General features: G+C 41.3%; 3 protein-coding genes across 7 annotated transcripts; 1 reads left to right on the top strand and 2 right to left on the bottom strand.

Annotated features, from left to right (window-relative positions):
* Nucleotides 1–26,074: 26,074 nt before the first annotated feature.
* On the bottom strand, nucleotides 26,075–27,037 carry LOC132591140 (palladin-like). Its single transcript, XM_060278693.1, has one exon. The coding sequence runs from the start codon at nucleotides 27,035–27,037 to the stop codon at nucleotides 26,075–26,077; it is 963 nt and encodes a 320-aa protein (XP_060134676.1).
* A 16,837-nt stretch (nucleotides 27,038–43,874) lies between these two features.
* DDX60 (DExD/H-box helicase 60) lies at nucleotides 43,875–91,161 on the top strand. 5 transcript variants are annotated; one of them, XM_060278686.1, is made up of 38 exons: nucleotides 43,875–44,104; nucleotides 48,675–48,802; nucleotides 49,267–49,327; nucleotides 49,840–50,029; nucleotides 51,203–51,544; nucleotides 52,459–52,575; nucleotides 53,858–53,989; nucleotides 54,927–55,085; nucleotides 56,676–56,817; nucleotides 58,443–58,598; nucleotides 59,634–59,742; nucleotides 60,019–60,134; nucleotides 61,027–61,190; nucleotides 61,481–61,733; nucleotides 62,768–62,940; nucleotides 63,950–64,114; nucleotides 64,973–65,122; nucleotides 66,399–66,518; nucleotides 67,834–67,929; nucleotides 68,621–68,736; nucleotides 69,607–69,749; nucleotides 69,932–70,041; nucleotides 70,141–70,245; nucleotides 70,387–70,509; nucleotides 70,880–71,007; nucleotides 72,963–73,115; nucleotides 77,263–77,401; nucleotides 77,709–77,861; nucleotides 79,895–79,999; nucleotides 80,763–80,963; nucleotides 81,710–81,814; nucleotides 83,017–83,158; nucleotides 83,492–83,613; nucleotides 84,580–84,727; nucleotides 86,216–86,358; nucleotides 87,953–88,104; nucleotides 88,802–88,864; nucleotides 90,257–91,161. In XM_060278686.1, exons 1-38 carry the CDS (start codon nucleotides 43,992–43,994, stop codon nucleotides 90,354–90,356), a joined length of 5,337 nt encoding a protein of 1,778 aa, XP_060134669.1. In that variant the 5' UTR covers nucleotides 43,875–43,991; the 3' UTR covers nucleotides 90,357–91,161. The 5 variants fall into 5 exon arrangements, 4 of the variants coding, with proteins under 4 accessions (XP_060134669.1, XP_060134670.1, XP_060134671.1 ...); XM_060278688.1 differs by having other exon boundaries at nucleotides 44,005–44,104; nucleotides 48,596–48,802; nucleotides 90,257–91,159; XM_060278689.1 differs by lacking the exon at nucleotides 43,875–44,104 and adding an exon at nucleotides 45,283–45,449 and having other exon boundaries at nucleotides 48,596–48,802; nucleotides 90,257–91,159.
* Nucleotides 91,162–93,838: 2,677 nt separating this feature from the next.
* ANXA10 (annexin A10) lies at nucleotides 93,839–123,109 on the bottom strand. Its single transcript, XM_035114017.2, has 12 exons — nucleotides 122,909–123,109; nucleotides 117,544–117,625; nucleotides 115,602–115,696; nucleotides 110,353–110,466; nucleotides 107,856–107,946; nucleotides 105,833–105,912; nucleotides 104,581–104,634; nucleotides 104,404–104,497; nucleotides 103,187–103,282; nucleotides 102,313–102,371; nucleotides 96,060–96,182; nucleotides 93,839–94,261 (listed from the first exon to the last, which is right to left on the bottom strand). Exons 1-12 carry the CDS (start codon nucleotides 122,924–122,926, stop codon nucleotides 94,193–94,195), a joined length of 975 nt encoding a protein of 324 aa, XP_034969908.2. The 5' UTR covers nucleotides 122,927–123,109; the 3' UTR covers nucleotides 93,839–94,192.
* Between the last annotated feature and the right edge of the window lie 21,070 nt (nucleotides 123,110–144,179).

Below are 144,179 nucleotides of genomic sequence, written 5' to 3'. Positions count from 1 at the left end.
CCAAGAGGGAGAGGGGTGAAGGTGTTGCTTAGCAGAGTGGCATGACCTTCATTGGGGTAGCATAAACTCCAATTGGCTGTGTAGTTCTGGGAGAGGTTTTCCTCTATATGTTCAGTTGAATGTCTCCCTGCTCTGTACACGGCAGACTCCTCAGGTTATGCACTCTTTTATTTTATTTTTTGTTCAGTTTGCTCAGTAAATTGTTATCAGGATTTTCCTCCCTGGACTCCGCGGCATTATTCAAATGACTTTGTGGATAGCAACATGGAGAAGGTAGATTCCTATCTCCCACTTGCATGCAGTCATGGTGCACAAATAAAGTCCCCCTCCCACGCTGTAGCAAGAAACTATTAGAAAACAGGCATGCCCTTTTATGAGGAAGACTGCTGCTGATTCTACTCTTATACTTTATTGGTTTATCTTCTGTATTTATAGGCCTTCTTTCAGGGTTACTAAGAACAGCAGACTAAAATACTACCAATGTAAGAGCAGGCAGCAAAAATAGCACATTGAAAGATCAGCAGCACCAAAGCACAAGAACTGGGAATAAAAACAAAATCTTTATGTCCTGTTTAAAAGTCTTACGTTCAGGGGCCATATGTATAGATCTCGGGATCACTGGGCAAAGGGGAATGTCCTGACACTTGTGTCACTAAACTAATACTTGTTGGCACCAGGGCCATGAGCAGAGACTCAGATGCTGATCTTAAGGCCTGGACAGGCTCATATGGGGACATGTGGTCCTTCAAAGAGCCACTGTTCAGGCAAGCAGTAGCTAATATTATGCCCTCTTGATGAACTACAACTCCCATAACAGCATAGCCCATGGTCAGGGATGATGGGTGTTTTAGGCTGAGGAATCTGAAGGGCAACACAAGTTGGCTACTCCTGCCTTAGGCCTTTAAAGGTAGCCACCACCTTTAAGGTAAAGGTAAAGGGACCGACTCTGGGGTTGCAGCGCTCATCTCGCATTATTGGCCGAGGGAGCCGGCGTACAGCTTCCAGGTCATGTGGCCAGCATGACAAAGCCGCTACTAGTGAACCAGAGCAGCAAATGGAAATGCCATTTACCTTCCCGCTGTAGCGGTACCTACTTGCACTTTGATGTGCTTTCGAACTGCTAGGTTGGCAGGAGCCAGGACCGAGCAACGGGAGCTCACCCCGTTGCAGGGATTCAAACCACCGGCCTTCTGATCAAAAAGCCCTAGGCTCAGTGGTTTAACCCACAGCGCCACCCACGTCCCCAGCCACCAGCTTTAAAGATAAATAAATAAAATAAATATTTAACATGCTATTGCACATGTTATTGCTAGTCTTATATTTAAAGTTTATTCTGCAAGTAATTAATACATTTTTCAGGGGAGTATAAACATTTATTGGAATTGCAGCTTTTACAATGCAATCCTGCTCAGAAGAAAAGCACAAATGCTTTTAGTGGGATTCACTCTTAAGGATGCAAAGGTTTGCACACTTACCCAAGCAAGCAAAGCTACCAGGCGGGTATATTTCACAGGGTAGGCACTTACTGAACTTTTAATTCACAGTTAAACAGATGCAAGTGAAACAAAACTCTGTGATTGGGGGGGGGGCAGGTTACTTCATGAAAAATGCCACTCCGTAACAAAGATGTTAAGAGTTGTGTGACTTCGGCATTCATAATAATATGCAACAGAATCAAGTTTCCTGTCTATGGGTGGCACCAGAGGGGGCTTGGGGCAGAGGGAGGAAGCACCCCCACAAACAAGGAACTAATATCTCCATTGCTGGACTCTGGTCATTAACATATACAGTTATTTTTTGTTCAGAGATATTAACATGTGATATTAACATGTGGGACACAGCTTACCCACTTGGAAAGTTCCTTCTGAGTCCCCTTCTTCTTCTTCTTCTTCTTCTTCTTCTTCTTCTTTTTTCTGCTGCCATCACTAATCCTGTCCAAAATACCTTATAGAGAATGAAATACCTAGCAACTTGTGTCTGAAATCAGTGTCATATTTTTGTACTTTTTGCTACCTTACCACAGGCACAAATGAAATATTCACCCTATTAAGTGAAATTCAAGTGCCATCATTTATGGTAAGGGATGAATAAAATAAATAAAAAATAACTTTTAAGAAGCAGAAGCAACAGCTGTTCCTCAGTTTGACCTCAGGAGTTTGGATCTTTTAGAATATTTCCGCAATATGGTTATAAAAATGTGTCCCACAAGTCTTATTTGATTTCTTAATGGATAGTGCTTCTGGCTTGGAACTTTCTGTGGAAAAAAGGAACCCTTTGTCTCATAAAAAGCTAAAATGTTACAGACTCTACTGTACTGAAATACTCATTTTATGCCTATCTCTTATGAAGCCAATTGAAAATATATATATCAATTTTAGGCTAATGTTTAGCATCTGTTAGTCTCAGTCTAGAAGAATTTTGCATTCTAAACTTTAAACTGCTTCCTCCCCTGCATCCTGCAACTATTGGACACTTGCCAAATTTAGAAAAACCTGAATAAAAATGGTACATTTTAACAATCCCTCTGGAAAACTCATAATATATGTTTTAATATGCTAGTTGACCTTGCTACCAATATGCATGTGTATATATGCATCTAAAATTTTTCCCCACCTTAACTGAAGGGCTCAGAGGTTATCAAATGGCCTAATATTGTTATCTCTTAATAATCCTTTAAAATAGGTCATGCTGCAAAATAATTACCAAAAGACGCAAAGTAAACTTCTTAGCTGAGCCATTAGCAACACAATCATGTGTGTTTACTCAGAAGTAAGCCCCACTGAGTAAGTGTGCTTGAAACAGATCTTAAATGCAACTGAATCAGTACTCACATTCACTTGTGAATCATCAAAGGTCAAACATGACAGACAGGTGTAGCAATGTTAGGGGGGGTCTGGTAGCCAAGTCTTTGGCTTAGCAAGCTAAATAAATGCATATTTGCCTTATTATCATTACATAACACTTCTGGCTGTAGCAGATAAGGTCTACCAGTTCGTCATGACTACTCATGCCAACTTCTCGAAAGATTCGAATCAACGGTGTCTCCAAAAAAATCTTACACATCACTTGGGAAGGCAGGCGAACTAATATCAGTTTACTGGATGAAGCAAAGATCACCAGTGTTGAAGCAATGATTCTTCAACATCAACTTTGTTGGACTGGTCATGTTGTGTGGATGCCTGATGATCGTCTTCCAAAGCAACCACTCTATTCTGAACTTTAAAATGGAAAGTGTAATGCTGGTGGTCAACAAAAGAGGTTTAAAGACTGTTTCAAGGCAAATCTTTAAAAAAATGTAGTATAAACACTGACAACTGGGAAACACTGGCCTGCGTGCGCTCCAGTTGGAGAACAGCCTTTACCAAAGGTGTCATGGACTTTGAAGACACTCTAACTCAGAATGCAAGGGAGAAACATGCTAAGAGGAAGGCATGCTTGGCAAATCCACACCTTGATCAACTCCCACCCAGGAACCACTGTGGAAGGACGTGTGGGTCCAGAATTGGCCTCCACAGTCACTTACGGACTCATTGTTAAAACTGTGTTTATGGAAGACAATCTTACTCAGCTATGAGTGATCGTCAAAGAAGAAGAAGACATAACACTTCTGGCAGAAGTGCTCTAAGACCATCAGTGGAAAGCAAAAAGAAGTGCCTCAGTTCTTACTTATATTTCAAAGATGACATAATAGCATTTTAAGAAATAAACAGAAATCAGGTGACTTAAAAACTGCTTTCCTAGGGAGAAAGTCATCCTCTTGGGGCATTTAGTTCCCTCGTGTAATTAGAACTGTATTCTTGGCTATCATCTCTGTCTCCTCCTCTGAATCTCTATGCTTGGCTCCTCTACCAACCAGGTGCCGGAAGGCAAACGCTGGGGGTTGGGAGTGTGCATGCTCTTTGCTTATTTAGAAATCTGATTGCGCAGTGCTTCTTAAAGGGTGTAGCTGCCTTGTTGTATCCTTTTTGGATGTCCCATGATCATATTATAAAGTAGTTGTGTTCTTAATCAAGCACCGCTAGGAGTTGTTTGTTTTCCAATGTATTTCTTAGCAATAAAAAAATAAAATTGGTGTGGCAAGAATAGATTTTTATTCTGAAAGGGTGATCCACAGAAATAGGTTTGAGAACCACTGGTGTAGACTGTGGTGGGGCTGGTGTCAAGGATGTATGGAAGGGGACAGAGCCAGGGCTGTCCCTACCATTACACAGAGTCAGGTGGCCACAGCAGGAGGTAGATGCTAGGGAAGGGGAGGAAGAGCAACAGCAATATGTTGGAGGACAGTTTATACATGCATTACCAGTTTATACACGTATACAGGAAAGAGACTGAAGGATCTACAGTATACAGGTTATGACACCCAATGTGATAGAGGAGAAAGTTAATCAGAAGGCCTGATAAGTTACACAAAGCTGCTATGCTGACCCAGACCTAACCAGTTAATAGCTTAACTGAGATACGGTAAATGAAATCAAGACGGTAATATGGCTCACATTTAAAGCATTGGTTAGAGAATTGTAAAATCACGGCCCTGTTTTCACTGCCCACATTGTGGCTATGGGAAAGCTTGGCGAATTAATCTCCATTTTGCTCTTTTATGAACAACAGTCAGTACCTTCACAGCTTGCAAGGCAAAGGAAGGGCACTAATTTTTGACAACATTTCTTAAAAACTGTTGCGGATATGAAAAAAATTAATAACAGTAATATCAATGGAAAAATACATTGTGTGCATTTCATTTAACTCAGCATCCTTATAAACTTATATTTTTATCCTGTCTTCCCTAAGAAGCTCATGCTGAAGACTGTGGTTTCCACCCATTTTATCTTCACTACATTCCTATGAGATAGACTGGGCTACAAAATGGTGTCTTGACACCCAGAGACCTTCACAGTTGAGCTGGGATTTAAACCCAGTCTAAGCAGCAAACCAGATGGGATGTTAAATGCATCTTTGAATTCTATTATTTGAAGTCTCATTTCCAAAGCTCACAGCAACCATGGTGGGGATGGCAATGTAAACTGGAACTGTAGAGCAGGGGAGGGTTTTTAAAGTTTTCCCCCAGCACTATTTCCCCACTGAAATCCACCCCTCATCAGATGGTCATTTGTCCCCACGGCTGCTAAATGCATGCTTGAATCTACCATTCACAACATCACATTGGCTTCTGTCACCAAATATCACAGCTGTAAGTGTACTGAATACCTTTTGGGTGCTCGTTGATAAACATCCTATAGATGTCTGCAAATTTCCAAAAGTAATTAGAACTGTGTGGCTCCTATCTAAATTATTCATGAATTCTATTCGTCGTAATATTTTCCCTCTATAAAAGCCCCAAGTATTTACAATCTGCAGATGAGATCATACTCCAGGAACAGTAAAGTCAGAGAGAGAGAGAGAGAGGTTGTTCACACTAACATTGTGCATATTGAAAATGTCCTGACCTGAAGTCTCATTGGCTTTTCCACAAGCGTAGAATAATATTTGCCCAGTTGCTATGTGGACGGAGAGGGTTGCCAATCCAGCCCATTCATAAGACTGAATCTGGTTCATGTTGATAAGAAGTCATTGTTTGACTAAAATGAGCTGATAAGATTCTCTCTAGTGCAGGTAAAACAGATCCCCCCCCCTTCTTTTTAAACTGTGAATATTCTGGAAAAACTGGGAATCATGCTGTGCATTAAACCATTTTGCATTAACGGCAATTTAATCTGCACACAGTGCAATGTAATTTCCATTCTATCTTATTTTAAAATATTAACTAAACACATTGATATGTATAACATGCGTGTGTTTCTATTCATCAGTGAACAAAAAAAAAAGGCTGGAGAAGACATATGTATTATTTCAGCTTTTGGAGGGAGTTTGAAGTCAGTAATAAACTTCGAGCCTTGAACTTGATTTAGATTCTAATCCTATATCCCATGGACTGCAAGAAGATCAAACCTATCCATTCTTAAGGAAATCAGCCCTGAGTGCTCACTGGAAGGACAGATTGTGAAGCTGAGGCTCCAATACTTTGGCCACCTCATGAGAAGAGAAGAATCCTTGGAAAAGACCCTGATGCTGGGAAAGATTGAGGGCACTAGGAGAAGAGGACGACAGAGGACGAGATGGTTCGACAGTGTTCTCGAAGCTACAAACATGAGTTTGACCAAACTGCGGGAGACAGTGCAAGACAGGAGTGCCTGGCGTGCTATGGTCCATGGGGTCACAAAGAGTCGGACACGACTAAACGACTAAACAACAACAACAACAACATCCGTATATGTGGGAGAAAGTCAACTCAAACTTGATTTCACAGAGGGATGCTTTCCTAGCCCTTGGCCAGTGTTCCTTCAGTGATTTCTTCCTAGCAACCAGAAAGTTCTAGAACTGCCAACCCCAAGATCTTAAAAACTACGTAGATAGAAATGAATTCAATAAATTCATTAGGAGCTTCCAGAGCTACTGGGGGCTTGGTTTGAAAATGGTTCACTGAGAATAAGTCATCAGGAACCAGTCCCCACCCCCCACCCCATATCCAAAAAGGTACACCAAGATTAGAATGTGGGGGGGGGGGAGATAAGGGCTGGCAGTTTGATGCCAATAATGTGTGAATGCTGCAAAAAACTATATTGTAATAGGGGCACCAATCACACAATAAACACTCACCTGGAAGCACCTTTAGGCATGAAGGTATAATAAAATTTTTGCTGCAACAGACTAATGTCTCCTCCCTGTATGCATATTTTAGTGTTCAGCTTCTGAAATGTATAATAAATGAATTAAAAACTATTATTTTTTAAGTTTAGAAGCTTATACCTCCTTACAGCAAATACACTCCTTACACCTGGTGAGCAGGTGGTGTTGCGTAACAGTGGCAGGATTCCTGGGGTGGAGTTAGGGGCTGGCAGTTTCTGGGCAGCAGGAAACATATTGTACCTGGATCCTATTTTGCAGCTCTCAGCACAGGAAGAGTGGCAGTTTCCAAAATGAAACAGAAATTTAAAATCTCTCTCTTTATTCTTATTAGAAACATGTGTTGGCAGGGGTATACCTACCAGATGCTTACTTTAAGAAATAACCAGCATATCGTTCGCCATGTTGGGGCTTCCTGCTACATAATCCTTTTTTTAAAAAAGTGAACTGTAATAAAATTAAAATGGTGTTTAAATGGGCAGAAAAGAAGGCACATGTGTACAGAAGAGTGATTTCTGAATTTCTTCAAAACCACCTGTAATAAACATTGCACACAAACAAAAGCCAAGCACCTGAACCTGTCAAACCTACAGGGTCTAACTTGATGTTAAATATCTGCTCCAAACACAACTGGTTACAGAAAGCCTTACACCTGGGTGGCCGAGTAGTTGAAACTGCCTGAAGCAGTAAAGAAAATACAGCAGAAGAAAAAAAATAGAAAGCACAGAAAGAATAAAAGGAGAGAAATGTAGGTTTATTACGACGATAAGTTACAGCTTTTTATTTTCCAGTGGGAGGGAGAAGCACTTAACAAAAGGAACGGGTTTCCTCTGAAAAAGAGGCAGGTAGGATCAGCCTAGGAAACACAACCAGGAATTAATCTCTGGGAATAAATCTTTTTCATCTGTGCCAATTCAATCATCTATATATATATATAAATGTAAAAGGGCCATGTTTGTGGGTCTCCACTTTTCTCCGAAACCACTTGACCGATTGCGTTCAAATTTGGACACAACGTCCCATGCGAATATGCGAGTGACCATATATAGTTTGCGTAGACAGATGTCACACCTGGGCCAGGTAAAAACCCCCAAACCCTGTGTTCCAGAACTCACAACTCAGAAGAAAATGCATGCTGGGAAATAGAAGCCAGAAGCTGCGTCTCCAAGGCCGAGGCAAGATCGTGATGTCACCAACCAATATGCTATAACCACCACAAAGGCCATTCCTCCACAAAGGCTAATGCCAGGATCCTGCCCCAGCCCCCCGCGTCCAACCGTCACAGACGGATCGCGTCACACCGACACCGTGCCGAAAAGCGGACCACACACTGCTGTTGCCTCCCCCCCAATGCCGAATACTTGACATAAAGGCCGGGATACACCCGCACCGGGGGAGTTACAGGGATGAGCCGAGGGGTGGGGGGAGGAGGAGGGTGAAGGGAGGGGGTGGAGCCAGTCACAGGGATGTGCCGAGCGTGGGGGGAGGAGGGGGCATGATATTTCATGGGTCAGGACAGGGTGGGAGCAGTCACAGGGATGAACCAAGGGGTGGGGGGGAGGGGGCATAATAGGTCATGGTTCGGGACAAAGTGGGGGGACTCACAGGAATGAGCTGCAGCAATGCGTGCCCAGGTACAGCTAGTTTGACATAAATCTTATTTGTATTCAGATTATTTTGCCAACATTTTCCTTTTAGGGAAACTGCCCTCCGACCAGTTTGCAAAATATGGTTTGAACACCAGAATTTCAGTTTCTGCAATGACAGCCTAACCATGTGAAGCGAGTGTGCCTCTAAAAATATACTACACTTTGAGTTACTTTATATGGTTGCTCTTCCAGAGAAAAGTTCCTGCTCTGGAAGATAGCCAAAAAGATTAAGCAGTAAGCGATCATATCCTTCATTTGTATTACCTGGACTATATTTCATACCGGTAGTCACACACTGCTGCATTGTAATCAAAATTCAGAATAGGGCTTGGTCCATGCAGTGGAATGAGGCTGTAGCCTCCTAAGGCAGTAAGAATGAAATGTACTATTGCAGATTGCAGGTGGGGATGCCATTTGTGAATGCTCTCCCATCTCAAACTCTGCAGCTGACAACTAAGGCAGCTGAAAGATGTGCTAGTTTTTGCCAGGCCTGGGACCTAGCTGGGGTCTACTTCTGGCAAGGGCAGGATAGGGCCAGAGGCTGAAACATAGTCAAAAGACCAGGTGGGACAGCCCGTGTTGTTACATCTTCTAAAGGAAGAAAAGCTTGGAACAGGAGTTATTTGGAACCAGCAAGTGGTTTCTCCAGTTACATGGCTGTGGCTGAATGGAGAAATTCAGTGAAATATACTCGGAGTCCTGTAGTGACTTCATGCTCTTTATTGCAGCTTGTAAAACAGTGAATGAAATGGCCCCCCCAAACCTCAGGCTTTTATATACATTATTTACACAGTGAGTCCCATCTGATTGGCTGATTCTGCTTCCCTCCTGGAAACAAGTAGGAAGTAGCAAAAACATATTTTGGGTGTGTGCGGGTGTATGTGATCCTATAATCAGTTAAAAGGGGCATCAGACATTTGGGCAGTAAAATATTTTAATTTTACTTACTGTTCCTGGAATGTTTGTAATGTGGTATTAGATCTTAACTAAAAATCAATAAAGGAAAGGTTAAATCACAATTCCCTAGTGGCGGTCATTGTATATCCCTGGTAACACTACTGAAACCCACCAAATGACCTGGGACAGCTTTCTCTGCAGATACAAAACTAAAGCCTGATAAATACACAGTATTTCTATGTTTTTATGTTCACTACACCATCCCTAGCATACCAAGTACCAGGACTGGCAGAAAATACCATTTCGTTTTAAAAAGAATCTCGAATCCTGTGTCGAAGGGTACATTTGGCATTTTAGTGTCTCCCTTCTACCACCTTCACTACTCCCAGCCTAAGGAAGCATGAGATAAAGTTTGAAGAAGAGGCACAGACAACACTATAATTTGTGGATTAGACTGCATCTTAAATTTTAAATACGTTGCAAGGTGTGTCTTATTGCATGGATTAAATTGTGCTGATTTTATCCTTGAAGGAAAATACAAGAACAAAAGAAAAGACATTTGTGGAGCCAAGTGTAGTTCTCTTTCTTTAGCTAGAATAGCTCACTAAGCTTTCATAAGAATGCAGCAGCTTATAATAATGGCATATTAAAAAGTATATTTCTTATACAGAATAAAACAAGCCATGTTGTGTCAGGTTTAAACAATTTGGTAATTCAAATACTATGCTGCCTTTTGATTTTTTTTGGATGAAAATATATATCCACAGAAATTAAAAAGGCTGTTTATATTCTCACAGTAAGCCTTTGAGCTTAAGGGGAAATGTTCCAATGAAACCTTTTAAAAAGGCAAAGGTAAATAAAACGAGAGGTTAGTGTGTGATCTCCATTGTACAGAGTTCTATTCTACTGATCTTAGCAAATATTTTTTGAGAAAGCTAAGGAGATTTTTAGGAAATGGTTTCACAAATGCTGGAGCAACTCACATACTCATGAAAACTATTCTAAACATATCTGAAGAAGTGTGCATGCACACGAAAGCTCATACCAAAATATAAACTTAGTTGGTCTTTAAGGTGCTACTGAAGGAATTTTTTTATTTTGCTTCGACTCAGACCAACACGGCTACCTACCTGTAACTATTCTAAACATGGTATCCTGTCTAGCATGTTGCAGGACACGTAACATAGTAATAATGCATTTGTGGTGGATTTATTCCACTTTAGTTTGTTCTGAGATGCTTCCCCAATGCCATCATGTTATTGCCACCTGGAAGGGCTACAGCACAAGAAAAGCAGGAGAGAAATACACCAGAACATTTGTGGCATAAAGCAGTTACGTGATTTGAGCAGGAGGTTATGGAATAGACACTGTCTGAAAATGAAGCAGTGTGTCCACCTCAAAACATTTGCACAAAAAATGAAGGGCAGACCCCACTACAGAACAACAATAACATGGATCAGAGGATACAGCTCACCCCAGTTTATAGCATCTGGGTGGAAGCAAAACTGCCATGAGCATAGGGAGAGCAATATACACAGGAAGTGTATTGTAGTTTCCTCCAGAGACAGATGGGTGAAGATCTAATTTCAGCCAATTGAGTCTTGGGGCCAATTTTCATGTTAGGGTCTTCTGATTAGGGAAGACATCTGAAAATGCTTCCACACGATAACTGCTCCATGTGGACTTTCCAAAGCCACCCTGACTATTATTCTATCACCATTATTTATTCCTGGCATCTGCAGTCATGGCAATTCTATTTAATCTGGGAGTGAGTGGCTAACAGACATTACAGTCTGTAAAAAATCACCGCCACCGCTCAGCTATTTCCAACAGCCTCTCACTTGGGGGATATTATATGAGTGTCAGCCAATAATATATCAATTATGGAGCTGTTCGGAGTATTTTAGATATGAAGTCTATTTTGCAGAGGCAGGATGTGCAGCATGACCCTCATTCTTGAGAACTTCCCCTGGTGCCCATGAAGCCTCTGCACCCACCCCATTCATTTCCCCCTTTGTCATTTACTGGTAAGGGTGGATATGCCCCCCTCCAAGAAAAGGACACAGAGCTGAAGGAGGAGTTTGGATGAGTGACAGACATGCTTTCTCACTTTCTCTTTCAGCTCTGTGTTACATTATTTTCAAGGCTCAGGTCCACAACCAAGCTGCTGACAGCGGTGGAGGAAGCCTCTTGGGCACCTGGGGTGGCACGCCGAGGGGCAGGGCGAACCACCAAAGTAGGGACATGGTGTGTGCAGCTTCCCGACTGGCTGCTGATCCGAGCCTTGAAAAATACAGAGCTGAAGGAAGTGGCAGAGAAGCAACCAGAGGAGGTGCAGCCTAGAGCAAAAATTCAAATGTGCCCATGGACCCAAAAAAGGTTAGCAAGTGATGGCCTGATCATACAATTGTCAGCACAGCATAGGAGCCAACTTCTAGGGGCTGAGTTCCCTTCAGGCCCCCCAATAAAATACAGTCATACCTCATGTTATGTCCACTTCAGGATGAGTCTTTTCAGGATATGGACGCGCCAAACCCAGAAGTCCCGGAACGGGTTACTTCTGGGTTCGGCGCGTCCGTGACCTGCGCGCATGCGCAGAAACGCTAAATTGCATTTTGTGCATGTGCAGAAGTGACGAATTACATCACACGCCTGCATAGATGTGGCGCTCAGGATGCAACCTTTTCAGGTTGTGAACGGGCCTCCAGAATGGATCCCGTTCACAACCAGAGGTACTACTGTATTTGAGGACACTGGGCATTACTTTTCAGATGGGATGTGTGCACCATGTCTTGTGATTAATTATGCTCACCTGTCCCACAATATTTTATTCAAGCCCCCCCCCAGGCAGCACAGTTACTTGGAAACAAATCCACCAATGTCACTACAGCTCTCAGTAAGCATGTATAGGGCTGGGCTGTAACTATTCTTTAGGATTCAAACAGAGAATTTCTATGGTACATTTTGACACCTAAATTGATGGAAGCAGAGAGCTTCCACTGTAAAGTCATGTTGACTGTGACCTAATGTCCCTCAGTAGGGACAAACCGCCTAAACTCTATCAGTGTATGCTGAAACTTGATGTTGGTACCACCAACAGGGCCTCACTAGAGGGAATTGTAGTCCAAAACATCTCGAGGGCCGAAGTTTGGGGATGCCTGATTTAATGACTGAATTAGCTAAAACTGGGGTGAAGTTGGTCTTAAGTTGTTTAAGGCTGTGTATATCAAAACCAAAACCTGGCTCAGTAGCTCATTGGCAGTGAGTGCAGTTCTTTTAAGATTGGCAACCATATGCATGCAGCAAGGTATGTGACTAGCCTAGCTACCACTTAAACCAGTTGCAGCTTCTGACCCAGCCTCAGTCATTACCCTATCCCTGTCCAAGAATGACCGTTTCTGGCAGACTATTCCAAGCTGGTAAAAGGCACCTCAGCCACTGTCTTCACCTGGGCATCTAATGACAAAGATGGATCTAATAGTACCTTAAGATGGCATACTCATTCCTTTAGAAGGGCTGCAACCCAACCCAATACTACCCAATTCCCTGACCTGGGAACTACCCAGCCATAGGATTTCCAACATACAGTATCAGGATTGAGTTTCAGTTTCTTGGCCCTTCCCCAGCTGATCAACGCATCCAGGCGCTGGATCAGAACATGGACAGCCACATCTGATTCAGATCCTACAGAAACAAAGGGTTGGGTGTCAGCATTCTTTTGAGGTCAAGACTTTTTTTTTGTTCTCTTGGGAATTTTAATGGTTTGCATTTTCAATCTTGGAAGGGTGGTTAGTTTTTACTCTGGTGTTTTAATAGATATTGAATTGTTCTATTTCTTTATTGGTTGAGTTGAGCCAGTGCCTATTTCATTGCTTATTGTTTTGTTTTAACAGCATTGTAAACTGTCCTGGAATAGGTAACAAGGGCAATTTTTTTTAAATTAAAAAAAACACCACCACCAGAACAGTACCTGATGTTGCAATGGTCTAGGGCAGGCATCCCCAAACTTTGGCCCTCCAGATGTTTTGGACTACAATTCCCATCTTCCCTGACCACTGGTCCTGTTAGCTAGGGATCATGGGAGTTGTAGGCCAAAACATCTGGAGGGCCGCAGTTTGGGGATGTCTGGTCTAGGGACTCCATTCCTATAAAAAAAATTAAGTGTCCATTTAAAGTTGTATTATCTCTAGCTAATTTGCCAATCTAAGTTGCCAGTGGCACTGTGTGAAACACACAGAACTTCACTAAAGTCCCTGAATTTGTATGCTTGCTGCCCCAGACATAGTGACCTGGTTTGCACATTATATTAATGTTGCTAAAATAGATTTGCTCCTCCTCTGCTGCAGGAAGAAAAGCAACGGGTGGTCATCCTGTCACACGGATTCGAACTGCCGACCATACGATTGGCAAGCCCAAGAGACTCAGTGGTTTAGACCACAGCGCCACCCGGGTCCCACAACACAACAGGTACTGCATGTGAAAGGAACACTAGAAAATGGGACAGCATTATAGTATTATAATAAGGGAAAAAACACAATATTCCCCATGTCTGAATACACCCCAGGTCATCCCCCCACAACCCAGCACCTTTCTTCTGCTGTGGGTGCAGGCAGAAGGGGGAGTGGCCATTCTGCTGGTGCCCCAGTAGGATGGGCCTTTTTCTTCTCCAGCTCCTACATCCTCTCATACCACAAGGAAAAAAACAGAGATCTGCACCACTTCTTTCTAGATGGGTGGGACTGAACAACTGGAAATTTAGAATTGTTAAGTAATATTGTCTGTGGAGGAATCATTGTGAAGCCTTCTATTACATACGAAAATAATGAATACCGCAATTTCTTTCTACTCTTGCTTGCAGAGTACTCTGCCTGCCAATTGCAGACAATGAAATCATTCTTATCTGTCCACCTGTGAAAACATCAGACTTAGCAACCTGCAACTATAACTTTATAACCAAGATCAGTAGCTATATTTTTAAGATATTGCCACTGTGCACTAAAGTAGTCTAGGAGCACTAAAGAAATGTGGTGTTTTTTTTGCAGTTCTGATATGCCCCATTTCCTTATTATTGGGCATGCTTGGGCAAAGGGAACTTACATGAACTTTAGACTACTTATTTTAGCAGGTATTTGTTGAAGAGAATTCTTCTTTAGTACACTTCCCTCCTTAGGGATCTGTTTCACAGAATGCTCAGTAGGGCACTGTTGTTGTGGAAAGCTTGTTAGGTTATTATTCTGAAGGGAGAAGTATGCTTTGACTCTTACTGTATTTCCCACAATGGATTGTAGCCTATAATAAAACACATAGTCACTTTATAGTGAAGTGATCCAGCCTGTGCATTGACTTTCACCATTTGTGATCCACCACCCCAAATGAAGTATATCAGCTACCAAATGGTTGTGGATTACCAAATGGTTGATACCGCCATTTTGAAATCCAGGCGGGCAGGTGGGGGAGGTTTAGTGAGCTGCCATACATGGCTGGTGGGCTCCTTTTGACATTCATACCTGTTTTGTGTGTTTAACAATTGCACACAGCACAATATCCCTTTTCTTCTCCATTCCCCATGGTCAAGGATTCCTATCTCAGATGTCTGAACATGAGGAAAGGCTTCCAGCATGTGACAGAGATACGTAAGCATGCAGATCCTTTGATATAAAGGCAGTGCAAGGGCAAAGTAATAATCATTTTTATTACCTACATGCTAAACATGAAGGAACATCAGCTTACGTTTGCTTTGAGGCTGACAAAACAGGAGCTGAGGGGGAAATACCTCTACAGCACAAGTGGCCTGTGCTAGATTTTAAAAGCTTGCTTTTACTTGTAGTTTGCTTAAGAAAAACTTTTATGGAGAATCCTATTTGCTAGTTCATTGAGAAACCTCAGAGCTCTTAAGATGACATAGGTCCCATCCCCTTTTGGACCTTTTCCTAAGATAAACTGTAACATTCAGTAAACTTGTAATGCCAAAGTCAGAATGTTGCAAAGTCAGAATGTTGCATCAATACAGGCTGTATCCATAGTACGAGGCTTCTTGAACTTCTTTTTAAGGTGACTCTCCTACATATGAAAACATGAAATTCAGTCAAGGAGGAGGGAAATCAATTTTGGACATTACATTTTTAGTTATAAATTATGGAGTGAGTCCTTTTGTGTATCAGTATCTGCTATGATGATATCATGGGAATTATAGCCAACTTAGACCCGACCCACTGAAAGGCAGTCATGTCCATTTATTCCAATGGGTATACTCTTAAGTTTGATTAATGATACATACAACCCCATGCCCTTTTTGTTTCTTCCATCCTAATGGTTGTGGAAATGTGCTGGGTTGGGAGAAAAGATGTGAAGCGATGGGGTGTCAGTAGGTCATGCAGGGAGGGGTAAGTGTTCAGCTTTCCTGCTCCACGTGCCTTTTTAAATGTCAAAATAATACAGTCCATCCTGCTTTATATGTGAACAGAGCAAGACACATGAATAAACAAATGCAACTTCCATCATCACATATATTTTGGTCCAGACCATACATCAGTTCTTGGGTGCAACATTGCTGCCAGTTTAAAATTGCCCTAAAAACCTCAAGCACAAAATGAGTTCCAAAAAAAATCCCAGTCTAATATATTCACTGTGCCTGTTATTTCATTTTGTTAACCCTTTCAAACACACACGCACACATACACAAGCATTTTAGACACTACACAGTTCAGATATTTTGAAACATTCTTTGCTTACCATGTAATGGTTTAAAGTAATAATTGTATTTGCCACATAAATATTTATGAAGCAGTGGACTGCATCCCACAAAAATGTGTCAACTAAATTTGGTTATTCAATTGCCATACTTGCCTCCAAGAATTTTAAACCGTCCAAGATGCTATCTTGCCAGAAAGCAAACACGGATGGATGTCAAAAACCCACTAAGCATAACAATTTAGGTTGGTTTGTAAGCACTACATTGTAGATGTATGAGCACCGATAAACAATGACTGTGGTTCCAGTACTACAATTTATTCCAACTGTAATTCTTTGCTGAGAGGTTTTTTCCTCCTATATTCCCAAGGCTGGATGAATCCTGCAATTTCGAGGAGAACTCTTCTACATGCAGGCTATTCCACTTAGCATACTATCAGAAATGAAAAACAATGAATTGTGAAGGTTGCTAAAAACATGATCATCATATTAGAACATAACCTATCTATTTCCTTTTTATCAACTCAAGAAGATAGTGGAGAGAGAGAGAAATCCAGGCAATGTGTTGAGTTAACAGCAGTGCTGATAATTGCTAAGTGTTGCCTAGAGAATCTGGCCTCTTTTGTAATATATGTTTCTGTCAGGGGGACTCCCTACAGGGAGCCTCCCCCCCCCCCATCCTGACCAGCACTTCGCCCAGTGACAGCACGAGCAGCGAGTCAGGACAAGGGAATGAATAAGAGAGCGGAATGGAGAGAGGGCTTAGTGAGGTGTCTGAGCCCTGGCATGCTATGGGGAACAGAGCATGCAGGAGGGGCTCAGAGACGCATCAGAGCCTTGGCACCGCTCTGGTCGAGGGTCAGCGGATGAGGGGCTCAGCAAGACATCGGAGCCCAGGTGCCACCCCAGCCGGCAAGAGGGGAGACCTCTCCTTCTGGCACCCGAATTGAGGCGCGCACCCACACGTAGGGTGAAGGGGCAGCGTTTTGGGGTGCCCAGGCTTTTATGCTGGCCGAAAAGCAGACGGCAGCCATTGCTGGGTTCTGAAAGTGACTAGGTGGTCATGTTTTCTGCTATCTCTGCACTGTAAATAGTATGCACAATAAAACTCTTAAAGACAGAGTGGATTGGAGCGTCTTTACTCGAGAGTAGCTGCAACAACCCCCTGACAGTTTCTAACAATAAAAAAGTTTTAAGGAATTGCTATTAACATGCAATTTTCAAGAATGTGTACTGTATTGTGAAAGAAATGTAATGTGAGCAAAATGCATTAAAAGTATGGCTGCATTTTTATTTGAAAGGTTTTTTTTTTATTGTGCGAAGTTTGGGAAGCATATTAGTCCTCAAGTCTCACCCAAGAAAGTTATGCATGGAGGAATTCCATGCATTAATTTGTATAGACAAATTGGGAGACAGGATCTCTAATGTCTGAAATTTCCAGATATAGCCAAGGAATGAAACAATGACCCTCATTTCGCAAACAAATGACTACGACTCAGTGTTATTGCAGGAGTGGGGAAATTGTGGATCACCAGGTTTTACAGGACTGCTTCTATCATTGGCCATGGTGGCTTGGGACTACAGGTTTATTTCCTCTGTCTTAATGTAATCTGGGACAATATGATTACAAACATTGACCAAATGGTCACTGGCCAGGATGCAAAGGACAACTTCACTCATGCTATCACCAGCAGCTCCTTATCTCCAGTTGTTTGTGAAACTGCTATAATTTCCAGTGGCTGCATGTTAGTTGCCATGCCATGTGCAGGTATTAGGAAGATCAGATTTTGGAGCTGTACTATACACACAAATGGCTGGAGAGTTGAGAATCACTGCAGGTGGGGAGAGAGGCCGGCCAGTCTTCCAAGAGAGCTGAGCAAAGTGGTAGAAGAGGCATGGGAGGCTGCTATCAGAGCAACATGCCAGCCTGCAGCTACTGAATAGGCACCACCCCCCAGTATGGGCAATGACATTGCCAGGCATCGCTGGACACTGATACCCAGTTAGCAACTGCACACACCTGTACAGTGGTGAGGTAGCAATCTCCCTGCCTCTGTCATTGTCTCATGGTGTGGGTGTTGGCTCTCCTTCTCCATGCAGTGGCTGATAGGCTGTCAATAAACTCCTGAATGAGCTGCTGCATTCAGCTGTGAGTCACTGAACGACTAGATATATCAAGAAATGTACACGCATGCCTGAATTATTCCCAATGTTTTCCAAGTTCTGTTGACAAGAGCAACTGGGATATTATAGCCAATTAAGTCCCTGGAAGAAGACATTGCCAATCTCATGACACCACCTTTCTCCCCAAACACTCCCTCTTAACAACAGCCTTGATTTATAGAGAACTTGCGGGAAAGCTTGTTATTACCAAATTTATAGCAGCCCCAGGGCTCCAAATCCATGCATAATGGGGGGGGGGGGAGAGAGAGAGAGATCAAGGAGCGATTCTTTCCCCTCCCACACAGAAGACTGTGGGGCACATCAGCACACGTTACAGAATGTAGTTTTTGTGAAACAGCACAGCTAGATGTCAGAAGAATTGAGCTCCCAAAATGATTACAAATGTATTGGCGATAAAACTGCTTCCTCACTTGAGTTTACAAAAGGGCAGATTTGACTATCACTCTTAAAGGATTAGGTGGCTCAGCATTCCAGTATATTAGTATGAAAGTGGCCTTTCTCTCTCTAGAGCACAGGTGGGCCTGTAGTTAATGCATTATGGAGGCCATGCTGCTTATCGGGAGAGCGAGTGGGAGGACCAAGGCAGTGAGGAGGTTGACACTCTGCAAATGCCACTTTGGTCCTCGTTTTGGTTAAGGGCCTCATGCTATCTATTTTCAGGAGGTGGAAATTTCCCCTCATGGCCCCAATGGGATCTTTCCTCCGAATGCAAATGTCAAGCAGAGGCCCAAGTCTGGATTGGGACTGCAGCAAAGGATGGGAAGCATCCCTCCCGGTTGCAGTCCCAGTCAGAATTGGGTCCCTCTGTGACTGCTGTTTACTCTGAAAAAATATCCATGCAATTGCTAACTGCTTCAACAGTCTCACATCTAGTTTGGTTCTGACAATATCTCCTTTAAAATCAAATTCAGCTAAGTTTTTTTTAAAAATAGAAATCTATCATTTATTTTATTCCATGTATATCCTGCTTTTCTTTCACGGAACTCAAGATGATGTATTAGAACTCCCAGGATAATCTTCCCTCTTGACAGTGACTAGTGCCAGACCAGATGGTTACAAAAAGTAGAATTATAGAATATTTCATCTTTCAGAACAAATATGGCTTCTGCAAGCATAATTGACCAAAGTTATTATGTGCAAGAGCATGCAGAAGAGTTTTTAAGGAGCTGTATAGGATTTTTAATAAACATTTTGAAACACGGCTTTGGTATGGGTCAATTGATGTGGCCTTTTGGCTATGACTTATGAGTGTGGCAGTAGATTGCAATCACTGTACATTCTCCATCCTCAAATTCAATTCTAAAATCTGAAGAAGCAGTAGGCTGGATCCAAACTATGTTGGTTGCACTGCATTTAAATCAATGAGGCCCAAGTTAAATTAGGGCTAACTTTTTTAATGGTTGTCAGTGGGACATAAGTACACCTAACTTAGTCTGGATACAACCCAATTAATTCCTGTCTTACAGCACCACCATCTGTTGCTATTGAATAAATTATAACAACTATAGCTCTTCTTTCTACAGTCTGGTGGGTGGAGAAAGGAATTTTTTTCAACTTAAAAATGCAGAATTTACTGGAAGTTGTGTGTGTGTATTATTTGAACAAGTGAATATTTAAAACTTTCAAAACTGCCAAGCTGTATAAAATGCATTAAAATAATATTATTTAAAAATTTAAATTAAAACTGAATTAGACTCTCTCTCTCTCTCTCTCTCTCTCTCTCTCTCTCTCTCTCTCTCTCTCTCTTTCTCTCCACATCCACAGTCTGCTAAGTCTTTAAATCAATAATCTAAGGTGGTCTCTAACATGGATTTCCTAAAAAGTGATCTGAATAACAGCACAAAGTTTACTTTTCAACGTGAACTCTGTGAGTAGCTGATTGTACATGTAGAAATGCAATGTTCTGCCCCCTGGTGTTACTCACTAAAAAAGGAACAGTTAAAGCTCCTTCCTTTGCCTCACTTGAGATAGAGTGACATCTTCAGTTGAAGAAATGTGACTACAGTGCAAAACACAGACAATTGCACAGCTGTCAAAATCTGTCTAGTAGCCTTCCAGGTTTTCCCACTTTCCATCACTTTGTATAGTTAAAATTAAACAGTCCTTGTTATGGGCAGGAGAAGAATACGTACCTTAACATAATGCAGCAGGGTAAAATTAATGTGCAGCAACTTAACAACTATCCAACATCCATACAGCTTTATTCTCATTCTGGATAGTGCTGTACCTTAAAAAGTTACACGAGAAGCTGAACCAATTACACTTACAGCACAATCCTATGCTACTTTACTAATTAGTAAATGCCTCTGTGTTTATTTTTTTTTAAAAAAAATATTTTTATTAATTTTCCAATTAAAACCAATTATATCACATTCATTATTTCAAATTATACACATATATATATCAATCAAACCGAATGTTATGCCAAATCGTCTAGAGAATTTTTTATTTGGGTTCCCATGCTTCAAGAAATTGGGGATTCCTCGCAACCGTCCACTGCCGTCTTTTTTCTAAAGTTCAAATCGTCCTTCAAGTTCATAATAATCCAGATCTTCCCCTTACAGTCACATAGATGTTTTCCACTTTCAACCGATTGTTTCCCAGCTGCTGAGATAAATATCAAACAAGGTTTCACAAATGTTCTTTCTCCTGTGTGGGTTAATCAGTCCAGCCTCCCCATAAATCTTCTTAGTCTGGAGCTCCCTGTTGCGTCGAGGCAGCGCCATCTTAAAAAGCTCAAATCACTTTCGTTTTCTCTCATAGCCATGAAGATTAACAATCTTTATAAAATTTACAGCTTTTCCAGGCAGAAGACCCAAACATCAAACCATAAACTCTTGGTAAATTAATGGATCTCCTTGCCCTATAGCTGAACTTAGCTTCAGGTCGCTGCTCCAATTCAAAGTGCGTCACAGCTCATAAATCCTCCGAACGCGTCCAGGGCTCCTTCCGTCCGACTAGGGGGGGGGGCTTTTCTCATCGGCAACTCCACATCTTTAAAAAATATGCTCAGTAACAACAGTTTATAAAGTTCAACTCACACAGTCTTTTGCTTCTCTTTCACTCCAAACAAGCCAGGACATCGCGTCTGGGAAGGTACGAAGTAACTCATATGAAGAAAAATAAAAAAAACTCAATTCCCTTATCGCTCCGTCCCCATCAATCCTTCTTCCAGATGATATACAGCCTTTGACTCCTCTCCCTCAGCAGCATAAATTTCTCAGCAGTAAACAGCGCTTCTTCCCCTCCTTCTGAAGTATGTCCATAGATTTAAGCCTAATTATCTTCTTTAACCATGGAAATCCCCGCCATGCAGATTAGCGTCCGGGAGTCCTGGCCCTCGTAAGTGCTTTTCAGCCCAAGCTCCCCCCACTCCATAAACAGTCGGAGTGGGTCTGGGGGCATCGCGGGCCAGCGGCCCCTCTCCGTAACCCCCGGAGAGGGTAGGGGGTTGCCATTTACTCCCCTAGCAACCGCCAAATTCCTTACGAAGGTCAGAGGGATGGAAAACAGGTCCGCCATTCCTGCCGGCGGAAACCGGAACCGTAAATGCCTCTGTGTTTAGTTGAGATAATTCTCAGGGATGTATGTGTACAACTGCAGCCTTAAACTGACAGTGTAAACTGTTTTTAGTGAAACAAGGTAAGAATTGCGCTGATATGATTTGAAAAAAAGATAAAATGAGGCTTCTTGGGATAAAACAAGAGGCAGTGGCTGTGTATGAATACTTTACAAATCAAAGGATTCAGTGTCCCTAGGTTCAGTGACAGATACCTCACCAACAAAAAATAGCAATTAACCATATTCACTGTAAGCAGCCCCTCTGAAAGAAACACAGCCTGCACACAAACAAAAGCTTTCTTGAAACTTGGGCTACATACACATTATACCTTTAAAGCACATTCAGATCAAATTCTGGGCACTGCAGTTTGTTATAAGGGTTGCTCAGAATTGTAACTCTGAGGAGAAAACTACATTGCCCAGAATTCTTTGAAGGGGGAAAATGTATTCCAAATGTGCATTAAAAGTACAGTCGTGTCGGCAAGTCTTGGAAGAAATACAATAGAGTATCAATGCCAGTAATGTGAGCTTTCACTTTTTGCATGTTCTGCCTTAGGGAGAGTTCACATTTGACTGTTGTCTCACGAATGCACCTTGAATACTGTTGCACGCCACCCCCAATCTCCGAGAGGCGCAACTTCTCCACAGGGTTCAGGCACTTACCCAGGGTTGGGTTTCCTTTCGAATGAAGAGCAGCAGAGACTGTGGTGTCTTTATGATATATAGTTTATTTACACATACTGTATATGCAACCTGAGCCTATGATGGAAGCCTTGGAATCAAGCAGAAATCGGGCATGGCTCTGACCCAGAGGCGTAGCAAGCCCAGGTAGTACCCGGTGCAGAATTTTTTTTGTCAACCCCCCCCCCACTTTGCTGGGGCGCTGGCAAAGCAGTGTCCTCTTGGGAGCCACTTACAGTGAGCCAGGTTGGGAGGGAGGCTGGGGGGGGGCAGGCTTGCCATAAGCGGCTCCCACTTTGCCGCTTTACAGCAAACTGGGGAGGGAGGGAGGGGGAGCCGTGGAACCCGTTCGTCCCTTCCTGGCTCACTGTAAAGCGGCAAAGCAGGAGCCGCTTATGGCGAGCCGGGGAGGGAGAGAGGCTGGGAGGGGCGGGATCCTCTGTTTGCGGTTGCAGCTGTGAATGGAGGATCCTCTACATGTGGCTGTGGCGGCACAATGGCTGTTCGTGCCGCTGTGGCGGGGCGCCGCTTTGTCACCCCCAGAGACGTGCCACCGGGAGCACACGGCCCCCCCCATTGCGACACCACTGCTCTGACCCTCTGGCTTCCCAGCTTGCTGCCTTGCTTCCAGCTTCTAGCTCGCATAACAAAACTCTGGCCTTTCTGTGCGGATGGTGCTATTTGGCTGCATAGGGATCCACACTATGAAAAGGAGCTCAATATTTGTATATACGATCTTTTCAAAAATAAAAACCTTTTTCCCTTTGGCAATATGTGCTCCTTCTTTAGCCCTAAACATATACCTGGTATTTGAAGGATCAGAGGTGATTTTTCTCTTTCTAGCAAAGCTATGATCCTGGAAGCACAGCTTCCTCTCTCTCTCTCATTCCTGCTGCCCAGTTCTCAGGTTACTGAAGCAGAATCCGAGCTAGTGCTGCTTAGCGCTGAGGGAGAACTTGCTCTCACTGTTCCACAGAAATAGTTGTGCGCAACATGAGAGATCTATTTGCTGACCTGCTCTGGCACCCAAGGGGTTCTGATGTTTGCCTGGTGCCCACCTGGAAAAGTTGCACAGGCTCATTAAGCTTATTCATCACGGTACCACCAACTATGCACTTCAGAGCAAGGGCAGAAGATATGGGGATGCAGATGGTTTCCCCATCTATCTGCCTGGTGAAAGGAAAAAAACTGCCTAGATATATTGCAGAAGGATGGTTATGATGGAAGTATAAATAGATTTTGGCTTTCTGAAGCAGATGGTGGGGTTCTGAGAGGACAGACCACAGGGAAAAGACACCAGGCTAAAACTGTGGAAACTATATATTTAGAAATTGGCTTGATAAGCTGAGGATGTAACAGCATTAGGGGCTATAGTGGACATTAACATAAGAACATAGGAAGCTGCCCTGTACTGAGTCACACCATTGGTCTTTCTAGCTTAATATTGTCTACACTGACTGGCAGCAGCTCTCCAAGATTTCAGCCACCATTCTCTACCAGCTCCAACTGAGTTAAAGTCTCACAAGCAAGCAAGCAAGCAAGCAAACAAACAAACAAATATAATAAATGGACATCTAAATGAGATTTTATATGTTTTGCTTATGAAGACGGAGAGAATAATAGCATTTCTCAAAATTGGAAAAAGTGTGCTCCAAAACACTTTTCTACTCTTACAATCTTTAGTCCACCACCAGCAGTATAATCTTCTGTCTCCGAATAACAGGATAGGGTGCCCTTATCCACCCACCATACAAAAGCTCATGCTATTCCAATAAATGTGTGAACCTGAGTTGTGTATGAAATAGTCCTTAATCATAGGAACAGGGTTGCTAGATTTTAATATTGGAATGTTTGGTGGTGGTGGTGTGTTTGACATAAAGCTGAGAACTGAAATTTGTATCTACAGATTGGCTACAGTCAGACATTATCATTAGAGGAATGAGCCAATGATATGAGGAAGGGCCATAGCTAAGTAGTCAGAGCATCTGCTTTGCATGCAGAAGGTCCTAGGTTGATCCCCAGGTAGGGCTGGGAGAGGCGCCTGCCTGAAACCCTGGAGAGCTGCTGCCAGTCAGTGTAGACAGTGCTGAGCTAGATGGATCCAGTGGTCTGACTCAGTCTAAGGTTCCTAACCAAGCCTCTGTCCAGGCTTATACGCTCCCTTCCCCATCTCTTTCTCCAGCGCAGCTGTAAGTCTTTCACTTCCAATTTCAATTAACCACAGTTTAGCATTGCACCCTAAGTCTAAATTAAGGTTGATCTTAATCATGGCTTGTTGAGAAAAACTAGCTTGAGACAAGCTTGACCTAAAACTGGTTCCCCCCCCTTCTTTTTTAAACACTTTAGTTAAGATTAACCAGTTTTGGAGAAGAGTAAAAATGGAAGTGAAAGCTTCTGAACTCTTGCTGCTGTCTGTCCTGGAGGAGAGGGGAGAAAAGAGCTCATGAGGAAGTCTTTGTATGAAGGTGGCCTGTCCCCTTCCACTTGACATGGATGCCTAGCGCAGTATGTGTCACAAACAGGAGCCCTCCATCCCCATCACTACATACCACCGTTTATTTGAACCCAACCACTGTAAGGTTCACGTGGAATTAAGGGGCATGGAGGAGAGGGAGAATGGAAAAGCACTGGCTGCATGTGAAAGTAATTACCATAACTGTAAGAACATAAGCTTGCCAAAATGTGAATGAATGACAACTCTTTTAAGGAACACATTTGATATGCAAAGGAAACTGATATGTTAAGTTTAAGAAGGCATTCCCTACATACCTGTTAGGTCACACATTTTACTTGTGTTAATGCACTGGAAATCAGCAAATCAAATTCATTTTGCTGAGTTTAGGAGGCACTTTTACAATACACTTAAATCCTTAAAAAAAACACCAACTAACCCCCCCCCCCTACTTCCTGCATGGCAGTGTTGCACTGACTTCAGGTTATGTGAGTTCAAACGCTAATGCATGATTAGGTATTCCATTCCTATTGTTTTTAATTTCAAATGTCATGCACCTTGGAGGAGAGCCCGGGTTCTTTGCATCTCTATGGAAAAGTTGAAAATCTGTGCCTGATAGTAGACACCCTTAAGTCTTTGACTGTTTGCAGGAAGGGGATGAGATGCACCTACCAGATGTTGTGTAATTAATATATTGTATGGATGATAATCTTAATTACTGCTTCCTGTAATCCATGCTGCATTTCTTTTTTAAGGGGGATATGGAGGATCCAGGAAACTACAAACCTTTGATGTCAGTATCAGCTAAATTGGTGGAAAGCACTACTAAAGACGGAATTATCAAGCATAGAAATATAGAATAACAAGCCTTGCTCAGGATGAATTACTTTCTGAGGCCATTCCAACCACAGTGATTTGTGGGGAGGGGTGTTGAAATAAACAAACAGAGATGTTATTCACTTGGGTCATCATTTTCCTCTGAGTTGGCTGTGGAAGCAGGGTGTAAGTGCTTCCAAACGCTATTGAGACAGATAGAATGCAGATTGTGTGGTTGCTAAACACTCCTAGTATATATGTGATTCAAATATATAGGAACAGAATATGAGATTATTTTGCTGGTCCATAGCAATACATTCCCATTAAGATCAAAATCTGAAGATTTTTTAAAACCCTTCTTCCTTTTTAAACAAAGATTATCATGTGGAGATACAGCAGTTGTTAGTCATATATGAGGAACAGAATGGCCATCCCAGGAGATGTTGGGATTGAAATCCCAGTCTTACCTGACATGAGGTGTTGGGTTTCCAGCGACTCTGCACTCAAGCAGGACCTTCCTTCCTTCCACAACTTCTTGACTCCTGAGTTTCTGGGTAAATCGAGGCGGTGAAGGTTGATTTGTGACCTGGTACAGGGAAGCATTCTCACTGGCCTTGCAGTCTTCTTTCTTTTGGAGCACAGACTCTCCAGTATGAGTGCCTTCAGGCACCTCATTCGCAGGTGTGATCTCTGGGCATGTTTTGTCAGGGATTGGATTCCTTATGGAATTAGGCATGGTTGGTGGCTTGTTTTTAGGAGAAAGATACCCACTATCTGGGGAAGAGGAGTTTCCGTCAGGGCTCCTGACTCTTGTCTTGGCTGCTTCACGAAAGATGGAAGAGAGTTCTTCAATTAAAGTAGCCGCTTTGTCACACATCTTATTCTTGAAGGGAACATCACCTGCAGAAGTTGGTTTGGATTTGGGGCTCAGATTTTGGATGCTTGGACCACACCTTTCAGCATTTTTTAGGCTCCGAATGAAGCTGGGTCTTGCAGGCAGCAGGGGAGAGATGCTAGATTGTTTCCCAGTAACATTGTGAATGTTGTTTGCTTCCTGAGTCCTATTGGAAGTGTTTTGACTATCCCCATTGGTCTCAATGGAAGAGGCATTATCTAGTGAGTCTGGAGAAGTGTTGAAGTAATATGTGAACTCCTGGTTTGCGTTCCCATCCTCCTTTATAGAATTCACAATAGATGTGTGAGCAAGTTCCAGGCTTTTGCTTATCTCATCGTCACTAAGAAAGGCAGATAGCTCACTTGAAAGTTCCCCAACTGGTATGTCTGATAGGGAATCATAGAAGAGTTCATAAGATGAGGAATCCTCAGATGTGTTTTCATGGTTTCCCACATGAGTGTTCTTCTCTGCAGAATATGCCTCCATCATTAAAGGCATTGGTACAGCTTCCTCACAGCTTCTGTCCTGCATGCTGGAAGAGAATAAATCCTGTTTTGGTAAGGACCACACACTTTTTGTCACCTAACTACTCTTTATCATTCACATATTATTAGCTCCAAAACCAGAGAGAAAACTGTAAAATCGCTGAAACCCTTATGGCCCATATGGACCTAGGTGAAATCATAATTTAAAGATGCAATATATTTGACTACTACAATGCCAGGGTCCCTGTAGTTGTTCTATGCCAGGCATAGGCAAACTCGGCCCTCCAGATGTTTTGGGACTACAACTCCCATCATCCCTAGCTAACAGGACCAGTGGTCAGGGATGATGGGAATTGTAGTCCCAAAACATCTGGAGGGCCAAGTTTGCCTATGCCTGTTCTATGCAATTGTAACTATGAGTCCTGAATGTTTTGCCCAAAACTTGGAAATTTCAATGCAGCAAAAAAGAATCCAAGAAATCAAGTATTTTGTGATCAATGTTCAAAATCTTCTCTAGAAGGAGGCTATTGTGAATCACAACAGCAACTGCACAAAGCTTCTAGAAGGCTGTCAACCAATTTCTCTTTTAGAACATTAAATCCTTTAAAGTAGGGAAAGGGAACTTGGGGCTCTCCACACACTGTTCAACAACAACTCCCATCATTCATAATCCTTGGCTATGTTGGCTGGGACTGATAGGAGTTGGAGTCCAACAACAGCTGGAGAGCCATAGGTTGTCCATTCCTGAGTTAAGCAAATTTAAATAAATTTACATGTCACAAGAACCTCAATAAAAGCATCTTTTCAGGTACTGAGGAAAGTATGAGATAATTTCCAATGAAACAAAAATCTACTAGCAACAAATATGAGCCAACTATAATCGTTTCTTTTAAATTCCCCATCACATTACAACACAACAACTCAAATGAATTTGCTCTTGACTTGCATAGCCATTCATTTAAAATTCCCTCACTGATTAAAATTGGCCCTATTGATATTCATACCCAAAGGCTGCAATCCTAAAGACACAAACAAGGCATTATTCCCTGTAGTGGGTCTTATTTTTGAGTAAACATTCATAGAAGGGCAATCCCAGGGCATTTTGCTGCCTGAGGTGAACATGCAGAAGTCGAATGGGCTAGAAGTTGATTCCTAGTTCAACACTGGTGATAGAACATCTTCCCCCTAGGAGCAGCAGGTTAATTTAGGCAGCTCAGAGCAGCCTGCATGGTACACAAATCTCTGTTGTCAAATAGAAGGGAATGGCTAAGGCACTCAGGAGGAATAGTAGTGGGGCTGCTGCTGCCACCCATCCTACCATTTGCTACCGGTACCTGAGGCAGCTGCCTCACTATGCCTAATTGTAGAGTCGGCCCTCATGCACTGTAACCTTTCAACAGATTAATCTAGTGGTTAAACCAATTAAGCTGTTGACAAGTATTAAATCAATTTTAACATATATTTTAAGCAGAGATTGGATGGCCATCTGTCATGTATGATTTACTTGAGATTTCTGTATTTGCAGGGAATTGGATTAGATCAGCGTTTCTCAACCGCTGTTCCGCGGCACACCAGATGCTGGCTGGTGTGCCGCGACGTGCGGCGACAAGAAGGGCGATTTGCATTGTCACGTGCCTGGCGGCCGCCAATAGACAGCACTCACCCGCCGGAAAGCAATATTTCTCCTCCTCTTTCCCAAAGCTCAGTGCAAACGAGCCTGGCGGCCGCCAATACACAACACTAACCCGCCGGAAAGCAATATTTGGCAAGTGTTTCTTACAGTCATAATTATAATATAGGGTGGCACAGAGTTAAATTTTTAAACTTTTTTTAATGGTGGGGTGCCTCGCGATTTTTTTCACAGAACAAGTGTGCCGTGGCTCAAAAAAGGTTGAGAAACACTGGATTAGATGACCCTTAGGGTTCCTTCCAACTCTACAATTCTATGTTTCTATCTATAAACACACATAAAATACAATAATACATTTTTTCCACTTCTCAAGGACTGGAAAAAGGGAGAAAAGCTATGTTCGACACACATTGTTATATATTTTAGAAGTATATTAAAAGCATTCAGGGCTTTGCAAAGGAAATGGAAGAATTTCATCTGGAAATGTGGGTAGACCAAAACCTAAATGAATGCATAACGACATTTCTATTTGAAGGCAGGCGTTTAGATCTAAAACAACAGCTAGCCTAGTAACGAACCAAGCTGGTTTAGCAAGACGGCACTGGTTCTTCCACTTCATTTTTCAAAGCTGCATATCACCATATGCCATACTACTTTTCTTCTGTAAGAGATGTATGGCCTGGCTGACAGTCATGAGATGCAATCGGATGTCTTTTACATTGACTTGTGTAAGCTCCTGTTACATTTAGCAGCTCCTCTGGGGCTTATCTTGCATGAAACTGTTAACTGATTGGCAGAGTGCTTGAATCCTTGGACTAGCCTGGGCATCTCTTAATATCTCTTCTCTTTCTCAGTGCCACATCATGTAACTGAGCAGAAAAGAAAACTATTAGGAAGCTGAGCTCTTTGCCATGTGATTTTAGCATCTGAATCTCTCAGGCAATGAATCTGCATTTTGTTTATTCTGGGCTTTCTGCTTCCCTTTTAATCCAATTTCTGTGACAAACTACATGCAACAATGAGTTACCCAAAAAGCTTTAAATCTGAACACAGTTGTCCGAACCACAGTTTAAGAACTTTAGAAAAGGACGTGAGAGATTAAACACACATTTCCAATTTAATACAGAGCCCATGAGAGAGGTTGAATACCGACAGAGTTTCAATATATGCAAGAGCTTCCCCATTTATTTTGAATGAGTATGAGCATTTTGTATCACTTTGCGGACACTCACCTGCCCCGATACTGAAGGGAATGTGGAAGCCTGCATGGATGGGAGCTAACTCATCAGTGTGCGCACTGATGTCTGACTAGAACAGGCTTCCTCAGACTCGGCCCTCCAGATGTTTTGAGACTACAATTCCCATCATCCCTGACCACTGGTCCTGCTGGCTAGGGATCATGGTAGTTGTAGGCCAAAAAACATCTGGAGGGCTGAGGCTGAGGAAGCCTGGACTAGAACTTTGGGTTGAACCTATCCTAACCTCTTGCTCATGAGCTATTCAACAGTGGAATAGACTACTTTAGAAGGTGGTGGCTGCTCCTTCATTGGAGGTTTTTAAGCAGAGGTTGGACGGCCATCTGTCAGGGTTTCTTAAGGTGTGATTCCTGCATTGCAGAGGGTTGGACTAGACAACCCTTCCAACTCTTTAATTCTATATTTTATGACCCGGAAGTGGGTCACAAACCTTAAGCAAATGGGTTGCAGGCTTTATAAGTAAACCAAAAAAATATTTTTGCTTTTAATCCTTAACTGGTATGATGAATACCTCTCACAGCTTGTGTTTAATTGGTATATTATAATGCTTGTAACTGAACAACAGAAAGGCTCGAGACTTTTAACACTTGGGAAAGGCTTTCTGACAGCTGAAAGCAAATCTGGTGACAGCTTGCCACACAAGAGAGCCTGCACAACAGAGGTGAGCTGTAATAGTCACTCAAAACAGCTCACTAGATGAGCACCTTGTGTCATACTGTCACTGGATCTCCTGCCAGGATAAGTTAATAGTTAAGCCAGGGTTATATGCTTAGTTAAAATAAGAAATAATATATTTACCTTCAGTATCAGTAATTATTTCAGACTATATCTGACAAATATCAATCCCTGCTTTGATCTACTTGTTGACAAAATGTAAGCCAAGGTATCTACTGACACTTGACAAAATAAACTTTATTATGAATAAAACTATTTAAAATATTCATAGTGCATTAATACGGCTTGTGCAGCCATGTTTTTAGAATAATTTTATTAATTTAGGAAACAATATCCTGCAGGAAGATGCGCACCAATCTGCACACAAAAGGGTGAATAACTTGGTAATTACTAAAAGCATTTCAACAAATTCCACATTAATATACGTGTTTGTTCATTTTTTTATTGGCTGCCTCAAAGAATTGTTATATAATAGGCAATCTTGCTGCCAAAGACATAAAATAATGTGTCACCATACCAAAAAGGTTGGGAACCACTGGTCCAGAATCAGCTGTCAAGGCTTCTGGATAAGTGCCAGAAAATCAGGGCTAAACTTGGAAATTGTATGTTTCATATGCTTATTAAGGAAATGATCCAGCCACAGGCAAGTCCTTTGAAGTCCCATAGATTTCAGTGGAATATATTTTAGCCCTTGTCATGTGGCATACATGTGATGAGGCTGCCATGCAATTAAAGGAAAGTTGCCCCAGACCACTGGCCCCACCCCTGATATTGTGAATAGCCCTGCCTTCCGACATCCATGCATTAAACGCTCATGTCTGGACTCTGGAGAGGGAAACCTGCTTACATAGATTTCCATGCACATATCTGATAGTGAGACTTCCTCTGATCAGATGTCCACAGATGTTTTCAGATGTGTTGGCATTGTAGGAGTTAACTTAACTGTACGGAGCCCAACCCCCCTGTAACTCTGTACTACTTAAAAACAACGAGATACATGAGCAGTTAACTTTGGCTGGATCATGCCCAAAGTTTTTATTTTAAATGTTTTTTATTCTCTATATTTTTTTTTTAAAATAAACATCCCTAATTTTAAATAATAGCTACAGTATGGTATATATTTCTTAATAAATGTGTGCTATTTTTCAAAATTTTATTAAATATGATGCTTGGCATCCTGCTGGCAATAGTTTTTCCATCATAGTGGTAAGTGAGCAAGATCTTTGCAAGGCTCCAGTGCATGCAAGCAGGGACAGCTCTCATTCCATTCAACAGTGAAGAATGTTCTCTGTGGGCACAGAAAAGTGAATGCAATGAGGCAAATTATTCCTTGTGGGACAATGCATTCAACAATGGGGAAGTAAGGGGTGCTCCAGACCCACTGAAATTGGTTTGCGTCCATTTTGCAATCCAATGCACAATAAAGCAAACCTGGCAAAAATGTGTCTTACCCATTCATTCTCAGATAGTCCCTACACAGACGAAGGATAAAAATTCACATCCAGAACAGCCAGCTAATCTGATCGCAAGTGCCTAAAATAGATACCTAAGCAAATATGCTGGCACCTGGCAATGTCGCTAGATTACTAGAAGGTGCAACATTTCTTCGTTTGTGAACAAAATGCCAAGTTCCCTACTGGGCACTGCAATTATTTGGCTCTTCTGAACTTTTGTCCATTTATTTTGATTGCCTGCAAAAAGGGTTCACATCTCTAAAAGTAAGCCTTCAAGTCTGGGTGCTTTGAATGAAGGTTTCCCAACCTACCCAATTTATTTCAGTGGGATTAAGTGCTTCATTCAATGCTGCATCATGGCCAGAATGTATAGCTCCACAATGTTATCCAGGAAATCCACTTTTCCTTTGCCAGGACTCTGCTTCTTTAAGTCATATCTATTCTAGTTAAAATAACCCTTGAACCCTATCAAATAGCATACATGATCATAATTAGAACTAGGCTATGAGCTATTTCTAGACTCTTCTGATTAGACAGCAGCATATTTATAAATGCTTTCCTCATCTCTCTAACGAGCTTATTGGTGATGGTAAAACAATGTACTGTACAGTTTGGAAAAAAGATGAAAAATACATGTAGCTAGCCTGTTATTTCATGTATTTCTTGATTTAATTTTTTATATATATACAATATTCTCAGGCCTAAATGTGATATTCTACAAACAGCAATAGAAAAAAATCACAGAAACTTTAGACAATCAGTTATAAATATGCTTACTTAAACATTATAAGTTATTGCTTGAAAGGCACTGATAATTCATAAAATGAATATAAATCAGAATATGGTGTTCACTGTTAAAAAATAATGTTCAAGATCTGATTTTCTGGTGCAGTCAGTCAAAGGAAATGCACAGGACAAAAAAACACAATCAATCAATTATTTCTATAATTAGTTTCTTTAAAAATTAAAATCAAATGCTTTCAAAAGCATTATGCAACCACAAAGTGTGGCAATAGTCAATGAAATCTCTTTATTTGTAGTGAAAGTAATATAACATTCATACATGGACAAAATTAAGCAGAATTTAATAAAGAATCCAAAAGGATCTTACAAACCTTAAGTCAGTGTGAAGAATTTCATATAGAATAAATTTCAAGCATGGAAGCTCTCCCTCCTTTTGTCCAAGAAAGCTGGAAGTTGCTTTAGCTATTCATTCAGGATTGCTTGGTCCACAGTATCGAGGTGACTGTGGCCTCTGAGTTACATCTGTCTTCTCTGACTATGTAATTCCTACCCTCTCATCTATATTTGGTAACTGAACTCATGTTTCAGCAGGACTGTCACTATCTGGAATTCCAGCAGAACGAACATTGGGCCAAGATGAACGAGCAACGTCTGTGTGTGCTTCATACTTAAATATCCAAGGAGTTGTTGGAGATTACAAAAAGCAGTCCAGTATTGTTCTTTATTCCAATGCTGGGAGTTTCCCTCCTATAACTTAGTAACAGCTAGCCGGAAGAATTCTGCAGGGGTTAACTGATGCAAAATAAATTTCCATAGAAAAGTTTTCCGCTTTACTTCAAAGCATGCTTTTGGAAATTAGTTGTAAATTAGTCCAATACTTTTTTTGGTATCAGATTGTCCTGTTAAAAATAAATTTAAAAAATTCCTTCCAGTAGCACCTTAGAGACCAACTTCGTTTGTCATTGGTATGAGCTTTCGTGTGCATGCACACTTCATCAGATCCCTGTTGTCCTGTTGCAATGCTTACACACACAGTATTCAGATAGGTGCTTAGGAATGAATGATGCTTATTTTTCTTAGGTCTTCAGCAACATGATTTTTAATTTTTTTTGGGGGGGGGATGACGCAATGTGTGCTGCATACCCTAACCACATCTGCATTTGACATTCTAGCAGCAGTTCTCAAACTTTTGTTGGGGGTAGGGGAAGTGGAATTGAATGTTGATGTTCCACTTAGTGCAAGCATCGTTGTCAAAACCAGTGCCTACGAAAACTGAGGCTGCTGAAGAGGCCAGAGACCTGGAAGACCTGCTCCCTGCCTTGCACGTGGCCTGGGAAGGTGGGGCCCTGACTAACTGCAGCTACAAAAGCTGAGGCTGCTAAACAGACTCTTGAGCTGGGGTATTATTTAGGCGCTTTCGCTGGGGGACGTTGCTGCTGCTTTTGATATTAATTTTTGTGCATCTACATTTTAGATCTTATTAAGATTTATGTTGAAAATGTTTAATTTGCTTGTGTGCTTTTTATATTAAAAATAATCTTTATTGGTTCCAAAAAGCATTACTGTATTTACAATCAAATAAAATAATATACAATCATCACCTTACCATTACATTGTCTTATTTCCCCTTCCCTTACCTCCCTTCCTCCCCCCTCGTTTCCCTCCCTCTTCCCTCCCCCCTCTACTTCTCAACCTTTTCTGAGCTTATCCCTGTATTCCAGATATAAACTACATACCGTAGACTTATATTTACGTTTGTTTCCTTATATTTTCTTTGTATTCTATCTTTAATCTTTTCCTAAATAGAACCTTTAAATATCTGACATGAGATTTGGATTTTCCATTTTGTCCTTGTGTGCTTTTTAATGTTTTATGTATTGTTTATGACCACTTTTGTTATGTTTGTAATCATGTATTTTTTTCATGTCGTGAGCTGCATTGAGCATGGTTTTAACTATGGAAAGGTGGAATACAAAGAAAATTATGTATGTATGTATGTACAAGCGGTGACCATTTTGCATGGGGGTTTTGTTTCTGATTCCTGTGCACATCTGTGCAGCGTGCATAATCTTGCTCCACCCTGTTCTACCCTGCCACATTTCTGGGCCACTTCCGGATCATGTGTAAAATGGCCGCTGCCTCCATATTACCAAAAACATGCCCCCTAGCCCATGCGTCTGAGAAAGGTTCCTTTAACTGATAAATTGTGAGGTGGGGATTAAAAGATGAGACCAGTGCTATATGTATATATATATATATATATATATATATATATATATATATATATGAGCAGACTCTAAGCCAGGGCCTTGTACTCCCCATTTTATAAAGTATTTTAGTACTTTTTGTTTAGTTGTTTCTGACTCTTTGTGACCCCATGGACCAGAGCACGCCAGGCACTCCTGTCTTCCACTGCCTCCCGCAGTTTGGTCAAATTCATGTTAGTAGCTTCGAGAACACTGTCCAACCATCTCATCCTCTGTCGTCCCCTTCTCCTAGTGCCCTCAATCTTTCCCAACATCAGGGTCTTTTCCAGGGAGTATTCTCTTCTCATGAAGTGGTCAAAGTATTGGAGCCTCAGCTTCAGGATCTGTCCTTCCAGTGAGTGCTCAGGGTTGATTTCCTTCAGAATGGATCGATTTGATCTTCTTGCAGTCCATGGGACCCTCAAGAGTCTCCTCCAGCACCATAATTCAAAAGCATCAATTCTTTGGCGATCAGCCTTCTTTATGGTCCAGCTCTCACTTCCATACATCACTACTGGGGAAAACATAGCTTTAACTATATGGACCTTTGTCGGTAAGGTGGTGTCTCTGCTTTTTAAGATGCTGTCTAGGTTTGTCATTGCTTTTCTCCCAAGAAGCAGGCATCTTTTAATTTCGTGACTGCTGTCACCATCTGCAGTGATCAAGGAGCCCAAGAAAGTAAAATATCTCACTGTCTCCATTTCTTCTCCTATTTGCCAGGTGATGGGACCAGTGGCCATGATCTTAGCATTTTTGATGTTGAGCTTCAGACCATATTTTGTGCTCTCCTCTTTCACCCTCATTAAGAGGTTCTTTAATTCTTACTTTCTGCCATCAAAGTTGTGTCATCTGCATATATGAGTTTGTTGATATTTCTTCCGGCAATCTTAATTCCGGCTTGGAATTCATCCATTCCAGTTTTTTGCATGATGTATTCTGCATATAAGTTAAATAAGCAGGTAGACAATATACAGCCTTGTCGTACTCCTTTCCCAATTTTGAACCAATCAGTTGTTCCATATCCAGTTCTAACTTTATAAATACAGCCCTGGTCAAAATGGCTTCAATCTGAAAAATAAATTTAAAAACTGTAACCCGTCCCTTGCCTATGCAACAATCTAATTTACACATTAAAGCCTTTGGCAGAAACCTGAGTGGGCTTTTGAGTTCTTTGTTTGGCAATGGCTGTTAGAACAGAGAGAGTAAATCCTATTAAACTACTTGTACAGTATAGGATTGCACTGTTACTTTATTTACAAAATTATTGATAAGTTAACTTTTGGTCAAAAAAGTGCCCCAAACAGAAAACGCTTGAAGTTAAAAACTTTAGAGCACTATCCTAACAAATAGAGCATCCTTTGCTCTTTTTTGTCCTTACCTCTGTCTTCCTCTAAATTTATCTTTTTGTACTAGACACATAGTTGTTTAAGCATCATTCCTTCCCCCCAGGAAACCCGAGGGAATCACCATAGCTCAGTGGTAGACTACATGCTTCACAGTTCACATAATTAAATCCCTGACATTTTTAGCCTCCAGCCTCTAAGATCAGGTAGCAGATGATCTGAAAGACCCCTGCCTCGAACCCTGGAAAGCCAGTGCCAGTCTGAGCAGATGGACAAATAACTGGACCTGCTAGAAGGCAACTTCCTCTCAGTGCTGTGCCAAAAATATCATCTTTTCTTCTAACTATTCTCATCAATTAATGAGAAAGGAAATTACACTAGTAAATCATCAAAGGGGAGGAAAGAAAGGGGCAAACTTCTCATGGGAGGGCTGCAGGATTTCTTTTTGGTGGCCATTCTTACTTTTGAAGTAGCCAAGGCGTGTTTGTGAATATGCCTCCTTTCATTCTACAAATCATCTCATCAGGGGTATGTATGTAGCCTTCCCAGATGCCCATGCTTCACCTAAAGCCCAGGGAAAGACATTACTAGGAAACACTTCCCATGGCGCCTTTTCAGTTCAGGAAGAAGGGAGGCTGCAGAGATTTGTTTATTGGAAAGAAAATCCACAAACATAAGGCCATCTCAAAACATAAGGCCCCACCAAAATTCTAAAGAAATTCTAAAGTAATTGTTTTAAACTATTTTTATTACTTTTTATATTTATTTAGCAGGCAACAACCAGGAACATAAACAAGTATGCAAACAGAACATACGAAAGAAAAGCACATATTCCGTGTTGTACTACGAAGTTCCAAACCACAATGTAAATATCAAAAGGAAAGAAATGCAGAAACCATGTATTCTGGCAGTCATCTAACACAGTGTCTTCAAAGCTGAGAAAGAGGCAGAAATTGACTTTTCTGCAGAGGAAGAGAACTTCTAAGAAATTGGAGGACAGGCTTTGATACAGCACCACTTTGTATATAACCCTGGGAATTGCCGTTCTGTGAGTGTGGCTTGCAGATCTCCAACACCACATTCTAAGGCAGGCATCCCCAAACTCCGGCCCTCCAGATGTTTTGGACTATAATTCCCATCTTCCCCGACCACTGGTCCTGTTAGCTAGGGATCATGGGAGTTGTAGGCCAAAACATCTGGAGGGCCGTAGTTTGGGCCACATGCCTGTTCTAAGGAGCCACATCAAGCTACAATTCCTGTATTTTTTTGTAGTAGAAGCCATGATGCTTAAACCAGTACAGAAGCAGTGTAAAGTTACCGTGTAGTTAGACATACCCTTGCTGTCATTCTTTCTCAATTTCCCTGTGATCTTCCTATTTCTCTCTCCCCCCCCCAGTGAGTCACTACTGGATCACACTTGGGTGATCAAATAAGCTTTCAGTGGTTTAGATACACACTCAAGTCTGAAATCCATAAATTTGTAACTTAATGCAAGTATAGCAAGAGATGAAGATTTCACATTTGGAACAGAGACTGGTCAACACAGTGCAAGCATATAGCCTACTTATAGCTGATGCAGCAGACTGCTCTATCTCTTTCCTAAGCACCTTGGTCAAAGAGGTTTCCTTCAAAAAAAGGGGGTGGAAAAAATAACAGTCAATGGCATTTTTAAACTACTGTACATATATAACAGGGACCGAAGGAATCTGTTACATTGTATAGCTCTGCCAAATTTGCACTTATTCCTGTGAAGTTGGTGTAAATATTGCAGCACCTTCACTTTGAATATGCTTAACCTAAGGCTACACTGGGGGCGCGGGGGCACGAAGGCAAAATAAAATTTATGGGCACATGGCTGTGGTGCTGGAAAATGGCTTCACCATTAGTGGGTTTCCATGAGAGCCCAGATGACTCATGTATGGAATTAGGATTTATTCCTCTAATGATTTAATATCCCTTGACAGTTAAAAAGCAAAGTGGAGCTTGCAGGATTTAGATATAAGGTGAAGAAGCACGAACTACAGCTGAGCTATAAAGTTCCTTTGCCAATGAAATCCAAGGAACTTCCTGGACAGGGAGGTGAAAGTGATACCACGGAAGGCTATGCAAAAGTCCCTCATAGCAAAATAGTGTTAAGAGCAGAGGGTGACTCTCTTGGATTCTCTATCAATCAAAGCTTTGTGTAAATATATGCCGTATATTCCAGAGCTTTGGGGGGAGACACTGTCCCCTAAAAAAGCCCCCCCCAAAACATTCAGATCAGAGATAGAAAAGATGATAGTCCTACATTTTCAAGACAATATTTTTTGTCTCCGTTAAGATTCAATGTAGGGTTTATATTCTGAACCCTAGAGTCTATAGACTCTAAAAGACTATAAATCACAAGTGAATCCCACATGTGTTCATACTCAGCACACTGAGAACATTCCACAGAGATTAGATTTTATTTTAAAAACAGAGTAAGCTGCCAGTCCTCATCATCACTGTGGGGAAAACGTTCTCCAATCCTGGGAACAGAGGAAAAGATGATGAGCAAGCTCACAGTTGCCAAGATCAGGCTGATACATAGAGGTTTGTAGTGTAATTAGAGATGGAAATTTTGAAGCCATGGGAAAAACCTGCTCTTTTTTTGCTGGGGGAGGGTGTTAATTTTGGGGGGAACTTGGAAAACAGGACATTGTTACTCCAGGAACATCAAATATATTACGTGTGCTGTAACTTTGTTTGCCCATACAATTATTATAATTGATATATTAAGTTTTAAAATATGGTTTATACATGCAACAATTACAAATGTACTAAATTAAAACACCTACTGTACATTAAAAGAGGAAACCCAAAAGCAAAGAAGACACGGATTCCTTCTTCCTTATGAAAATGACAGCATCTCTTAGAAGCTATTATGGGCTATTATGGGCCTGTGCCAGCAAAAGAGGCTGCTGCAATGTGTTTGCAGTTATTTATTTATTTATTTAATATACCGCCCTATACCTGGGGGTCTTATATCCCTTCCTGCATGGATCTAGAGGATTTGCCCATTTTCTCTTAGAAGCATAAAATATGCCTGGAAGTCATCGCTTCAACTGTCTTGGAAATGTTGATGTCTGTACAGCATTACTATGCTTTGCATGCAAGAGATCTCAGACTGAACACATCTCCACATAGAGCTGGGAAGGCCTCTTGTCTGAAATCCTAGAAAACTACTCCCAGTCTGTGGACTGTACTAGATGGGCCAATGGTCTGACTCTGTATATGGCAGTTTCCTAAGTTCCACTTTGCTTGTGTACCATATATTTTAAGCATATTTAAAGCACACACCTCATCCACAATCCTGGGAAGTGTAGTTTTTTTTGCAGGGGGTTGGAAACTATAGCTGTATTAGGGGTATAAAACTACAAGTCCCAGGATTCTTCGAGAGGCAGGAGTTGCTTTAAATATATGATGTATTGGAAATGAATTCCCTTGATTTGAAACAGGACCTGCCCCCAAACATTTTGCTCCCAGAGAGGAAGAACAAGGCAGCACCTCACTTGTATGTACGGAAACCGATTGGACTGGCAATTGACTCTCACTTCAGCCTGGGGGATTGGACAGCATTTTAACCTCCTGCCCCTGCCCTAGGACACCAGGCAAGAAAGGTCATGTGGCACACACAACAGATAGAAGGAATGGCAGGGAGCACCTCATTTTGTCTAATAGGATCACACTAATTACCTACTGTATATCTCTTTATAGCAACAGTCAGTTGTGAGGTGGGAATAATGAAGGTTAGGGCAAGCCCTAACATTTGTTCCAAATGCAGTTTACTATGTGAATAAATCTGAAAGGGAGTTTGTATCTTGTGCGAGTTTATTACAGAACGGGGTGACTCCTTGAAAAGACACTTCCTCGAATTTCCCTATTATGAAAAAGGAAGGCGATAAGCGATTTCATTTTTTCCTACCAACCACTTGTGTGTGCCAGTGAGCCTGCCTATCAGGATTTCTACCTTGCAAGTATGAAAGGCAGTTGGCATTAGACAAATGCAGACAGCTGCATACTGATGACAGAAGCTGTGTGTGTGTGTGCGCGCTAAAGAAAGATGACAATGTAAACGGATGTGGGCTGCGCTCTGTGGGGAAACAAGGGAGCAATTTCTGCTATGGGAATGTGCCAAAGTACTCAATATTTAACCATCCATTAAACCAAATAGCATCTGACTGATAAAATGCCACAAAAACAAACAGATAAAGGGGACTCTGCGCAAGGCGAGGATGGGAGCAAGGGAGTGTGCAAACGCTGAGGGAAATGTCTGGAAGGCACTTGGCTACTCAGGACTATTTTTGGAAAGAATTTCCACAGAGTTGGAGAGTCCCCGGGCTCCCCCCCCTTCTTTCTTTTTTGATTGGCTAATAGACAGGTGCTCCAGAAGGTGATGGCAGAAGGCTTCCAGGCCTCCTTATATGTCATTTCAGTTACAATGATAATGACTGAGGGTGCCTCCAAACTGTCAGTATTTTTGCAGGAAGGATTCCAAGTGCATACTGGAACTTTGAGTTTGCACAGTTAAAGTGGATTTAAAGCGTTCTCCTGCCCTACTGCAACAAACTAACATATATATTTTTTTGTGGTTTGGCAAGTGCCAGTAAAAGCATTGACAAGTTGTGAGGTGAACAAGTCAACAGGAAGATGTGTAAACACCCAGGAAGGAAATAGATATGAATGAAGGATGGATGCCCCATAAAAAAAATCAAAATGAATGCTCAGTAATGGTGGGACATTGTTGTTGTTGTTGTTTGTACCCCACCCAGAGAATTGGGTTGCTCCAGCCACCCTGGGCAGCTTTCAAAAATAAAACATCAAATATTAAAAACCTCCCTATATAGGGCTGCCTTCAGATGTACTGTATTCTAAATGTTGTATAGCCTAACCACTAAGTAAGTTAAGGTTTGTGTAATCAAATCAGCATGAATGCTGAATAAAGAGGTCATGGAGGATCCCTTATGGCAGGCATCCCCAAACTTTGGCCCCCCAGTTGTTTTGGACTACAATTCCCATCATCCCTGACCACTGGTCCCGTTAGCTAGGGATCATGGGAGTTGTAGGCCAAAACATCTGGAGAGCCGCAGTTTGGGGATGCCCGTCTTATGGTGTCAAGTCAAAGGCAAATTACTTTTTTCATTGAGGTGGTGATGACAATGAAAATGGACAGCAAAACCTCACGGCAGCAGAAAGTGTGTTCAGAACGGCAGTACCTATGAACTTTTTACAAGCTGAAAATATAACAGTGCAAGCCTATACACGTCTGCTCAGAAGCAAACACATCTGAGTTCAATTGGATTTATTCCCAGGTGAGTATAAGAATTGCAGCTCAATGGGACTAACTTTTGTGCCCTCGGGGGAACATCGGAAGATGCTTTGTGGAATCTGCTGCTGATAGACATTTAGCAGGTGCTTTCTGTTCTAACTTTTAAATGCCTGCTGAAAATGTTTCTATCCCACCACACTGATGCAGGCAATAAAGAACACACATTTCCACAACAGTTTTATATGCTCACATTTTCATATTGTTTTACATATAATTGTTGCAACCTCCCCATTTTTATATATATAAATAGTGAGATATAGATATGTAGATATAGATACAGATACACACAAACAAACAAACAAACACCCACACCCTACCTGGAGATGCCAGGGATTGAACCTGAGACCTTCTGCCTGCAAAATATGGTCTCCACCACTGAACTGGAGCCCTTCATGCATTAGATTCCAAATAACGCTTGTGTGTTCACATTCCTTTGCTAATGCCCAGAAGTCTTGAATTGGCCCATCTTTTAAAACTGCACACAGAGCAAGGTGAGGACTTATTACTTGTGTGCTGAATTAAGATGACTGTTTCCTTTGAATTGAGACTCGGTTTAAGGATATCTTTGCAAGAAAAGCTGAAGTGCATCAGCAAAAGGCGTTTACTGTCTGGAGGAGTTCCTCAGCTCTGTCCCCCTGCCTAACGGTTGATTTCACTAAGCTGTTCCTTTTCCCTTCACCCCCCCCCCCCACACCATTTTCCACCGGCATATTTCTGGATAATGTGAATTCCGATGTGTGTGCTTTGCGGTCTGCGTGTGGTGTGAATGCAGGTGAACGTGTGGGAAGAGAGTCCTTCCGTCTCTCGCAAGGGATTAGACTAAAGGACCTCCTGAGGCCCCTTCTCTCCCTGGAGTCTCTGCAACACCTCGCAATTTCTTTTCTGGCAGTTTGCTGTGGAAAGCTGAGGTCTCCTTTTTCTTCGTGCGCTTTCTGCCAGGGATACCCCGCAGTGACTCCCCTTTCCCGCCTCTTATATAGCAAACTGCTTCATTTTCCCAGTTTTCCCGCAATTTGGATATCTTAGATTAGAATTAAGTGCTACTCAGGAGGAAGCCCCCCACTTTCTTCATACGTGACTCCCGCGTGTATACAAGAGGGCACTCAAAACATGCCGGATTAATTACCCAGGCAGCTTCCGGCGAAACCTCCCCGTTTCTAATCCCCGTGGTTGAAGCAGCAGCGCACTAGCGCCCCCTGGAGCCCGCCTCTTTCCCCCTTTTAAACAATTTTTTCTTTAAAAACAACAACACATAACATAACATAACCACTTAGTTGGCGAGTGCATATGAACCACGCCTTAGGACTGTTTGCTGAGAATGGGAATTTATACGCGGATTCAACACAACACCCTTGGTAAATTACCTCCTCGCGCAGCTGAATCAGTCATCACAGGACTCTGGAGCAACCAGAACGTTAGAAAGAATGAATTTTTTTTTCATCATGAATAAGATTGATCTAATTCCTGTTTCCTGCTCAGATCCAGCCTATGCTGTTATCCTTTGGCTCTGAAACCTGGAGAACTCAGGTGCATTTTGGAAGTCTGTTTTGGGAGTGTTGATGGTATAGATCACAGAATCAATAGAGCTGGAAGGCACACACCCTGCAAGACTGCAGATCACAAAATGGTCAAGATACACAAAAAACATTTAAAGTCAATTACGAAAAAAAAACCACAACTTTCCACAATAATTGTAACTCTTTCCACATAGGGCCGCTCCAGACCATTTTTTTTGCAGGTGGGTTCTGCAATATGTTCCTATCACAACAAAAATGCATTAGAGATGGATTTGTTCTGCTTTATTGGTAGTTCTGCGATGCATCCCCACTGCCACATTCAAGCCTCTTCCAGGAGAGACTCTGATACACAGAGTCCAATGCGATTATCATTAGGCTTTATAGTGCCTAATCTGTAAAGGAGCTGTAAAATGCAAGGTCCTCAATCACTAGGTGACGCGGAAATAACTTGCACAAATGTCACCTTCAAGGTCGTTTTAGCCTGTGCACACCGGGCTCAATCCTTGCCCCGCCCCCTCACCTTTCATTCTACTTGTAGGACCATAAGGAAACAGCGATCGTTTTAATCTTGTTGCAGCAATGTGCTCCACTACACCGTCTTATCTGGGGTGCGGCCTGTGCCGTTTAAATATCTGATCCAGGTGGGGGGAGGTTTTCAATATAGGCTCCGCCAGAAACGAAACCTAATCGCGGCCAGAAGTGCTGGCTAGAAGGAAACGAAATCGAAACTCAAAGGAACAGCTGGCGCTTCGGCTTTCCTGATTGGACAGCGCCCTGGGTACTCCGCGATGGGTAAGCGAAACTCGTCGCGTCCCCGATCGCGCACCTTCCAGACCAGACGCGCGTCGCGGAGGAGAGAAGAGGCGTCCGCTCATCTCCATTTCTACCGCGCAGAAACGAAGTAAAAGAGGGCGGGAGGTTTTCGGTGGAAGAGTGTGTGTTGTCTGTGCGCGCTTGTCGGGGTATTTGGAAAGGAGAGTCAGGAAAGGACCATCAGTGGAGAAGGTCCCCAGGGGCATCTCATGCTTAATGTGAAAGCTAGACAAGAGTTTACGCCCTGGAGCTTTGCGCAGAAGGACATTGCTACTGCTTAGGCAGCTTAGGAGGGTGATTGTGTCTTTGAGCATATGCAGAGTGCCTGGCCTAGTTCACAGTATGCAGAGGGAGCTACCTATTTCTCTTCATCATGGTGATGGGGAACAGGGCTCTTCCAGTCAGGGAGGCTCTAATTTTTCAGGCTGGCTTGAGCCCTACAAGGCTGAAAGCTAGTGTCAGGGTGAACTTCGAAATGGATGGACACCAGATCTTTGTGATCTATGCTCATCTGCTTAGGATATATATTTGGGATCACATCCACACAATAGATCTGTTTCAGCCACCAAAGGAACTGAAAATAAGATTGCTGGTTACCCACTGATAGCCTCCCCCAAATTTGGAGAGTCAGACTAAAGGCAGGGATGTGGTAACTGAAGCTTTTGGATACCCACCCTAAGAATGTGGGGCAAGTGGTAGTGTCACCAGGGAAAAAATATGGGGTGGGGCACATATGGGTCAAAGTGGGCAAGAACGAAAAATAAGAGCATATGGTAATGACAGGAGTTCAGAAATTGGGAGGCAAGTAGGCTGGGTGTTTGAGGGCGCTGGCTTGTCCCCTGCCCGTCCCCTCTCCTGGGGGGGATTTAGGTTTGATGAGGCCCTAAGCTACTGAAGGTAATGGGGCCCTTTATATGTCCAGCCGTCCTTTGTCAAAAATAAATTGTCACTTTTTTGTGGTTGGAGGTTGGTTGTAGGCGGTTGGAGGATGGATGGCGGCTAACAGATTGAGATTGAATCCTGACAAGACAGAAGTACTGTTTGTGGGGGACAGGAGGCGGGCGGGTGTGGAGGACTCCCTGGTCCTGAATGGGGTAACTGTGCCCCTGAAAGACCAGGTGCGCAGCCTGGGAGTCATCTTAGACTCACAGCTGTCCATGGAGGCACAGGTCAACTCTGTGTCCAAGACAGCTGTTTATCAGCTCCATCTGGTACGCAGGCTGAGTCCCTACCTGCCCACTGACTGTCTCTCCAGAGTGGTGCATGCTCTAGTTATCTCTCGCTTGGACTACTGCAATGCGCTCTACGTGGGGCTACCTTTGAAGGTGACCCGGAAACTACAACTAATCCAGAATGCGGCAGCTAGACTGGTGACTGGGAGCGGCCGCCGAGACCACATAACACCGGTCCTGAAAGACCTACATTGGCTCCCAGTACGTTTCCGAGCACAATTCAAAGTGTTGGTGTTGACCTTTAAAGCCCTAAACGGCCTCGGTCTGGTATACCTGAAGGAGCGTCTCCACCCCCATCGTTCTGCCCGGACACTGAGGTCCAGCTCCGAGGGCCTTCTGGCGGTTCCCTCACTACGAGAAGCCAAGTTACAGGGAACCAGGCAGAGGGCCTTCTCGGTAGTGGCACCCACCCTGTGGAATGCCCTCCCACTAGAGGTCAAAGAGAACAACAATTACCAGACCTTTAGAAGGCATCTCAAGGCAGCCCTGTTTAGGGAAGCTTTTAATGTTTGATGGATTTCTGTATTTTAATGTTTGATGGATTTCTGTATTTTAGAATTTCTGTTTTGTTGGAAGCCGCCCAGAGTGGCTGGGGGAACCCTGCCAGATGGGCGGGGTATAAATAATAAATTATTATTATTATTATTGTGTTGAATATATTCTATATGGTAATTTATTGACCTAATAGGTATCTAAAGCTATTTGCACATAACAAAACATGTATTTTATCAAAGTAACCATTGAACTGAAATACAATTAAGAAGTATATTAATAGTGAAATAATTATTAAGCTCTAACTTAAAATGATTTTTTTCATTCATAACAAACTTAATGCAAAGACATTGGCATTTGGAAATAACAAAAGTTCCTTTAGAAACACAATTTACAAAGACTCATAATCTAGCCTCGAGAAAGTTGCTATAACATGAAATTTATAGTCTGCAGCTGTATGCTACATGTTGCCATGCAACCAGTCCATGCAGAATGTAGGCACCCTATATATAGAAATGAGCAATCATTACGGATCCTCCTCATTACGGAGCTAGCTAGCAGGCGGGGCCCATTACTTACATCATAGGAGTCTACACAACACAAAACATTGTTGCTGTATGTAGGTTTTATTTTATTTGGTTTTTTAACTTATATTTTGGAAATGTACATACAGTTTTTTCCCCTTTACATTTTTTGGGGGGGGCCCCAAGAGAGTGGGGCCCTAAGCTATAGCTTGTTTAGCTTATATGTAAATCCGGCACTGCTCCTGGCACCTCCAGGCCCTAGAATCTGATTTGATGAAGAAGGGCTTTATAGAAAGAAATGAACACATTATAAGGGCTGTGTTGATTATAGGAGACTTGTAAGACTGAATTCTATGAGGGGGAGCTCATAGAAAAGAGTGTGTTCATGCTTAAACCTTTCCTTTGCCGTTGTTCAAAATCACATGGGGAAAAATATACGGGTCCCTAAATCTTTTCCTTTGCATTATAAAAAGCAGCTTGCAGGAGAAAAGGCTATTGGCAGGCAATATATTTAACTCTTCCTTTCACCCCTTGTCCCCTTTCCCCTCACAATTCCTGACACCAGTGGATACTTTTTCTGGAAAGAGGGGGTGTGACGTTAACAGTAAGATTTGTGGTGAATGTGGGTTTTATCAGACTCAAGAAGTTTGCAGTTTTTAATGGGGCATACTAAAAATTAATGAGCTTCCATGTAGCTCCTGACATTTCTTAACATAAGGCCTTTTCTGGAGAGAATGTTTTAAGTTGAGTTTTAAAATAGTCATGAACATAGCTAAGCTAATTTTGTGGACTTCAAACTGAAGGCATTTTATGTGGTCCAACTTGCGTTTTTCATAAAAGTGATCAATTGCTACTGCAACGTTTTTATCTAACTTAGTACAAAGTTCTTTGGTGCACTTTGCTCTCTACTGAGCCCATGAGAGCTTCATAATTCTGCAAAAGTCATCTATTTCCTGATCTCTGGAGCAGGGTGGATTTGATTTAAATCAAATTAATCACGATTTAAATCACTAGTCAGTAAGGCTTGATTTAAATCATAGTTTTCTACATAAAGACTAATTCTTGCTGGTATAACTTTAATATGCTAGTAGATGAAGATTTTTAGAATAACAACTTTTCATATTAGTTTTTTTATCCCCAGTTTAATAGGTTAATCATTCATATTTGGACAACTTTTCTGTTGTACTTAGGAAGGAGAAAAATAATCATTACCTTAATAACAATTTAAATAGATTTATTCAACTGAAACAATAACATTACAGCATATGTTATTTGCTTAAACAAACATCCATGTTTGCTAACTAATTTGGCTGAACAAAAACAAAATATATATATTTTAAGAAACTTAGACTGAAAAATATTGTTTCTATTCTATTCACTGAACTTCTTGAAACTTGGCACTGAAGGGGTTGATTCTGTATTCATAGGTTTGTAGAACAATAGGATTAAGGTCTTTTTCTCAACTCTGTTCATGTTATAACATTTTTGCTGTGAAGAAGAGGCATGTGATCTCTGCTGGGTCAAATTCAGTTTTGAGAACTGCAAAAGTAAACCAAGCATCTGTGATAATATCTTGTAGGTAGAGAAACTGCCCAATAATCTTACAAAAACCTCTGGAAGTGCATGGCATTGTGAATGGATTCATGGAATTTATTTACCAAAAAAATTAAACATATACAACCTTATTCTACATAATTAAAAAAATATTCTTTATTTCAGGATAAAATAACCTTTTTTGGATGGTAATATATTTTCCTCAAAACATTTTATTTTAATTTATTTATTTATTTTAAGAATCATTGATTTTTATCCACCCTGCTCTGGAGTAAAATGCATTATTGCTTCGTTTTGTAAAAACAGAGAAACGAAACTGCTGAAAATGAGAAGGAACTGTTGCAATGACAATGCTGGTGTTTTTTGTGAAGCATCTTACCAATTTTACAATAGGTTTAAAAAAAAACCTATTGGTTTTTAAACAAATACAGCAACCATTAAACACTTATCCAGCAGCACTTCTAATGGTGTTTGTTCTATCCATTGTCTCTAGACATACACATACACGTTCAATTAAAACATATTACAGTACTTGACGTAACCCCTCCACTGAAAATATTGAGCAGTTGGTTTAAGGTAGTCTTGATTTTGGCAATTTTACAATAGTTTTGTTGAATGCTGATTTTTTTGGGGGGGGGAGTTGAGTGGGGGATTCATAGGGTCATATGGGCTGAGCAGCCATAAATTAGTGTCAATGTATTTTCAGATGTATTTTCAGCTATGAAAATATTTTTGGAATAGTAGAATGATATCTCTTGTGTGCTTGGTAATTTCAAGGTGTATGGAACAATAATGGGCCAGGTGTAAGCACACCAAGTTTACAAAGCTGGACCTATTCATATGTCAAAACCCATAGACCCACCATGGCTTCTGAAGCAAGTTCAGTAGGAGATGAAACCTCTCTTTCCACGTTCAATCAACCCAAACAAGCATCCTTGGCAGAAGCTCCCAGTGAACCATGTTTGTATGATTTCCAAAATCCAGGCAAGTAACTATACGGTTTTTTAAAATTTGTGTTCATATTCTTTGAAGTATGTTTGATGCCTTTTCCAGGATCCTATTTCATTGTAGCGTAGCACTGGGTAGGTGGAGCTCATATCACAGAGACAGGGTTCCCTCTCACATGGTGGAGCTGCACTACATATAACTTGGTACATGTGTAGTGCCTCTTCACACGTTATCCAAATGCCCAGTCCTAATCCAACACTCGTAACTGCTACACCACACCGCCTCATAATGATGAGGTCTTCAGGATGAATGGGGGTTTTGCTTACTGAAACCCAGGACAAGACCAGGATCTTATAAAATTGTTCCGAAACTTGGAAAAGAAGTCACTTTACACCATAACTTCTTACGCAGTTTCCCTCTTGGGCTATTTAGAATCTTGGTGGGAAATTGGCTAATGTGTGTGATAAATATTAAGATCTGCCTGCGTTTTTCTTTTCCAGAGCTACAGAGATGCATGGCACAAATTACTGATTTACTTATGGATGAAATACCAAAAGCTGAGTAAGTATGATAAGCTAGTCTCCTGTAGTGTCACAATGGAGGTGGCTCCCCCTCCCCCACCCTGGGCTTTCATTAGCTTCGCTGCTCTTAGGTCTGAAAGAGGACCTGGGCAGTCTTGGGAAGGGAAATAGTATGTAGTGATTGAGAATACATTTCCTGATGTTAACCAGTAACCCAGAACACCCTGAGGCCATTTTAGACTTGGTCATCCCAAGCTTTCTATCGCTTTCTATCCCATGCCCAAATGGAGCGTGTAATCAGGAACAGGAATTCTGAAGATCTGATTCATAAGCTAATGGAAGATTGGAATCACTGTGACTACAAGCCACTATTCAGTTAGCTTATGAATCAGTGGTTTAGAAAGAAGGTATTTGGGGTTTTTATGATGATGATTGAGTTGGTATACTACCTGCCCTTCACCAAAAGGACCTGGTGTGTGTATGCGTATCAGTATGGCATTTTTTAAAAAAACTACTGTTAAATTGCATTGTTTGTTTATGTCTATAATCCAGATATGTCAGCTTGTTGAATGACTATGTAGAGTCAGAGTTTTTTCTGATTGATGGTGATTCATTATTCATCACTTGTGCAAGAGAGCTAACGTTGGAGCGTGGACAAAACTTGCACTTTTTCTACCTCGTTGAGCGCTTTCTCCTGGATTTAACAAGCAAAGGAGCAAAATATTTCATTGTTTTCTTCAAGGTAACAAGTAAAATGTGCTTTTACTATGTACAGTGGTTTTCTTCACTGGAGGAAAAAACGTGTTCACTCTTCTGGTATTTGTTTAACTTGACCACAGGTGTTTCAGTCACAAGAAGAGAATACAAAGATGTAGCGATTGTGAGAAAGAAGCTGTTTTATTCCATTCAACTTGCTTACCTGGCTTTGAACATGATAAAAAACACACACCTTCAAACAGGCTTAGCTAACTTGTGGGACAAATCTGGCTCACTAGGTTGAAGTGACCAACCTGACCAGCTTTTTCTTCTATTCTGATCAAGCACAAAATGTATCTCAATTAATAGTAGACCAAAAACAAAATCAAAAAGCAATACTGTGAAAATGTAATTGTTTTGGCTTCAGTTGTCCAGTCCAAGGGAGGCAAAATCCATTGACAACCAGAGTCCAATCCACAAACAATACCTTGATCAGTGATGCTTAGGGAAGGATAAAAACAATGCAGAATACAGTAATTTCAGAGCCTAAACTGCAAAGATACAGGGCTTTCAGGACCATGGACAGGCCACTAGGAAAGGGGAGCCATCTCTATGTCAAGAGCTGCATTCCTTTGAATCTCTTAAGGTGTGTTGTGTGCTGCAAAGAGTGGTGGAAGTGGAGGCAGTGGCAGGTAGGACCAGAGCCAAAAGTGGGTGGGGACCCCCATTTTCCACCCCTTGCTCTGTTTTTCTGTACACAAAAGGTACAGAACTTTTAATCAGATTTGGCCACTGAAATTAATGAAGGTGATTTAAGTTAGTCCCTGACTCGCTCTCCCATGCGCCGCTATCATTGAGGAGTAAAGACTCTTAAAATGGCAGCCACTGGACCTGCAGCTGAACACCCCATTATCTACCTGTCTGTTTGGGTCTGGTGTGTTGTCTGTGCCAGGTAGAGGGCACTGGGAGTCTCTTCAGGTGTAGAGGGCCAGTTCCTTAGTCAATACTATTTTGTTATTCCGCTCAGTGATAACCACAAGCCCATATATATGTGGCATGTTAACAGGATAGATTTTAGTGAGTCCCATGTATATGTTAAGACAGGATTGCAGCCTTAATGTAACTCTTAAGAAATGCCATACTGCTTTGAATGTTCTGTGTCTCGATTACTGTAATACATTGAGAGCTATTTCATATATATTGTTTTTTCCCCTTACAGGATGTAGAACATGTGTATTTCAGAAATCCTGATTTCCTTTCTTTGCGCAATGCATTGATCATCCATCTGAGAAAGAAGACTGAAATTCCTATACATACTGAATTTTCGAACTGCTTAGAGAGTAGTTGGCAGAAATTTCTGCAAGACAACCATCCGTATTTCTTAATAGTCGCTGATGAAGGGTTGGATCAACTGCACACTAATTTCCTCCATGTATTTATTTTGCACACTTTGTCAGAGAGAGTCAACATTGTGCTTACTTCAGGCCAAACATCAGATGCAATCAGAGTTTATGGATACCACATCAATAGTCTATTCAAATATCAGAGGCATTTTAAACAGGTAAGTACCGGTAGTAGAGTAAATTCTCTTCAGTGAAGGAAAGGGAACAGGTTTGGCCCAAGACATCTTACTTTCTGAGATGAGGCAGAAGATGGTGTCCTTCCCCTCTGCCCAAGTCAACATGCATGATACCCCAGGCTGGGACCTGAGACAGGCTATCCTGAAATCACAGCTCCCCCTTTCTGGCAGTAAAAATACAATAATAATCAGCTGAACAGCTAACAATTGGCTGCCCTTTTTTGACGCCCTAAAGAAGTTGCCTGAGGTGGCAGCTTCACTCTATCTAATGGTAGGTCTAGTGCTGCCTCTTGCATGGCACATCAAGCCTTGGCTTCATCAGCTGAGGCATTCCCTGTGTGATCACACACAACTATCATTTTTAGGGGTAAAGATCAAAATGGTAGTACAGTACAGTGGTGCCTTGCTTAACGAATGCCCTGCTTAACGAAATTTCCGCTTAACGAAATGATTTTTCGAGCGGAGGTTGCCTCGCTAGACGAATGCATTTTATGAAAAATTCATTTAGCGAATCGGGGTTTCCCATAGGAATGCATTGAAATTCAATGCGTTCCTATGGGCAAAAAAAATTCAAAATTTTTTCAATGCATTCCTATGGGATTCACTAGACGAATTTTTCGCTATAAGAAAAGACCCGTGGAACGAATTAATTTCGTCTAGCGAGGCACCACTGTATTTGCAACTTTAACATTAGGTGATGTTTCCCTTGACATTGCTCTTATTCATAATTTATGGAATTTAGGGAAAATTCAAGGGGGGGGATCCTTGAACAAAAGCATAAACTGAACTGCTACTGCTGCTTTATTTATGCATTGTCATATTCCCAGAGGTAACTTACATATAAAGCAAATACAGTGGCAGCACAATCTACGCTCATGTTTTTTTCTTCTTTTAAGCATGAAAAGAAACTTAAACATTACTGTCAATCACTGGTTAAGTACTGGAAGGAATCTGGTACAAAAGTATGCATTTTTCTTTGTGGATGTCCAAGTCTGGATGCTTTGGCAGGAAAGGTAATAGGTTTTTTTCATTGCTTATGAATTAGTTCTCCCATTGTTATCATTGTATTTCTAATTTGCTGAAAATGTTTGGAAATATGATATTTAAAACAGTCAGGCCCAGCAAGAAAATTGTAAGGAAAAGAAGGAAAGGAAAACGACCCTTTTCTGTGTTCTTCTCCCTGCTTATAGGGAAGGGTACAAATAAAGAAAATGTTTCAGATGCGAACCTTGTTTAAATGTTCTCCCACATGTGATTCCAAGTGCATGGGAGTAGCTGGAGAGCGAGACCATGCTTTCAGCTGTGTCTCTGCCAACTTCGATGTATTAAGTATGGAGTAGGCCTGGAGCAGGAACCCTCTTCTACTCCCCATGCAAGAGCAGCTCCCCGTGCAAGTTAGACCCCTTTGTGGCGAGCCTAGGCATGTAAAACATGTGTCAGGGTAAGTTTAGGAGGAGGCTGTACCCCTTCACGCAGCTGGAAATACTCAAATAGCTCTACAGATGTACATCTTTGTAACACGTGCAAGACTAGACTTGAAACTTCAGAAAGAATGTGGAGAAACAGACATAGTCAAGGGTAAAACTAAAACCTTTATCCTGTAAGCTTTCTTTATCTTAAATATACTGTACTATGTTCATCAACATAGGGACCCAGGTGGCGCTGTGGGTTAAACCACAAAATCTAGGGCTTGCTGATCAGGTCGGTGGTTCAAATCCCTGCAATGGGGTGAGCTCCCGTTGCTCGGTCCAAGCTCCTGCCCACCTAGCAGTTCGAAAGCACATCAAAGTGCAAGTAGATAAATAGGGACCGCTCCGGTGGGAAGGTAAACGGCATTTCCGTGCGCTGCTCTGGTTTGCCAGAAGCAACTTTGTCATGCTGGCCACATGACCCGGAAGCTGTCTGCGGACAAACGCTGGCTCCCTTGGCCTATAGAGCGAGATGAGCGCTGCAACCCCAGAGTCGGACACGACTGGACCTGATGGTCAGGGGCCCATTTACCTTTACCTTTATGTTCATCAAAGGGACATGAAAATGAATGAACCCAAAAGCTCATCTGTATATATGGATCATCAGTAAGCAGAACTGTTTGTAGTTCAATATACTTTTGTAGGATTTCATTTAAGCAGGAGAGATAATATTGAATCATAACAATTTATTCACACATGAAGTCATTCAAGCTTTTAAGTGTATTTCTTTTCTTTTTTTAAAAAAATAGAATCCTTTTCTGAGTTAGGTTTTTAAAGACAAAAATACTAACATTTCCATCTTTCATTATATGTTCTGAAATGTCAGGCTTATAGAAAATTTGCCCAATTCCAGAAGGAAATAGAAGATCTTCGGTATGTTGTCTGCATCATCAGCTCTTCACTGGTCCTGGAAACACACATGCAAGTACTAGAAAGACAAACTAGCTCTGCAAAATGGGTGAGAACATGCTATGTACTCACATACATTGCAACAAAGCTAGCACTGTCAATACGGCATAAACTTTCATAGTCCACAGTCCACTTCATTAGATCTATGAAAAATAACCCCAAACTGGCATGTATTTAATGGACTAGGTTCACAAAAGCTTTATGCCATCATTAAATTGGTTATGTTTCTGTTGTTTTTGCTGCAACAGGCTAACATTGCCTATGCTTCCAGAAATTATTAAAATAAATTACTTTCATTTGAGCAGTAGTACATCTTTGCAATTAATATTCCTGTATGCACTTGAGGTGTTGTTGTTGTTTTGGTCCTCTTTCCTACTTTTGCCAGTACTTCAATTATGACTTTTCCATATTCAGCCTTTGAGCTCCAATGCCAATACCAACCGTTACAAGGAGAACATGGTGCTAGCATGAGAATGCTCTGTGCAATTGGGTTTACCCACATTCAGTTGAACCTGCGTGGAGCTGCTGTCACCAACAAGCATTTTTTCAGTGGCTTTTGATGACCCCCACCCCCACGACATTTGAAATATTACATCATTACCCTCATTGTTTATGGGTATCATCATGTAATTTGATTTAAGATGCATGATAGAATTATTGTGACAATAATTCTTATGCAGAATATCAACACCATAACAATTGAAACACGGTAAAGTCTGGATTAACAATACTATAAATAAAGTTGCCCATTTGACAGGGTTTGAAGGCTCTGGCTTGATGTTTGTTACTGCCAAATACAAGCACCCCAAACAAACTTAAATTATTTTTTTAAAATTGGGTGTTTCTTGAGGGCCCCCTCACCAATGTAATTTGACAGGTTTATATTTGCAAAATGAATGATGGAAAATGGGAAACCAGAGGAATTTGATTTGTAGGATGTTTTTTTAAAAAAATAAAAAACCTGTTTGTTTTTGCTTCTCAAAAAGAACGAGAAAACAGTGTTAACCCTGGAAGATGTTGGAGAACTTCTACGGATGTATTGCCTCAGTGTGGTATTCCTACATCATTTGCCCCTTTCTCAACGATCGCGGGTGAGATTCATCAATGCCTGCTGGAATAAGGAAACTTTGAGATTTATGCAACAGGTAGGCACTGCAATGACTACTTCCAGTATATTATTACAGTAAAGTGTTGGTCACCTTTTATTATTTTATTTTATTAACCAGGGAAGAACTAAAACAGGGTGCTGGATTTGTGGAACATTCTTAAGAAAGTGCTTTTCTGTAGCCAGTTTTTCAGTGTGCATGTCAAATGGTTGGAAGGGGAAAGAGAGAAAATGTAGCCAATCAAATTTGGGTATATGGCAGCATCTACGAGGGCAAATGAAGGCCTCAGACTGCCCTTAGGCTGAATGGTGTGGGAGAGGAAACCTGGCAACTTTGCTCATGCCTCTCCCTCCCCACCTTCATGTAGAAGGCCTCTTTTACTGCCAGATCATTGATTGACATCTAGCCAAGATCTGGCTGGCTGTGCAATGCCCTAATCCCTTATGGCTGTTGATGATCATGTACTGTATGTTTTTAAAAGAAAGTTTCAAATGATGCATCTTAGGGCCAAATTATGAGCTCACTGCTCATTTTTATGAGCATTTTTTCTTAGAATATTAAAGTGTCAGGTGTGACTTCAGCCTGAACGTAGCAGAGTGTTGCGCAATCCGGAAGCTTCTGGCGGTAATAATGACTAGACGTCTGGACGCAGAATAACTATTTACAGGATTTATTAAATAAAAGAAATCCAGAGTTTCTATTTACAACTTTAGAACTCAAAAACAAAGTAAAATAAATCCTTTCCTCTCTGTCTCTCTCTCTCTCTCAGAAAACCGATACAGCAACTTCTCCTCCTACACTCACCACACCACATACTGTGCTAGCTTTTTCTGATAACAGGACTCAGTGCTATTCTTCAACCAATGAGAGAGCAGTTGCTACGGCTGAGGCAGACCTTGGCCTTCTGCACAGTGTTAATTGCTTGTCCCAGAGTCAATTGTGTGAAGAAGGAATCTGATGGTTTCTCATGCTACCAATTTAGCAAAACCCGAACATTTTTATGGGCTATTTGCAAGTACTTTATGTTTATGAACAGAGACATTTAAGTTTGGGAATAATCCTGTGTATTCATGTGCCATAACAGCTGGGGTGCTGGAGTAGATGCCAGCCATGCAGTTAGCAAATACATGAGAAGCTGCCATCACTGCTGTGGTCTTGATTCACACTGGGCCTTCTGCTATTTGCAGTAGGTGTGAGGGAAGCTCCCACTTGCTTTAGTGGGTTGAGCAAGTAATTGTGGAGAGATGCATAAATGCAGATGCACAGTTTACCTTAGCATGGTGCTTTGCCTATCATGACTTTCCTTGTTCCCAGCTACCAAGACTTGAATTACCATTGGTCCTTCTGTCTGTGGACAAGCTTCCTTGGAAAGGGAGAGTGGAGCCTTTGACCAGTTTTATAATATGATTTAGACACCTGTAGCCATGAAAAATGAATTTAGGTGTTTCAGAAAAAGAACTCCCCTTACGCAATAGTTTTACCCCTCATAGTGCACAGTTTAAGCTGGAGAGTTAAGTGTTGATGAGTTGAGAATGTTTTCTTTCCATATTGTGCATGGACACCATTTGAATAAATGGAACGAACCCTATGTTGTGCAGTTGCCTGAGATGTTTTCTTTTCTCCTTTCAGTATAAACTTTGTGAATTTCATGTTCTGCAATGCCTTGCAACTCAGGCCTTGGAGAATGTGGATTTTTCTACACTGCCTGATTTAAGTGATGATCTCCTGTTGAAGAACATTGCATTTTATTATGGACTGGAAAAAGGCCCAGGTACTGTATTCCATTCACACCAGTTATAATATTTTTAGGCCCAGAGTTTTCTTGAAGAAAGCAGGGCTTTCATGGAGTTGCAGGCTGTCGATGAGATAGGTGAAGCCTTATCACACACATCTTTTCCTTTGTCCAGGAGGCAGGGTTTTCATCTTTTATGTTTCCCAATGAGTACAGTGTCATGGGAGATGGACAGTTGTGTAGGCAATGGAAGAGCACAAATACTTACTTTGATAAGATCTCTTCTTTGGGGGACATTAAATCACAGAATTGGACCAGTTTAGATAGCATGAACAGTGATGGGAATACAGGGCAGCAAGCCTTGGGGTCATGCTCTGGTGCAACCACAAGGAGGATATCAGAAGCTTTCATTTCCATTTTTTATTAACCACAGTTTAGTGTTACGTCTAAACCCTTAACTGTAGGCATGTGCAGGGGTGTGTGCCCAGGCACACCAGAATGTTTTTAAAAATTAGGGATCAAGGGAAGTAGATAGAAAGAGATGCAGGGAGAATAAAATGGCTGGAATGAATCTGCAGCTTCTAGGAAGCAGTGGTGGGTGATTGACTCCACCAGCAGCAGAAGTTGCACCTCCATTCCAGCCTTTTTATTCTGCCTGTGTCTGTTTCTGTCTCATGGCCCTGCCTCCCTCTGAACTCTGGTTGTCGTTTTTTTTTTGGAGAGAGACCTGTTGGGGAGAGGGGTTGCCTTGTGCACACAAGTATGGAGAAGAGGAGCTATCCTGCCCTTGGCTCCGTTGATCTGCCTTGCCTTTAGTCAGCTTGGCATGAGTATTTTCCTCTGCAAGAAAACATCTCCTTTTTTGGTGTCTTCACCACTCTTGTTGGGGTAGTTTTTGCCTCGTTTCCTCTTCCTTGTCGTTATTTGTTGGTATTGGGCGACGGAGTAGCAAGCAGGCTTCGGAGCTCTGCTGATATTTGTTGGTATTGTCAATCCTCTTCCTATTTCTTTCCTTGAAATAAAATTAAATCCCTGGGTGCACACTCTAATGAAATATGCTGTGCCTATGCCCCAACCAGGGCCATTCCAATGCATTTTGCTCCTGAGTTGGAACTTGGACCAGCAAATGACTTCCTCTTATTTCTTTGTGGATGACCTTGGATGAATTTTTCAACCTAACCAACTTTATAGGGATGTTGTGAGAATAAAAATGGAGAAGTCATGCAAACTGCCTTAAGATCTTAGGAAGAAATCAGAATATAAATGCAATGAAAATGTTAAATGATAACTTGACAATGTGTTGTTCCTCTGCCTCCTGCTTCAGTGGCTGGGTGGGCATCTTAGGGACTGTAGAGTATATTCCAGACAGGGATTTCTGCCATTGGCTTTCAGTAGCCCAAACCATAGAGCCTGTCTTGAGAAAGCAATCAGAAGAAGAGACACAAATTTTTAAAAGTCTTCTTCGTGTTGGGCAAGACACAAATAGTGGATGGGGATTGGGACAAAGAAAGCTTAATTGAGTCTTTAAAAAAACATCTTAAGGGTAGTGTGTGGAAGAAAAGAGGACCACATCTTTAGAGATTTCAATAGTAATTTTCAATAGTAGTTATATTTCCAAATACACATTTCTTTGAAACATTATTTTCTTATCATTTTTAAATTAGGGTTTGATTTGGATATAGGAGCAAAAATGAATAGGGACTATGAACTTTTGTGGAAACATATCACAGAACTCTCTGGAACATGTGATTTTGGAGCACCTTTTCCTCTACGAAGAACTTCTACAACATTTATTGAGGAAAAATGCTTATCTGAAAAAGGTGACAACCTTCTGGGATACGTTTAGTTTTTAAAGCAGAGTCTGAATGGCCACCTATCAAAGGATACTGTAACCTCAGGTTTCCTAAATCAGCAGGGTTTGGGCTCTTCCAACTCTTATGATTACCACATAATATAATTCTAATTCTCTCTCTCTCTCTCTCTCTCTCTCTCTATATATATATATATATTACATACTGTGGGATGTTGATAATATTATGATGAGTAAAGCTTCATATAACAATGCAGTCATTATTATAATTTTGGCACGCAAATAATAATGCTGTGATTAGTGTACTCTATTTATTTTTTACACACATACTAGGGACCAGTCACAGTTTGCATTTATGATTATATTTCTTGCAATTTTATACACACACACACACACACACACACACACACACACACACACACACACACCTTCCTACAGCAGTGCATGATTATATTACAGGAAAATGTTTCCAGCACTTCTCCATACTCCATATATATATATATATATATATATATATATATATATATATATATACACACACACACACACACACACACACACACACATACACATACACACATACTGGGACCCAGGTGGCGCTGTGGGTTAAACCACAGAGTCTAGGGCTTGCTGATCAGAAGGTCAGCGGTTTGAATCCCTGCAATGGGGCGAGCTCCCGTTGCTTGGTCCCAGCTCCTGCCCACCTAGCAGTTCGAAAGCACATCAAAGTGCAATTAGATAAATAGGGACCGCTCTGGCGGGAAGGTAAACGGCGTTTCCGTGCGCTGCTCTGGTTCGCCAGAAGCAGCTTTGTCATGCTGGCCACATGACCTGGAAGCTGTCTGCGGACAAACGCTGGCTCCCTCGGCCTATAGAGCGAGATGAGCGCCTACACACACACACACACACACACACACACACTATTACACACACACTATCTCTCTCTCTCTCTCACACACACACACACACTATTACTTGAACTCATACTTTTCACTTCTTGCTGTAGTAATCTTCTCAACAACAATGGTTTTATTTTTTGGTAAAGACAAGGAATCGAAGAGGATGTTTCCTAAACCTGGACTTGTACCAGTGATTAATACCATAGTGGATGAATTTGCTGGAGATATTTTAACTGATCTGCCATTTTTAAAAACGTATGTATCTCTTTTAGATTCTTGGATATTCAAGATTGGACATGTATTTATTTAACAATCCTCATATCCCAAGGAATCTGGCCTGGTAAAAGGGAGGGCCAAAGTGCCAAATAGGAAGTTCTGGAGGGCCACATTTGGTTTTCCATGCCGAAGGCTCCCTATCCCTGAAATACATAGGGATCTGGCCTTGATAGAGAGAATATCTACATAATGCATTTTTATTATTATTTAATCATCATTGAATAATGCCACATATGCAATATTTTTATTTCTTAGTGATGATCCTGTTGTTACCTCACTTAAAAAACAGAAAGAATTTGATGAACTCCTGCACTGGCATTCCGGAAAGCCACTCAGTGATGATTATGACAGGACAAGTGAAAGATATTGGGGTAAATACAAGTTTTGCCTTATAGAGTCAGGTTTCAGTTAAGTATGTAGTTCCAAAGTCAAAATCCCATGTTTCTGAAGGAGAGAACCTTCTGTGTGCCCAACCAATACGATCCTATGTAATCACTGTGATTATGTTGTTGCTGTGGATTCTGCAGTCTGGTCTATTTATCACTTTTTTTTTAACCAGGCAACAAATTTCTGATAAGTAAACATGGGTTCCTAATTGGTGATGTGTTCCAGGTGATGCTACTTCCAGTGCCCAATAGAATTGACTCTAGCCATGCAGAATCTAGTTTTAGTTGTGAACAGAGATATTCTTGCTTTGCTCTGCCAAACTGAAAATGGCATTACAGTAGTGGGTCCTACTTCTTTCTTGCCTTCAGGGAGTAGAATTGGGAAAATGTGTGTAGCTGCTCTGACCCATCTACAGTGGTGCCTCGCTTAACGAATGCCCTGCTTAACGAAATTTCCGCTTGACGAAAGGTTTTTTCTAGTGGAGGTTGCCTCGCTAGACGAATGCATTTTACGAAAAATTCATCTAGCGAATTGCGGTTTCCCATAGGAATGCATTGAAATTTAATTAATGCGTTCCTATGGGCAAAAAAAATATTCAAAAAAAATTCAATGCATTCCTATGAGATTCGCTAGACTAATTTTTTGTTATAAGAAAAGACCTGTGGAACGAATTAAATTCGTCTAGCGAGGCACCACTGTATTAGGAAAAGCAGCTAGACAGGAAAACATAGACAATAAATTAAAGAGTAGTAGGAATAAGGAGACTGTGGCTTAGAGTCACAAAGGAGGTGGGTGTCTGGTTTCTGATCACTGAAGTGCCATTTAAGGAAGATGGTGATGTTAAAGGGCACTGTGATGCATTTGTGTGTCTTGAAGGAGAAAGGAAAGGCCCACAGGCCTTACGGCAGAATCAAAAATTTCAAACATTTCAACGATTTTATGGGGAATCCCTAGAAGGCACAATTTCGAAGAAAATTGCTCCTCAGCCAGATACTCCAAAGAAGGCTTCTCCTTTTGCTACAAAAAGCAAGAAAGTCCAAGTAAGAGCTTTGTTTCTTTCCTTTGTTTTCCTTTGTTTCTTTTATGCCTCATCACCCACATAATCACCTCAACAGGAAGCTAGCCTGGCTTATATTTTAACACCTTCTGGATCCAGGGGTTTGGAGGGTCTCTGCATACAACCTGATTCCCTCCACCCTGTTGCATTTCTTGGGGTTGGGGGTTGGGAAGAATTACATACATGCATAAACGCATTATGGAACTGAGATCCTACCAAGAGCTGAAATGTAATGAGAGTTATTGATTTGCTGTTAACTCCTTTCGTCCACAGAAGACAAAAGCAGAAATCATTATTGAGGAGAACCAGAAAAGGAAAAGAGCTGAAGAAGAGAGAAAAGAAGAGCATCGTTGGAGTACCCTTTCAGTGACTATTGAAAACCAAATTAAAGAAAATATGGCCTCTGGAATTAAGAATCTAGAAGTCTTTCTGGGGAAATGTCAAAGTGCATCTGTGAAATGTAGTGCTGAAATGGCAGCACTGAATGTTTGCTTTGGTTTGTGGACAGAACATTGCAAAGCGGCAGGTATGAGAGTGCATGAAGTGGCTATTGCTTTGTGGCAACACTGGTCAGACATATAGATATATACAGTATGTGTGTGAGAGAGAATGAGAACCTCTTCTCTCTTTGTGTTGATATAATTCTGAGGCCTTTATCAAGGCCTGACATATTTCGATCATGAGATATCTGAAAGCTCTGATATTAGGTGGATTTCCCTTCCCTTTGTGCATGGAAAGTTGATTTTGGTTGCTCTGTGTATAGCCACCAATCACTACTTCCAAACCCAAGGAATCAATTTCCCATTACACGTTATTATTATTATTATTATTATTACCTTTCCCATATTGCTCAGAGAAGCGTTTCATAGGACAGCAAGTAGAACGCTACACAGTTGCTGAGAGTTCTACTCCAGGTCAGATGAGCATGTGCAGAAATCCCTGTGCAGACTTTCCCCATAAAATATTTAGTCAGGGAAGAGAAAGAGTCAGGGTTGCATACGTACCTCTGCCCCCTACACAGCTTGGTGCACATGAGATCAGGCAAATGCGGATACAGGCCAGTAATTTCTACAAGATCTACCTTAAATTGGCTGCTGTGATGTCACAGAAGCCCAAATAGGTATTAAACATAGAGCTCTACGGATAAAGGGCGGTGTACAAACTTTAATAATAATAATATGGATGAGGTGGGGCAGGTTTTAAAGGAGGCCTGAAATAATTAATTTCAAATTGAGTTTGCAAGGGACCTTGCTTTTATGCTAGGTTTCAGGCTAGCGTGTGAAGTAAAGCAGTAAAATATGGCTCCTCTCACTACTGGAGAACTACAGGCAAGATCAAACCTCTGGTTTCCAGGTTCCTTCTACATCTGATAGGTTTCCCACATGACACGTGTTCCATGAACATGGGGTTCTTCCAAAAGGATTACTTTTGAGAAAAACCTGGGGGAAACGTGTCAATTTTCACCTGATTATTCAGATGATTTGCCTTACAAATTATGAATGGATTTTATCATAATGCCTGGTGAATTTTAGTGAGTTTTTTTTTTTTTTACTTCTCAAGGGAAAACTGAGAAAAATTTAAATATAGCAGCGGAAGTGATGAGAAGAATCCACTCATTGATTGAAAATTATGACCAAAAGGATTTATTGAAGGAGACGGATTTCCACCAGATTGCAAAATGCCTCTGGTACTTTGGATTTGACAACCTGGCAACTTCTTTAAAATATATCAAGGTAACTGTGCAATTATGGAACACTTGCATGCAAACGCAAAGGCACTTCACTTTGATTTTCTTGAGCAAGTTGCCCTATTTGTAAAATATAGGCTGCAGCTTTTTCTGTAACTATAAATCCTTGTTTGAGCCACTGCTATTATAACAACCATATTAGAAGTGAACTGTGTGTTAGCTGAATTGTCACTTTATGTTAAGAAATAATAATAATAATAATAATAATAATAATAATAATAATAATAATAATAATAATTTTATTACCTATACCCCGCCCATCTGGCCGGGTTCCCAGCCACTCTGGGCAGCTTCCAACAGGATATTAAAAACACAATAAAATATCAAACATTTAAAACTTTCCCTAAACAGGACTGCCTTCAGATCATACCTGCCAAGTTCCTTCTTGAAAAATAAGGGATCTGACCAGAAGTAGCAGACCGGAAGTAGCGCTGACGCCATTTTGGAACTGGGCGGAGCATGCTCAGAAGTGACTTTTGATGCTGCTTTGCCCAGTTCCAAAATGGCTGCCGCACCAGAAGTCGCGCTGCAGGCATTTTGGAACTGGGCAGAGCAGCATCAAAAGTTGCTTCTGAGCATGCTCCGCCCAGTTCCAAAATGGCCGCCGCGCCAGAATAACCCAGGGGGAAACAAAAAAATCCGTTTTTTTGGCTGGGGGCAGCTGGAAAAACGAGGGTTTCCCAGGGAATACGGGAGGCTTAGCAGCTATGCTTCAGATGTCTTCTAAAAGTCAGATAGTTGTTTATTTCCTTGACATCTGATGGGAGGGCGTTCCACAAGGTGGGCGCCACTACCGAGAAGGCCCTTTGCCTGGTTCCCTGTAATCTTACTTCTTGCAGTGAGGGAGCTGCCAGAAGGCCTTCGGAGCTGGACCTCAGTGTCCGGGCAGATACACTATTTCTACTTGATTCATACAGTTTACTCTTGGGGGGGGGGGGCTGAAGCCCAGTCATTTTTAAACATGCTGCCAAACTGACATATCTAAATGCTTGTAGGTATCTGAACATGAGAGAAAAGAACTTAAGCAAAAGTATGCAAAATATGCTGTTGGCATGGGGTCCTCTCGGTTTCAGCTACAGTACATGGGCCACTATCTTAAGCGAGAAGAAAGAAAAGATCCTGATCCCAGAGTGCAACACTTCATTCCAGATTCATGGCAGGTATTATTAACAATATGCTGTGAAATTAATTTTCTTGTTTTTGTAGAGAAAGTATATGTAAGGTGTTGCCTTTTTGGTAGATGGTGTGGGGGATGAATAGGTACACTTTCATCCATCCATCCACCCCTCCCCCAAGTTGTTATTTGACTTACTGGGGAAAACATACCATAAAATTTGCTGGTGTAAGAAAATAACAACAACATCACCATTTTGTTCTTTATATGCCACCCATCTGACTGGGTTGCCCCAGCCACTCTGGGCAGCTCCCAACACAATATTAAAAACACAATAAAACATCAAACAATTAAAAAAATTATATATTTCATATATCTTCTAAAAGTCAAATCATTGTTTCTTTACTGGACATTGATGGGAGGGCATTCCACAGGATGGGTGCCACTACCGAAAAGGCCCTCTGCCTGGTTCACTGTAACCTCACATTGAAGGAACTGCCGGAAGGCCCTGGGAGCTGGATCTCAGGGTCTAGGATGAACTTTGGGGGTGGAGATGCTCTTTTAGGTATACAGGGCTGAGACATCTGTACATGTGGTCTTCCAGAGGTTGTTGGACTACAACTACTATCAATTCCAGCAAGTATGGGCAGTGTAGTTCAAAAACAAATTGAGGGCCACAAATTTCCCATCCCTCACCTATGCTTTTGTCTCTGGCATGCTATTTTGCAGGCACAGAACAGATCTTTTGTATTACGGACATTTATCTGTGCAGCTTTGGCATATGTTTATATTTTTATCCAGACACATGTTTATATATTAAAGTGAAGCCGCTAAATATTCATGGAAGTCAATTATATGATCAAGATAATTATTGGCATGCATTCACACCATTGTTTATTTATAGAGAGAACTCCTTGACATTGTCGATAATAATGAATCTGCAGTAATTGTTGCTCCTACGTCATCAGGAAAAACATACGCCTCTTACTATTGCATGGAGAAAATCCTGAGAGACAGTGATGAAAGTGTGGTTGTGTATGTTGCTCCTACAAAGGTAGGGAATAGCGTTGAACTTCTTCACACAAAGTATGTGTCATACACACAATCTGTAATAAAACATGTCACTGTTTTGGTTCTGGTCATAGAGGGATCAAATATAAGGATCAAAAACACCAAATGCAGTTTCAAAACTCTGCTTCCTCACTTTCCTTCATTTTCCTTATATAGAACCCCTGCACCCCTACAAAGAACAGGAACCCGTAGCTTTAAAAGCCCTGGCATACATGCTGTAAGCTGATCCATGCAACTAAGAGTTACAGGCTTAACCTGTAGACACATTTCAAAGAGAAGAGAATTGCACCATAGCTGCATCCAATCCATCCCAGGGGGTGCATAAAAATGTGGCAGGAATTGAGAGAAGTGATCTTAATTTTTGAGTAAATGGGAGGCAGATTACCCATGGCAGGTCACGATCCTGTGTAGATTTCCAACAAGTTTGTAGCTGTGTCTAAACAACGAGGGTGATTAAGAATCAGGGAGGCTGTGCTCTTCCCCATGGTGCCCAGCTTTTACCCAAAATTCTACACCTTTATGTGGGTACAATTTTACCAGTGGAGCAACTTGGCCCCTGGAGCCCTTTCACAGTGCGTAGAGGAATTTATCTCTGTGTATTTTTGTCAGGAGCCTCTTTCCACTTCTTCCTGATGCTACTCAAGCTGGTGAAAGTATAGCAAGCCAAGGATTGCGCCCATCTTTTAAGTTAAATTGCAGTTAAAAGTTTAAATATTTGGCTGTATTTTTTTCTGTATATAGTAGTTGTTTGCCACCCTAGGCTCCTTTGAGAGGAAGGGCAGGAAATTATTTTAATTAACAGCAACAATGTGCATTGTTTATTTATATCTAATGATTTATAACCTGCTTCTGTTTATGAGGATACAGTCATACCTTGGCAGTCGAACGGAATCCATTCCAGAAGTTCGTTCGACCTCCAGAATGTTTGAAAACACAATCGCGGCTTCTGATTGTTTGCAGGAAGCTCCTGCAGCCAATCAGAAGCTGCTGAAGCCCAGTCGGACATTCAAGTTCCAAAAAGAACATTTGCAAACTGGAACAATCACTTCTGGGGTTGCGGCGTTCGGGAGCCAAAATGTCCGAGTTCCAGGGTGTTTGGGATCCAAGGTATGACTGTACTCAAAATAGGGTTGGTCCATTAATTTACCAAAGAAAGGAGCAGATTACTCCTGATGCTTTGAATGTGCTGCGAAGTGTGCAATGAAGTCTTCCTTTGATCAACCGCATCTTACCTTGCCTTCCCAATGTGCTGCTTTTAGGCGCTCGTTAATCAAGTGTCCGCAACCATTTTTAATCGATTTGATAAAGCACTTCCATCTGGTATTGCCTTATGTGGTGTTTTCACTCGAGATTATCGCCATGATGCCTTGAATAGCCAGGTAAGTCATGTGTGACTATTACTGATTTTGCTAGCCAAGGCATTTATTCAGCTAATGCTTTTAGTTAGGGCAAAGCTCCTGGGAAGTGTTTGTAAAACAGCTGAATGGGGAAGGAAATAAAAAGGAAAGTAGATGGGAAGGAAACTATAATTGGATGAAAAGGCAATGCTCTATCAGTATTTGCAAAGGCAAGGTTTTCCTTGTTACAAATGTATTTATTTATTAAATTTATATCCCACCCTTCTAAAGGAGCATTGGGTTAAAAGTTAAAATACTTCCATTTAAAATAAGCATTTAAAAGCAAGCATCTACCCTCACAGTTATTAATGTCATAATATATAACAACAACAACAACAAAACAACAACAACAACAACAACAACTTAAATCCCGCCCATCTGACTGGGTTTCCCCAGCCACTCTGGGCGGCTTACAACATATGAAACACAACAAAACATCAAAAATTAAAAACAACAACAACAAGATATCCTATACAAGCAACAAACCAATAAATCAATAAAAACCAACAACAACCAGTTTACAATTATACCCAGATTAAAATAACCACCAACCCCAACCAGCACCAGCCTGACAAAAATTAAACGGAGGAAGCAAAATTAGAACTGTTTAAAACCTTTTAGCCAGTTGCCCCAATCCAAGGAGTTGTTCCAGCAATGTCCCTCCAGCCTCCTGGGAGCCTCTTTTAGCTGTTCAGGGTGAGTGTGGGTCCCTCCCCCAGGCCAGGTGGAAATGGGCCTTGCATCAGGGAGCAGGTCTTCCTTCTACCACTCAGGCAGTTGCCATGACCAGTATCTCCCAGCCATCAAATGCTGAATTATGAAAATTTAATTTTCATTACACAGTCAGACAGCATGTCCAATGGACAAGGCTGATTGACATTGTAGTCCAACAACATTTGGAGGGTACCACCTTGCCCATCACTGCCATAGGGTTATAGTGCAATCTTGTCCACATTTGCTCATCACCCAGTCCCACTATATCCACTGAGGATTACTTAAAGGATTGGCACAATATTGTTGACCAGATAACAGGGCTGTTGACCTTAGATAATGTTGGAAGCCCTGTAACACTGATTTTTGTGGCAGTATGCTTATGCCAGAGGATTTAGGTTGGCAGAACATCAAGCTAGAATGGAGCATTCTTTTTCTAGAAATAACTATGCTTCTATCTACACTGTTCCTTTCATCAAAAAATCTAGTCTATTGATATTTAGTTGCTTTTCCGAAAGTGTTCATGTTGCTTTAAACCTGTTACTAGCAGGAATGTTTCTAAAAGTCCATCAGTGTTTTGTTTCAGATACTGGTAACAGTCCCTCAGTGTTTAGAAATCCTACTTCTGTCACCTCGTCATCAAGATTGGGCCAAGAAGATACGATATGTTATATTTGATGAGGTAGGTGTGCATTCTTTTTGGCAGATTTAATGAAGTATCTATATACAATACCTAAAGGCCTGTCATACTGTGCTCTAGCATGAGCAGAACTTGTAGGGCCTGTGTGGCAGAGAGCAGTCAGACACCAGTAACACTGCTGCTTACCAGACAAGGCCAGGCCAATGCAGTTACACCAGTTGGATCACTGGCCTCAATCTGATGCTGCTGGTGGTGTTACCTTTGAAGCCCTGTTCATGAGATGCAGCAACATCAATGTCAGGAGCCAGCTCCATGGCTCTGCCAAGAGCACAAAATGCAGCTTTGAAGATCTGCAAATGAGGAGGTACCACTGTGCAGATAGGACCACAGCTCTGTGGGTGAAAGGAAATGGGCTGCACTCTGTGATGTGGCTCAGAAAGGACTAAATTGCTATCAGGAACAGAGTTAGCCTGTATTGTTTAATGACCTGATGAGTGTATTCCTTTATATTATTTTGTATACATTGGCAGCTGCCATTCACTGTTACAGGTGTTGGGTACATAGGTGTGGTGATGGATAAACTTGATGTACAGTCACCCTAAGCCTGAACGTGGTCCTTGGAATATTTTGGGATATTTTGGAAGCATGCCGTACAACTATTCTGTACTAAAAAGAATAAAAACATGTCCACATTATATAACATTAATATATTAGGCCTATTTTTCCTCCTCAGGTCCATTGTCTTGGAGGTGAAATTGGAGCAGAAGTTTGGGAGCATCTTCTGGTTATGATTAGATGTCCGTTTTTGGCCCTCTCTGCAACCATAAGCAACCCCAAACAACTTGCTGAGTAAGATGGGTGAAAATTTTGAATGATAATGAAACATACTTTGAAAGTATTGTATCAACTAGATTAGGGTTGTGTCTAAAACTGCAGCTAAACATGCAGATCACGATGTGAAAATTTGCAGGTCTCCATACGTCAAGGATAATGTGGAACCTTTAGATTGCATAAGCACAATTAATAATTTTTAACATTTATAGAAACGTTTCCTAGCATTTTTATCACTTTACTCAAATGCACCTCTTAGTAAACCTTACTGCAGTTCTATGAGGTAGGACAGTGTTATTCAGATAGTGAGCCAAACCTGAACATATCTCACTATCTTAACTGCCATGCTATGTCAACTCTCGTGGGCTAGTTACACACATAGGAACCTTGGAGAGGAACATCAAAGGACACCTAATCCACCAACATGGCTGGCTTTTTCATTAGCGGCAGCGGTGTTGCGGAATGCCCTCCCTGCTGAAATAAGAGATGCTCCATGAGTACAGGAATTCTGCTTGCTCTTGATGAAATCATTTCCCTGAACTTAGAACCTTCTGATCTAATTGTTGAAACTTAAAACACACAAAAAAACCCCTGTTTTAATTGCTATGCTTTTAAACTGGTTTGTTTAATTGCATATTTTAATTATGGATGTTTTTAATGCATGGTAGAATTATTTTATTGTGTATTTTAATTTTTGCATGGGTTTTATTATTGATTTTATACTTGTAAGCTGCTTAGGAGCCATTTTGGTGTGTCAGCCTAATCATCATCTTCATCTGTTGCCAGGAAGGCAGCTCTGTGGCTCTGCATGGGCTGCTACTGAGATAGATAGAGCCAAAAGAACTGTGTTTATACTGGGAATGCAATTCTCCTCCTCCTTCCTAACAGATGGCTACAGTCAGTAAAAAGATACTGGCAACGTACTGAAGCTGTAATAGCGCAGAATTCTGACCATTCCACTTCTGTTAAGAAAGGAGCAAAAGTGAAGCAGAGTGTCCGAACACAAAATACATCATACAAAGTTAAGCTAGGTATGTACCCAAAATCAAAACTCTTATAATAGTAGAGAGATTACTTTTTTTTGTTTATCTTCTTAAATCTTGAGAGTTTCAAAAATCCACATCAGGTTGACCCTGGAGTTTAAAGCGGCTTTTGTTAGGCTTTATAACCTAAATATTACCAGATCACTTATTTCCTATTATTCTGCTTTCAGTGGTATATGAAGAGAGATACAATGATTTAGAAAAGTATGTATGTTCCCTAAACGATGGTGACTTCACTATCCGTCACTATCATCCCTATGCTGCATTAACGGTGGAACATGTAAGTTTAAGATCACATTGGGATATTATGGAGAAATCGCATAGCCACTGAAATTTGTAACATGCTACTCAGTACTTGCTTATTTATTTGGCATTGCAGATTGCGAGGTACGGCTTTCCCATGGACCTTTCTCTTTCTCCCCGAGAAGCTGTCATATTGTATGACGTTATGGTAAAGGCAAAGACAAACTGGCCAAAGGCGAATGTAAGTACATGCTATTTACATATATATGTTTATCTGCAACTATACAGAGCAATTGCTACCTATATAAAAAAGAAGATACTATTTTATTTATTTGAGAACACAGTTGTGGTCACTATTTCCCCCTTGATCTTTGATGTCAAGGAACTGGATCCTGAGCAGTTTTTTAAGGACAAAATGGTTATCACAAAGGCTGATGCAAGAACTTATGAGAAACAGCTGAAAGAAGAACTAGAAATGTGGATTAAACATGGTTGCAGTAAGAAGGTATTTATTATTTCCTTCTCCCTACCTGTGTGTCATCCTTCTTTTTATTTTCTAAAGGCTTTAGATATTCTCTAATATTTTCAGTCTATTACTTGGCTGTCGGGCTGGGCAGAGGAGGAATGGTGGAGACCGCCACCCCAGTTTTAGTTTTGCAATTTAGAAAGCATTGGGAAACTGCAGCAAAGCAAAGATATATTATTCTCTGCACCAAATATTGTTTTAGGATAATGAACTCAGCTCCTCAGATTGAAACACTATTAACCTTGTGCTGTACTTTCTTGTGCCATTATTCATTATTATTACCCCCAAAAATTCATCCAGAAATGGAAAAGAAATTTTTTTCATTGCTGTTACCCTTTTTAACCCATAGGGGAAAACAGTGCTGCAGCTGCTCAAACCTCAGTCTACTTTTTCTTCTGAAAATGAGATGAGAAAACACTTTCCTCATTTTGTTGACAAGCTAAAACGGATGGATAAATTGCCTGCACTATTTTTCCTGTAAGTAAGACAATGGAAGTATATATGTCTGTCTTGTATAGGTAATTGACACAACCAATGAAGTGGATAATTTGAATTTGGAATTGGGGCAGAGAACAACAATAAACATAAACAAAAACAACTATCGGTCAGGCAGCAATTATTTTAAACTTCATAATGAAAGTTCTTCCCTCTAAGATACAGACTATTATAAAGTCTCTTTAAAATGCTGTTTCAGCAGAAGTGGTTCTGTAACTGATTTTTTGAGAGGATTCTTTATAATCACTTCCGTAAACTTTCCTTGTCTGCCTTTGCTGATCGCTGCATTTTGAATTCGTTAGCATAGGAACGAGTGTATCTACGGTGAATGGAAATCCTCCTGAATGCATTTATCACTTTAGGTTAAAAACTGTGAGTGATCTACCCCCTTTTGGGGGGTTCAGGTCAAAGCTGTTGAGTATTTTTAAGGAAGGGAACCCCTGTTTTTTTGGGGGGGGTTAGGTCAAACTTGTTGAGCTTCTTTTAGGAGGGAGGGAGGGAGGCCCATTTTTGTTTAGGCGCAGGCATGTCAAACCTGCGGCCCTCCAGATGTTTTGGACTACAATTCCCATCTTCCCCAACCACTGGTCCTGCTAGCTAGGGATCATGGGAGTTGTAGGCCAAAACATCTGGAGGGCTGCAGGTTTGACATGCCTGGTTTAGGGCTTCAGGTCATAGTTCAGCTTTTTTTAGGGAGGAGGAAAATTTTGGGTGAGCTTTTTTTAGGGGTGCCAGTGATCTAGCAGTGATCTACCACAGACATCCAGTGATCTACTGGTAGATCACAATCTACCTGTTGGATGTGCCTAGTATACACCATAAGCACTGTCAGAGTTGGGGACGAGCAGCATGTCCATACAAATAGAAGAGGGTCAATTAGAATGCTTGTAGGCCTCTGTTGGGTGGGATAAAGACAGAAACCAAGGAAGTGGGCCCCTCCCCCCAAAAAACCTGGTAAGCATGTTGTGCTAATGGCTTGGTTACCTTCACAGTTTCTACCCCTTCCACGGGGTAGCCAGCACTGTAGGTGGTGTCTTGTTGGCAGCCTCCTCAGAGCTGTACCGCTGCCACTTACTGGAACAATAAGGGTGGCAGTGAGGTCAGGGATAGGTGGGGGAACCTGCAGGGGTACTGTATCAGCTCTGCTGGTGCACCAACACAGCTCTGACCTCGCGGCAACAGCAACTCCAGTGTTGAGAGAGTATACAAGTCAAAGAGCCCATTGCAGCCCATTAGAGTAATTCAGAAGCAAGTTCCCAAGCAGCATTCGCCACCTGGATTTTATGCACATGAAAATTTAGAACATGTAGTTAATTCATTAAATGATAAAGGTGAGATTTTATTTTTAAATCTAGTAACAGCCCTAATTATTAATAGGTATTCATTTGCATGCAAGTTCATAGGCATTACTTATTAACAGTAGACCTATGGAAGCTACAAGGTACTTAAAGCTTACCTAAACATATTCTAGCCTAATGAGACTTTTCAGGAGAAACTTCTTCTTCTTTGGCGATCACTTGTAGCCGAGTAAGATTGTCTTCCATAACCACGGTTTTAACAATGAGTCCGTAAGTGACAGTGGAGGCCAATTCTGGATCCACACATCCTTCCACAGTGGGGACATTGGTTTCCAGGCGGGAGTTGATCACGGTGTGAATTTGCCAAGCGTGCCTTCCTCTTAGCACGTTTCTCCCTTGCGTCCTGAGTTCAAATGTCTTCAATGCCCATGACACCTTTGGTAAAGGCTGTTCTCCAGCTGGAGCGCTTGCAGGCCAGTGTTCCCCAGTTGTAGAAGACTCCAATCCTATCCCTACCTATGTGGGTAAATGCCCCATTCAACTCAGTGGGACTTATTTCGAAATAGTCATGTATATAATCTTATGGTAAGGGATCTAATGACCAGCAAATAACGGTAGTTGAAACACCTCTTTTTAAAGATTCAATATTCATGGAGTGGAAGGTTTGGCTCACGATGTCTGCAAATTCTTAAAAGAGAAGCAAAGTAAAAAGCCCATCCGAGGTTCTGAAAAAGAAGAATGGCTAACAAAAAAATGTAAAAAGAGAGAAAAATATTTAATGGCGCAAAATAAGTAAGTGTTATAAACCTTTTCTTTTCTTTTCAAAATTAGCTTTTATCGCGTAAAAAGCTGTATTTGGATACATCACATCAAATAAGTATTCTCATTTTAGATACAATTGTTATCTTTATAAAACAAAGTAAGAAAGACCCCCATTTTCAAAAGGATTACTAACCCCTTTTATTATCTTGCCTCCTTGAACTGAGTTTGATAATAATTTCATAATTGTGGCAAACAACATCTACCAATTTGCAGGTGGCATCTCTCTGCCTTTCAGCTGTAAGTGATCACAGGTAAGCCTGCCCTTTCCATATTATTAGGCAAATATCTCTTTTTTGAAAGGCAGATAAGAAAGCATGTAATAATTGATCTTTTGTTCCCACATTTTCATATTTTTATAAGATTTCAATATTGCCATATTTTTCCGTGTATAAGACTAGGTTTCCCCCTCTAAAAAATAATGTCAAAAATTAGGGGGAATCTTATACATGGATATATTCCTTGGTGGACGAGGGAGGGGCATCCCTCGCAGAGGAGTTGAATGTCTTTTCTGCCCGCTTTGAAGCAACATCTGCAGCAACACCTGCGGAGTCTAGGCCACCATCACCACCGTCGCCATCATCGGTGCAAAGGAATGTGGTATTCAAAGTGGAGGAAGGAGAGATGAGGAAGGTGCTGAAGGGAATCAACTCAAGGAAGGCTACAGGGCCAGATGGAGTAGCTGGAAGAGTCTTAAGAGACTGCGCAGACCAACTAGCAGGAGTCTCCACTGGGATTTTAAATCGATCCCTAGCCCAGGCTACTGTCCCATCTTGCCTGAAGTCCTCTATTATTGTTCCAGTACCAAAAAAATCCAATCCGGAGAATCCGAATGACTTTCGTCCAGTAGCACTTACACCCATAATTATGAAGTGCTTTGAAAAGCTGGTACGAAATTATGTCATTGCCTGCCTACCAGAGGGATTGGACACATTCCAATTTGCCTACAAAACGAAAAGATCAACAGAGGATGCCGTGGTGATTGCCCTCCAAGCTGTTCTTGCACATTTGGAGCAGCGGGGGAGCTACGCCAGACTGCTTTTTGTAGATTTCAGCTCGGCATTCAATACCATTCTACCGCGACGTCTGATAACTAAATTGGGAAATCTGGGGCTCCCGCTATCACTCTGTGGGTGGATACTGGACTTTCTCTCAGATCGCTCCCAGAGGGTCCGGTTGGGCCCTTATATGTCTAACATGCTTAGGACTAACACAGGAACACCACAAGGATGCGTGCTTAGTCCGCTCCTTTATACTCTTTATACGTATGATTGTGTCGCTGATCACCCTAGAAATAGGGTTGTCAAATTTGCAGATGACACAACCGTGATCGGGCTCATCTCTGATAAGGAGGGTGAAACTGAGTATAGAGATGAGGTGGAGCGGCTGACAGAGTGGTGCAGTCAACAACTTGTTCATAAATACAAAGAAAACTAAGGAGCTTGTGGTGGACTTTAGGAGACAGAAGAACGAGGTCCAGCCACTTTTGAATGACGGAATTTGTGTGGAGAGAGTAACGTTTAGATTTCTAGGCATTGAGTTACAGGAGGATCTGTCCTGGAGTGTGAATACAAGGGGGCTTGTGAAGAAGGCGCAGCAGAGACTGTATTTTTTGATAATTTTAAGGAAAAACCATCTTCCACAAAAGCTGCTGCTTGCCTTCTATCACTGTGCCATACAGAGCGTGCTCATGTATGGTTTATGTGTGTGGTACGGAAGCTGTACTTCCCAGGACAGAGCAGGGCTGTGTAGAATTATTAAAACAGCAGAGAGCATTATTGGCTGCTCACTCACCACCTTAGAACAAATTTACACCACCAGGTGCCATAGAAAAGCACTAGATATATCAAGAGATCCAACGCACCCTGGTCACCATTTCTTTCAGCTCCTGCCATCGGGACGGAGATATAGAACAATGCAGGCAAGAACGAGCCGTCTCAGGAACAGTTTCTTCTCTAGAGCAATTTTGGCCTTAAATGGAAAGCCTGGACTTTGAAGTCATCTTATTTTACTTGTTATTTTGTATTATTTTGTATTATATTTACTGTTTTTAATTAGGTTTTTGTAATTTTGGATTATGCGGAATGCTTTATCTGAGTGGATGTAGCAACCGAGTAATTTCGTTGTTCCCGCAAGGGGACAATGACAATAAAGATATCTTATCTTATATCTCTCCCCCCCCCATTTTCTTAAATCTGAGTCCCCCAACTCAGATAAGACATGGAGGCATCTTATAGACGGAAATATACGGTAGGTGGATGAGGGGAAATTACAGTCATACCTCGGGTTAAGTACGCTTCAGGTTGAGTACGCTTCAGTTTAAGTACTCCGCGGACCTGTATGGAACAGATTAATCCACTTTCCATTACTTTCAATGGTTAAGTACACTTCAGGTTAAGTATGGACTTCCAGAACCAATTAAGTACTTAACTTGAGGTACCACTGTAAACTAAAAGGATGAGTGAAAAGAGGAGGATGGGGCCCAACATACTGTTCTGTCCCACAACGAGTCTGGAAATCTCCTCCCTGAAGCTCCGGAGCAAACCACATGGTTGCTGCTGGCTCCGCCTCCTATTTAAGCAACTGGCCCCGCCTCCCTGCAGGGCTGATTCGCTAACTAAGGTTTGGCGTGAACCTCCAATGACTAGCACAGGGAGGCGGGCCAGGCCAACCAGTTGGTGGGTCCCACGTGGCCTTAAGTGCTGCTCGCGGTCCCGGAAAGGGCGCCCACAAAGGAAGGTGTGAGCGCTCATTAAAAGACCAGAACATTAGACTGAAAGAGTATGTAGCTCCTTAGAAGATAACCACATGAAAAGTTAACAAGAGCAAATACATTTTTAAATCTAAAAAGATTGGGGAAAAAATCTGAAAAAGGAGCAGACCTAACTGTTTGAAACCATTTGTATGTACTGCACACATTGTGTTGGGTGTCTGGCAAAGCAATTCCAATCCCCTTTTCCCCAGGCTGGAGAAGAGGCAAAGTATCCCCCCACACATACCAGCTGCCACCTGCAAAGTGATAGTAGCACCACTCTGGTACCACAGATTTCCCCTCCATCCAGTGTGCAGGTGCCCGTGCAGCTGGTAGGATCCCTGCTGCTGGCAGCCAGCAGAAAGCTTTAAAACAGGATGGTCCAAGGATAGGGAGGGGCTGGACCAGCCTGGGATCCATTGGATCCTCAGCCAGCCCTGCTGCAATCACATGATGACCTTGATTCCCATGTGCTTCTATGATCCGAGTATAAATCCTCTAAGAAGAAATTTCACACTGAGATGGTTGTGGAGTCATCGCCACTTACCAGGATGGTGAGGGGTCAGGCGGCAGTGAAATCAGGGCCTTGTTGAAGCACCAATAGAATCTGGCACCAATAGAGTCAGCCCTCACCAATGTCCTAACATCAATGCTGCCTCACCTCTCCACTTCCTGTTGTTGCCTGAAATGTAAATGTGAACTAATCTATTAGATTTCAAGTGACCTTTTTTGCATTCCATGGTAAGCCAGAGGAAGTCCTTTAGTTGTGGATGATGGACTGCAGCTTCCATCACCCCTGACTATCAGCCCTGCTGGCTAGGGCTGGTGGCGTTGAACAATATCTGGAGGTCAGCACATAGATTACCCCTACTATAAGCCATAGTTAGTGGCTTGGCATGAATTAGCAAGACATGGACCAGCAGCATGCTAGTGCTTGCTGCCCAGTTACTGTCCCTTCATGTTTTCTCTAGGAGGAGCAGCAAGAAGCTTTGCTCAGCATCATGTCCAAACCTGAGATCATGGTTTCCTTCTGAAAAAAACCCAAAAACCAAACCCACAATGAGAAGAAAATGTTCTGACTGCTTGTTCAAAGGAACCGTGACTTACCATGACTTTTGAAGGCTAGTGGCCCAAATAAATGAGTTCTACATTTGTCTGTATGTCTCTTTCACTCTTGTACACATACATACACGTATTAGGGGTGCCAGATTTTGAAGAGCAAAAAAAGAGGACACATTTGCCGACTTCTGCTGGATCGCTATGATGACTCTACCCATGAAAAAGAGGATGTGTCCTGGGAAAAGAGGACATATGGCAACAGGGAAATGTTGAAAAATTGTTTGGTAATTTATCTGTACTTCTGTGCAGTGACACTAAACAAGTCCGTAACTATGGCAAACAATTAGTTTGGGGAGCTGAGCTTGATATCCTAAGGAAGCAACTGGAGAAGATTTCTGAAACTCCTTCTGACTGCACCTATGCAAATGAACATGCTGTTGATGATGAGGTGAGCTTAAAGCTCTTTAATTTCCAGTATTAAAATAAAAATGACTTTGATCTTCATTAAAAATGAGACATGTAAAATCAAATAGTGTAAAACAGACTACTATGTTCATATTTGTGATGTCCAAAGTATATTTGAGATTATGAAATTGTCTCCAAATTAATGATTAAAAAAATGTAAAATTACATAGGCAAAGGTTTTCTAACGTGTTCAGTTAAAGTCTACTTAAATTTATTTATGCAATCCTAGAAATGACGAGCTGCTTTGAAACATCTACTGTTCTTACATACTAAGATTTTTCTTCCACTAGTCTTTGATCAAGATATTTCATCGATTAAGATACTCGAGAAAGAAGATAGAACTGCAAGCATTGGCTCTAAGAGGCATTGGGTATCATCATTCTGCTTTGGACGCCAAAGGGAGGCAAATGGTGGAGATGCTTTTCAGAAAGGGATTTCTGCAGGTTTACCAATTTTCAGTTTGTATATAATAATAATAATAATAATAATAATAATTTATAATTTATACCCCACCCATCTGGCCGGGTTCCCCCAGCCACTCTGGGCAGCTTCCAACAAAATATTAAAATACAGAAATCCATCAAACATTAAAAGCTTCCCTAAACAGGGCTGTCTTGAGATGCCTTCTAAAGGTCTGGTAATTGTTATTCTCTTTGACCTCTGGTGGGAGGGCATTCCACAGGGTGGGTGCCACTACCGAGAAGGCCCTCTGCCTGGTTCCCTGTAACTTGGCTTTTCGTAGCGAGGGAACCGCCAGAAGGCCCTCGGTGCTGGACCTCAGTGTCCGGGCAGAACGATGGGGGAGGAGACGCTCCTTCAGGTATACTGGACCGAGGCTGTTTAGGGCTTTAAAGGTCAGCACCAACACTTTGAATTGTGCTCGGAAACATACTGGGAGCCAATGTAGGTCTTTCAGGACCGGTGTTATGTGGTCTCGGCGGCCGCTCCCAGTCACCAGTCTAGCTGCCGCATTCTGGGTTAGTTGTAGTTTCCGGGTCACCTTCAAAGGTAGCCCCATATGTAATCTATGTGTATACATGCCTTGTTAATACTGCCAATCACCTACTATCTCTGTATGCTTCAAAGTTATTTGTCATAGGTTTATTTAAACCTTTTCCTGACCGTTAAAGTCAAGTTAACTTGATTGTAAGCAATGTCAGATTACTTAATAGGCAGAGAAGACACCAACCTATGGGCCCCATGCTTTTTAGGGGTCTTAAGACAACAGATCAAAATAGTATTGTGTAATAAAATGGGTTTATTAAAATGGTTGGTTGGTAAAATAAATAAAAAAGTATTAGGTGATAATTTGCGATGGTCCCCCGAGATTTCGACTGCCCAGGGGCCTCCACAGGGCTTAATCCAGCACTGATTGTAAATCCAGGGATGGCGTGTTGATCCTAATATTCTTCCCTTGTTAAACTGGCTACAATAGCTGCCCTACTGAAGTGTAGGGAACTGGCAGAAAAAGGAATGAGTGACAGCTGAATGGGGAGGTAGGGGGTTGACTGGCATAACTTACCTTTTCTCCTTCCCACCACTTAGGCCTCATTTAAAATTGTTGATGTCTTTAAAGGGATGACCAGCGTTATATTTAATAACTGGCCTGCTAATTTTGATTTTGCTCTATACAAGTTATATACTTGGGTCTTCATTCTTTCATGGTAATACTGACATTATCTGATGTTAAATTTCAGGCTGGTGGGTGGAGGTGGTTTTATGGAAGGAAAGCACTTAATATTTTGGGTGCTTTGAAAAGAGACTCTGCTCTTCCTCCAGCCTCTGTGGTTTTATGGCCAACTTGTATGAACATGGCATAGAGTGCAGACGTGTCCTTGGGTCAGTTCCCCTTAATATTTCCATGGGTCTTAGGGGGCTATGAGAAATGGAAAACAAGTTGAGGCTTTTCAAAAATAACATGCTTGATACCCTAGACCACAGAGAGTGATGCTTTCTTGATTGCACTTTATTAAGAAAATATACAGTGGTACCTCGACTTATGAATTTAATCCATTCCGAACGGACCTCCGCATCCAAAATGGCGGACGGAACTCTGTTCGTAACTCGAAACATTCACAAGTCGAGTCATTCGTAAGTTGAAGTACCTTACAAAGTACCACTGTATACAAGTGTACCCTGTAGGACTTTGATAAAAGGTGGACTAGAATCTGAATCTAACTAAATATCAGCAAACCCCAGTAACTGGAGTTCAGATTCTGCCAGTATTTTTCAGTATGCTTCTTTATTAATATCTCCCCCTTCCACACCCAGCGCCCCCCAAAAAACCTTTTTATGTAGCTCTGCATTGTGTTGCATGGATAAGCATTATTATGGTCTTAACACTGATAGTTGATGTTAACTACCATCCTTTAAAACAATGAAGGCAGCACCCTTACACCAAAATACTTGGGAGCAAGTCTCATTAAGCTGAATAGGACTTACTTGCATTGCCACTGGTTGTTTCTTCTTCTTTTAGGTGGTGACTGCCACAGGAACCTTGGCTTTGGGAATCAACATGCCATGTAAATCTGTTGTTTTTGTACAGAATTCTGTATATTTGGATGCTCTGAACTATAGGCAGGTAATGAGATTAATCTTTAGGACTAGTCAAAAGGTCATGGCTGTTTTTGGAGAGTGGAATGGGTGGAGAGTCCAGTATGAATCCACAACTAATGCATTATTATTATTGCATCAATGACCCACAAACACGCAGAGATCAATATGGAAGGATATTTAGTCTCAGTGCAACATTTACAGAACTCAGCTATAAGTAGCACTGAATTGGCTTAGCTTATCATTGGCTCTGGCTGCACTTACTGCTGGTTTCCCTATTCCCTGCCCCTAGCCCTCTCAGTGGGTACTAGCCACTACTACCCGTGTCTCCATGTTGCAGTTCTGATCCAAATCAGGCCTCCTGTGCTGGCTTTGTGTTAAAAAACAACACTGTTTCCAAGAGCAGACTTGCATGACTAAAGTCATCTGTAGTTTAGTCTCAGATGTATTGGGTATGGAGGACCTTTAGGAAACTGAGACTTTAGGTCTTGCAGGTAAAGTGAATTGACTCAAGTTTGTTTCACTCCTGCCCTCACAGACACAGCACTGAAGGGAAATTGATGCCCACAAGTATAGACCATAAAGCGTTATCATTCAACCCCTGGGATTTGCTAGGAATGACTTTGCCTCTTCTCTCCCCATCCCTCTATCTATCTATCTGATAAAGAAAAAAAGAGCATGTTTGTCATTCAATATGGATAGCTTCTCTGCTACAGTCTTAAATGCTTTGATTTCAAAATTTGCTCGATTATTTACTTCGGCGATTTCTGACTTTGATTGCTTCTTCATAGATGTCTGGGCGCGCTGGGCGACGAGGTCAAGACTTTTTGGGTGATGTCTTTTTCTATGACATTCCATTGCCTAAAATACAGAAGCTAATTAAATCCAATGTACCTGAACTTCGAGGACAGTTTCCTTTGAGTATTTCTCTGATACTGAGACTCCTGCTGTTGGCTTCAAAAGCAGATGATAAAGTGGATGCAAAAGCTAAGGTAATCCTTGGAAACAATCCTTATATAATGGAGGCTGCAATCCTATACCCACCCAATGGGACTGAACACATTGGGTTTTACTTCTGGTAGACATAGGATTGCACTGGAAAACAATGTATGACTCCTTCCGAGCTTAATTTAACAAGGTGTTCCTAAATGTGTCTACTTAGAAATAACTCCCAGTGACTTCAGTAAGAGTAAATACCTAGGAAAGTGTTACAAATTGCAGCCTAAATTTAACATCTAATTTCCTGATAATGTTCTAACCGGTGCATTTTGTTACACATTTTCAAAACTCATTCTGCAAGTTAAAGAAAAACACTGAATGCTAATGCTCAATGTTTTTGTTTATTTTTCATGGTATGGAAGATACATTTTAAGAAAACTATTGTTACATTAGTAAACAACAAATACCTTGTCCCGATGTAATGTCATGCTATGTAATAAAGTTTTAGTTGATTACTCTAAAAGGTCAGGCCACATTTTCCCATGAGCGTTGGGTAGATGCCTACCACAGTCTGAACAATTTACTGTATGCATTCAATAAACATTTGCTATATGTTAGAAAAGGAATAGGGATTGTGTTTGCCCTTTGCTGCGCTGGCCTGACATGTTAATTTCTCAGCCAGTTCCTTTGACCATACTCTGGTATATCAAGAATCAATGTTAAGCCCAGTGCCAGTTTTGTAACAAACCTTTCAACCAGCTGCAATGGAAATGTATTAATCCATTTTCCCTTCCCAAAGGTCCTGTCATTACTGAAGCATTCCCTTCTAGCCTTCAAACAACCAAGGGCCGTCAAGATGTTAAAGTTGTATTTTTTGTTTTCATTACAGTTTCTTGTGAAGGAGGTAAGTTTCCAAGTCTTCTTATTTAATCAAGTGGGTCTTGGCTTTTATGGAGTACTACACTTTGGTGTGCAGAGTCCTTTGTTGATATAGCCTTGTTTTTGTAGAGCTGAAAAATGATTACTTCACCATCCTGAAGGTGATAAAACCATGTGGGTGTGTAATGTTTTGTCAATGTTCAGATGTGTTGTATCTTTTGGTAGGGGATGGCAAGCAAGGCCGGAGGCCTTCCTCTTCCTTTCAGGGAAAGATGTAGTTTTGTTTCTGCCCATGATTGTGGTAGCAGAGTACTTATCCACCTCTCAGATGCCACCAGGAGATGACAGCCATTTTATATAATAATAATAATAATAATAATAATAATAATAATAATAATTTATTTATACCCCGCCCATCTGGCTGGGTTTCCCCAGCCACTCTGGGTGGCTTCCAACAGAAAAAATAAAATAATCGATTAAACAGGGCTGCCTTCTGATGTCTTCTAAAAACCTGGTAGCTGTTTTTCTCTTTGACATCTGATGGGAGGGCCTTCCACAGGCCGGGTGCCACTACCGAGAAGGCCCTCTGCCTGGTTCCCTGCAACTTGGCTTCTCGTAATGAGGGAACCGCCAGAAGGCCCTCGGTACTGGACCTCAGTGTCCAGGCAGAACGAGGGGGGTAGAGATGCTCCTCTTTTCTCCCCAATAATTCACCTGAACTAACACAATGCAGTATCATTCCAAACTCTTTTGGGAATAGAAAAATGGTGGCTTCCAAGAGCTCAAGCATTGCTGTGCCTCCACCAACAACTATATTTTCCCTTGTTCAAAAATAGGAAAAAATGTCCCACACCAAAATGATTCAACCCTGCTCCCTGAAATACATTCCCACCAAGTTTAATGGATCAACCCCCCCCCATCCTCCCACCAAAATTCCTGAAAAAAGTTAGAAGTTTTCATTCTGGCCCAGATTTATAAACAGTAAGTTTAGAAGATTTGTGCTTAGTACTTCAGTACTCAAAACAGTGCGTGAATGTGCTCTGGAACAAATTGAGGCCCAACTCTTAATCTTCTGTGACCACTGTAATATGGTTATCCTGCACAAACATGAGTTTCTATTTTCAGCTCCCAAGTTTACACCATGACTAAAATAAGAATGTATTTTGCAATTTTCTCATGAGTTAGGGTGGAAATCATCTGAATACATACAGTGTTTTCTTACTTTAGGGATATGTGGATCGGGAAGGCAATACTACAGGATTTACTGGACTTGTGACTCATTTGCACTATCATGAACCTTCCAATATTGTACTAGTTGATTTTCTCGTGAAAGGCTTATTCCATAAGCTGTGTCAACGAAGCAAGAAAGGTATGTTTACATGGGCACAGAGAAAGAGCACCAATTGCTTCTTTCTCTGCTTTGCTTTTGAATGGGCAGAGAGATTTACTCTATTCAATCCTGTTTTGGAGACCACTTCCGCTTCAGGTTGGGGGAGTGAGGAAGGCCTTGCCTTGTCAATGTTCATAAGTGTAACTAATAGATGAAGACCAAACCAACAGAGATCCTAATTTGACCAGGAGGCTGTTTCCCCCCCCATCTCCTCCACACCTGTGGGCAGGTAAAGTCACAGATGCAAATAAGCATTAAGAGTGCACTCCCGAAGGATTAATTTGTAATAATGTGGATTTCTGTACCAAACAGGACCACAAGCTTTCTCTCAGGATGTGATGGAAAAACTGGTGCTAGTATTAGCACATCTTTTTGGAAGAAGGCGGATACCAGCTGTTGTCCTTAATTCTGGAAGGACGTTTTACCAATCAAAGGTAAGATCAAAAGCTTGTTTATTTGCCACTGAAAATGTGGGGAAGGACATTGGCCGCCTTTGTTCAGAAGGTACAAAGATGAGCGGATGATGCAAAAGATTGAGATAATGATGTGATTTAAAGAAACCCCAGTAACTACTGATCAAAGGTTGAACAGAAGAATCCACATGCTGTTTAATTCTCTTTGGAAACTGCTCTCCTCCCTTGCATTTTTTGATTCTATGTGGACAATTTGAATGATAAATTAAGTTTATACTATGGAAGTAAGGCATAAAGATACACGTAAGCACCTTTTGTATTGCACAGTACTCTTAATTCTGTGACATAGATTGGATTATGAGATAAATTTTGCAGCAATACAGCCGAAGTCACTAGAGCCCTCTTGGTGATCTAGATACAGTGGTACCTCTATTTACGAATTTAATGCGTTCCGAACGCACATTCGTAAGTCGAAAAAAATTGTAAGTCGAATCCCAAAGGAATGCATTGGGAGAAAAAATTCGTAGGTCGAAGCAACCCTATCTAAAAATTCGTAAGTAGAAAAAATCCTAAGTAGAAACATTCGTAAGTAGATTCCTTCAGTAGCACCTTAAAGACCAACTAAGTTTTTATTTTGGTATGAGCTTTCGTGTGCATGCACACTTCTTCAGATACCAAATTTTCTTCAGATACCAAATTTTCTTCAGATACCAAATTTTCGTGCATGCACACGAAAGCTCATACCAAAATAAAAACTTAGTTGGTCTTTAAAGGTACTACTGAAGGAATTTTTTTATTTTACTTCGACCCAGACCAACACGGCTACCTACCTGTAACCATTCGTAAGTAGAGTTATTCGTAAGTAGAGGTACCACTGTATTGTATTCTGTGGTCCTTGTTTTTTTAAATAAATTTTCTGATTAAAAGCTTTAAATCAGGCTTGACAATTATTATTTATCTCTCAAGCAACTATTCTGTTGTCTTTAGGTGTTTCTTGAGGATCTCCCTGAAGATTTTGCTGCTGCTTTGGATGAGTACAACTCCAAAATAGAAGAGAATTTTGGACAGTTTCTGCAGATAGTTTCCACCATGGCTGATATGCAGCAAGAATATAAACTTCCACTTTCAGAACTTGGTAAGCAGGCATTATTTGAATTTCATTGAAATACAAACTCTGCAGTTCTGAAGCCTTTAGGAATCAAAGGTCCATTGGGAGAGCTCCACTGGTTGAGCAGCCTTGTGATCCCAGAGGAGTCCCTGGGAAGCTACATGGGCTTAGAAATGCAACTTGTGGCGGGTTGCAAGAAGTACAGTTTGAAAGGTGGCATGCTGGAGGTAGATTGGGCAGAAGAAAGGTAGGAATGGAGGCATGGGTAGGCAGTGGGTGGATATGTGATTGCTTCAAGTACACATCTTTTGGCTTAGATTCAATAGGGACAAAAAAGAGCACAAGGATGTATGGTCACATCTAGAGATGTAAAATTTCCAGAAATTTTGAAGCTTGGGAAAAAACGAAAAATTTTGGGAAAATTGAAAAAAATGCTATATTAGCACTTCTTTTTTTCTTTTCCAGATTCAAAGTCATTCTGTTACTTTAGAAACATAAAATATAACTATGGACAATTTTAATGGGCATAGAATTATCACAACTAGCATATTAAAAATATAGTTTATCCAAACTATTATTACAAACAGAATTTACTTTTAAAATAATATTTATTTGTATTTGTAACAAATGGAGCAACATCTCCTGAACTGTTTACTAGTTTATGTGGAACAACAACAAAAAGACCTCCACAAAACAATTTTTAAAAATCCAGAAGTAACAATTATTCATATTTCCTCTCAACAGTATTTAAAAAAACATTATCATAAAAAGAACTGAAGAAGGAAGTGGGAATAAATTTCAATGAATGGGCATGAAATTTAATCAGAATAATTTTCTGAGCTGTAATGATCAGTATCAGTTTCAGTCTCTGCTTCTGCATCTATCTACTCTGTTGTGTCTGTCATTATCACAGTTATTATGGACTTCTAAAAACTGAAGTTTTGCTCAGATTGAAACAACCTTCTCTACCCTTTCACAGAACCAATGCATACTACACGCATGCAAAAACAAAACTGAAACCTTTTTCTTTTCTGGTGACAACAGCACCTCCTAAAGGAAGAAATGTATCCTGTTCTTGCATTGGAGAGTTCAGTTTGTAACCTGGGACTTACTTGTCCTCACAGAAATTAGAATAATCTGATACATACATATTTTTTAAAAATGATATACAAATTATTTGAACCCCTTATCTTAAGATATTTTATTCATCATGTTAAAATAAAACATTCCATAATCTATTTTTCATTTTTTTCATTTTTTCCAATTTTTCAGAAAAAAACAAGGCTTCAGGAAAAAAACAGGGAAAACCCGTCTTTTTGGGGGGATTTTTTCTGGTTTTTTCCCCGGGCCTTCACATCTCTAGTCACATCTAATGGGAGATCTGAGGACTTCAATCATCAAGTATATATAAAGTATAAATATATGTTTTCTATATTTATGCTCATTCCTCTATCATCCAATTATAATAGAGTTGTGCACCCATTGATAAATTCACATTTTTAATCATTTTGTTAGAGTTTTCAAGTAAAGAACCACCTGACTCACCGCTTGCATCTCACCTAATGAGCTGTGATGAAGGAAGGACAGCAGTTTCACCGTTTGTGTGCCTGTCAGGAAATACAGAATTTGATTTACTGCACACAGGGACTGTCAACAATGTAAGTGGTAAAGATTATAAAGTGTAAACTGGAGGTTTGATGAACGATTTCAAGAGCATATAGTAATACTAATAATAATACTACTAATACATTTATTATTTAGACACCACCCATCTGGCTGGGTTTCCCCAGCCACTCTGCGCGGCTTACAGCATATATTAAAAAAAATGATGGGAGAGCGTTCCACAGGATGGGCACCACTACTGAGAAGGCCCTCTGCCTGGTTCCCTGTAACCTCACTTCTTGCAGTGAGAGAAGCGCCATAAGGCCCTTGGAGCTTGGACCTCAGTGTCCGGGCTGAGCGATGGGGGTGGAGACATTCCTTCAGGTATATTGGGCAGAGGCTGTTTAGGGCTTTAAAGGTCAGCACCAAAACTTTGAATTGTGCTTGGAAACGTACTGGGAGCCAATGTACTGTAGGTCTTTCAGGACCAGTGTTATATGGTCTCTGTGGCCATTTGCCATCATCAGTCTAGCTGCCGCATTCTAGATTAGTTGCAGTTTACGAGTCATCTTCAAAGTAGCCCCATGTAGAGTGCATTGCAGTAGTCCAAGCGGAAGATAACCAGATCATGCAACACTCTAGTCTAGTTGCACCAGGAAGTGATCTGACCATGGCAATTATTTTGTTTCACTTTAAGTAAAGATCATCCACGTCCATAGAGGTGGACACCTGATCTAAGCAATGTCTGCGGCTATGGGTTGGGCCAAACTTATTCAGGGGCAGTCCCATGGAGGCCATGCTTTCCATGAAGTCTTGAGCAGCCCCTGGTAAGGTTGTGTTGGCATGGATGTTAACATCTACCATGACCTGAAGCACCTCATGCAAGGAATCCTTTGTGCAGTGAGGAGGTTGGTACACTAAAAGGAATCCTGTACTTCCCCTATTGCCCAGCTTCCAGAACATGCACTCAGAAAACTGGGTCTTCCCAATAGGACACCTGGCACAAGCTAATGGCTTCCTAAAGATCACTGCACACCCACCCACACCCGCCCACATGATGTGGGTTGCTGTGAGTAAGAGAAACCTGGCGGCAAGCAGCAGCAAGAACAGGCCCATCGGCCATGTCCAACCAAGTCTCTGTTACACACGCCAGGTCAATTCCACCATCCACGATCAAGTCATGAATGGCAGCAGTCTTGTGAATCATTTGACCTGGCATTACACAGCAGCACCAAAATGGAAATACTGTATGAAAATAAGTTCATGGATGATAGATTATTTTGTGCTTGTGTGTCCCCTGTTTTCTAAAGGCACAAATTCATAAACAATTCCCAGAGTTACCCAAGAACAAGAAATGGATTGTTGAACCACCATGGGAATTGTAGGTCTGTGAGAGGAATAGGGGTCTCCTAACAGCTCTCAGCTCTCTTAACCAGCTACCGTTCCCAGGATTCTTGGGACCACAATGGTGGTTAATGTGGTTTCATGGTGCTTTAAGTGTATACTGCAGATGTGGCCTTAAATGCAACCATTCTCCCCTTAAGCACATGAAACTTGCCCTTGGGATCTCATCTGAGTTCAGGGCAGCTTTAGGGGTTGCTCAGTAACTGAGTAGTATGAAAAAGGGACGCTGCTCTACTGTTTCTGCAGGTCATACTGCGCACAATAGGCATTAGTGATGCAAACATCCCAGTCCTCTATTCAAAGATATGTGATAATCAGGGAAGAATGATTCCACTTAATGCATATGTGCTCGACTTCTATAAACATGGATCTCTGACAGCAATGGCACAGGATAACAGGTGGGTGCTTTCTTTCTTTCTTTCTTTCTTTCTTTCTTTCTTTCTTTCTTTCTTTCTTTCTTTCTTTCTTTCTTTCTTTCTTAAATTTCTATACCACTCTTCATCTGAGGGTGGTTTAACATATAAAAACACAAAAATGCATAACATAGTAACAAACAAGAAAAGTACCCACGCCCCCAAGTTTAAAAGGCCATAGATGGTTCAATTAGCCAAAAGCCTATGAGAAGAGGAATGATTTTCCTGGCGCTTAAAGATATGTAAATAAGGCAAACCTTCCTGGGGAGAGGATTCCACAAGTGGGGAGGCACCACAGAAAAGACCCCTTCTCATGTTGCTGTCCTACAAACCTCTCGGGGAGAAATCTTTTGAGAAACGGCAAGTAAGAGGAATCACGATAGATATTTATAAAATTAAGCATGGAACGGAGAAAGTGAATAGAGAAAAGTTTCTTTCCCTTTCTCATAACATTAGAACTCGTGGACATCCAACGAAGCTGAATGTGGGAAGATTCAGGACAGATAAAATACTTCACACACTAGCTAAATTGTAGAACTCACACGCACAGGAGAAAGTGATCGCCACCAACTTTGATGGCTTTAAAAGAGAATTAGACTAATACTTGGAGAATAAGGCTATTAAGAACAAGAAAAGTACATGAAATATAACACTGCTAACCTACTTTTCCTTTCAATTTTAGTATACATGAAGGAGAAGCCTATGCTTTATTGAAGGACTTTGGCCTTGCTCTTAAAGCCATCAGGTATGCCAGTGATTTTCAGTCAGTGTGCCCTCTTTCCTTCCCTCCCTCCTCTGATGCCCTCTTGCATCTCTGCCTTCCGAAAGCTTGCACAGCTGTTTGTTTCAGCAGCCCTGGCTACAAGCTCCCTAGGTGAATGGTGCTTCTGGGGCTGGCCAGGGGGTGGTTTCCAGGCCCCTGTGGGCAGTGGGAGGAGGCACCTCTCGTTGGGGGCAGGGGGGCAGCTCAGAGATCAGGAGGGGCAGCTGCTGCTTCCCAGAGGACTCCCAAGGAGAGGGGAGGAGGCTGAGGGAACACTCCACAAGCGAGAGTGTTCGAAAAGGAGTGAAGGGCTGCCAGCTCTGCAGGCAAGGGGTGACAAAGCTGGGCTCCTGAGCCCCACGAGGGTGCCACAGAAAGAATGTAGTTGGTCAAGGGAGATGTGGACCCCAAAAGGTTGAAAACCTCTGAGGTATGCAATGAAGTCTTGCTTGTTTACTCTTGTTCTTTAGAACAATTTAACAGAGGTCAGTAGACGGATACCTATCATACCTGGGTTGGCACCAGGTCCGTCCGTCCCCCCCCCCCCGCTGGACTGCTGACATGAACATATACTGTTATACAGTGGGACCTTGACTTACGAGCTCCTTGACATCCGACGTTTTCGACTTACGAGCGGAAAAAGTGGCCGCGCACTTACGATTTTTCCGACATCCGAATGGAAAACCCGTTCGCGGCTAGATGCAGTTTCCTCGACTTACGAATTTTTCTGTTTCCAATGCATTCCTATGGGAAACCGCTTTTCCTATGGGAAACTCAACTTACAAAGTTTTCAACCTACGAGTGTGCATTCGGAACGGATTAAATTAGTAAATCGAGTTCCCACTGTATATCTTTCCAACTTGCCTCACAAAAATATACTTTGCTCTTTCTGTGCCCACATCCCCAAATTTCCCCTCATGGTGCCTCCACTGTTGCTATAGGTGTAGAGAGTAGTCTGGGTGACTTTATATGCCCATCATTCTCAAACATATCCAACCAGTTTTTACATGGTAAACCATGTTTTGAACATCAAGAGTCAGATCTTAGGGGCAACAAAAAAAAAAAAAAATTATTTTATTTTAGATAGATGCTGAATTCAGGTAAACCAAAAAGAAACACAGGACTGGCCCAATCATGTAGCAGGACTTCAACAAGCACCATGGGGGGAATCAAGGCCAGAACTGATAGCTGAATGCTGCATGAATACTTTTCAAAATATTACGCCTAGCGTAATGGTGGATAGTTTCGTGTGGGCTCTACTTCAGGCACAAAAATGTTACGAAATACAACAAAGCAGCTTTCAGGGTTGAAGGTGTATAACACCCCCTCCTCCTCGCAAAAGCATTTTATTGTTTATTCTGCTTCTCATTCCAGTGTCTCTTTGCGTGAACTTTGCGACAAAGAGGATGATAACGTCGTGTGCGCCTTTGAACAATTAAGTCTGAACTACTGGCAGAAACTGAACGTTGTGTAACTGGAATAATGCCTGCACCAAAAATATGATGCTTTGTAAGAAGGGATAACAGTTTGCAGTTGTATCAAATTTACATTCTACATTGGCTGAATGGATATGTAGTATCTGTTTGATTAGGGGTGCTGTCATTTAAAATTTTTACATTTTAAATTGGTTGAATGAATATGTAGTATCTGTTTGATAGGTTAGCATGCCTATTTTTAAATGACTACACAGGGAGGGGTAGTTGAAGACACACCTCTTTGCCCTGACTTTTAACACCTGAGAAGTATATTGTTAGGCCACATTATATGTTTTTAAATTAGTTTTGTAATTATTGTAACCTATTCTGGCACCTTATGGTGAAGGGAAGATGAATAAATAAATAATGCTTGTTTTAGTTCTTGGGGGTTTTGTTTTTGCCTGTTTGTATAGAATTAGGGACAATTTAAATCCTAACAAATAAGTCAACAAGCAACAAAGTAAACTCCCTTTGATGAGTTTCACCAACCCTCCATGTCTGCAATTTGGGAAGGATATTGAAAACTCCCCAAATTATACAATGTGTGATACAATTCTGGGAGATATAAGCAGGATCATGGCTTTGTTGAAGCATGAATTTATGGAGCTTATTAAGAATAGATACTGCTAATATATAGTGAACTGATGAAAAAGATTTTGCTGCCCTACTATTAACACGTCTGGTTTATCTTTGTGTGTGAGAGAAGCAAAACAAGAATTGTCCAACAATGACACGTTGTGATTCTTAGGCTGCAATCCTTTGCACATATCCTGTGAACACAATAAAAAAAAAATCCTTCCAGTAGCACCTTAGAGACCAACTAAGTTTGCCATTGGTATGAGCTTTCATGTGCATGAACACTTACACGGCAGACCTACCTGTAACTAAACCTGTGAACACAGTGGGACTTCTGAATAAACAGGTATCGGTTTGTCCTGCCATGCTGTTGTTGATAGTGTAATGAGTTAGGAGTTAGTCTAAATGGGTGTTGGGGGGGGGGAGTCTGTTTTCCAATCATGTGATTCTGAACCCTGTGAGATTGATTATTGCAGAAAAAGGGACTACTGTACCATAATGGTCAGACCAACTTGTTTGCTAAGTCAATAGCTTCGCCTGCTCTGTTAAGTATCTGCTTTGTAACAGGGGCGTAGCCAGGATCAAAACTAGGGGGGGGGGCAAGCCATGGTCATTCAGGGGCGGGGCCAAGGGAGGGGAGGGGCCACGAAGTGGGAATGTGGGCGGGGCTAAAGGGCCAGCGGGCCTGATGATATCGTGGCGGCGGCAGCAGCAGCCACCTTGTGCTTCTGGGGCTGGCAGCGTTGGCGGCTACCCTGCTTGGCTGGAGAGGACGGGAGGGTCGGGCAGGCAAGAGGGGGTGGCAGGGCGGGCAAGGCAAGGCACGGCCGCAGCCAAGATGGCTCCAAGGCGTTGCTGCATATCAGCATAATATTTCAACCATGGTTCAAGCCCCACCTTAGGAAAAAAATCCTGCATTGCAGGGGGTTGGACTAGATGACCCTTGTGGTCCCTTCCGACTACAATTCTATGATTCTATTGATATATTACCATAGCATATGCATCATTCTGCTTTCTTGAATTGTCCTACTCCTAGGCATAGCAGCCAACTCCTAGAGGCCTAGGTGCCTCCCCCCCCCAAATTACTGGTAAATACCGTATTTGAAAGTCATCCCCCCATGTTGATGGGCTTTCTATGTGGGGCTTATCTCCCCCCCCCATATTTTATTAAGGATGGAAGAGGGAGGGAAGGAAGGAAGACATAGAGAGGGATAACTCATATTTGTGGGTGCCTCTGGGTGACGCTGTGATGCTGGAACTCTGCATGTACAGGAGCCTTGTAAGCAGCTTTCTCTCTGCTTGATTTACAGCAGGCACGTCCAACAGGTAGATTGTGATCTACCAGTAGATCACTGGATGTCTGTGGTAGATCACTGGTAGGTCACTGGCACCCCTAAAAAAAAAGCTCACCCAAAATTTTCCTCCTCCCTAAAAAAACTAAACAAAGCCCTAAACAAAAAATGGGCCTCCCTCCCTCCTAAAAGAAGCTCAACAAGTTTGACCTAAACCCAAAAAAAACAGGGCTTCCCTTCCTTAAAAAAAACTCAACAGCTTTGACCTGAACCCTCCAAAAGGGGGTAGATCACCCCCCAATTTTAAACTCTGTGAGTAGATCAGAGTCTCTTGGGAGGTGGCCACCCCTGATTTACAGTATACAGATGCAGGAGGAGGGGCAGACTGGGACACCACTGCTTTTTATAAACATCACTGTGTCTGTCAAAGCTACAGCCCCCCCTTTCTTATTCACTTCCTTTTAGCCTTGCAGAGCCACCTTAGTCAAATTGAATCCTCTGAGTCTGCACCCTCATTAAATAGAACTCTTAATGCTCCTGAATGCTCATTAACAACTCCCACTTAAGAACAATAGGGTGAAATGGTCAGCTATCGAATCTTGCCTGGGGATATATGCTCCATTGTCTTAACTGCTTAACTACTGGTAGCCACTTTGCTTTATTTATTTGATGTGTTTTTGTTACAGCTGTGTTCCCCCCCCCAGCACGCGGAGACTTAGCTGCTCTTGCTAAAGCAAAGCCCTTTCCACTTCAGTTTTTGGAGGGGAAAAGTGCTGGTTATGGTCTGTAAAATACATTAATTTTTTGCTTCTAGGGGGGGGGCAGCTGCCCCCTCCTGCCCCCCTGCCTACGCCCATGCTTTGTAATGTAAATTAAGGCAATGGGGTACACAGAAGCAAATGGCTGTAGACCCTCCTAAGGTAGAAGGTAAGCAGGAGAGGAAGTTTGTGTCTGAAAGAGAACAAAGGACAGACCGTCTTGGGATTGGGGCAAAAAAAAAAGATGCCTGACTTGCTACCGGTACCTATACTTGATCCAGAGCCATGTCATTGAAGAGCCTCCCTAAAAAATGAATGTGGGAGAGCAGGATTTGTAGGAGTATTGTGGTAGCAGAGTACTTATCCACCTCTCAGATGCCACCAGGAGATGACAGCCATTTTATATAATAATAATAATAATAATAATAATAATAATAATAATAATAATAATAATAATAATTTATTATTTATACCCCGCCCATCTGGCCGGGTCTCCCCAGCCACTCTGGGCGGCTTCCAATAGAAGAATAAAACACAATAATTTATTAAACATTAAAAGCCTCCCTGAACAGGGCTGCCTTCAGATGTCTTCTAAAAGTCTGGTAGTTGTTTTCCTTTTTGACATCTGTTGGGAGGGCGTTCCACAGGGCAGGCGCCATCACCGAGAAGGCCCTCTGCCTAGTTCCCTGCAACTTGGCTTCTCGCAACGAGGGAACCGCCAGAAGGCCCTCGGCGCTGGACCTCAGTGTCCGGGCAGAATGATGGAGGTGGAGACTCTCCTTCAGGTATACTGGACCGAGGCATATTAATGCTTGAGGCTCCAGTAACCTTCATTCCAAAGAAACCAAACCCAAGTTATATGCTGCAATCCCCGAGATTTCTTTCTTATGGCTTGGAGACTGGGACGTACTTAACAGTATGAAACACATTTGCATGGAAAAGAATCATATGGATTTTATTAGAGTCTACTTTGAAGAAAGTTTGTAAAATGCAATATATTAATAGCGAAATATTCATTCTTTTAAAAAACATGGTAAGGGAAAATCTACATTTGTTTTTAAAAAGTTTAGAAAAGAATAGGCATTGAACAGATCACACTGGGAAGTATTTTACAGTAGTACACAGAGAAATAAGGAGTACAGCTTGAATCTCTCATTTAAAGCATTTCCATCCCTAAACGTTTTCATTTTTAACATAGTTTTCTTCCTTCTAATAATCTTCAGCATCACCTGCACAGATGGCAAGTAAAGCACTCTCATAATGTCCGGAGGAAAAATGCTGCAAGATAAATAAATATTTATTAAATACTACACACTTTTTTAAAAAAATCAGCAATAGCAACCTTGTTGCTTTCTGCAAGAATTCAATCACTTTTTAAAGGGCAGAGCTGCTGATAGGAGTTTCTGAACTTGGCATATGTAGGGCAGATATAACCAAGAGGAATGGAGTTTGAGGATAGTCTTCATACACTTGCAGGACAGAGAAGCAAAAGACAGAGGTGATCTTCAGTTGCTGCTGTGTCTGTTCTTTCTCAGTGAAACTCCTGTTTGGCCTAGCAGTGTCATAGGCAGGTTGAGGAAGTGCCACAGCAACACGGGAGATTGTTTCCACACTTGTTATTTTTGGTTTGGATTCAATATTGTACTGTACCAGCAAATTCATGCTGTGCAATTGTGGTTCATTGGCAGGTCTTATGCAACAAATCTGCTTCCTCAAAAGACTGGACTTTTGTGATATGGGAATTGATGGGAAAATACTCCAGAAATTGGGGGACAACACTTTCTTAGACATAACCTCCCAGCAAACAAGTCGGACCAAGAGCTCATCAAATAGCCAATGACTAATTTCTGCAAATAAACTTACTGTAATAAACAGGTCACCTGGAAGTGCCTTGGGTGGGCATGCCCCCAGTCTTATGGTATTTCATCCCTGCGTCCTGCCTCCATTGTTTTGGCTTGGCCATCCAGAAGGATAAACCAACCATTGTTGTTTGTGGTTGGCTTATATTTGGGCCTTAGAATGAAAACCAGGTTATGGATTCTTCACCACCTAATACAACAAACACCACCATCTGAAGGCACACACACACACACACACACACACACACACACACACACACACACACACACACACAAACAACATTCTAGGACAGGTTCTTAGCCCGTCTTGGTACATTGTATTTGCTCTGTCTGAAAAGTGGCACGGGTACATGAATAAACACTGTGTGTAATTGGAACTTCATCATTTTTGCCAGGGATCATTATCAGTTAACTACATATTTTTACTCTCATAGTTTCTGTGCCAAAAAGCTTTGCTATGCATACGGTATGGTTCATATTTGCAATTCAGTGGGTTTTGGGGGGGACTGGTTGCAAAGTTTGGGGCCATAGTCTCTGATCTACTTTGAGGGAATCTTCTGTAGGCTCCTCAACTAACTTGAGATCTTGAATAAGATAACTAATTGAACATACTGGATAAGGTTAAAGAGTTGCTAGTTGTTGCATTCTAAAGGTGGAATCTCTAATATCACTTGGGGAGCCTAGCAGTGTGTTCTTTGATTTCTCCTGGTGTAAAATTGGTTGCACTGAGTAAAATAAAATATATTAAACTCTATTTTGAAGAAACTATATTTTGATGAAATATAGTTTAATGTCACAAATAAGGAGTACACTGGGTTGCGCTTTGGAGTACCGTAACAGCATTGCTGTCAATGTTTTTGGTGGGTTTTTTTATTCATGGAAATGACACCAACTGTGTTAAGTTAAGCAGACAGCCTGTTTTGGCTTCCAAGAAGATCAGGGCAAGCATGAAACAGACATACAATATGAACAAGGGTAGTACCACTGGACATCTTTCAGAGATGTAGTGCATCTTACTAGTAGTAACTGTAAGCATGGTGCAAATAGTTAAGAGGAACAGGATTTAATCCATTAGGAAACAAGAAGTTGGTTGGTCCATTCAGAGGCAATTGCTTTCTGTGTTCTTGATAGCTGAGGATATGCATGGATGTCTAAAACGATTGCTGTCTTTTATTTTAATGTCTAAAAATTATTACAGTCAACCCAAAAATACTTACTTTGATATCATGGAACAGTGATTTTCCATATCTCTCTTTATAACGTTGTCTTATGTTCAGCAGGTCTATTTCACTTCTGGCAACCAGTATGCGTATAACTGTTTTGTTATGGAATCCTAACTCCTGAAAGGGGACAGGAGACATTTGACTGTTTTAGATGTCATATATGGAGAGAGAGGGGGGGAGGGGGCATTGAAGCAGGTTTGTTTTGGATAATAAATTAGGATGAATGGTCATGGAATACAGCTGTGAGAAACGCTGAGAGTAATAAATTTTTATTGTACAGACTGTGCCGCACTCTGCATGCTAAGGAGTTAAAGAAAAGGAGAATAAGAACCTCTCTCTCTTAACAACACAATCTTGTGTATGTCTACTCAGTAAATCCCACTGAGTTAAATCGATTTTATTTCCAAGTAAGTGCGTATAGAATTACAGGCTAAGTTGCATTTATATATTTATTTTGCTTTGGGACAATGAGACATTCAAGAAAATGCGGGTTTGTAATAGTAGAAAATCCCTGAGTGACTGCTGAATGATTTTTGTTGATACTTCAGTAATTGCCTATTTGTTTAGTTAGTACAACAAACAACTTAAATCAGCCCATATAAGGAGTACCCAGATACTTGACTAGTAAAACATGATGTTTATGGAACAATGGTGACATCTAGAGGACACAGTATTCTGAACTGCACTTAGCTGGCCAGTATGTCTTTCCCATATGGCAAAATAAATTTGCCCATTATTTATGAAGGGGCTTTTTTTTTGCCAGGAGGAAGCAGTGATAAGGGAATAAAATAACTATTTGTAGGTTTGATTTTTATGATGAAGAGCTTAGAAAAATCTTGCACACTGTTAAGTTTTTTTACAGGAAAAATCATATGCACAGTTATATTGTGTCAGATACCTCTGAAATTGCAATTGCCTAGTAGTGTATATGCATTTGTAAGTTCTTTTTAATATGGTCCAAAATGTCATTTGTTTGCTGCACCATTGAGCATATGAACACAGAACATCTGTGCTAATGTGACTATTGGATGCTATATGAATGCAACTGAGAAAACCCTTGAAAATCTGTGTCACTGGTCCTCTCTTGCCCTTCAAGGACTATGCCTGAAAAATACTTTATAGGCCCCAGTTGCCTCCTCATTACTCCACATTCTAATGCATGGGCTAAGAAGCACTTTAAAAGATGCTATAGTAGAGATCTGAGAAGTCTCTCAATCATGGGAGTGTATGAGTCAGATTTACTCTGCAATTTACTTTAATTGGGATACAGCTGTGTAACTTCTCACCGTTGTACTTTTTCCTGCCTATTCTTTGCAGGGGGTGTGCAAATGTTAATTTTAACAGCTCACTTGAAGATCTAACTTGAACAGTAAACTGGAGAAGAGGAGAACAGCAACTCTGAATTCGGAAATATATGCAAATTGCTGCCTTGTCGGCATTTTAAAATGCCTTTCGGCATCTGTGGCCCATAGATCTCAGGAAGTTGCAAGGAATCTGGCCATGAAGCGTACCTAGTTTTTTTCTGAGCAAGTCACTGTCTCTTATTATAACCTATTACAAAGGATATTTGTGAGGATACACGTGTGGGGCATATTGTAATCCACCTTGAACATTTATTTAGGGAATTTGGGGACGTTTTTAATGTTTACTGCTGTATCATGTTTTTAATATCCGGTTGGGAGCCACCCAGAGTGGGTGGGGTATAAAAAAATATATGTTGTTGTTGTTGTTGAAAAAATATAGAGGCCTCACTATTAACATATAAAGTGGTGTAAATGTCCTCCTCCCATGATACTGGGTGAGGGGATGAAACAGTTCATTCTCCCCACCTGTACAGTATATTCTGTTTTGTTCAAGCAATTTTCTTCCATCTCATACTGGAAGTGAGTGATTACAGGTAGGTAGCCGTGTTGGTCTGGATCGAAGTAAAATAAAAAAATTCCTTCAGTAGCACCTTAAAGACCAACTAAGTTTTTATTTTGGTATGAGCTTTCGTGTGCATGCACACTTCTTCAGTGAGTGAGTCAGGGAGAAGATTGCTCATACATTAGATGACAGTGAGTTCAAGTGAGGGAAGGGACAAGTTTTACCTTCCTTCACCCACACACTCCTTTTTGTGTTAAAAACACCCAGACAAGCCTTGCTTTATATGTGAACACAAATCAAGTACAAGCAGCTGTCCTCAAGTGTGTCACTTTACTATCTAGCTGTCCTCTGGGAGAAAGAGGGACAAACTATACTTTGCTGTCAGTCCTTCTCCCCAAAGGTCCTTGTGCAAATTCCTCAATAATTACTTGAGGAAGCAATGCTTCTTCTCGGGAAATTAAATTGAATAGATGTTTAAAAATAAAACAGGTGAATTGAGTTGATCTGCTGGTGGGAAAGGCCCCACCCTGCTCCTTGAAATCTCAAGAAGCAACTCTTCTCAACCCTGCTGATCAACTCTCAAAAGAAAGTAGGGAGTTCCTTGTGACGTCTATTCAGAAATTACAATGGACACTATTTGGAAGTAAGAGCTTTTTGAAACGGTGGGCCAGGGGCGTAGCCAGGATCAAAACTAGGGGGGGGGGGCAAGCCAAGGTCGTTCAGGGGCGGGGCCAAGGCACGGGAGGGGAGGGGCCACGAAGTGGGAATGTGGGCGGGGCTACAGGGCCAGCAGGCCCGATGACATTGTGGCGGCGGCGGCAGCGGCCACCTTGTGCTTCTGGGGCTGGCGAGAGGGGGTGGCTACCCTGCTTGGCTGGAGAGGATGGGAGGGTTGGGCAGGCGAGAGGGGGTGGCAGGGCAGGCGAGGGCGAGGCAAGGCACGGCCGCAGCCACGGCGGCTCCGAGGCGTTGCTGCATATCAGCATAATATTTCAACCATGTCGTGGGTTCAAGCCCCACCTTAGGAAAAAATTCCTGCATTGCAGGGGGTTGGACTAGATGACCCTTGTGGTCCCTTCCGACTACAATTCTATGATTCTATTGATATATTGCCATAGCATATGCATCATTCTGCTTTCTTTAATTGTCCTAGACATAGCAGCCAACTCCTAGAGGCCTAGGTGCCTCCCCCCCCCCAATTACTGGTAAATACCGTATTTGAAAGAGTCACCCCCCATGTTGATGGGCTTTCTATGTGGGGCTTATCTCCCTCCCCCGTATTTTATTAAGGATGGAAGAGGGAGGGAAGGAAGGAAGAAATAGAGAGAGGGATAACTCATATTTGTGGGTGTCTCTGGGTGACGCTGTGATGCTGGAACTCTGCAGCAAGAGGACGGGAGGGTCGGGCAGGCGAGAGGGGGTGGCAGGGCGGGCGAGGGCGAGGCAAGGCACGGCTGCAGTCACGACAGCTCCGAGGCATTGCTGCATATCAGCATAATATTTCAACCATGTCGTGGGTTCAAGCCCCACCTTAGGAAAAAATTCCTGCATTGCAGGGGGTTGGACTAGATGACCCTTGTGGTCCCTTCCGACTACAATTCTATGATTCTATTGATATATTACCATAGCATATGCATCATTCTGCTTTCTTGAATTGTCCTACTCCTAGACATAGCAGCCAACTCCTAGAGGCCTAGGTGCCTCTCCCACCCCCACCCCCAATTACTGGTAAATACCATATTTGAAAGAATCATCCCCCCATGTTGATGGGCTTTCTATGTGGGGCTTATCTGCCCCCCCCCCGTATTTTATTAAGGATGGAAGAGGGAGGGAAGGAAGGAAGGAAGAAATAGAGAGAGGGATAACTCATATTTGTGGGTGCCTCTGGGTGACGCTGTGATGCTGGAACTCTGCAGCAAGAGGAAGATACCGGTACGCCTGTACAGGAGCCTTGTAAGCAGCTTTCTCTCTGCTTGATTTACAGCAGGCACGTCCAACAGGTAGATTGTGATCTACCAGTAGATCACTGGATGTCTGTGGTAGATCACTGGTAGGTCACTGGCACCCCTAAAAAAAGCTCACCCAAAATTTTCCTCCTCCCTAAAAAAAGTTGAACTATGACCTGAAGCCCTAAACAAAAATGGGCCTCCCTCCCTCCTAAAAGAAGCTCAACAAGTTTGACCTAAACCCCCCAAAACAGGGCTTCCCTTCCTTAAAAAAACTCAACAGCTTTGACCTGAACCCCCCAAAAGGGGGTAGATCACTCCCAGTTTTAAACTCTGTGAGTAGATCAGAGTCTCTTGGGAGGTGGCCACCCCTGATTTACAGTATACAGATGCAGGAGGAGGGGCAGACTGGAACACCTGTGCTTTTTATAAACATCACTGTGTCTGTCAAAGCTACAGCCCCCCCTTTCTTATTCACTTCCTTTTAGCCTTGCAGAGCCACCTTAGTCAAATTGAATCCTCTGCACCCTCATTAAATCGTCAATAGAACTATTAATGTGATTCCTGAATGCTCATTAACAACTCCCACTTAAGAACAATAGGGTGAAGTGGTCAGCTATCGAAACTTGCCTGGAGATATCTGCTCCATTGTCTTAACTGCTTAACTACTGGTAGCCACTTTGCTTTATTTATTTGATGTGTTTTTGTTACAGCTGTTTCCCCCCCCCAGCAAGCGGAGACTTAGCTACTCTTGCTAAAGCAAAGCCCTTTCCACTTCAGTTTTTGGAGGGGAAAAGTGCTGGTTATGGTCTGTAAAATACATTAATTTTTTGCTTCTATGGGGGGGGGCAACTGCCCCCCCTGCCCCCCCTGTCTACACCCATGCGGTGGGCTCACTTTCCTGCAACAAGCCTAGTCCGGAGTTAAGTGCTACCTGGCCAATGAAATATGCAGTATTTAGGGTTCTTTGATGTGTATAGGGGCTTATCCCCTTGCCACATGCTGGAACTTTAGCTGTTCTGAATGCAAATGAAGTTTATATAGAAAATAATAGATCTGAAAGTGTCCAGGTTATTTTTCAAACCACAGAGCAGACGATTTATTGCACGATGACACCTCCTCGATTGTAATTTCAGGTTTGTACACCAGAGGGAGTGTCAGTCCACACTGAACAGTGCCGTTTCAACTGATGGTAAAGATTTGTTTTCAGTTGAAGATGCATATAGAATCACAGAATTGTAGAGTTGGAAGGAACCCCAAGGGTCATCTAGTCCAACCCCCTATAGCTATTTAAGCTTTGCTTAAAAATTTCTGGTGGAGAGTCCACCAGTTTCTCACACTGGCATTTGTCCACTGGGAGGGCAGTTTAGAGTAGAATCGCATTCTACTCTATGGAAAATTTCTGGTGCAGTCACTTTTTGACACCAGCTCTAACATCTCTACCAATGTTGCCTTGTTTAAATAGCATGGCCATTAAGGCTCCTTTCCTCATTACTCATGTGAAGGGCTAAAAGTCTGCCTTTAGCACTGCCCCTGTTGTCACCTGGCTCCCTCTACCTTCTCACCTATTCAGGGAAATAATCTGCAGCAGGTTCTTCCAGGCGTCTATGATGTATGAATAGAGAAGGTTCCCCACTTCACATGTTTACCCTGAGCATATGCGATGCTGGAAAGAACTGCACTTCAACGAGGGGGTTGGTTAAATGTACAGTCCCATATTCCCAGATGTAAAAGGTAAAAAGGTAAAAGACCTCTGGATGGTTAAGTCCAGTCAAAGGTGACTATAGGGTTGCAGCACTCATCTCACTTTCATGCCAAGGGAGCCGCCGTTTGTCCACAGACAGCTTTCTGGGTCATGTGGCCAGCATGACTAAACCTCTTCTGGTGCAACAGAACACTGTGATGAGTGCTTGAGCACATGGAAACGCTGTTAACCTTTCCGTCCCAGTGGTACCTATTTATCTACTTGCATTGGTGTGCTTTCGAACTGCTAGGTTGGCAGAAGCAGTGGGAGCTCACCCTGTCTTGCGGATTTGAACCACCGACCTTCCGATCAGCAAGCCCAGGAGGCTCAGTGGTTTGGACCACAGCGCCACCCGCTCCCAGATGAAGTGCCATAAATGTTCATAAATGTACGGTGTGGATGCCACCTATGTCCCACGAAACTTATTTCTGAGTAGAAACATTTAGCATTGGGTTGTAAACCTGGCAGTGATTTGTATCCCGCATCATTTTTGAAAAAGTGTTGCATTTGCATTTGTCACTACATCAAGTGGATTCTTTGGGATTTGCGATTAACATGATTATGAGAAAGCCCTAAAGCTAGCAAGCAGCACTTCAAAACTGAGGATTACAACTCCTTTAGAGGAGAATGGGGGCCACGTACAAACAAAACAATAGCAAAATTGTGCTTCTCAAATTACGCAAATACTCACGTGAATCGCATTGTAAAGTCTATATGCAAAATAGGAAGCTTTGTCTCTGACACACAGAACTGAGGGGGAAATCAGACAACAATGTTACAAACTTAAAAATTAAAACAAATTTGACATTAATAATTATTAGTTGTGCCTTGGGTGGTATGAGCCTGTCCATTTCCCCCCCCCCACCTTTTGTGGAATATGTTTTTCTGACAGTTGGTGGTGAATGGGTTGGAATGGAAGAAACAAACAAATAGAATCAACACTGATATCTTAAGAGACTTAAAATTCCATAGTTTATAGTTAATGCTATGACACTCCATCATCATGAGCAGTGTAGGCCTTAAAATGTTTTGTTTTCCAATCTTCTAGTGAGGCTATCAATATAATTACTCACTAGAAGTTTCAAAGGCTGCAGGCAATTAATTTTCTTTGTGCCATCTATTTCAATAAATATTTTACAGTTTGAAATGGTCTCTTCAGACGTCAACAAGACCAATTCCTTAGAAAAGCAGTATTTAAACTGGAGTCTAAAAAGCTTTAACTATTGTCAATAGTTTCATTGAGTGAAGATCTAGACTTCCTGAATGTGGTGCAGGAAATCTATAGCAACAGCAATAAAAGTACAATTAGCTGCTCATTCAGAGTGAGCAGCAGTTTTCTGCAGGCGAATAGTAGCTGGTAGGTTGGAGAGCTTATTGTAATGTTATTTTAAATGAACATAGTGCTTTTCCCAGCTTGCATTTCATTTTTTTAAATTTTTTTTTGTATATGTGGTAATGTATTACATATATTCAAAACATGTCACTTTAAGAAAGGGATAATATAAAGGATATTAAAACATAAAAGTAATATCATAGTGTAGTGAAATTTATAAATATTTTGTTACCTATTGCAACCAGTAGTTCCTGAAAGTATCCATCATAACATTGATTAATGGCATCTACTATATCTTGTCCAGAGATATTCTGAAACTCCTGGAAAACTTAAGAAAATATATGGCTGGTGAGCAGTTAGTTTTTCCTCAGTTAATTTTAATAAATGATTTGGAATATTAGTGCTCCAGTTCATTGATAGTTTGAAGATTTTAAAATAAAGATCTAATACAGTATTCAATAATTTGAAAAAATATTGGCCTTGTTGCCAAGGAATGTGCTTTGACAATCACTACTGCTTAAACAGAGAAGAGAATAATAATGGCCTTCATCTGCCCCCGTTGCAACAAAACATGTCTCTCCTGTATCAGTGTCTATAGCCACAGCAGGCACACTCCTCCACTGTCTCCCAAGACAGACAGATGCCAGCAGCTACACATACATGCCATATGTAACAACTATAGTAGCTATTGTCATTTATAACTTATTTGGCCAAGGTGAGAACATCAGTATGATAGATTCTAGTCTACTCTCTGGCTATTTTATACAATAGTGTTGTTTCAAATATGTTCCTTCTGTACATGAATATCAGTTCGACACAGCAAAAATTGTGTGCAACTTGTGCAATGGACCCATTTTGCATTGTGGCACAGCTAGGTCAGCCCACATATCATAAGATGTGTTTGAGCATGGGGTGGGGGTGGGGGAAGAAGCTGCTTCATAAGAAAATAAGAAAAGCTTTGCTGGATCAGGCCCAAGGCCCATCTAGAGCAGGCATCCCCAAACTTCAGCCCTCCAGATGTTTTGGACTACAGTCCCCATCATCCCTGATCACTGGTCTTGTTAGCTAGGGATCATGGGAGTTGTAGGACAAAACATCTGGAGGGCCGCAGTTTGGGGATGCCTGATCTAGACCACCAGCTTGTTCTCACAATGGCCAACTAGATTCCTTTCAAAGCCTGCAAACAGGACTTGTGTGTGACTGGCATTCAGAGGCAAAGCCCATTCAAACAATGGAGCTAGAACATAGCCATCATGGGTGGCAGTCTTCAATAGCCTGGTCCTCAATGAAATACACATTTATATGTGTTAACTGGCCTTCAAGTGCAATCAGTTTGAATTAAACTGAGTTAGCTGATTTCTGGGAATATTAGCGTTTGGGCATGCCAAGTGCTGTATGACTCTTTCTGTTGCATATTGACATAGTGAAGCCGTGATGAAAACGAATTACCCATCCACAACTGCTGGTAGCTCTTGTTGCACAGAATCATCTGCAGCATGTTCTTGTGTTCTCCAGTTTTTTGCTGGCATGCTTCCCATATGACCTAGACCATTAGAAGAGCTACAGTAAGCAGGAGGCGATTACATCAAACAAGTTTTCAAACTAATTTCGAAAATTGTTGGATACCATAGCATCCTGAGCAGCCATAACAGGATCTGCGTACCCTTCTTGTCTGGTTCCCTGGAAAGAAATAACTTGAAGTGGGAATTTGTGGTGACTACAGTAGTGTGCTACAATCCTTGCCCTGGAAGCCCATTTATCGCTTTAATTTGACATGGAGCTAGTTGTAGCTACTCAGATGAGAGCAGTGCACATGCTCCTTAGTATTGCTACACCCCTTCCAAGATTGAACCATGGATACATTCCCTCATATATACACTCTTACCATCTCCTAAACTCTCTTACAGTGGTGCCTCGACTTACGAATTTAATCCGTTCCAAAGGCACCTTCATAGGTCGAAAAATTCATAAGTCGAAAAGCGCCATTGGAAACGCAATTTCCCATAGGGATGCATTGGAAATGGAGAAAATTGTAAGTCGAAGCAACCCCATCTAAAAATTTGTAAGTCGAAAAAACCCTATCTAAAACCGCCGCAGTTTCCATTCGGATGTCGAGTAATTCGTAAGCGTGCAGCCATTTGCCCCATTCGTAAGTCAAAAAATTCGGTTGTCGAGTCGTTCGTAAGTCGAGGTACCACTGTATTTTAAACACTGTCCACCCTACCTTTCATTTTCATTTTACAGACAACAGCCCACCTATGACATGCAAACCATGTTTTAGCATTACATGAAGCTTGCACACCCCCCCGCACCCCTCATGCACTCCGATTCCTACCCCCTACTTAGTACAAGCCATAGTTTCTCATCCAAATGCACAAGATCTGGCTGGTGAGCTTGCCCTTCAAGCCAGAACTGGAATATATATTGAAAGCATCACTTCCATTTTGTGTCTGGAGGTCAAGTGCAAACCATATTTTGCTGATTCAGATGCAGTGGCAAACTTTGGCTTACTGTGACTCAGGAAATTACAGAGAGAGTGGGATGGCATCAGCGTGAACTGGACCACAGATACCTTGTGAATATACCATTTGAAATGAGGTGAGTTCTGCTTCAGCAATTAGAAACAAGAGATTTCACGTGACCAAAGAAGTGTGTATTACAGAGACAGTGTAAGCCACCTTGAGGATCATTTGAACTGCCAGGCAGGATAGAAATCTTCTAAATAAATAAAAAATAAGGTGTAGATGAAACTTCAGAAAGAATTCTCCTTGTTCGTTCTACAAAAGTTCATTTAAAAAATTCCAATCATCACAGGACAATGCAAATATTTTTTGCCTTTTTAACCATATGATTCTTCAAATAATTGTGCAAACAGTACCTGAGCAAGGTTCATAAGTGTATCCCTAAAGTGTCCAGAGGTCTCAGAATCAATATCTTGAAGAAGGTCACTATCATATTCTAGGAAGAACACAATAAATGCATTTCAACTACGTATGAGTAAAAGCTGATATTTCACATGTCAAAAGATGTCTAATCAATGCCTTTCAAAAGGCTAAAGAATTCTCTACTGGCTAGACCGTAGCCCTGACACAAGGTGCTTAACACTGAAAAGGTAAATAATTTCACTAGGACAAAGAATCCAAGAATAAAAGCAATCCTGCTGCGATAAGAGCAGTAATGGCAGCTGAGCTTCGTTGAGAAACAATTTGCACAATTACCCTTGCAATGTGCATCTGCAGGGTGTGTGTGTGTGTGCGTGCTTTTGTGTGCATGCACAATTAATTTGTGTGAAATGATGACCAGGCTCTTGTGAGCTGGCTGTGCACTATGGACCATTTCATGGAACATTGGGACACAAACGTTCTGTTGGAGGGGTAGAAGGTTTCTTGGCAAGCAAGTCAATGTGGAAACCCACTGAGCCGCACAACTTGGAGGAAATTAATTTGTCTCTAATATAAGGATATTGGGAACAGGAGATGGACTGGAAGGGTGTGAATATTCCACACCAAGCAGGTGAATAATAATTATCCTGATAACTATGCTGCAGAAGAGACTTAGCATAGCAAGCAAAGTACGTTCTCAAACAGCAACTGCAAAAAGAGTCCCTAAAATGATGCTGTGAAGCATAATATCTTCAGTTTATTAATGGGAAATAATGGTTCTCTACTTCTCTACGTGCTATATCCTGATTAGGAGGCATTCTACAAAGTAAACATAGGAACTCAAAAATACAAATAAATAAATAAAAATCATTTAATGTATCTGAATTAATTATAACCAAATTTTATGCAATTTTAAAAATTGTTTTCTGTTCCAGTGTGGAATAGTATTAAGATCCTGCTCTAATGACCTAATAATGCACCTTTTTACTTAACAAATGATTCATGGTCTGGTCCTTTCCCACATCTTCAGTGAAGGAAATTAGTAGGATAACCAAAAGCTCCTTGTGGCCACAGAATAATCATGTTGTTTTAGCTATGCTGGGGATGCGGGTGGCGCTGTGGGTTAAACCACCGAGCCTAGGGCTTGCTGACCAGAAGGTCGGCGGTTCGAATCCCTGTGACGGGGTGAGCTCCCGTTGCTTGGTCCCAGCTCCTGCAAACCTAGCAGTTCGAAAGCACGTCAAAGTGCAAGTAGATAAATAGGTACTGTTACAGCAGGAAGGTAAATGGCGTTTCTGTGCGCTGCTCTGGTTCGCCAGGCCGCATGACCTGGAAGCTGTACGCCGGCTCCCTCGGCCAATAAACTAAGATGAGTGCCGCAACTCCAGAGTCGGTCACGACTGGACCTAATGGTCAGGGGTCCCTTTACTATGCTTAGTATTAAACAATCATGCCCAATGGTTATCAGAACCCTCATTTTACTGCATATAAATTTTCAGAGAAATAAAGTAGAGCTGTGCATTTTCTTTCTAAAACACAACTTAATTAAGGGATGAAGTAAGAAAGGTATTGCTATTGCACTTTGTTGCCTACGTAAGACACCCCCTCTCCAAACACCTATTTTTTTTAAAACCAAGGAAGAACTAGTTGGTTTGGATAGGCATATTGAAAGCTTACATGTGCTACAGGATGACTGCTTAATCCTATGGTGTTTGCTCGGATGTAAGACCAACTGTATTCACTGAGGCACTTACTCCCAAGTAAGTATATATAGGATTGCAGCCTCAAAGTATGGTAGTTTAACAGCCTCCAAGAATAATAATGACTATAGTTTTTCTGGTGTATGTATGTATGGAATCTTGTCAGCACCTCATCAAAGTACAATTCCTGGGATTCTATGGGGAAACAAATGTCAAAGTAGCACAAAGCATGTAGGCTTGTAAAATAATTAGGCATTTAGCCTCTTCTAGATTGCAGCTGCAACTGTACATTTTTGCAGGAAACAATGGGGATTATTACGCATTAGGTAGGCCTCCTTCATCTGGAAGATCTCTCCATTTGATCTCGAGGCTAATATGTCAATGAGGCAATTCTCCTCTGTGCCAGCCCCCTATGTCAAAGCAGAAAGAAAAGAAAAAAAACATTGCTAGTATAAACCGTGGTTACAAATACATTTATTTAGAATAAATACAGCATGCCGTGTTTTCCCTCACGTTCTTGTTTTCCTGAGAAGCAGTGATTTGAAAAATCTCATTGCTTTTTAGCAGTGCATTGGTCACTGAGCATTGGACTGCCTAAGCCTATGACATTTTGAATTTAAGCATTGCCATTCTTTCGATAAAACAAGGTGGAAAATGAGATAAGCTGCACCAATATTAGCGATATTTTAGCTCCAAATGAAGTGTGCCAGTATTAATGGTAACCTTATGAAACCGGGGGGGGGGGGAGGAAGGTATCTGGAACCTGCAGACCATGGGTCCAATCCAGACTTCCAGGTCTCTGAATCTGGTCCATGGCACTCTCCCTTGGACACCCTTTTTCATCTCACTGACTTGTCATCTCCTTAACCTGTCCTGTTCTGCTTCCTCCATAATTGCATTGAGGTGACCGTTTAGGAAGAAAGCAATCTAGATTGGGTTGGTGAAGTAGAGTGCTTTCTCCCTGCTTCGCCAGTTCGGAAGGATTAAATTCAAGTTGAAGAAGTCTCACTGCACCAAGTATGGAAGAAGATCAGACTTGTGAAGCAGTGATAGTGCGCTCTGCTTTGTTACTGTGTAGAGTCTCAGTTGCATACATGAAGCTTGGTAGCACGCTGCTATGTTAACACTGGAACCCCAGGTGCACTTATCTGAGAATGAGTCATCTCACTGAAATTTTGAATACATATGCAGGGGACCAGGCAATGTGGCTATTTCATGCTTAGGCAAACCATTATCAGAACATGTAGAGATAGCTTCACCATTGACAGTTGCAATGGGTATGTTTGTGTACATAATTTGAGATAATAGCCGGACAATAGTAGCTATTAGTTCCACATGTTGGCCATAAAAATTAATTTGTGATGAACAATCAGCTGCTTTTGTTCTGGTTCATGGTCCTTGTTTATATATAGTGATACACAAGTTTGTTCCATGCTTTTTAGTCAAATTAAATGATTAAATATATACCTAAGATCTGTGGAATCACCAATTACCATGTACATATTTTCTCCCATTTTATTTACTTATAAAATGTCTATACCACTTGATATATTAATAATCTCTAAGCAATTTACATAAAAAGTATGAAAAATATTATTCAAAAAAAGTATCTAAGAGCTAGGTAAAAAGACCCCTAAGTAGTATCAGTTGCCAGGATAGACCCCTAAGTTGTAGCAGTTGCCAGGATATTGTCCTGTTCACCTCTGTACTGTAATTGTTCCATCTTTATTTCAGACATTGTGGTAGACTGCAGTGTTTAGCTGGTGATATTGTAAGGTTTAGCTGCTGATAACATTGCAATGTTTAGCTGTTGAGTTATTGCGATGTTGAAAACCAAATATTACCTAGCCCGTACACACATTGTGATTCACGATACATTGCCACCTCAAATATTATGAAACAATTATCACGATGTGAACTTCAAAGTGGCTTTGGATGATATAACGATATATTGCCCAGCCCTAGTAATTACTCTCTCTGTCTCACATATTACGCTAGGGAGGGCATTCTAGAGATTGGGGGCTTTCATCAAGAAGATCTTCCACATTACCATTAAGAGACAATATGCGTGTTGTGGAATGACAAGCAGGGTCTCCTTGGAAGATCTTAGTGATCAGCTCGGTCTGTCCAAGGGGGAGGTGGTTTGCGATCAGAGGCAGAGCAACCGGTTCTGCTGCACCGAGTGCCGAGCCTAGGGGGCGTCTCAGGGTGTCACAAGTGTGACATAGTGAATGCAGCAGAACAGAAGGCAAGAGATAGAGGCCACTGAATTTCAACCTTGCACAGGGCGCTGCTAAAATTTGAAAGACCCAGGTCCACCCCTGCTGCTAGGTTGTTGTTGTTGTTTAGTCGTTTAGTCGTGTCCGACTCTTCGTGACCCCATGGACCATAGCACGCCAGGCACTCCTGTCTTGCACTGCCTCCCGCAGTTTGGTCAAACTCATGTTCGTAGCTTCGAGAACACTGTCCAACCATCTTGTCCTCTGTCGTCCCCTTCTCCTAGTGCCCTCAATCTTTCCCAACATCAGGGTCTTTTCCAAGGATTCTTCTCTTCTCATGAGGTGGCCAAAGTATTGGAGCCTCAGCTTCACGATCTGTCCTTCCAGGGAGTACTCAAGGCTGATTTCCTTAAGAATGGATAGGTTTGATCTTCTTGCAGTCCATGGGACTCTCAAGAGTCTCCTCCTGCTAGGTAGCCTGGACTTAATATTGATATATTCACTCCAGATTCAAGAATAAAATCCTGACCTTGTGGTCTGTAGCCAAATCTCAATAAATAAACTATATATAAATGTCTACAAGGGTTCAACAAGTACCTTCATAGCATGCCAGAGTTCATGGGCATCATATGACGCAGGCGGATACATCAGGCCAACCATAACTTCCTTGAAATGACCCGAGAGAGTTTCTTTCAGGTCCAGTAGTAAATCCTTGGGAAAAGAAAGCGAGCTCTAGTTATCCCGCACATCCAGCGTTTCTCAGTGCAAATTCATTGCTTTACTGTATATGAGTGATGGAATAGCAATGTGAACTGTATGATCTTAGTAATAGTGAGGAGGCGTTCTGGAGCTTTGTCACACTGGACATACCAAGTAGAAAAACACTTCCCCTCAACAGCAATGGAAACTGTGAGAATGATCAGGAACATACCAGAGAGTAAATCCTGTCAGGGCCGTCATAAGCATATCCGGCGCCATGGTGTAAAGATCCCTCCGGTGCCCCCCGGCAACTCCATAACAAGGGAGGGGGCGGTAGAAAATGTCCTCTGCCTCCCCCACCGCCCCGATCCCTGGCGTGGCCGCAGTGATCAAGCAGGAAAACGTGCTGGCGAACATGCTCTTCGGCATCGGGGCACCCGAGAAGGCAGCCTGGAAAGGCTACGCGCCGCCTTTTGCCAGGAAGCAGGAGGAGGACAACGACTGGGATCAGGGCTGTCTTTAGCAGATGCAGAGGCTTGAGATCCCTCTGTGGGGATTGCTCTCCTCCTGCGGAGGCTTGGGAAGGAAGCTGCACGCTCGCCAGCCATATAGTTGGCGGGGCGCAGCTGGTGGGCGTGCAGGGAAAGGGGAGGTGCTGGTAAAGCCGCGCAGCTCCCCCACTCGCTGGGGCGCCCCTGAGAGGCTGGCGCCCTGGCACAATGAACCACTAACACCAATGGGAAAGACGGCTCTGAATCCTATTGAACTTAGTTCCACGTAAAAATGCTTTGGATTGCAGTGAAAGCTGTCCAGTCTAGACCCTGTTACCTAGGGGTAAGCTCCACCGAATACAATACCATTCTGAGTAGTAGATGGTGTCAGGCTCCATTTGCAAATCAACTGTTTGTAAATAAATGTTGCCCAAGAAATGGTTGGCTGCTGAAGCATTGCAAGTAAAGAATTTAAAGTGGATTGGTGACCTTTTCCTTCAAAATTATAGGAAGGGCTTCACTGTTTCCTTCATCTAGTGCAGTGATTTTATTTTCAGTATAAACAGGACTCCATTTTTGCATCCACATGCACCACTTTTAATTGTTCTCTGAGATGTGGAGGAAAAATAAAAAATAGAATGTACCAGGATCAAATCAGAAACTCGGTGGCTTCTGTAAGTACAGGGCTGTCCCTGGAAAATCAGGGTGCTTGGATGGTATGGAGTGTGTGTGTGTGTGTGTGCGCGCGGGCGCACTATTTCCAGAATGCCCAAGCCCCCATTAAAATTACTTCATGTGTAGCTGTGGGTAAAAGGTAAAGGTAAAGGGACCCCTGACCATTAGGTCCAGTCGCGGACGACTCTGGGGTTGCAACGCTCATCTTGCTTTACTGGCCAAGGGGGCCGGTGTACAGCTTCCGGGTCATGTGGCCAGCATGACTAAGCTGCTTCTGGCGAACCAGAGCAGCGCACGGAAACGCCGTTTACCTTCCCGCCGGAGCAGTACCTATTTATCTACTTGCACTTTGACATGCTTTCAAACTGCTAGGTTGGCAGGAGCAGGGACTGAGCAACGGGAGCTCACCCCGTCGCGGGGATTCGAACCACCGACCTTCTGGTCGGCAAGCCCTAGGCTCTGTGGTTTAGACCACAGCACCACCTGTGTACTTTACAAATAATTGGCATGGTCAACTACATCAGTGCCTATCACCTGTTGGAAGGTTTGTTCCCCACACCCTGCTTGGTGCTACCACAGCTGGCACGATGACCATCTGTTAAAGGAGGCAGACACCCACACCTCTGCTGTAGTACAGCTCTAGAAGGGATCACTGTGTACACAATCCTCTGATACCAGATATGGGATTTGCAATTTTGTAATTTTACCCTGTTTACCATTCTTTGCATGTAATAGTACTTCTTTCAGCAGCTGAATCCTCACTCAGCCTCCATCCATAGATGAATCATATTTACTGGGTAGGAGCATATTATCTTTTCTTCATTTTAACAGCCTTTATTTTGCTTTGATCACCAATTCAAGGTCTTGATTTTGATTGACTGAATCAAAACACAAGGGGATGTGTCCTCCAGTGCAACTTGGCTTTAAGTGTTTCTTTGTGAATTGTGTATGATTACTTTCATTACCAAGGGATCTAGCAATAAAGGGGTAATATAAACTATAAATGAAATATAGCACGGTTAATGCAAAAGCTGCTCTCAGAAGGCGAATAATTAAAGGTAACCACAGGCCCAGTGAATATAATTAACATAGCAGGCAGAGCAGCAATGAGGAAAGAGACATACAAATTAAAAATGAATTTATGATGAAGAAACAATATGTAATCTTTGCTGAATGCACATTAGATACATTTGACAGCCACTAAATCACACGTGGAATAGAAATTAATTCATTAAGACATTTGCTGCTGACAGCATGCCTGTATGAATTGATTAATAATACAAATGGAGACTAATTAAAAATTACCCCCTGCAATTAGAACTAGGGTAAATGGAGAAGAGCAGTGAAAAATAAGACAGGACAACTATGAATTGTCATTATTAACATTTTCTAATTATCTCGGTTATGAGAAATAAGCATAGGGTAATTGTAAGAAGGCATCTCAGAGAAGTTTGTGCTTAGGTCTAAATGAGAGAACCAGTTTGGATATTTTAATAGAAATATGTGTCTCAGTGGAACTATGTGCTTCAACTTGCATCTGTTTTTGCTTTTTTAAAATTCATTTTGCAATTTGCAATTCATTTTAATGCCAGCACTTTCAACTTCCTCATTAATAATCTTAGAACTGAAAGCAACAGCCTTGTAGGTCTTTTAGCTTCTCTGCAACTGTTCTGAGCTGTGTCAGCCTTTGTTGGCTCAAGGGTGTCTTACATGGACCTATGGATATCAGTCAGTAGACAGGACAGTGATCTTGGTCCCTTGCTGCAGTCATGCAGTGCAATTCTTTCTCCCTGCACATAAAGACTATGAGATCAGGGTGTAGCATCAGGGTTTTTGCAGTTCTGATACCTGATACAACAGCTGATACTTGGATAAAGGTTCTGGGTTGCACCAAACTTTATCTGACAATCACATTTGCCACATACACACACATTTATTTAGGATACTTACAGCCTGCTTTATAGCCCTGCTGGAAATGGCTTACAAAAATTCTCATGCTAATCATATCAGCCACAGAAATGACCCTATGATGGCAGGATAATTCAAGTGGCATTTCCTGTCCTCCACTTTGGTGATGTTTGGCTGTCCTCTGAGGTATGGAATGGATTTGAGCAGAATATTATGTACCATAGAACCATCAGAAGCATAATGAAGGAAAGGCTTTTCCTTTAAGTTTCCACACCTCCCATTTAAGGATATTTACCAGCAAATGCGATTGTTACATTAAGGATGAAGAGGCCCAGACAATCTGTTTCAGGTGAGAGTAAACCCATTTTTGGAGGATTTCATTTAAACAGAACATTTCCCATGCTAAAACACCATGTCTGTCCACTGTCCACTGTCCAACCCAGCCCTGGATAAATCACATGATCTAATTCAGACATGGAACTGTTCTTACTGGTTTAGGGTTTTGTAACACGTTTCCTTAAACCAAGGTTAATGCTAACCAGAAGGGTTTGGACATAATAAGTCCAAAACCATAGGTGCCAACTTCCAGATTGAAAAATCTGGGATCGGCAGCAGTGCGGCACCGGAAGTCACGCTGTGGCCATTTTGGAACTGGGCAGAGTGGCACCGGAAGTTGCTTCTACGCATGCTCTGCCCATTTCCAAAATGGCTGCAGTGCCAGAAATCGCTTCTGCGCATGTCCAGAGACTCCAGACACGTGCAGAAGGAGCCTCCCCGGGCTGGTAAGAATCCGGGGGATTTACGGGTTTTTTTTAAAAAAATCCGGACTGCCAGTGGGAAATGGCTGGAAAAACGGGGGTTTCCCAGGGAATATGGGAGATTTGGCAGCTATGTCCAAAACTCATTCACATAATGCCAAGCCATAGTTTAGCATTATGCCTCAACACACCCAATTAGCTCCTTCAGAAAGAGTTTGCAAGGGCCTCCCACCATGCTGCCATCCACTAAGTATTGGATGTTGGATTTCAGGACAGACAAAAACAAGTAGTTGAACTATGGAATTCACTTCCACAACAGATACTGGTGGCCACCAACTTGGATGGTTTTTTAAGTGAATTGGACACATTTATGGACGCTAAGGCTATGAATAGCTACTATCCAGGACTGCTGTACTCTGCTTCTCCTGTTGGAGGCAGTAAGATTCTGAATACCAGTTGCTGAGAATTGGGGAGGGTATTGTTGTGCTCAGATTCTGCTTGTGTGCGTCCCATCAGCATCTGTTTGGCCATTGTGAAAACATGATGCTGAACTAGATGGGCCACTGGCCTGATCCAGCAGAGCTCTTCACATGTCCTAATGACCTCCACATGTTCATTCTTGGGGCCAAGGAGATCTGCAACTCAAAGGTGCTTTGCAGTAGTGCTTCTTGAGCAGCAGCATCCCATACTGCATAAGAAGATTTTTGAAAAGTTGTAAAAAAAAAAAAGGTTGGAATAGCATCAGGTGTATGCTTGTATGCAAATTTTGTTCAAAGGGGAGACAGAGCAGAGATTCCATTATTCTTATTCTTGCATTTATATCTCCATTTTTTTTAAAAAAAAACACAACCCAAGATGCTCAAAGAGCTCAAGGTGAAGTGCATGGTTCCCCTCCTCATTTAATACCCACAACAACCCTGTGAGGTAGGTTAGGCTGAGAGGCAGTGACTGGCCCAAAGTCATCCACTGAGCTTCATTGCTGAAAGGGAACTTGAAAGCTTGTCTCTCCCAGGTCTTAGTCTTTTTAGATTCTGGCATATAGACTTCATCCCAGTGGACATGACCCATGAAGGTAAGTCTTCTGCTGGATTCAAAACAGGACACGGTCAAAGTGATGGAGAAATGGAATAAGTATTAGCCCACAGACCTGAAGTTCCTATGATGACCGTGAAGCAAATAGTTCTTCATTCACATGTAGCCAATGAACGAGATGGCAATACTTCTGGATACACCAGAAAAATAAAATAAAACCAGTAACAGTGATAGGAACAGGAGAGTGAAAACTATAGATGTGAACAAAATGATGAAAACCTACCCGGCCATACATGTTCCTGTAAGCCTCGGCAATCGTGAGTCTCTGAGCATTGCAGCGCTGCGTTAGAATATTAATTAGAACGTCTTTATCACAATCTTTAAGAGAAAGAAAATATAATTATTAGATTAGGGAGCAGTTACTTGTTTATCATGCCAGTTTTATTGGCACTGGGCAGTGGTTGCTGTGCTTTATTCCACTGTGTTAATTGCATTTCCTGCAGAAAAAATATCAACAAATGAATATCCCATTGGCATTTACAATCCCCAGTGGTATTTAAAGTACTTATGTGCCTGTGACTTGCTGGTGTGCCACTGACAAATAGTTAGCATTATCAGATGCATTGCCATATCTCTCAAGGGCAATGGACATGAGCACATCAAGAGAATGGATAATGGCTTTCATGGAACAAGAGCTCGTCATTGCGTAAAGATTTATATCTGACCCTTGTGTTTACATCCTTCAGATACTGTTTAAATCTTTATTTTAATGTTACTGAGCTCCAGTTTTTATGGCTACTTACAATTGGATTACTGATTGAAACTACATATATATGTGTGCAAAGGGATTGTATAATAAATACAGCAGCTCTTTTATTTTCTGTTTCCTTCACAGTAGCCTCTGAGTAATGCTCCGTGCTTTGGGAACCCAATTTTAAAAAGAGAAGAAGAATGTGTATGGCTTCTGGCTTATGATTGGGGTTTAGTACTCAAATGATAACTTAAAAGCAGTGATTTAAAAACTGTTCTGGGCAATCCTGAAGGATGTCAGAACTTTTTCAGGAGTTTCAGTAGCTTATCGATAAGACAAGATCATTATGGAAAGGCACATTTTCCTAGAAGACAGCTTGCCTACCACTAATGATCTGGAGTGTTGAGCGTAGCGAGACAGGAGCTTGGAAAGCCTTTGTTTTCTCCTTGTTAAAGCTGGTATTTATTTTTTTAAAAAATTCTGAATATAATTAAGACTTTTATTTTTTCTATAAAAACAGTGAGTGAAAAAAGGACTGTCCTTTATTTTCTTGTCTGCTGAATATACAGTACTCTTAATTCCCCCCAATGATAATGTTGGACTGTATCTTTATCTTATGTTTATGTTTATCTTTATCTTTATCATCTGTATCATCTCCCACCTTTCTTCCCAAAGGAGCCCAGCGCTACAACCACATTGACAACAAAATAGCTAAAACCTAAAACCTTAAACACCTAAAAACCAGAGTTATAATATCCCCAATGAGTTAAAAATACTATTTCCAGATCACGGAACCCTTCACACACCCACACACCCCAGGACCTCCATCTTATCAGGATTTGACCTTAGTCCTTATCTAGTCCAGCACTGCTCCCAGACACCTGTCCAACATTGTCACAGCATCTCCTGATTCTGATGGAATGGAAAGATACAGCTGCATGTTATCAGCAGACTGAGGATGCCATGCTCCAACCATCTAGATGGCAGCTCCCAATGGTTTCATATAGATATTAGATAGCATAGGAGACAGAATGAACAATTATGGAACCCTACAACTCAAAAGTCATTGAGCTGAGTGACAATATCCTAGTACTTCTTTCGGTAGTGACCCTGAAGAGAGGAGCAGAACCACTGTAGGACAGTGTCTCCAAATCCCACCTCCCTGAAAAACTCCAGAAGAACACCATGGCCAATGTTGTCAAAAGCTACTGAGAGGTCAAAGATAACCAGTAGGGTCACATTCCCCATCTCTCTCTCCTAGCAGAGATATCAATCAGGGCAACTAAGGCTGTTTTGGTGCAAGACCTGGGCCTGAAACCTGACTAGAATGGATCTAGATAATCTGATATATAACATTTCTTCTCTGCCCTCCCCTCCCACTGGCTTTTGGTGTTAGTATCTGTACATCCATTAAATTTAAATAAATTTCAGAATAAAGGATCGCTTCTGAATGTTAGTTAACATATTTGCATACCCATTCCTTGCAGAGCTCCCCCGAGAATCTGGGCATCCATAACAGGGTCAAAAGTAGGAGCTGGGAAGATTGTCCCTTGAATCTGTCGAGAGAAAAGAAATGTGAGCCTTTTAATTTTATTTATTTATTTATTTATTTAAATTTGCCTATTTTTTTTTTAAAAAAGCAATGCCCTGGTGGTCAATGTAGGCCTAAACTAGAACTACATATATTTGCATTTTAAATGTATGGAAGGGTCCAGATCAGGCCTCTTGAACCTGCAGTTTGAAAGGGAAAAAAGTTACTACTTTGATCACATGAATATTTTTAGGAGCACCTTAGAGACCAACCAAGTTTGTTCTGGGTATAAGCTTTCACCACTTTTTCTTATTGGGACAGAGCGGAAGTGGGCAGCTGCTTTGTCACACCTAGATCGTCTTTGAGATAACCACTTGGTAAACAACCCCCCCCCTACATGGAGGCTCAATTGGTGCCTTTGTTATTTACCTTTAGGCACCAGGCCAAAAAAATAATAATTTCCTCCCAGGCCTTTGACTAATTAAACAATCTATTACTTTTTAAACTTGTTTCTCAAATGTAATCCATTCCAGAACTCTGTTCGACTTCTGAAAACGTTCAAAAACCAAGGTGTGGTTTCTGATTGACTGCAGGAGCTTCCTGCACTCAATTGGACGCTGTGGAAACCACACCAGACATTTGGCTTCCAAAAAACGTTTGCAAACTGGAACACTCACTTCCGGGTTTGCAGCATTTGGGAGCCAAAACATTTGAGCCACAAGGCGTTTGAGAACCAAGGTACGGTATTTATCTTGTAAACCAACCTGTGATATTCATATGAAGGGTGATGTAGAAATATAATAAATAATAATAAAAACTAATAATAATGTGTAAACCTTGGAGTTCAGCTGGCTTTAAAGCTTTGAATTTAAGATAATTTAGTTTTTCTCTTTACATAAGTTGTACAGAGAAATGTGCAGCCATTTGAAAGAAAGAAACAAAACCACTCGACCCACTTGCATTTCAGCATCAGATTGAGAAAAGAATGCACATTTCCTAATTCATTATCAATTTAGAATTGAAATTATTCTTCCAAAGTACCACTTTGAAAATATTGATAGCAGAAATAAAGAATCCTTGGCAAGAAGAAAATATGTGTAAAAGTTTGCGAGAAATAAGACCTTAAATACCCTCTGGTGAATAAGATACCTCACCAGGCTCCGATGTATTCAGCTACCGTGTTTCTCATATTATAAGACACGTCTTATATTTATTTTTTCCTCAAAAAAACACACTATGGCTTATTTTCAAGGGATGTCTTATTTTTTTCCTCCTCCTCCAGCCGCGGCCGGCATTGCTGCTGCGCCTATCACTATGTCTTATTTTCGGGGTATGGCTTATATTCCTTGAATGCTTAAAAATCCTGCTATGGCTTATTTTATGGGTATGTCTTAAAATATGAGAAACAGGGTAACACCTCCCCATAGATCAGAGTGAATTATTAGAAAGGGCATTATACTTGTGCCATCGCTGGATTCCAGCAGCTTTGACACAGCAATCTCATCACAATAACTCCTTCTGCAGATTAGTCTAAAATATTTTTCAGGATGGGAGAGCACATCATAAATCAAAGTGAGGGAGAACCTGCAGAGCCGCGAAGGTTCCTCCTCCCCCCCAAATAGAAAACATGTGTTTGCAACTGCTGTGAGACAGATCACAAAATACTGTGGATAATCGACTACCGAGCTACCCTGAATGCGGTCTACAAAAGAAGACGAAATAGAAAAATTACCAATAATCACCCTCCTTCACCCATACATGCTGAACTCTAAAATAGTTACTGTAAGAGCCTGTGCTTAAATCAATATTGCACAATGGAGCTTTTTCCCTCCACTGTTGCCACCAGCTTCTACAAAATAGGAATAAAAAAGGATTGGGGAACAAAAAGGTTGCCAGTGAGCTGTCCATTTCAGATAGAACAGAACAGGGCCAGTTCCACATTTCCACTTATTTTGGGGATAGAAATGAAGGTTGCCTCACAGTGTCCTGATGCAGATAAAACATGGCTTAGCACCTATGCAGCGCCCAAACCAAGGAAATGCAATACCAAAACTTTAGACAAATGAAGACAGGTTTGCATAAAAGTTGCATGTGCCATTTTTAAAATATGTATAGCTGTAGAGTTACTAAAATTTAAATAGAAATGCAATATATTTCACCCTAGTGGGAAAGACTGTCATCAGGTAACCAGCATGCCCACTCAGTCTGTTGTACAGATGCAGTTGATGGGCAATAGGGGCTTGTCTTACGTAAAGTAGGCAACTTTTCCACCTTAAATAAAACACCTACAATATCTTACCCATCTCTTACCCAAGTGATGTGTGGCCTTGCACAATCCCTCCACTCCTTGCCCCTGCAATATCCCTCCTCACTTCCCTGGCTACCATGAACTATGGTAGAGAACTGTGTCTGCACTGGCACCAAGGGTTAGAAAGCTGGTTTGCAAACCTAGTTAAACCGAATTAAAGCTGAATGGCATTAGAATTTACCTTGGCAAGCACCAGTGCAGATGAAATGCCACATCTTAGCTACTACGGTACTAACCAGAGAAAGGGTGGGACGTAAGTACTGGTACCAATATCCTAACCATGGATAAGAAATTGAATGCATGTAATACTAGCAGAAAGCAGAAAATCAATCAGATTTTCATTCTGGTCTTGTTCAGTCACAAACCTGATGTTGGTAAAGAAATATCCTATGCACATATTATATTATCTGGTTACTTCCCATATGCACTGTTGGACTCTGAAGTTGAACCAGCCAACCTGTGCTGATGGGTTCTTTTTCCTTTTGATGATTCTATGGTACATAATATTCTGATGATTAAAAACTGCAATCTGAAGCATGAACAGCCTTCTGATAATATTTGTTTAGCAAGTCACTGTTCTGATAAAGAACAATGGAAGTTACGATTTCATAGACGGAATGTTTTCCGGCTGGGAATTCATTTTAAAACAAGCTCTGTTTCATACTTAGGATTTAGATCTACTTTTGCAAACAGGTCCTTTCTGAGCCACCTTTTTTGCAAATTACCAACAACAACAAGCCAAGGGAAATCTCCACCCCCTGTGCAATACATACAGAAGACAATAAATAGTTCCTGCTTCTTAAATTATATATGGTTGCATCCAATGAAAGGCCATCAACGTGGGATAAAACATCCCCTACCACTCTCTGGAAACCATTTGGATCCTTTAAGTGGCGGGGGGGGGGACCATCCAAATTGGTCCCACCTCCCTGCAGAGGGGAAGGGTTGTGATTGTGAGAAAAGCTTCACCTGTTGACATTCTGCCTGTCTTATTCCTGACTTTCCTGATTTACCTTTAGACCCTATACAGCAGTTTGTAACAATCTGAGCACTGATTTTTTATTTTTATTTTTGCTGAGGATGAATTTGAAAGGAACTAATTTCTTTTGTAAAAGGACAAACTTGAACTGGAATTAGTTCCTTTTTGAACAGGATGATCGGGGACTGAGCATGTGGAGAAATGGAAGAGAGGGTGGAATGGAATATTCTGGAATATGCCATAACTTGATTGCCTGGAACCCTGAACAGGAGCATTCCACACTGCAACAATTTGCTACAGTTCTCACTTGTTTTCTTTTATTCTGCAGGAAATTGGGTGTGATATACTTATTAATGCCAGTGCCCTGTTTGTGAAATATCAGTGTCTGGATTGTGGAGAAGGCTAGTGCATGGATGGTTATGCCCAGCAGCAGTGTGACAGTAATTGATAGTCTTTTTTGACCTTCCATTCCTAGTATTTTGTACATTTGATCTTGGACTCCACGGCATCCCTATTCCAAAGACTAACCAAGCAATGGTTATTATGCTGTGGTGTGAGATGAATTACTTATGAAAGTAGGTTGAAATCTGATTCACTTGTTATAATGGAACCTTTGTTTCAGCTGATACAACTTTACACATAAGCAATATCACACATGAAGTTCTACAAAGTTGCTGCTGTTTTATTTACTTCCCAGCTCACAAGTTACACAGCTCACATAATTAGATCATATGCAGAAGGGGTTGTGAGAGGAAATAAACAGCCAATTTAACAAGTGAGTCAGCCCCTAGTTGTCCGTCTGGACATAACTATGAAATCATTTGCTGTGTTTAAAAGGCAGCACTAAATCTAGTTAATCTAGACCCATAAGCAAAACATGTGAATTATTCAAATATTATTGAACTTGGATAATCAAATATGAAAGAAATGGACTAGAAATGAAAATGACTAATACAGTGCTAGAAAAATAAGTGGGATCAGGGTACTTTTCCTTGAGGAAATGGATTGTCAGTTAAATTACTGCAAATATTTTCCTTCAGTTGTATAGCTACAGAAAGATAATTTGTGCCTATGAAAGTCTTCTATTGATTTTTTCAGAGCATTTTGTGAGGCATACACTAAAAGCATTTTGAATGGATAAGAATGTTACTGGCCATATTAATAATGAACTCTATAAGAGACACCATTGCCCTCATACTCATGGATTAAGCAATATACAGTGGTGCCTCGCTAGACGAATCTAATTCGTTCCACGGGTCTTTTCTTATAACGAAAAAATTCGTCTAGCGAGTCCCATAGGAATGCATTGAATTTTTTTCGCATTGTTTTTTGCCCATAGGAACACATTAATTGAATTTCAATGCATTCCTATGGGAAACCGCGATTCGCTAGACGAATTTTCATTCGTCTAGCGAGGCAGCCTCCGCTCGAAAAATCCTTTCGTTAAGCGGAAATTTCGTTAAGCAGGGCATTTGTTAAGCGAGGCACCACTGTATTGTCGAACGCTATTAATTTTATTCAGCATAGTACTGTTATTTATAGATGTCTTTTCAGTATAATTAAAGGTAATTAAGACCACAATCCTATACTCATTTGCCAAGGCACAATCCCTGGTGACCCCCATGAGCCATAATATGCAGATTGTCAACTTTATGTTTATTTTTTAAAGAGCAAGTTTCTAGGAGTTATAGAACCTGAGATAGGAGAGAAAATGTATAAACCCCATTCTTCTCATTTTTGTGAGAAATTCGCCTGCTCCCCCTTTCAGTTTTTTTTATTTTCCACCGCTAGAAAAATCCCTGTTTAAATCAGTGAGATTTACTTTTGAGTAGACATGTATAGGATTGTGCTATAAATATCCATCCCTAAACAAAGCAGGCTTTAATAAGTCACCAAATTATTCTGCTCCCAGATGGCAGATGGACTCCAGTCTTTTCTGACCAGTTTCCCACCAGCAAACTGTGCTTCGTGAGGGAAAAGAAGCAAAGGTTAATTTGAAAACTGTGGATAATTGTACTCACGTAGTTCCCGCTATACATCTTGGCACAAATCTCCAAGTAAAAAACTACTTGGATGGTGGGTTCAGAAAAGAGACTGAAAAGAGAGAAGAAAAGAAGCTCAAATGCGGTAAAGTTGTTCAGTTGATGAACTGGTAAGACCAGGGCAATCAAGCTGATTATTTTCTCCAATCGCTTTAGGCTCCAAGGTAACCGGGTGGGAGGAGAACCTGATAATGTATGTACCTTGCTTTTGCAGAGTCACTGAGTGTACTTAGCCATTACTCAGATATGAATAAACAGCATTATTTCATAAAATAAATAACACCCTATCTCCTACTGTGTTGAACCAAGAGAGAGAATTTAACAAATCACAGAACTAAGCGTTAAACCTACAGAAATACTGGTGTTAATGATTTACTTGAGCAGGGCCTTGTTCATACTTTCCTGTTTCTGACTCAATACCTGATTATGAATGAAATACAGAACATTTCAATCAATCAATCAATCAATCTCCTTTATTGGCATAAAAAGTGCATCGTATACATGGATCAGAACACAACACAGAACACAACACAGAATCTCCTAACATAGTAGTAGGAGATACTTAGGGATAAAACTGTCCAGACATCATGAGGTACGAAGATGGCTCTTAGGACCTATGGTGACATAATTTCATAGCATCACTCAAAAATCTTGCCACATTCTCCACAACGTCATTACTACAATTGTTCATTACTACAATTGTTCAGCAGATAAGACACCCTGGAAGAGTCAGTGCAATAAGGAGGCCAAATACTTATCAATTATATTTTTTTGCATAAAATGGGCAATAAAATAAAACGTTTGTGATGGATCCGACCTGTTTTGTGCCAAGAGGGCAGTATCTTTCAGAGTATGGGATTTTCGAGAATCTGTCTTTCAAAACTGCAGACAGTAAGACATTAAATCTTGTGAGGGAAATAATAATAATAATAATAATAAATTTTTATTTATACCCCACCCTCCCCAGTCAAAAACCGGGCTCAGGGCGGCTCACACCAACAGAATTACAATAAAACATAAAAACAATTAATTAAAATACAGATTAAAATACAGTATTAAAATTTAAAGTGCAGCCTCATTTCAAGTAGTCCATAAGTCCAAGCCATGAGGAAGGAAAACACAGGGGTCAGGCTGAGTCTAACCCAAAGGCCAGGCGGAACAGCTCTGTCTTGCAGGCCCTGCGGAAAGATGACCAATCCCGCAGGGCCCTGGTCTCCTGGGAAAGAGCGTTCCACCAAGTTGGGGCCAGTACTGAAAAGGCCCTGGCTCTAGTAGAGGCCAATCTAGCCATCTTATGGCTCGGGATCTCCAGAATATTGTTGTTTGTGGACCTTAAGGTCCTCCGTGTGGACCTTAAGGTCCTCCGCGGGGCATACCAGGAGAGGCGGTCCCGTAGGTACGAGGGTCCCAAGCCGCAGAAAGAGCTCTGTGTAGGTGAGGGTGCAGTTTTCTGAACAATCAGGATAACACGCCCCTGCTGAAGTTGGTAATAAATATTTTTGTGATTAAATTACTGGTAGTAAGTATGAAACAATATTAAAATGATTGAAAATGGGTTTCCCATTGGGAATGTAACAGTATAAGCCTATACATGTCTACTCAAAAGTAAACCTGCTGAATTATAATGGGGCTTACTGTCAGGAAAAATGGGCACATAATTGCAGTCTAAATGTATATACTGGTGTGCAAACATGCAAAACTATAAGCTCTCTCTTCTATAGCTGAGCTTTATAACATATGTACTGTGTGGTCTTAACTCTTGTCCCATATCTCAAAATCTTTATTGTGTACTTTGAGAAATATTAATGAATTTACTGAATATAAAAACCTGCCTTGCTGTCAAATCTTATTGCTACTTTTGGGGAAAGTCAACAGTGAAGATACATAGTTAAAGTGTGTTGTAAGTGCTGCATTCCAAGGTCAGAGAATGTTTGTTAAACTGGTTCCACCACACTTAAAAAGTGCTTAAGTTTTCACTCTTAAGGACTTGTTTCTAAATCCCAGTTTATTTGTTCATACAGTTATTGTGGCATGTTGTACTTTGTGGTTCTCTGTCAGCACAGGAAGCCTTAGGAGTGGACTATTAAAAATGCTAATGATTTTTTAAATTTTATTTTTTGGTAAAAACATACTACAAAGCAGCAGCGTTAATGCACTTAAAAGCACGGCTTCAGATAGAAAAATCTACACTTCCAGAACAAATGAATCATAGAATCATAGAGTCGGAAGAGACCACAAGGGCCATCCAGTCCAACCCCCTGCCAACCAGACTTATAAACAGGCTCTGGCACTGCAGAACAGGACATGTTAACATCATGTTAAGATCAAACCTATTTACAAAAAATAAAAAATAAATCTGATTACCATATGAAACAGGTACCGGTACATAAGAAAATTATGGTAAGTCTGAAACTTGCACCATATAAGGAAATAAAACCAAAATCCTTTTTAGGTAATATTAAACAATGGCAGGAAAATGAGATGAATTTAAGTATAGAGTCTCTTTCAAGGATGAACATTTGAAATTGTGTACTGTACTGAAATTGATATGGGAGGTCAACATTTGCAATCTTTTTCAGTATTTACAAATGAGACACATAGGTAACTATTTAGTATCAAAGTATGGTTTGTTAAAGGAAAGTACTGACCTTGAAAACTTGATATCTTAAAAGTCAAAACCAACAGTTACCAAATGGATTGCATGGTATAATTATTTATGAGTAGCATTGCTTCTAGCCATCTATGCAAAAGTGAATAGGAAAAAGACCTAAGGCATGAGTTTCCTTTAGAGACTGGTTGTTTCACAGCAAACCCTAAGTGTTAACCTCAAAGAAAGCTTTTTATACATTTCCTTCCTACTGATGTTTGACACCTGCACAGTTGAATCAAATATATGCCAGAGTAAATAATAAAAGCTGAAAATGTGGAGGGACGAATGCTGATATGCTCAACATATTTTGGTTTTGCCCTAGAATAAAGACCATCTGGTTGGTTACACTAAATGAAATTAGCACCGGAACAGGTTATTAGTTTACATATGTTAAAGATGTATTTTTTCTTGATGATAGAGAGACAAAGGTGTGAATGGTTGGCACTTAAATCAAGAACTTGATCAAAAACCTTAGTCGTGTTACCTTTCCCTCATCCTCAGGAAAAGCGGTTTGCAAATACAAATAAGTAAGTTCAGGAAACATTCCAGCTAAAAGATGTCAGATCAAATATAAGTGGCTAGATGTTTTCCATTTGCTGGATTGGTAAGGCATTTGATTGAGCACCGCAGCCATTCCATTGCTTGATTCTTCCTGGTTTCTACTGGATTCTAATGGCTGCAATGTGGGACAGTTGATAGGGAACAAAACCTGACCCTCATTCAAAGTGCTGGAATCACAAATGCAAGGCATACATTTTTGTTTCGAACTAATGGTGTCCCCAAGCACATCCCTTAATGTTCTCTCAGACTTGGCTGGCTGCCATTCATTCCCATGGGAAAAGGTAAAGTACTGCACTTCATAACAACGAACATATAGCTTAAACTGAGTTTGCACTGTGATTTCTGCCTACTTTCTTTCTCTCCTTCTCTTCTTTGGGATTCAGTAATATGAACTTAAAAATAAAAGGCAATTAGCTTCTCCATGTGCTCTCTGTTAATGATTTTCAGGGGTTTTTTTTTTTTTGCTGAAGAGTAGTTACAATTCACTGACATTCTTCTCCAGTGTCATAGAAAATTGATTTTATTTACAAAAATGCAAGAATAAACACAAACGTGTCAAGTCCTTTAGTGATCAGGGATTATAGGGTGATTTGTATATCAACTCAATTTTACTGTTTATAGTCTGACCAAACTGCGGGAGGCAGTGCAAGACAGGAGTGCCTGGCGTGCTCTGGTCCATGGGGTCACGAAGAGTCGGACACGACTAAACGACTAAACAACAACATAATGGGAAGAGGGGCAGATTGCAACACTACTTAACTTCCACATTACTTTGTAAAATAATAACTTTGTCAAATAATAATGAGATATTCTGTGAAGAATGTAATGCTAAAATCACATGTATATTAAATGGGAAACTGTGTAGTCAATCACCTATCAGTTAGCTGGTTATATAGAGCCAATGTGAGTGATTGAGACTTGATGTACTAAATGTACTTATGAGTAGTAGTCATGTCTACTTTTGTACAATTGTTCAGTTTAATTTTTCAGTACAGTGGTACCTCGGGTTACAGACGCTTCAGGTTACAGAAGTAGTACCTCGGGTTAAGAACTTTGCTTCAGGATGAGAACAGAAATTGCACGGCGGTGGCGTGACGGCAGCGTGACGGGAGGCCCCATTAGCTAAAGTGGTACCTCAGGTTAAGAACAGTTTCAGGTTAAGAACGGACCTCCAGAATGAATTAAGTTCTTAACCCGAGGTACCACTTCCGGGTTAAGAAGGATGGAACAGCACTGAGGAAAGCAGGATTCTTTGGAGTAACTTTGGAAGAGCCAGGAGAATTAATTTTGAGTCCCAACCTAAAATACAAGGAAGAATTCAGGACATATCCATTCACCCCCTGTAGCAGAACCTTGGTATTCCTTTTGTGGTTGCTAACACTGAAACAAATATTGCCAAAGGGCATTGCTTTCAAAATTGAGAGATGTCTGCAGACTGTTGTGGCAGTGACTTCATAATCTACTGGAGCGATTTCTTCATTTCAAGACCTTTTTTTAAAAAAAAGGAACCAAAAGAAGCATTGAAACATAAACATTTTATATAATATCCTCATCTGAAGCTTACAACTTTTTATTTTAAATTAATAGAAATATTGTATGACTTCTAGAGATCTCAAAGACAAACTCAGCCAGCTTCTTTCATGATGTGTGACTCCTGAAACTTGTTTAAGAGCACGTTGTATTATCAGGTATACGTACTTTAGCATTCATTTGAGTAAACTTCTCAGATCCACTTAAACACTCCCACACCCAGACATTGTTAGCACAATTGTACTTCTCAAGAGGGTTGGATAAACACCCAGAACAGATTTATGGGCAGTGTGGGGAGAGGAGGGAAGGGAGCTCTGTGGTGAAGCCAGAAGTCCTTGGGCTAATGGAATAGCTATTAAAAGGCAATTGCAATCATGGTAAGGTACTGTAAATAAGGCACGACTGTTTCACACACTTGGGAACAATAATTGCATGTAGGCTGAACTGGGGTTATAACAGGGGTTACAACGGCCACACGTTTATTGGTTATATAGCTTACAGAGTTTGGTATTATCATAATCACCATCATCAATTAAATTTCTAAACTGCCCTTCATCCATAGGGCTGATATCATCTTTCTCAGTTTCCTCCTTTTTCTCATCCACCTTCCAGTTTGTTTTCTTTCCTCTCTCTCTCCCCACCCAGCCCCGTTTACTGGCTTTCCCCCCTTTCTGTTTGTTTCTCTCTACCAAAGTTTTAATATTTATGCTAAAGACACTTTCACAGTGATCCCCCTCTTGCTTGTTGAAAATGCAAGGCCAGGATGGCAACGTTTATTAGGATTCTGGTTGACCTTCCCTTTGTTGGTGAAAATCCTGGCTAAAAACAATCCAGTGTTATTAATTTCCAATTAGATGGCCCTATACTTACAAAAGAATACTTTAATTAAAATGAAGAATAAAAATGAGCTAGCATCAAATTATCATATTCATTTCCCTGGAAATGAGTTTCTAGCACATCAATCTTGCATATTAATTAAAAACAAAGTTCACTTTGTTGATGTATAATAGGTTTCAGGTGTTGCTGTAGAAATTCCTCTGAGAATTGAAATGTGTGGTCAAGTAAATACACTTGATGGCTTTGTTAGGTCTGCAAGTACTAATGACAAACATTAACATATGTTCCACAGATAGTCGACTTTTCCCTTTTGTATTTCTGAGCAAACAGCATATGGCTGGTTCAACTGCAATGGAAGTAGAAATACTATTGCAGAACTTGGAAGCTGTCAGAAATGGGAAGGCTTCCTTTAACCAGAGATTTGTTAACATAGATGTTTGAGAGCCGAGAGGTGTTTCTGCTCTTTCCCAGCAGTATTTTGCAGAGTCTACTGCAGGAGGAAGCAATAATAAGGTATTGTGCAGATGCTATGGACTGCATCTCCTATCATTGCTGACCACTGACAACATTGACTGGAACTGGAACTGATGGGAATTGACTACCCTGGTCTAGTGTGATGTTTGGCCAATTCACAGTGGGTTGTAAGTTCTACATAAACTTACCATATAACAAGAATATTAGGCTTATTATGACATTTATGGCTACATAGAAGACATTGGGATAAACCACATCCAAGATGACTGAGTGAAGCCGAAATTGGTGTAGAAAATCAAAAAGAGTAGTGGGGATGGTTAGTATGATTGATACCACAACTATAAACACATGTAAGTGACAGGAACTTTACTTGCTCACCTTTTATAGGAGTTTCTAACCATGAACAATAAACATGGGGTTTAAACATGGGAAAAATCCAGTTCTTCAAATGTCTGACTGAACCATTCTTACGTGGCTGGGGGACAAAACATTACTATAAATATTAACTACAGGATGATTACAGAGGCTATGGTTAGAAATCTGTTTGAAATGACAAAGTCATAGTACATCCCATTGATTTCAATGGAATTTAAAAAAAATAAAGTTAGGACTTTAGGATACAGATTTATTTATTTTTTGGTAGATTCATAGTACTAATATGATTGGGAAGTCCACAAGAAGGGAAGTATGATATGATATGTATGATATGGGAAGTCCACAAGAAGAGCACTTTCCCCATTTGTGATTCCTTCCAACTGGTATTCAAAGACATGCTGCCTCTGGTGGTGGAGGCACAACATAGCAACTATTGCCGCTAGTTGCCATTGACTATGCTTTCACAAGAAATATTTTTAGTGAGGCTGTCACTATCCTTAGTGCTCCTTGAGGTTATTCCTTGTGGACACAATGTGCAGATTTGTCTGGGTCTATGTAATCTAGCCCACCAAGAACAAATGATCTACCAGCTATGTTCTTACAACCCACCAGGAGCTCATTAAGCTTCCTCGTTTTCTGCCTGGGGTGCAAAAATGTCTTTGTGTACACACACGTGTGTGTGCATGTGCTTTCAAGCACTTCACAGGCCACAGTATATGGCTAAAGGACTCTGCCTGGCTCTGTTCCATGTAAATATGGGTTTAGGATATTTTTTACTGAAGATGGAAGTTTTCCTGAAATATCCTCATTTGATAACTAGTTGTGTATGTCCACCAAACAATACATAATCTCTTTATGCTTAGCTGTTGTTATGGCAACTGATTATTGGTATTAAAATGATAGCATTGGTAAATGGAACTTCTCTTCCCCATACTAAAAAGGTTTTGTTCACAGCATATGCAATTAATTTTTGTTTAATTTGTCACTCATACCGTACATAAGAGAGATGTACCACAGAGGGCTGGGAATATCACACTAATGATTTGTATTAGTTTAAGTACCACACACATTGTCAAACAAATAAGAACACTTAAGCATTCTCAGAGATTGAGAACTGGATAAAAATGTTCCACTTTGTCTAACTTCTTATCTGTCAGTTTAGTGTTGACAATGCATTTTACAATCTTACTTCAGCATTTGATTTCTGAGATGCTTGCTTCTAAAAACTGCAATAAAACCGAGCAAATGGTTAGGGTAGGGGAACAGTCAAATCCTCAAAGGAGCCAGTTATGGACAAAATCATCTTCAGACATTCTGTTTCTGATGTATTTAGCTGTATTGTGTTCATTTTGCCAGAAGCTTAGGAATTGACTGGAACAATTTCTGCAACATTTACAGAGTATTGTAAAAGGCACAGACCATCTCATGTTTCCACACTCCAACAGCACAGATGCATAGGTGTGGGGGGACGGGACGGGGGGACTCTTCTAAACAGAATTTGGCATGGATCACCCTGCCCCTCCTGAGGATGTCTGTGACTCCATTGTGAAATACAGGCTACATTCACATCATCCATTTGAAACACATGGCTTCCCCCAAAGAATCCTGAGAACTGTAACATATTCCTCACAAGGCTACATCTCCCAGCACTGGGCTTTCAACACACGATATGGATGTGACTAGCTTCAGTATTGGGTGTGAGCGAAGCTTCTGACTTTTCAGCCCCAGCTACTTCTGCACCTTCTTTCATTAGTTTTCTCATTGCAGTGTCTCCCTTTCATTAACCTTTCCCCATTGCCCTCAGATTCATGGCATTCCAGGCTGCGCATAATGTCTGGGGCAAGTGTGAATGGTGAACTTAATGTGAGGCAAGTCAATTTCTGAGACTCAAGTCTTAGAGGCTGATTGTTGCTTGTGTGTAGGCTCTAGCCACTTGATCAGGAACTGTGGGTCTCCAGTTGTGGGGGAAGGCTCTGCAGCTTTTATGTACCTTTACAAACACATGGAGATCAGGAACATCAACATCCTTGACACATCCATATCATCTGAAAAATAAATAAATTGCACATCCTGGTGTGGTTTTCTTTTAAATAAAATACCTAACTGTTATGTAAAGGTTGTCAATCAATGGCCTCTAGCCCAGATTGCTATATTCTACTGTCAGAGGCACATGGGTGGTGCTGTGGGTTAAACCACTGAGCCTAGGGCTTGCCGATCAGAAGGTCATCGATTCGAATCCCCGCAACGGGGTGAGCTCCCATTGCTTGGTCCCAGCTCCTGCCACCCTAGCAGTTCGAAAGCATGTCAAAGTGCAAGTAGATAAATAGGTACCACCTGAAGTGGGAAGGTAAACGACGTTTCCATGTGCTGCTCTGGTTCTCCAGAAGTGGCTTTGTCATGCTGGCCACATGACCTGGAAGCTGTACACCGGCTCCCCTCGGCCAATAATGCGAGATGAGCGCCACAACCCCAGAGTCGGTCACGGCTGGACCTAATGGTCAGGGGTCCCTTTACCTTTACCTTTACTGTCAGAGGCAAATTCCTTTGCTGGAAATCACAAGTGGGGAGGGTGCAGTTGTGCTGAGGTCCTTCTTGTGGGTTTTCTCAAAAGCCTCTGGTTGGCCACTGGAGGAACAGGGTGCTAGAGTAGATGGGCCTTTGGCTCTTTTATGCTATTATGTTATTCATCAAGTGCCTTCTTTTAAAACATATACACTTGGGTTCTTCACTTGAAGTATGAGACTCAGACACAAAAGACATCCCAGGAATGCTAGTTTTACCAACAGTCCTTACTTAAAACCCACAGAAAGTAGAATGGAAATGATTTGGATGACTGAGGAAAAAGCGATAATTTTCTTTTTTTCAACTCTGGGCCCAGCTGATTCTTTAAATTTTTTTGGTACTGTTTGTTGGCATTTCTCTCTGACTCTAATTAGTACCTGCTTTTTAATGATAACCTAAGAGTAGATACGGTTTACAATTAAATGTAAAAGTAGAAAAGGCAGTTATAGTTGGATGGACTCCAAAACAAAGATCACAAGAAACACTGCTATTCAGGACATTTTCATACTATGAAATTAGTTGTAACATATACAATTAAGCCTCACAGTCATTTATTGCGTTTAAATACCATTCTCGTTTTGCTTTACTCATCTTGCAGTGTTCATTCTTTTTTGCATCATATAAAAATATTAACTTTTTGCCTGAATTAGGAGTTGCTAAGGACAAAGGAGCTTTCTGGAATGGTGCTAACTGCTTATTTTGCAGCTGTGGTTGTCAATGATAACAATGCTCAAGTCTCCCCACCCTCTTTTTTTTTTAAAACCCTATGGCATGAATGTTATTATCTCTTCTCTTTTCTAATTGGTAATCAAATTTGGAACAAGGAAGATAAGAGACTACATGCTGTGCTCTTGGGGAGTTGAAATATGCTGAACTATATTAGCTTAATAGCTTACAAATTGACATGGACTACCATGTTATGCATTGGAAGTACTGGAACAAAAATTTCAGAAGATTTCAGAAGATAAGATAGAAAGTCAGTGATACAGCTAATGCTGGACCACAGGGCTGAACTCTATGGCCCCATAACTAGGGATGGGTGAATACGGCAATATTGAGGTTTCTCAGTTTCTCACTTTACCAATCTTAAACTCAATCCTCAACATTTTCACATCATTTTTAAAAGGTCCTCATGAAAATTCCCAGCATTTTAGTGTGAATTTCTACTAATATACACATTATTGCAATGTAGCTTCCCCTACAATAATGTGCTTTTGTATGTTATTTTCACCTTTTTATGCGTTTATATGCACACTTTACCTTAGCAGGTACTTGGATAGAGAATTACGTTGCAAATTTCAGAGTTGTGTGGATTTTGATTGTGTTTCACTTGATGTATTGTTTCAGAACTAGCTAGTCCAGTACTAGCTGTATGTCTGTGTTCCATCTCTGGATTGAAATGGTGTTTACTCAGAAAACTCATTCATGTGTGAAGATGAAAAGCTGCAAGTAATTATTTCATTCATTCAATTTATATCCCACCCTTCCTCCCAAAGAAGCACAGGGTAACCTTTAGATGCCCAGAGGTGCTGTGCAAGGGAACATATTTTGCATTTGTTTAATCAAAACACTGTACTTTGTAAGTAAAAATAGACAAATCTGTCCATCGTCGTTTCTCTCGTTTTGCTATCTTTCCAATCCTCAGCTACATAAGTTTGCAATTTTTTAAAAAAGTACTCACAAAATTCATCATCATTTTAGTGCAAATTTTGCCTACTATACACAGTAAGCAATTTCCCTCCAAATAATGCATTTTGGAGTGTTATTTTCATTTACATATATACATTGCTAGCTACACTTTTGTACACATCACTTGTCTAAATAACTGTGCTGCAAAATTTGGAGAAGTGTCAATTTTGAAGGACGGCTGCTTTTCTGTTCACATATTGTTATGGGAAGTGCAAATTAGGGAGTTTTGCATTAAAGTGCAAACCAAACTGAATTCCTTTCCCACCCCTACATCCAAGGAATACAAATCACCCCCAGATTCAGGGCCCAAATGCCTGCAATCCATTCTTGTGGCTTCAACGCCCAGCTTCGAGTGTAACACTGCTCCTGCAGGAACTGCAATCAGTTCAATGGGCTTGTGTAGCCAGCCGCAGCACGCCCTGGATTGTACTCCTAGGATGTCCAATAAATCTGTATGAAATACTTGTGATGAATAATTTATTGAGAGGGGCTTTCATTTGTTGTTTCCAATTTGTTCAATTCTGCCTGTTCCTCCCCCCCCACATTCCCCCCCTCTCAAGGTTGCTTCATGTTTTGTTTTCAATTTTCTGTTCACCCTCAGTAATTGTGCCGCCTCAGTCATATGATATTATTTCTGCTTAATGTTTGCCTGACTGCAACCTTTTATAGACAGTGGGAGAGTGTTTGAATAATGTATGGCTAACATGAAGAGCTGTGCTGGTGCATAATCATGGCATTATTTGTAGGACTTTTGCTTTCTCTGCATAGCTTTTTGAACTGAAAAGTCATTGTTATGAATGTTTGCAGGAGTAAGTGAAAGGGAATAAGCTCTTCTGCTAATTATCCACAAGGTCACTTCCTGGCAAGAAGAATGAAGCAGCCCTTCATTCCAGGATAGCTATGGTAGGAAGCAACAATTGGGTGTCTTTCTGATTTCCCTGTTGGCTGGTTCCCTTCTACAGCATTTGCTCTTACCTCTGCTGTGAACTCAACTGCTCCAGGCTTCCTTGGTATTTTGGGAAGTCCCCTTGTTTTGTTTTTTAAACTTCTAACTTCCAGAAGTTCCCAAACTTTCTGCCTGCTGTGTCCACTTGAGATTGCTGAGAATGACTCAGGCCCACCTGTCACAAAATGGCAGCAGGTGGGGAGATGAAGCCAGTCGCAAAATTGCACATGGGTTTTTCATGATCCTTGATGTCAGGATTTATGCTTGCAGAATGGAACTTTATTCCGTCTCCTCCCCAACTCCTGGAAAGGTGTTCTGGGGTTTCCCCCAACTTTCTGGAGCAGAACTGGGGAGGAAAGGAAGTAATGTTCCACTGCAGAAGAGCAAATCATTGCACTAGAGTAATGAGTGCATTGGATACCATTATCGTCAGCATCAAAATTTTGCTGCCCTTTCGTAATACAGGTACCCAAGATCAGCTACCTGAAGTGGCTGCCTCACTCACTCTAGTTAAGTTTTTAGCACACCTCCCCCCCCCAATATCTCATTTAAATTTTAGGTTTTGTTTTCAAACACAGCAAGAGGATCATCTTCATGGTTCTCTTGCACTGTGTGTGGTTTGGGTTTTTTGGGGGGTGAGGAGGACAAACAAAACAGTCTTTCTAAAGATGCCTAGTGAATGATGGAGTCTTCTTGAAATTTTAGAAGTTGCCTATGTGTCTGCATGTGTTCCTTATGAGTGAAGCCAAGGGACTGGGCTTTAGACTTCTTTGCACTGAAATTGACAGTACAACCAGCCAAGGGAAGAGAAGAAGAGGATAGCCCGGAGCCTTGTCCACCAGAGTGCACATATCTCAGTTTCCAGCAGCTGCTGTCATTCAGGCATTCCCATCTCTTCCCAGAGTTGCTTCAAGCTGCTTGTAAAAAACAATCAGACCACCTTAGTGCATTTCAGTAAATCATTGCCAAAAATGACACTGGCTTCAGATACTTTATAGAAAAGAGTCCAATGCAACCTTAAATTACTGGTATAAATAATATAGATTTTGATTTAATACTCCAGCTCTATATCACATCATAATTGATTTATTGATTGGCGTAATAACAGGAAATGCCACACAAGAGGAGGGACGGTGTATAGCTCAATGTCTACCCTTCTAAATCTGATTTAGGATTGTTAATGGTTGTTTTCTGAGTTCAATTTCTGTGTAACATCTGTTCTCTTGACTCTGGCACCTGAAATGTGTGCATCTTGTCAGCATCTTTCAGTTCTAATTTACTAGGGGAAAGAATTGTTGCTACCACCCAATTTTTTTAAAAGAGAGAGAGAGAGAGAGAGAGAGAGAAAACAGAGTGTGGTGTTCGTTTGCTTCACTTTCCCTTCACACCTCACAGGGTTTTCAAATAATATCTTTGGCAGACATCATAATTTCTGAAGTTTGTACAAGGAAGTAGACTTACTGAAAAAGCACCCTTCTGCATAAAACACATTTCACCTTGCACTGTGGCATTAACAGAAGTCTGAAATTTCATTTAACACAGAATTATGTTTCTGATACTTAAATTCATTTCTCCTCTGGCATGCGTGTACTGATGATTCTTCTATTTTTTTAAAAAAGCTGAAATGTTGATGTTGGAATTACTGGAAGTGCATACACTGCAATATTAGTTAATCGCCAAAGATGCCCCCAAAATTAAGGTGTCCAAGGCAGAAAATCCATAATGTTTCCCAACTGATAAATATATAAACAAACAAACAAACAAACGAATAAAATACTACTAATAATAGATTATAAATACTCAATGAATAATAACAAAACAACTAACTGTTTCCTGCCGTTTAATGCTAACCCAAAATCTACCCCCTATTGTGGAATCCTTTGCCATGCCTAATGGTAACTGCTTACCATTGCATAGTGAATTTCTTCTATGTTAATATTGCTCTGTGGAATGGCAAATAGTCAGGGGCCTAATGAGAAGCTTGCAAAATAACTACTTCCAGATATTGACCTAAAACTTATTTACTAGGGTCATGCTAAAGGGACTCCATGACGGACCCACGGAGCCAGTGCTAAACATAATGAGTAGAAACTTCATTTCTGTGGGGTTTTTTTTATAGTTTAAAAGCTATATTTTCTTCAACTGTTTTCTGTGCCAAGGGCATGTAAGTAGAACCATCTGCCTAGAGTAACTAGAGATTTTTGCAAGTTTATCTACACTCCTTTATATGAAGCTCAGTTGTAGTCTATGAAACAAGCAAAAACTATTGTACCCATTGATTGTGATGCAATGAAACACACTGCCTAAAAAGTCTACCATAAATACAGTTAAGGCAGATGGGTAGTTGAATGCAATATTTGGGACAAATATTGCAAAACCTTTTACTAACTCACAGCAATGTTGTAAGGAATTTAGAAAACACACACACACACCAATGTTCTTTTATGTGGATGTAAATATAGCTATCATGGATGTTCCTATCAGCCACACATACATTCTGTATAATTAAATAAGCTTGCATTTCTGATTATGAATACTAATTCTAATTTTTTTGTTTCTTCTGTTTCCAACACAATCACAAATCAATACAGTGTGAATTATATATAGTGTAGTACATTGAGTTTGTACACCATTTTATGCTAGAGGCTCATATCCTCAGTGAGTGAATGTTTTGAGGATTATCAGCACCATGGTTAAATTTTAAAATATTCAATAGACATTTGTGACGATGGTTAAAATTCCTAACCCCTCTTCTTTTCCACTTTAGGTTTCCCAGTTATCATTCTGGTACATAATTTAGCATAGAACATATTTACAGAAATGTATTCCTACGTACTATACTTTTTTATTATTATTTTAAAAATCAAATGATGTACTTTGAATGCAACACAGGGAATAGAAGGAGTTCTGTACAAGTCTGATTTATTTATATAGTGAAGCTCTGTTTCGATCATCTGTAGTCCTAGAGGAGACCACAGATTATATTCATTAAAAACTAGACATTCTAAAAATCTGGGGTATTAATTAGCTTTCAAAAGGATCATGGAAGACTCTTTTTTATCAGAGGCTCTTCAGGTGTTGTACATTAGCCTCTTTCACACACTGTGGAAGGAATGTAATGTAGCATCATGGCAATTGTACCATCAGTATAACCATTGCTGCTTGCCACCTCCCTCCTCTCCTTCCCTGTGCACCATTCTGTTGGTTCTCCTTCCACCCCTGAGTCACTCACAGGAGAGGGGGAGGAGTGCAGAGTATGCAGGGAGGGGGAGAAGCCCTGTTGACCTACCCCAGTGATGGGCAACCTTTTGAGCTTGGTGTGTCAAAATTCGCCCAAAAACCGAGCCTAATGAGAAAACCCCCCATAATTTCACGATATTTATAGTTTAAATAACAAAAATGTATAATTGTAATATATAACTGTATTTAATAAACCAAAAACTAATTATTTAACCAAACCAAACCAACCCCCCCTTATTTATCACAAAGTGCCCAGAGTTTTTTTGGGGGAGCTTTTTTGGGGGAGCTGCTGACCAAAGTTTTGGAGGTTTTTTGGGTGTGTGTGTGCAAAAGTTGCTTTGACTTTTTGGGGGGATGCCCCAAAGCTGCTGCACTTTTTTTTGGGGGGGGAGAGAACAGAAATAAATGACGAATAATACCTTCACTGGAACTAACACGCAGCACCGACATAGTCTGCCAAAGCGCCAGAAAAAACAGCACAGAAAGGGTTAAAAAACCAATCTCTGGCTACCAGCAGCAGCAACAACAACAAAGGATCTGGGTTTTAACAGCGGAGACAAGCTGTAGTGTGAGGAGGAGTGGGAGAACAAATTGGGGGGGGGGAACAACAGCGTGAATGGGCCGATGGGACGCGTGCCAGCAGTGACGGCTCTGTGTCTGACATGCGTGTCATAGGTTCACCATCACTGTGCTAGTGGAAGACTTCTAGCAGGACTGGGCCTTATTTGTTGAGTCCACCTCACAATGTGTATCAATACATGGGAAGAGGAAGGGGGATCAGCACGCATTGAGTCTAGTGATGGGCAAACCTTACTCCTGAGTTCTCCTTAGAACAATTTTGGTAGTTCCCAAACTGTGTCTGCATTTTCCTATTGGGTGTAAAAATCTTCTCACTTTGAATGTTAGCTAGGGGTTGACTTTGACTGCCATGAATACCTTCATCAGTTTTGGGAGGTGCTAATAATTTTCAGAAAGCCCCAACCCCACTTCGAAGAACTACTGGTGCTGCTGAGATTTAGTTATATCTGTTTCACAATATGCAATTGTGTTTCAAAGTGCTTTTGCTCCAGGTAATGGTCTTCTGCATGCAATTTAGGTCAATAATACAATGGTTTTTATGTGCCTGTTTCCCCCCCTCTGTGGTCCACATTCCTTAGACTAGGACGGTGCTCAAAACGGCAGCTGCTGCGCCGGCAGTTGGCTGGCTCATTTCACTGCTGAAATTAACTTGAACTTTTAAAAATGGGCATGTAATTTACAGAGCAATATCATGGCTCCTCAAGTATGCCCCAAGGGCAGGGCATGCATCATGTAAATGTGACCTTTACAAAAGTAAATCACTAGTCCAGCTGCTGAGAAAACAAAAATCCCTGACTGTTTGGAGGGGTAGGGGAATCTGTTTCATGAACAACAAAGCAATCAACAAATTTAAAAATGTGCAAAACACCAGCCATTTAAAAACAAATGAGCATGCCAAACAATGCCATAACCAGTCAGAATTGCTCTATATATGTAGCAACTTGGTCAATTCAAAAATGCCAAATGCTGACTTTAGTTGGATATAGAAGGAAATAGGAGTGTTGCTCAGTTGCCCAGGCAACTCACTGTTTTCTCTGGACCATCCATTAAAATTCCCATGGCTATGTGTAGTCCCATTAGTGCAAAACCAATGCAAGCCAAGCCTGCAGTCCCCTGCCCCAAGTATTTGCTGATGGCGCTCATAATCAGTGACTCATTTATGATTATATTATGATGTGGGAAGGTTCACTTATTACTGTAAGAGCTGTGATTTCCAGGGTTCCAAGGGAAAGGCAAATGCCAATTAAACCACTTTAAGTTGTATTATATCTTACGGCAGTGTCAATCACCTTTAAATAATTATACCCTCTGATCTTGATCTCTCTATGAATTGGATTGGGTTTTACTGTCTGCTTTAGTGGAGGGAGGCAGTCTTTCAGACAACAGTTCTATTTCTGTTCACATCATGAGAGTCAGAGTCCATTTATGGTGGGTAAGGGGAGTCAATGGAGGACTCAGCATGTGAATCAGAGCTGCTGTGCCCTGAAGGAATTTTAGAAACTTAGGAAACTGCTTTGAACAAGGTAATATATTTGTCAAATTAAGTCTGGTATTGTCTGCACTGACTGGCAGCAGCTCTCAGGTCTTTCACATCACCTGCTGCCTGATCCTTTTAACTGATGATGCTAGGAGTTGGCCCTTCTACATCAGAGCATGTGATCCACCAGTGAGCTGTGAGGATCAGGATGGACCAGGGAGCTGGAGTCAAGTTGACCACAGTATTGATTCAAAGTCAACTGAAGAAAAAAGAGCAGGATCTTTTTTAACATCATAAAATATGTGAATGAGTAAAAAAAAAAAAAAGACTGTCAGTGCTCAGAATCGGATTCTTATAGGGTCAAAATGTTGCTTTTTTATCTTGCCACAAGCCTGTTTCTCACACTGACCTTCATTTGTTCTGCTTGTTCAGAAACTAGAGAGTGACTCCTGGAGATTAATGACAGTTGATGGCTTGAGGCAAGACTTAAGGCCAGAGATAATTACTCGGGAAATCTTTTGGGTTGAAATTCCTGTCACTGGGCATTTGTGATTTTGCCAAGTTTCTGACTGCAGTAGACTTATAATTCACAGATCTCGTGTATAGTCCAGTTCTTTCAACAGGACTGTGAATGGTCCTCACTGTGAAGTACACAAAATGTGAAATACACACTAGCCATAGTCCCGCTTCCATTGAGTTTAAAGATTTTAATGAAATGACGGTATATTCTGTGACAACATGTGATGAGGCCACCACCTTGCTGAAACTAAGGCTGTGCACACATAACCATTTACTTTGGTTTCATTGTTCTCCTACCATGAGAAGAGTGCATGAGAGCCACGATCCATATCTAGCCTGCAGTTTTTTGAGAAATACTTGAGAAGGGTAGACCGTGTTGTGCCCTTCCAATGTTGCTGATCTCTGTTTCCTATGAGCCCCAGTTGATATAGCCAGGGATGATGGTAGTTATAGTCCAACAACATCACACTAGCCACCCCTGCTATTTAGGTATCCTAATGGATAGACAGCATGGAAAAATGACTGAGCTGGATGACACATAACCCATCAGGATTAACTAGTTTTCCAACTCCCAACATGGAGTTTAGTTTGCCCTTTTAAAAACTAGCCAGTAATATCAATCTGGCCAATCCATAGCAATCGTGGCTGATAATCACAATTTGTATATCTCCCCACCCACCATTTTTTAGTCTTACAACAGTGAACAACTACTATCATCAATGTCTTCATGAACAAACTCAAAGCATTTTTTCTGGATTGTTATTTTTCCCCTCAAATACTCATCTGGTTTTTTTAAAAAAATATTTGGATGATAATGCAAAACGCCTAAGCAAGGCTAACCACTCTTTTGCACCAGTTTTCCTAATTCATATTGAAAATAGGTATGATTGAAATTGATGCACTTTACTACCAAGTACATTTGTTGTGGGCTTAGGCGCAGTGAACCCACTGAAGGGTGCCTTGCATATATGATAAAACCACACAGGACACCTTTCTTGGCTCAAAACAGGCCACAACTTTATTGATTACAGATGTTAGTGATTTTGGTGCTGGGCTGGGAGGCAGATCCCTTTTTATGCAGGGAGAGTGTAACCAAGTGGAAACCAAGAGAAGTTTTCCTGCTGGCTCAACCCTCCCCAGCAGCCTCCTAAATACCCGCCAGGGATTGTCCAATATCACAGGCAGCCAAATTTTAATTCCCAAGGTTGGAAGGAGAGGAGAACATCTCCCGGCCAGCCTTTGGGAAAGTCAAAAGAAGCCCACTAGTCAAGTGAGTGGAATCTTTGAATTATGATTATTCTTTTGCTTAGCTAATATTACTGGTGGGCAATTCAAGTCAATAAAAAGTGAAGTGGCATAATTGCCTTAGTGAAACAGTTATTAGGATTTAGACAAATGGTGAAATACTGTGGTCCCTGGAAAATTACCTCTGGGGCCATAAATTTTGCAGTTCTCATTCTCCAGAGATCTGACCACAGAGATTTCCTCATTACAGCTGGAGAAACCTCAGGGTTTCCTCTTCCACTGCTGGTGTTTCAGTGGGGAGAAAGAGTTTTTGGAGAGTCTGGTGGATAGAGCAGGGCAGATGTTGGATCTCTTCACCTTACATGTCTCCTGACTCGTCAGACCTGGGGCTGGCATGCAAATTCTTGGGCTGTGCTCTTTTGGGAGGAGGAGTAGAATAGAGGGATAATCTTGGAGAAAAATAAACACATACAACCAACAGAAGGCAGTGGTGGTGGTGGGGAGCTAAACTCCCTCCCAGCTTCTGCCTAGCAGGGGCCTGTCAATTTGTGAATCTTAAATTCTCCCTCCTTTGACCAGGTAGGATTGCTCTGTATATTGCCTAAAGTCTAAGCATTTGGGATTAAAAGGTTTGTGGATTTAATTTGCTAACGGAATCAATATTCTACCTTCTTTTCTTATTAGTTTGATTCTGCCTGGAATGAGAGTTGTAGAGTAAGAAGTTTCATTTTCATGGTACTTTCATCCCTCTTGGAAGCTTGAATCAGTTTGTGCAGGAAATTCCAATGAGCTGATGAATTTGATGATGCTCAATCCTTTGCATTCCTATGCATTTTAAAAACACAGCAATGAGGACACGACAACAACAACAACAACAACAACAACAACAATTACAAATTCAACCTATCCAGAAGGACTGAAGGAACGTGACTAAAAAGCTGCTGAAGGCATGTGGCTACATCTGATTTGTTTGGGTTAAACTTACATATCCCAGGATTTAAGACTTTGAAATGCTATAGCAGCATCTTTAGTAAAGATATTTTCATTCAATGCAATAAGAAAAGAAATACTTTGCACACTGATTCTTCAGAAGTTTCCTGGTTGGTTGGCATCTATCTGTCTCGAGATACAATGGAGTAGCCTCCCCAATAATATAGTTTTTTATTATTATTCAGAAGATTTATAATCTAGCCAGAGAACCTGGACCCTTCAAAAGACCTTAGTGATAAGCATCAGTAGCAGACAAGATAAAACCGTTTCACTTTCCATTTAAGAATACTTTGGAGTTGAGGCTAATTCATTGAACTGAACACTGCATGCATGAAGCGGTAGGAAGTAATTGAAAGGTTCTATCTCATTTTGAGTTTGAACTACAAAATGGGAGATGATTGTGAAAAGCTCTATGATTGGAAAGCGGGCAGATGAGGGCAAAGGTACAGCATTATAAATGTGCGTTTCAATGACTGGCCCCGTGGAGTGCCTATAAAAAAGGCCCTTTAAAATACGGCATCACAGGTCTGAATCACAAGTTTTACAAGATGTTACCACAGTAACCACAAATCAGATTTTCAAACCAAATTCACCACGTCTGGGAAGAAAGGTAGCCGCAAAAGGTTGAATAGCATATGTGAGACACACTTCAGATACATGCTACCTCACTGTGTTATTAATCTTTCCATGAGGCAATGGTACCATATCATGTGGACAGGAATAAAGAATTCTGATGATTTTTTTCAATTTTGAAATGCAAAATAATGGGTGAAGGAGGAGAGGGGAGCAGAAAACAGTTAGGGACAGATTTTCTTTTCTTTTAGAGCTAAAGGGAAAGGGAGGAGAATTTAAGAGGGTGAGTGGATAAGATTCATGTTTCGGCAGGTCGATGTGGTTCCATCCCCAGCAAATTTTCACCAACAGGCAAAATTTGCATTGAAACAAGAGCAGAAATTGCTAATATTCGCTTTTGTGTCTATGTCTAGTTCAGGGAATAAGTTGTCACAGGAACCCCCAATACCCAGAAGCTTTGCGGCAGGTTTATATTACACACTACTGCATATAGACAATAGCTGAATTCTCAGTTGTTTTAGATAGGCTTTGACTGACATTAAATTGCCCCAGACACAGTTATGGGAGGAGGGAAAAAAGTTGTTTTCTGCAGAGAAGCGGACACGGAGCAATGGATTCAAGCTACAAGAAAGAAGATTCCACCTAAACATTAGGAAGAACTTCCTGACAGTAAGAGCTGTTTGGCAGTGGAATTTGCTGCCAAGGAGTGTGGTGGAGTCTCCTTCTTTGGAGGTCTTTAAGCGGAGGCTTGACAGCCATATGTCAAGGAATGCTTTGATGGTGTTTCCTGCTTGGCAGGGGGTTGGACTGGATGGCCCTTGTGGTCTCTTCCAACTCTATGATTCTATGTTGCCCTGTTCCCTCTTCACTGAGGCGAGTGTGAAGAGGATATAAATATAACAAAAATAAGTAATATAGAGATACAGTACGGTAAATTGATTGCTTTCTACTGTCTGAAAGAATGACTCATCACATATTGTCCCACTAGTAATGACATTGCAGC

Source organism: Zootoca vivipara, chromosome 9 (genome assembly GCF_963506605.1).
Source record: "Zootoca vivipara chromosome 9, rZooViv1.1, whole genome shotgun sequence".
NCBI classification, from domain to species: Eukaryota; Metazoa; Chordata; class Lepidosauria; order Squamata; family Lacertidae; genus Zootoca; species Zootoca vivipara.
This window is presented reverse-complemented; position numbering and strand designations above follow the sequence as displayed.

Coding starts and splice junctions, on each gene's coding strand:
- ANXA10 (XM_035114017.2), bottom strand. Junction 105,913..107,855: donor GAAGGAGGCCTACCTAATGC/GTAATAATCCCC, acceptor TGTTCTTCCTAG/AATATGATAGTGACCTTCTT. Junction 104,498..104,580: donor TGGCTGCTCAGGATGCTATG/GTATCCAACAAT, acceptor CTAATGGTCTAG/GTCATATGGGAAGCATGCCA.
- LOC132591140 (XM_060278693.1), bottom strand. CDS start 27,037: ATGCAGGACAGAAGCTGTGAGGAAGCTGTACCAATGCCTTTAATGATG.
- DDX60 (XM_060278686.1), top strand. CDS start 43,992: ATGGGTAAGCGAAACTCGTCGCGTCCCCGATCGCGCACCTTCCAGACC. Junction 80,000..80,762: donor ATGCTCTGAACTATAGGCAG/GTAATGAGATTA, acceptor GCTTCTTCATAG/ATGTCTGGGCGCGCTGGGCG. Junction 83,614..84,579: donor GGACGTTTTACCAATCAAAG/GTAAGATCAAAA, acceptor TGTTGTCTTTAG/GTGTTTCTTGAGGATCTCCC.